The sequence below is a fragment of the Phalacrocorax aristotelis genome, chromosome 3 (genome assembly GCF_949628215.1).
Source record: "Phalacrocorax aristotelis chromosome 3, bGulAri2.1, whole genome shotgun sequence".
NCBI classification, from domain to species: Eukaryota; Metazoa; Chordata; class Aves; order Suliformes; family Phalacrocoracidae; genus Phalacrocorax; species Phalacrocorax aristotelis.
This window is the reverse complement of record NC_134278.1, coordinates 38,231,930-38,376,108: the sequence shown is the minus strand read 5'-3', so window position 1 is coordinate 38,376,108 and position 144,179 is coordinate 38,231,930. Positions and strand designations below refer to the sequence as shown.

At 40.5% G+C, this 144,179-nt stretch overlaps 2 protein-coding genes across 7 annotated transcripts; one reads left to right on the top strand and one right to left on the bottom strand.

Moving 5' to 3' along the window:
* Positions 1–3,310: 3,310 nt before the first annotated feature.
* TPBG (trophoblast glycoprotein) lies at positions 3,311–6,321 on the bottom strand. 2 transcript variants are annotated; one of them, XM_075087162.1, is made up of 2 exons: positions 6,218–6,321; positions 3,311–5,331 (listed from the first exon to the last, which is right to left on the bottom strand). In XM_075087162.1, the coding sequence occupies exon 2, from the start codon at positions 5,145–5,147 to the stop codon at positions 4,020–4,022; it is 1,128 nt and encodes a 375-aa protein (XP_074943263.1). In that variant the 5' UTR covers positions 5,148–5,331; positions 6,218–6,321; the 3' UTR covers positions 3,311–4,019. The 2 variants fall into 2 exon arrangements, with proteins under 2 accessions (XP_074943263.1, XP_074943262.1); XM_075087161.1 differs by lacking the exon at positions 6,218–6,321 and adding an exon at positions 5,707–5,822.
* Positions 6,322–33,748: 27,427 nt separating this feature from the next.
* IBTK (inhibitor of Bruton tyrosine kinase) lies at positions 33,749–95,038 on the top strand. Of its 5 annotated transcripts, none has more exons than XM_075087160.1 (28): positions 33,749–33,923; positions 42,048–42,710; positions 46,057–46,153; positions 47,955–48,079; positions 49,038–49,148; positions 50,386–50,556; positions 51,716–51,833; positions 53,625–53,805; positions 55,018–55,141; positions 57,395–57,572; positions 59,138–59,312; positions 60,132–60,728; positions 62,009–62,095; positions 63,058–63,140; positions 63,243–63,280; positions 65,053–65,149; positions 65,533–65,634; positions 66,613–66,730; positions 68,456–68,516; positions 69,245–69,372; positions 71,138–71,250; positions 71,898–72,046; positions 72,796–72,953; positions 74,764–74,856; positions 75,535–75,690; positions 82,402–82,554; positions 91,145–91,277; positions 93,319–95,038. In XM_075087160.1, exons 2-28 carry the CDS (start codon positions 42,387–42,389, stop codon positions 93,442–93,444), a joined length of 3,996 nt encoding a protein of 1,331 aa, XP_074943261.1. In that variant the 5' UTR covers positions 33,749–33,923; positions 42,048–42,386; the 3' UTR covers positions 93,445–95,038. The 5 variants fall into 5 exon arrangements, 4 of the variants coding, with proteins under 4 accessions (XP_074943261.1, XP_074943259.1, XP_074943260.1 ...); XM_075087158.1 differs by having other exon boundaries at positions 75,532–75,690; XM_075087159.1 differs by having other exon boundaries at positions 59,135–59,312.
* The last annotated feature ends 49,141 nt before the right edge of the window (positions 95,039–144,179 follow it).

Genomic DNA, 144,179 nt, shown 5'->3' with positions numbered 1-144,179 from the left:
TTACAAGCTTCTCCCTTCAGCCTTCTCTCATAGAATATAAATGTTATTTGGAAGCTTGAAACTGAAATGTTTTTCTTACCAAATGCTATTTTCCTTCACCATATGCTGAGAATGAATGGTTCTTCTTGAACATTCAGCTGCTGAAGAGAAAGAAAAAGTGCATATCAAATTTTCATTCTCTCTACTTTGACAAAGGCTCTTTTTCAAGGTAAGGCTTAAAGGGAAATGAAGACTCTCAACCTCAAAATACAGGTGCAGTCAGACTGATCCCTCTACCTGTGCAGATTCACGATACTCCTTTTAATGGATTTCTTAAGAAAATGAGGCGAAGAAGAGATTATGCAGATGCACGAAGAGTAGAGTATACCGCAGGGAAAACGCTGGTAGAATAATGAGAGTTGGGATCCTAGCACAATCATATTTTGAATATTTTGCCATACCTGTCTTCAGTGACATCTCAGTCAACAACTGAATACAGGTCTGAACGGACCACTTCACTAGCTGGCATGTCACCGGCGATTGTCACCAGTGCTTAAAAGGTAAATTACCCTGAATGAAGAGATTTACAGCAGTTGTGCAAAACTTCAAATCCCTTTTTGGATATCAAAATTACTGGTAATGTTATGGCTTGCTGAGAATTAAAAAAAAAAAAAGATGATCTAACATAAAGCTAGCTTGGATAAAGAAAGATTTAGGAAATTTTCTGGTTTTTACCTGGCAACAGGGTTTATCCAAAGTAGTTCAGGAAAACATATTAAAACGATGTAAATTCCTTCTACTAGTCTTCTAAGAAAATTTTAAGCCTATTACAACTAAAACTAGTTTTAAGAAAGCAGTTGAACCTTGGACAAACCATCCTTTCTGCTTCTTAGCTGTGCAGCCTTCCTTGAAGATTTGCCCACTACTTTAGTCTGGATATTTTCTGTGAAATACCTGTGACAATCGTGTCATGCAGAACCTTGGGGGTTTATGTATACAAGACACATTTTAGAGGCATTTAGTACTGCATGTGTTTTATTGACAAGTGAATGAATAAAATAGCCTTGCTAATTAAGCTGCTCTGGAAATGGTAATCAATTGGAATTTCAGGTGTCAAAGTGGAACAAGATTATAAAATGGGCTTCAGAAGAACCCTTAAGCTAATGTTATTTTAAAAGTATACTTTTTAACCAAGTTCTGAAGCACTTCAGGAGCTACTTTTTAAATGTCTTCTGAGTACCACTGTTAACAATTTTGTAAAAGGAAAGGAAAACAAATTTCAAGCACTGTTTATGGAAGGGGATTTAAGATCAGATAATGCAGCGTACAAAATACCAAAGCATTCACTGTTGGTCAGACACTGTAGGAGAATGTTACCAGCACAATAAGGACACATGCTAACTGTTACATCCTAATAAATACACACGTAAGTAAATGGCAAAAAATATTTTAAAGTAGCCGTCACCAGGTCTCTCATAAAATTCTATTACAATGACTTTCTATAATACAAAAATAATAATAATCTTTAGAGTAATAGGTGTAAATACAACAGTTACACTTGCTCACTATACAAATCCTCACTCCATTGGTGAGAGACTGCAATTAAAGTTGTTGCCTATCCTTACACAGCTCTATAAATGCGTGGCAGTTACATTAACACATCATGGATAATTGCTTTTACTGTAGTTACTTTAAAGTATCTGTTAACAAAAACCAAGAAATTGCCCAAGAAAGGGCTAGGTTTGTACATATTTTGTCTATTATATTACAGGAGCATCTTAAGCGAGGCTGACGCTCTATTCCTCTTGGCACTGTACAAAGAAGTGTAAGTGGATGATCTCCGAAAGGACCAGTACAACACAGCACACTGCACAGCTATCGTAAATTCTAGCTTCTTACATAAACTATCTTATGTATATCAAGTATGAACGGTTTGCATAGTTGCACAGTAACAGTTATTCACACTGGGGTTTTTACACTATTCTTAAAATATGGGTAGCTAACATTCAGGTCAGCAGTCTGCTTTTTAAGAATCCACAAACTTAAAATCGTATGTTGTTAACTAGATATTGCTCATACGTTTAAATCACAGCAGGAGAAATAGGCTATCACTTAACTTACATTAATTGTAAAATACACTGATTTATCAAAACATTAATTGTATTTAATTCTTTTTTTACTTTTGAGGGCAAATGTACAAAACTACATTAAAAACAAATCACTGCTATTAAACAAAGCCAAGTTAAAGCAACAGAAAATTAGTCTGAACCCACTCGGGTTACTTGCCTTGTCTGAAGTTGCAAGGAAAAAAAATGCATTTTAATAATACTGATGCCCAAAATAGATATTTCTTCTGATACTTTAAGGATTATTTTTGAAAGCGGAGAAAATTAGCCAGTAATTCATAAAATTCTAGAGATGCTCAAGAGCTTCAAGTAACAGTGACCATGGAAAAAGCTCCACAGATATACGGAGAGATACCAATTCACATCACACTTTTACAGTTGGTGTATTTTTTTCATTAAGAATCTATAAATGGATTAGAAAAAGTGCATTAATTATTGGTGGTCCCTGGAAGGTTCTTGCTAACCTTTTCGTATCTCATTAGAGTTGCATACTAAATGATGCATTTTTTGAAGTTTTTCTTTGCATGCTTTATCTATTTACAAGAAAATACATTCCCAAGCAAGTAATAAGCATGAGTAACACACAATATTGAAACGCACCTGTTATAAGCTTTAAGGTAAATGTAAAGTTCTATCAAGTTACCCGATATAGATCGCTACAGAACTTCACGAGTACAGAGCTTAAAACAAAATAGTAAGCACTTAATAAGTGCTGCATAGGTTTACAAGCCTGAAGCTCGCCGACTATACAACTGAACTGCATTTAATTTAGTTCAGGACATGAAATTATGGTTTTTTTGTAATGAAATTCCACTCAGGTAAAATCTTCTTTAGCCTACAAACTCCGCAACTTAATTTGAATAATTTCTTTTTGTTAATTTGGTAGAGAAGACCTTATGTAAATTCTATCAGCTTGTACCTTCCCAGCAAGGTGGACCCTAGCATCTGTCTCGATGTTTTGCAGTTGTTCTGAGAGAGCAGACTGGGGGTTTTGTGCCGAGGGAAAATGCTCTCATCGTTGATCGGTGTAATTCTCTTAGCTTATTTCACAAAAATTGTCAAACATTTATGTCTCTAAGCTACACATTTGTATAACATTTCATTCAGGTTAGTCCTGCAGGGCTATTACTTCAGAGACTACAAAGCTATCCATATTCTTAGATGCCCATACATTTCTCACTGAACAGCAAACTTCAACACAGCAGTTCTTGTAAGACTGTTTATTGAATTTAACAGTTCAGATGGAGTTTAGATGCAGTTGGTATAAAAAAACCCCTCTCTTTTCAGGTAAACTGCAATCAAAAATAACTTTACAAAATAGTAAGAGACTTACTGAGATTGTAAGTTTTCTAACATGTAAAACTAAAGTATTTGTGCATGCTCACTATTCGACTTCCTTCTTTGTCACAGAGGAGTTGTTAAAAGGAGTTTGTTTTTTTTTAAATCTCAAGGCAGTCTATGAAATGGAATCGTTGTCCTTATGATTTGGATATACAAGATCAAAACTGGCACAGAGGAACATAACTTTTTTTTTTTTTTTCCCAAAAGGTTGAGGCAGCTTTTGTTGAATGGTGTCTGCATCGGTAAATTTTTTTACAAACTCTGGTGGCTTTGGAGCAGCAGAGAGAATCCTTTTTTTCTTTTCAGATCTTGAAAAAAGATTTCCCACAAGTACAGACAGGTAAGGAAGAAAAGAAGTAGCAGCTTGTTTCCTACATATAGCCCAACGCCATGCACAGCTGCCCAGCCTCTCAAAACAAAACTGAACTTGACGTCACAGGGAGGTATATCCCCCTCATTTTACAAGTACATCTGAGATTTCTCCGGAAAGAGGGAAGCAAGCACGAGGGTAAAGCATTAAGTCTACTTTTCATGCATAGCTACTGTGCGCTGCCCTGTGTCCGCGGCACTTCGTCAGACATCCGAGTTGGAGCTGAGGTTTGTTAACCTGGGGTCTGCATTGATCTCGTATCTGTAGTGGTAGCCCTCCATGTGATCCCTACAGGCATCTCTGATGTTGTGCATCCACTTTTTGATTCCTTTTCGGTTCAAGTACAAAACCAGGAGGAAAATGGCCCCAATGAGGGCCAAGACTATCCCTAGGAAGACGTATGAAGTCTGTAGCTGGGAAGGCAGGTCTACAGGCACGGAGCAGTTGAGGTCCGAGCCGTTGATCTTCAGCAGGGCTTTACCCAGCATCTTGTCAGGGTAGGCACAGGTCAGGGCTTCTTTGCCCTCCACCTGGTCGCTCTCCTTGAGCCAGGCCACCAGGTCCTCGATGGCACAGTCACAGACCCAGCTGTTGCGGCCAAGGCCAATGCGCCGGAGGGCAGGCAGGCCACGGAACTGGGCCAGCGTGCTGTTCCTCAGCACACTCAGGGAGTTGTCGCTGAGGTTGAGGCTCTGCAGCTGGCCCAGCCCCTGGAAGGAGACGTTTCGCAGGCCCACCAGGGAGTTGTTGCTGAGGTCCAGCTGCCGCAGGGCAGGCAGGGCAGTGAACATGCCGGCGGGCAGCAGCAGCAGCCCGTTGTCGGCCAGCTCCAGGCGGCTGAGGTTGCGCAGGGCCCCGGACTGCAGCATGGCGGCCAGGCTGAGGAGGACGCTGTGGTTGCGCAGGGCGCCGCGGAGGGCCAGCTCCTCCAGCGGGCTGCCGCCCGCCCCGAAGGCCTGCGGGCTGAGGGAGGCCAGAGGGTTGCCGCTGAGGTCCAGCTGCCGCAGGGCGGGCAGGGCGGCCAGGGCGCCGGCCTCCACGTTCCGCAGGTGGTTGCCGCTGAGGTTGAGGGCGCTGAGGTCGGGCAGGCGCTGGGCGGGGAAGGCGCCGGCCGGCAGGCGGGCCAGCTGGTTGCCGGTGATGAAGAGGTTGCGCACGTAGGGCGGCAGGTCGGGGGGCACCGCCGTCAGGTTCCTGTTCACACACTTCACCGTCTTGGCCGCCTCGGAGCACTCGCAGGGGGCCGGGCAGCTGCCGGGCTGCAGCGCCGAGCCGCAGCCCAGCAGGAGGTACAGCAGCAGCCCCAGGCAGAGCGCGCCGCGCCCCGGCATCGCGCCCGGCCCGGCCCCGCACACAACTTTCCCCCTCCGGGCGCTTTTGGCTGTGGGCGGCGCGGCGAGCCAAGGCGGGGAGCGGCGGCTCCTGCCGGGGCGCTGCTCGCTCCGGGCAGCCCCTTCTCCTGGGGCAGACGCTTCCCCTCCGGGGCTGACTCCGCTCCGCTTCCCGCAGCGAGACCTGCGGCAGGGGAGGAAAGGGAGAGGGCAGCGGCGGAGTGGCGCGGCGTGGCACGGCTCCGCTCGCCCGCGCCCACTCGCCTGCCCCCGGCCCCGCGGCTCCCCCCCCCCCCACGACACGTGGCTCGCCCGGGCGGCCCCGGCCCCGCGGGGGAACCCGCCGAGGAACAAGTTTTCCCCCGCTTCCAGCTCACGACGCCGCCGCTTCCTCCTCCGCGCCCGGCCAGCGGCTCCGCTGGGAGAGGAGGAAGGGTCGAACCCGGCGCCCCCCACCGCGTCCCGGGGCTCTCCCCTCCGCTCCGCGCCACGGCCGGTGCGAACTCTCACCCGCAAAACCCGGCGTGGCGCGGAGTCGCTCCCAGTCCCCGTCCCTCACCTCCCGCCCCGCGTCCGGAGCAAACTCCGCCGGCGCAAGCAGCCACCGCCGACTGCCCCCAGCCCCACCGTCAACTCCGCGCCCACCCTCGCCGCGCTAGCCCTGCCTCCGCTGACAGGAGAAACCAACCGCCGCCCCGGCCGGGGGGAGCCGCCGCCCGCGCCTGCCCCGAGGGGCGGCCCCGTCGCCGCCGCCCCCGCCCCCGCCCGCGCCCCACCCGCCTCCCGCCCGCAGACCCTGCTGCTCCGCCGCAGCTGGGCGGCCGCGCTCTGGAGACCCGCTGAGAGGCTCCCCTCAGCTCCCCTCGTCCCCCGGCCCAGGTGGTGCTGCCGGAGGCTCACCTTGCCGCCGAGCCGAGCCGCTCCATGTGGAGCTCCCCTCACGGCGGTGGAGGGTGCGGATGGCTCGGCTCGGCTCGGCTCGGCGGGGAGCGCACCCCGGCCGCCCCGGGAGGGGAGCGGCGGCGGCGAGGGCTGCCAGAGCCCCGCTCCCCGCCTCGGCAGCGCCCTACCTGCGCCTCGCCCCGACGCGGCGTCCGGAGCCTGGCTGCCGGGTGCCGTTCCCTGCGGTTTCCCCGACCGGCGGGCTCGGGCCGGCGGGGTTGGGAATCCCGGAGGGCGGTCCCGGCTGCTGGCGCCCCCCCCCCCCCCCCCCGAGGGCCGCCCTGGGCCCGGGTGCGGGGAGGAGGCGAGGGGGGTCCGCGGGCCGCGGCGGGGCTTGGCGTGGAGGCGGCGGCGAGGCCGGCCGCGGCCCCGATCCCTCTGTCCGGGGAAAGCCTTTCGGGGAAGGGGGAGCGACACCGGAGACAAAATACACCCAACGAGCTCCGAAACTAAAACAAAAAAATCCAAACCCGCCGGGATCTTTAGGGGTCCTAAAATAATGATAATTGTTAAAAAAAAAAAAAAAAGAGCCACAAATAGCTTAAGTCTGAGATGTAAACTTTGGTATGGTGAGGAAAAAGCCTAAATATGTAAAATATTTACCATTTTCAGTCACTATGGCTGTCCCGGACCCACCCGGGCACAGCTGAACAATCCGGGTGGTAGAAAAAGCTGTTCCGTAGATGAGTGACTGGCTTGGGTTGCTCCCCAGAGTGGGTATTTGAGGAAGAGGTGAATGGCAGGAGCCATCGTGGGGGCTCTGTTGGGCCACTGGTCCCTATGAAGTGACTGAGGTAGTTAAATAGCATCTAATTAATGCAGAAGACATACCAGTGTATTCAAATAACCAGTTTCAGCAACGTGAATCTGAGCACTTGGGGTCTGTGACTCCTTTGGGCTTTCCTCAGCTTTCTGATGACTGCTTACACAGGATTTCATCCTCCCCCTATGTTAATATTCCTTCTGCTTTCCTAATCAACTAGGTTCCTTTTTTTTTGTAAAGTCAGCAGAAATCTTACAGTTACCAGAAGCCATAGGGGAAATGAACAGATGAATCCAGGATGAAGTCTTGAGAAAAACAGCCCCAGGATCTGGGGAATAATGAGCTAAAACACTGATTTCTGTAGGATCATTCTCCCCTCTCTGGCCTGACAGTGGTATTAGGCTGCAGAAAAGTCTGGGGCTGGGGTGGCAGGTTGGGGCTGCCCCGCTGATAGAACAGCATGCTCTTTACGTGAAGATTATGGGGAAAAGGAAATACAGAGTAGCTAAAGTAATAGTGATACAAGTGAGATCTTGGACTCAGCAGTTCCAGAAGTTTGGGAAGTTATTGCTTTGATGTTGAGTTAGTAAAAGAGTGACACTGCACTGCAGGAGTTAATTTAGTTTGTTAAAAGGTAGTTGTGTTCCAGATCCATGTGGCTTTCTTAATATAATGCTTGGAAAAGTAGATAGGTAAAGATAGCCCACATTTTGTAAGAGCAAGGTGTGTTCTCTTAATCTGTTAAAATTCTTTGAAAAGGCCAATGAAAACACCGCCCTCCCCCCAAATTGGCCTACTAGACAACGGTGAAATTCAGTGACCAGTAAGAAGTAGTTCCCAAAAGGAGCCAGCTTTTAGAACAGGTAATTGATAATAACAAAGAATCTGAGATAAACCATAGAAAAAATACTTATTGAGCATAACCAAACCTGTTTTTTATAAAATGTTTAGATACAATGTCATTTTTAATGGAATAATACAATTAACAGTAGTTACGCTGCTCTGCTCATCGTGCTAACCAAAGCTGTCCTCGTAGCTCCTGGCTCTCCGTGACTGTCTAGGTGGGTCTGTGCCTCTTGCCCTGCACAGCAGGGTAACTCTTTGGGCAGGGAACCTGGTTTTGTTCCATGTTTGTGCTCCCCAACAGGTGCTTGCATGTGCTGCAGTAATGCAAATGATAAATAACAAATATTTTCCTATTGCTTCTTATTATACCAGTACTAAATTGCACCTGCTAACCTGCTTAAGCTTGCAAGAGGAAGCAAAACACATGTTAATCTGCTCTCTTCTTGTTTAAATAAAACAACTTTTCTCAGAGGCATACATCAAAAAGGAAATAGTACTTTCTGGTGAATACACTTATACTGAGTGGATTTCCTGGATGTGCTTGTAATCTGTACTATGAAAATGAAGGAAAAAAAAACCTGATGTATTTTCAGGTCAGTTTTGGCCATTACGATTGACTGATTTGTGAATTTGCACAGGCCATAGAATCTCCTCTCATAGTTTTTTGCATAAAGTTTATGCAAAACTTCTGAGTTAAAATATAGTATTTGAAAATATATCATCTTGGCTAAAGGACTCAAACTGGAAGAGAATTTACCACAAGGAAACTGTTCCTGTGGCTGATATTCCTATGGGTTGACTGAGAAGCTCACGTTAAGGTGGGGGCTGAGGCAATGCTTCAGTCTCTCGGTGGTTCTGCTGCTCCAGGCTGAGGCTGGTCATCTGGAATCATGAAGGGAACTTCTGACCGTCCTCCTCCAGAAGATTAAAGCTTGCTTCATGTGACAGTGATGAGAACTGCTTGCTTTTGAAAATCCATACCCAAGTATTTCAGCTTCCCCAAAGTGAAAATGTGACACCTACCTGAAGAGACGCAGAGAGTCCTAGGGACGACCTGTGATAACTATACTGCTTGACATTTCTGGAGTTGTTATACCCCTTTTAAGGCTCTCACCTTAGCAAGGAATGAAGTGGCATTTGTAGGGCTCATGTCACTCCGCTGTCCTTAGGAAAACCTGGAAGATTATTTTGGACACTGAAATTTAAGGCTATTAATGAAGTCAATTGAGATGAATCCCAAAGCCCCTTGGGCAGATACTAAAAAATGCTGGATGCCTTTTATGAGATTCTGAGTCTCCAGCTGATGTCCGAGGAGTTAGAATAGTGCAGAGTAGGACTCCATGCAATAGCTATTATCTTTTTTAGACTTTTTTTTCTTTTGCTGACAGGGAAATGAATGTTTCTTCTCTGAAATGTTTCTACGTTGTCTCAATATTGCATGAAGATCCTCAGCACTTCACAGGAAGTGGCCTTGGAAGGGTATTTATGATGTGTTAGAGATTACACACTAAGTGAGCAGTAGCACAGAGACCAGAATTCTCCTCTTTTACCAAAAATATCTCCCCACAAAAGTGGAAGAACAAGCTGTAAGTTCCATCTGCTTCCTCACATGGAGAGATCCAACAGGTCCTCCAAAGGACACCTTCTGTTTCTCTTGGGACTCGGCTTCATTTGAAGAAACACAATCAGAATTCTTAAAATGGTGTCATAAAAATACTTAGTCAACCAAATGCTGCCTTGAATTCTTGTCTGAATGTTTTATTCAGCGTTCACATGCTTATACCCATAAACATTCATGTCCCTGTCTTCTTTTCAGGTGTACTTAAACTTATGTATATAGTTATTAATTTTTATATAAATGGAAACAATACAGAAGACAATCTTCAAGTAATTTTGGTGGTTTTTTTTTAACTTAACGCTTTGTTCCAGACACCCTGTCCAAATGATCTGCTGGTCTGCTCTTGTTTTCACTGTCTATATGGTGAATGCAGGATAAATCCTGATATTATCTATGCATCTACATGGAAATCATGCAGCCATTATTTGCTATAGAAGATAAGACCATGTTTGCCTTTTCTTATATGCTATCCATTTTTGTATTGAAATATCAAAAGTCAGTCTAATACAAAGAATGATTTTTAATACTGTGGAAATATGTTAAACTTTCCCAGCACTAACAGAAAATTATTTTAGCTAAAAGTAATGCTTTTTCTGTGTCTTTAAAAATATGCTAACTGGGTATGTGTAATAATGCACAGTTGTAAATTCTGGGGATTTCTGCATGCCTTAGGTGGCAATTGAGGGGACAATAGGAGACAAAGTGTCTCCACCTGAATATGAGCAACACTGGAAACCGGTGCAACTCTAAAGACAGACTCTTTGCCTGCTTACCTTGTTTCCAAAAAGTCCACCTCTACACCTGCTAGCAGTTTATTGTTAAAACCTGTTACTCAAATGAGAAGGAAGCAATGGTGACTTCTTCCAGTGAAGCTGGCGACCGGAGTTGGGGACAAGAATAAACTAGAAATAATGACTTGGGAAGAGGACCTGCTGTACTGCCGTTGTGTGCGCATCCCTCTGCCCGTACTCCAGCTCTGCATGCTCTGACATGTAGAGAATCTGCAACAGGAGCCAAGTTGAATAACTGCTTACAAATTCATCAGAATATAACTGAGAATTTGACATGCTTAAACAGGTCAGGCTAAACTTTCTATGCTGTTTTTATTCCTTCCTTGTTCAGGAACGATGCATGTCTTTTACCTCCAAGCTACCTTTGACAGATTGATATATGGATTTTAAAATGGTATTTTTTTTCATTAGTTTAGTTTTAACAATTTAAGGTTTAGTTCTATGACCTAGACTAAGTTCTGTGTAAATTCTGCTTAGAGTAAATCACTACAGCCAGTAAAACTCTTACTTCTGCAAAATAAGCCTTCTGATTTTAGTCCTTTTTGAAAGACTAAAAGGACCCACCCTCTGATTACTCCTTATTCCTCTGATTATCACTGCAGGGCAGCTTATGTGAGCAGGCTTCGGCTGGCATTGTATATTGTTTTGTCCACTTGGGATGTCCTTTCAAGGAGCAGCAATCTAGAAGTCTGATGGCAATGCTAGGAAGTCAGCAGAGCAGCGGATTATCTGTTGGATTAGTGTTGCTCTCTGCCAGAGTAACCTGCCTTGCTGCACACAGTCCCTCTCAGTGGACACTGAACTCAAACATCTGTTTTTTGGGCCAACTTTGCAATTTTGTCTTTGTTATAGTATGTGGGGAAGGCACTTGGTTGGATGAGGTGATGGGTTCCAGCTGACATCTGCTACCGTTATCTAGGGGACTTTTAAAAGGTGGCACAGGTTAGGGCAGTCGCCTTGCTATGGTGGGGGAAAAGAAGGGAGAGCTGAAACACGTCGTTTTTCCTGCTGGCTCCAAAAAGCAGAAACCCAGATCCGCAGGGAATCTGGGCCAATGTGTTCCTCACACTTCAGACGACAGTCCCACTCATTCCTCACTCCGCAGGCTGTGCTGTGCCGAGGTTTCGCAGCCGCTTGTGGTGCCAAGGGTGTTTCCCAGTTTGCCCCGCTTCCCTGGCGGGTAAGAGTGGCAGGCTTCAGCACACAGGGCTGCGGGAGCTCTAACTGCAGAGGACTGCAAGTTGCGAGTATTTCCATGAAAAGCCTTTTTCATGAAAACATGTTCATCTTTTGAAATGGAAAGTCTTTGTAGGGAAGAGTTGAATTTGAAGAATTCCCCATTTAAAAAAAAAAGCTTATAAAAAGCTCAGCAGATTTGAGAACATATGGGGTTTGATTCTCCACTGTCTTACACGTTGTGCTGTTGTTTACGCTCTGGCAAAGCAGATATAAAATGCAACCTCGCTGCCTGGTTAGGATTTGCCTCCACTTAGTTGCAAGTAATTGAATACACAAGATTAAAAAGCCTGGTGAATCAGTTCCCTGCTTCTTTTCCTCCATGATCATTGATCCTTTGACTTTTGACCACCGTGACACATGTAGGCTTATAAAGTCCTCTGCTGAACTCTTCCTCTTTTGCATTGCCTTCCCAGCCTTCTCCTGCTTTATCTCAAGTCTTTGAATCTTTCTGGGTTACCACATCCCAGGTGTTTTGAAAGGAATGTGTATTTCAAAATTGGAAGGGGGTGGGAGGAACAAGGAGGACAGTGATTTTTTTTGGTGGGGTTGCACATTCTGTCAGCAAAGGAAGAAGATAATACTTCCCCTCCCCGTTAGCACCAGTGACTACACCTGAAATACTGCATTCCGTTCTGGCATCCTATAACTAGAAAAAATGACAGGAAAGAAAGAAGAGAGAATGAAAAAAAAAACAGTAAAAGTGATTCAGAGACTAGATATATACTGACTTATACGGAAAGACTAAATTAACTTTAAAAAGGTATGGCTTGCCCAGGCAAAAAGCCACAGAAGATACTGCTGAAAGTCTGAAAGCAGACTGTAAAACTGAGTGAAGAAGGTAGCTGGTTATAGTAATTGAAGGTGAGTAGAAATGATGGGATAAAATTCAGAAGAGTGCATGCTTGGTACAAAAAATAAGCTTGCCTACACCGTAGAACTGTCTCCTTAGTGTACTGTATTATTGGTAGTTTACCATACCTAGTTAAAGAAAGTACTTCAGAATTCATAGTAGGTTCCCTGTGCTGTGATCAGTTGAATAAACTAGTGAACGTGACTCTAATACACACTGATATTTCTGCCATGCTTGAAAAGAGTCTCAAAGACCACAGTGGCAGGTGGGTGTATGTAAATCTGTATGTATGAAAGGCAAATCCTTTACTTTTCCTGACCGCTTCTTGCAGCTTTGGGAATCTCTTTCCCTTAGTTCTTGGTTGTCGACACTTAGGGTTTCCGTACAATTTCTGACTGTTGCTTCAATACAAGAACCTCTCACTCAGGCCCAGTCTTTGTGGCCCTTTGGAAGTCCATTATCTATCTGTAAGTCTGCTATGGTGAGAGATGGAAAAGCAAGGGAGTTAATGGAGTGAATGAGGGTTTTGAAAGGAATGCACGTCCTTAATTCTGCCCTTCTCTGTTGCTGTCATGTTGTGGCCAAGAATCACAAGGTCCTCTGCAAATATATGTAGAAGAGTCTGTTCTGGCACTCTCTTCATATTAAAATTAATGTCAGGATCAAAATACCTCAGCTTTCTCTGTCCAAGTTTGCATGCTTAAAAATATGCTAGTTTTAAGGATGCAATGCAGTAATGGAGCAGGATGTGTGTCATCACCAGCTAGCTGTTGAAAGTTAATGCTACTGGGCTTAGGAACTACTTAACTATCCTTTATTGGTATGTCATGGTTTTAGCTGGGATAGAGTTAATTTTCTTCACTGCAGCTGGCACAGTGCTGGGCTTTGGACTTAGTAAGAAAACAATGTTGATAACACAGCGATGTTTTGGTTGTTGCTGGGTAGTGCTTGTACTAGTCAAGGACTTTTCCAGCTTCCCAAGCTCTGCCAGGTGCACAAGAAGCCGGGAGGGGAGGGGGCACAGCTAAGAGGGCGGATTCAAACTGGCCAAAGGGATATTCCATATCATGTAACATCATGCCCAGTATGTTACCTGGGAGGGGCTGGCCGGGGGAGGGAAGCAGCAATCGTGGCTCGGGGACGGGCAGCGTCGGTCAGCGGGTGGTGAGCGGCTGTATCGTTTGTGTTTCTGGTTTTTTCCCTTTTGCCCTTTTCCTTTTGTTTATATTATCATTATTGTTATTACGATAATAATCATCATTATTATTTTATTTTAATTATTAAACTGTTCTTATCTCAACCCACAAGCTTTTTTTTGCTTTTGCTCTTCTGATTCTCTCCCCCGTCCCACAGGGGTGGGAGCAGTGAGCGAGCGGCTGCGTGGTGTTTAGTTGCTGACTGGGGCTGAACCACAACAGGGTATTACATGCATTTTACATTATGAAGTCTGTTATAATTGCCAGAGGTTTGAGGTTGCCTCATGTTTATTATTCTTGAATATAAACTGGAAGGAGCTTCAGTGCCAGAAAAAGAGCCAGTCTTGTTATGGCATTGGAGCGAAAGTCCGCCTAGTCCAGCATTTTGTCTCTTATGGTGGCCAACAGAGGTTCCTGAAGAAAGACATTCAATTCCACACAAACACAAACATGAAATCCACAATCTTTTTTTCACAACCTCCAGTGATTTGTGGGTGATGGACTTTCCAAGCAGGAGCTAGAAAAACCTCAGTATCATGAACATGAACACTGTTAGCTAAATTTTTTCACTTTAAAGATTTTCCCATCAAAAGATTCTCCCTATGTTGGAATATTCTTCTCTTTTAACCTGAAGTTTTAAAACAAAATCTTGCATCCTTAATATTTTGTTTAAAAACAAAAAAAAGGAAAACAGTTAAAAGTTTACAGCATCTCTTTTAATTTTCTAGCTCTGGAAGATTTCAATCATAAAAGGCCAAAAGAATGGAAAAGATGGAAGTGAAGCAGCAGACCTAATTAAATCAGTTACATGCTGTGGCCAAAGAGAGTAAGAGACATAAGAATGAAGGGGGTGAAATTCTAAAATATTTATATTTGTAATTTCTGAGCATAAGGGAGCAAACAGAAAACATTTGATTTTTTTTTTTAAATCTAGCTTTGATCTATCTTTCCCTACAGTATAACTAACAGGTGACAAGCAAAAGTATTTGAATATTTTTCTGGGAGAAATTTTTTTTTACCAGTTGCAGTTACGAAATTCTCTGGTCATCTGAATATATTTGTTAACAAGTATTTATTAAAAATATTTTTTTATAGGAATTCAGAACTTCCTACTCTTAAAATTCAACAGATGCCCTAATACTGACCACGTTAATTTTAGATTTTGATAAATTTGTAATGCACTTCAAAACCACAGTTTACCCTTGATGTCATTGAATAAACTTAGAAACACACTTGCACAATATAGGTCCTGCGAAGTCTTGCAGATGAAGTTGTCGGCTTGTTTCTTTGTTTTATTAGGGCCTCCTTGTGCCATATTCACAGGGCAAAAATGCCTTGAAGGGGCTAAAGTGGCTTTCTGAAGCTCTTTCCCTTCTCTGGGTGCAGATGACCTCCACGGAAATGCGGTATGGACATGGAGCACATTGAAGGGTTGTACTAGTTTCAGGGTCAACCATGTATACCCACAATTTATTTCATGGGGATTGAGGAGAGCAGAAACTAACTGAGACTGCTCTGACTCACATTTGGGACAGAACAGTCACAGCCTACAGCACAGACTAAGGGTCTCGGTCCCCATGTCCTTCTCCCTACTATTCATACCCCAAAAAGGTAAAAGGAAGGAAAAGGTTGCTGATAACCTCAAGGCAATACAAGCACACAGATATAGGGGTTCCCCTAAGTGGAAGAAATCTGATTCTACAAGTCACACTCTTTTTTGAAAGAGAGAATATTTTTGTTATGCAATGTTGAAGCAAAAAAAAAACCCCACCAAACCCCGGATGCATCACTTGAAACACAGCAGAGTGGGGAATAGGAGGCGGTGTCACAACTGCCAGCCCGACCGAGCCCCCAGAGGAGGTGATGCAAGACAACATAACAAATGTGTTCTTGCTGAGGCTTTCCTGCTTGAAGAGGTGTGTGACATGAAAATAGATCCAGGCTGGCAAAAATCGGTCCTTTTATAACTAGGTTAAAATATTCTGAAGTTCAGGATGCTGATACCAAGTAAATAAGGATGGCATTTTAAAATGAATGTGGTGCCAGCGAAAATGGCCAGAAAACTGTTGTTAAGATGATGAAATCATCGTTAGGTCATACTGGAAGAAAAAAAATCCCACTGAAGTTTTCGGTGCTGGATATGTTTCATTGCTTCTGTTATAAATTCACTGATGATTGTTATTGCTGTAACTGGGAACTGATCACACTGGGTGTGGAGGTCTTGGATGCATTTAAGCTGGACTAAACGATACTAGGCTGTGAGTGCTTTCTTGAATGGAAAACAGTAATCTTCATTTGAAAAAGCCAATTTTTAGTATTTGCAAATATACAGGAGCATGGCTTGTTATGTTTATATATTCCTATTCCAATGAATAGGAACTGCATAATACCTTGGCATTTTTGAGGCTACAAGTAAAATTTTTAAAATTTTACCATTCCACAGTGACAGAAAAGTGGCTTGCTAACATTTTTGCACTTTTCCTTCCAGTCAACTTGTTCTTTATGGCATGCTTAGACAAACTGCAAACTCATGTACTTTTACAGGACTGCTGCAAGCCAGGAAACAGAACCAGATGAGATAGAAGGAAAAAAAAAAGGGCAGGATGCATTCATTTGTTCTTCACTGTGTTTTCAACTGAAACTCAAAAAGTATTACAAAGATAATCATCTATTGCTTTTACATAGAGGTAGCTTTGATGACAGCTGAATCTCCAGACAGCTGGTATTTTGTCCAGCATCTAGTATCAGTGTGAAAAATGCCTTCGCTTTGCCAATCTCACATTGCCAAGTCACAGTTCAGAGTTGCAAGAGAACAAAGGCAAATTCAATAGCTGGAAAAATACAAGAGAATAAAGACTGGCCTTGGGCAAGATTTCATTTAATGCTGCTAGGAGCTCTAGCGCTGGCTAGAACTGTTTCAAAAGCCTGTATTCTTCTGCTTTTCCTTCAGGAAATAATATGTTGGCGTACCTCAAACCCAGTGGAGCCACCCAATGGAAAACTAACTATATAATGCACACACTGCCAGATGCTGTTCTTTGTAGCTGTGGATAGAGCTACAAGTATCTCAGTTAACCTGCTATGTAAGGCTAGGTATCTCTAGCCTTACAGTGAAATCTGCAGTAAAGGTAAAGGCTCTTCTAAGTTTTCTCTTCAGAAGTGACTGATATCAAGAAGCCCAAGTTTCCCAGTTTCTAAGTCTTTTTGATGTTTTGGAAAATTGTACCATTCGAGAAAACTTATCAAAAAGCATGCCTGTTAGCTTGTATGTAATCTGTACAGTGGGTATTGCCGCTTGGGACAATAATGCACACGTTAACATTAATGGACATACTTAGATGCTCTGTCCCCTCTCCCTGCCCCTTACTTTTTGAGGGCAAACATAATTGAAAATTGATGGAGAAAATGGTTTTGGAAAACAAATGAGAGGCTGACTTTTTTTAGCTGATCTTTAAGCATGCATACAAGTTGTATGCTTTGGATTATGATTTTCCCTGAGCACATGCATCACTCCCATGGGACATGTCTTCTCAAAACTCTCCTTCATGCATACTTCTGTATAATTTTGAAGATACTTAGCATAATTCAAAAAATTCCTTTCTCCTATCTAAAGATAATAAAGGGCTTCAGAAGCATCCAGAGAATCAAACTTGGGTCTTCTGGTATCAATGAAGAACTTAAATGCCATGATCACTCATCATCAACAGAGCCAAAAATCTTTCTTCATTACAGCAAAGAGAAAAAATGTTGACCATGTCACTGTGGACCTTTCTGGACAAATCTTGTCTGTTTAGTGAATTTGTGACAGCAATCAAATATAGCTTGCAACCCTTTTTCAGCTGCATTGACTAACTCTGATGTTTCACAGACTGCCTCCTTGGGCAATTTGACAACCATAATGTGCCATCCATCCCATACTTCCCCTGAAAGCTCTGAGTGCCTCTCAGCTTCCCACTGGGATGCTCAACTCTTCTTCTACCCCTTTAGGTACAGAGACCTGCATGGCCATAACTGACTCTTTAGCTTGTGTAAGTGCTGTCTGTCCCATGAACACTTCTCAAATCACAGCTTGACTTGTCTTTTATCCCCATATAGAGGTGCCTTTAATTATTTTTATCTTTCAGGCTGAACGAAGAGTGTGGCATTGTCAAGGATGCTCTTAAAATCACACTCCTTTTCAGTGACAGCATGTTCCTACCTTCCAGGAGCACAGGATGACTGCCAGGACTATTGGCCACAGTTTCATGAGCCAAAGATTTTAGTGACTTGGAAGGCAGTAACAGTTCCCCAAAATCAGATGGATCACTGAAGCTTGTGCTTTGCCTTAACTCTCAACACTTCATTTGGTGTCTCCTAAATCTCTTTGAAAAACCCCAATAAACCCTGGCTGTATGGTGCCTTTGATGGAACATTACTTACTTATATATTTGTCCTGGATGGCGAATTTTTACAAAGTATTGACCAGTGTAGAAAATAAGCCTGTGTAAGCAGAGAAGGAAAACATATGTTGAAAAAGTCTCAAGAAAGGCAAGGACGGGCATTTTAACCAAGATGTGTGTAAGAAAGGCAGTGCTGTAAAGTCGTGAAAGCCACAGGTAATGTGACACACTGCAGATGTTTTTAATGGGAGCAGAAGCTTTGTAGAAATGTTTTAATCTGATTACACAATTACTTATGTTGCAGGCTCAGAACGAAATAGTTTTCCAGTTGAGATAGGATGAAGTAATCCCCAGGTTTTATAGTTGCCGTTTACACTGTAGAGATACAGAACACAAAAACTGGGACAATCATTTTGTTATCTCAAATCTTTTTCAGCTTTCTTAAAAGCATGTTAACTCTTCTCATTATTTCTTCCTCAGTTAAGGCCTTTGTTTCCTTCAGGTTAATTGATAACAGGCTAATGGATAATCCATCAGCATGTGAATTCAGATTCTGATTCTGAGGGAAGATAAATTCCTTAATTCAGAAAAAAACTCCCCACTTCAGGGAATGCTAACCTTGTTGTGGTTCCAGGTGTTTAATTTATTCATTGTAAGTAACTAAATTCTCAATTCAGGGCACTTCTTAGGACTTTTAACTATTTCCTGGTTACAGAGATATTCTCATCCCTAATACTTACAGTCAGTGCCTCCACAAGGTAAGTTTGTACTGTTTGCAGATTCCTGATGAGTAGAATAGCACTACTTAAAAATGAAGGTTCTATGTATAATATCAAAATATTTCCCTTGCGAATAGGGAAAAATGAAATTAGCATTTCTTGTTGTTGCCTAAATCTTATTATTCAGTCTATAAGGCAAAAAAAAAAAAAAAGAAAGAAATTCGGTTACAGTTATTAAATCTCATGTCTTACCTTGCGAAATGTAGTCTTAAAGAAGGTTTATTAATTGTTCAGGCAATGTCTTTACTAGTGAAATATGAATGGGGAGAATGTATCCCATACTTTTTAATGGCAGCTTCATCTTGGAGAAAAAAAAAAGTGCTGTAATTATTTAATCTAAAAATAATTTGTAGAAATCAATACTGAGTGTGTGAAAAGGTCAAACGCTGAGCTTCAGAATAAAAGAGAACTAAATATGTCTAGGCATGTGTTAATTGTGCATAGCAGAGGTCTTCAGTTGGATAGCAAGAGAGCTAGTTTTTCATTCAATTAATTACACCCTCAGCAAGTCTGCTGACAAAACCAAGCTGTGTGGTGAGGTTGACACGCTGGAGGGAAGGGATGCCATCCAGAGGGACCTTGATGGGCTTGAGATGTGGGCTAGTGTGAACCTCATGAAGCTCTGCAAGGCCAAGCACAAAGTCCTGCACATGGGTCAGGCAATCCCAAGCACAAGTATAGGCTGGGCGGAGAATGGATTGAGATCAGCCCTGAGGAGAAGGACTCAGGGGTGTTGGTTAAGAAGCTCAATATGACCAGGCAGTGTGTGCTTGCAGCCCAGAAAGCCAACCATAGTCCTGGGCTGCATCAAAAGAAGTGTGGCCAGCAGGTTGAGGGAGGTGATTCTGCTTCTCTGCTCAGCTCTGGTGAGACCCCACGTGGAGTACTGCATCCAGATCTGGGGCCTCCAACATAAGAAGGACATGGACCTGCTGGAGTGAGTCCAGAGGAGGGCCATGAAGACGATCAGAGGGCTGGAGCTCCTCTCCTACGAAGAAACCCTGGGATTGTTCAGCCTAGAGAAGACAAGGCTGCAGGGAGACCTTGTCGCAGCCTTCCAGTACCTGATGGGGGCCTACAAGAAAGCTGGAGAGGGACTTTTTACAAGGGCATGTGGTAATAGGACACAGGGTGATGGCTTTAAACTGAAAGAGGGTAGATTTAGATTAGATATAATGAAGAAATTCTTCACTCTGAGGGTAGTGAGGCACTGGAACAAGTTGCCCAGAGAAGTTGTGGATGCTCCATCCCTGGAAGTGTTCAGGGCCAGGCTGGATGGGTCTTTGAGCAACCTGGTCTAGTGGAAAGTGTCCCTGACCATGGTGGGTGGTTGGAACTGGATGATCTTTAAGGTCCCTTCCAACCCAAACCATTCTACGATTCTATGACTCTATGTCAAGTGAATTTTGAGAGGAGTACTTTTAGTTTGTTAAGCCTACAATTGACTTTCTGTTTCTCAGTGGTTGGCTTGTTTACCTGCAGTAATAAAACATTTCTGATTTTGGAAAACTAACCTGTCTTATATTTATACAATCAGGCTTGTTTGTATTTCTGGATTAGTACAAAACTACTTTCTCATGGATCTATGCTGCCTCTGCGTAAATGAGCATGGGACCATGCATATACCTCCATCCTTTGTGGAAGAGAGGAGGTCCATAGCAGAAAGCCTTTGCATATGGATATCTTAGGCTGTAACCTCAGTCACTACACACGTTCCTGTGTAGTGACATTTGTCTACCTGAAACTGGTCCTGATGCATGGAAGTGTTGTTTTTTTCCTATCTATCAGTTACATTGGACTGTTCCATGCACTGTCAGATAGCTTTGGCAATCAATTAGGTGACCAGACTGTAGGTTTTAAGTCAGCCAGAACTTTTCATTTTATTCAAAATTAATCACTTATATTGGCTTCTTTTGTTTCCTATCTGTTTGTTCCTTATCAACCTACTGTAGCTGTTTTCATTTCTTTTGCATACCAGATTGCTTTGACTGCATTAATATGCTGAGACCAACCATTTTTATTGGAATGGAGTGAAATTTTTTCCTGTTTGCTATAAGCATGTCATATAAAATACCTGGCAGCTTGAGAATCCCAGAGATGGATTATGTGGAGCAGAAGTAAAAAAACTGCTTTTATTGCAGTGGATGGGAATTATTTCAGGTGGAATGTTAGATGCAAATTCTAGAATATATTATTTTGTTTACAAGATGGTCCTTGTACAAACACAATAATGTGAAAATAAGGAAAAGGATTATTTTGGCAGCTTAAATGACTTGTTTACTGTTTCCTTTCAAAAAGTTAATATCTTTGAACATTTTCCACTTCTGCCGAAGCAGTTTTTATCATATTCTTTTTGCTAAAGTAGCATTTCTCCAACTTCAGATACGGCTCCTATTATAGTTATGATAGACTTAATTATAAGAAGGGAATAACTCTGCTGGGTCAGAACGGATTTAAAATTACAGAAGCTGCTTGACTAAATTTCAATGCTGATTCTACAAAGAGCTCCATATATTACATTTCCATTTCTAGCTGAGTCCTGTGAAGTGAGCTGCACTCCAAATTGGGCACCATCTAAACAGAGACAGAAAGAAGATCAGCCCTCTACTAGCACTTGTATCAACTAAAATATGCCTGCTTGCCTGTTATTCAGTGTAAGAGTAACAGAAATCTAGATCCTTAGGATAATGCAGTGCTTATTTCTCACCCCACAAGAAAATTTTGCTTTGGGAAAACAGGTAATGAATAAGAAAGGACTACAGGTACTGTTTTTTTAAAAATTATCCTGCTTTGTTCCTCTGGAAGGCACTGACTTCCATGAAAGCAGAGTTAGTGCTGACCTCTTTTAACCCATTCATGTCCTTTACTAATTTCTCCCTTCCATTTCTGGACTTTTCTGGGAGACTGATTAAAGCTATTCACCAGATTACATTGCTTAGCACACACCATTTTATTACTGGTGTTGTTCCTCTTTGGTGCTTCGGTATCCTAAGTGTGTCTACAACTGCCATGGCTCTCTAAACTCCCTTTATGGACAAAGTATCTCTTCAGCTATTAAAAAACTTCTGTAATGATCTGTAGAGCATCCTGGAGATGTCTGATGCTTTTCTTCAACTCACCATAAAGAGCAGCCTCTAGACAGTGTAACAGATGCATTAAGTATTAATATTTCACAGTAATCAACAGATTTATGAACCCAGTTGAATCAGTTTTTATTATTATCAGCACTTCTCACAGGATAGCTTCAAAACTTACATTTTGAACAAGCTGACAGTTGTAACCTTGTACATATTTCTTTTTTTCATTTTTATCTAAATCCTTCATAAGGAGTATTGGGATTTATGCATTTATCTTACTTCAGAGAATTAAAATGTTGATATAATTGGGCATGGGGGATAGATCTAATGGGAAGCCAAAAAGTATTCCAAGGTAAAATGGCTTCTGAAGGGGCCATAGCTGTAGTACTTCGAGTCAGCCCCGTTTGCTTAGCTGCACGTAGAAAGTCTGACTAGCATTGGTGGATACGATTATATTATAAGCTGTATATATGTATGTCTGAACTATGCACAAACACTACAAATACCTACTGCTGCATGGTTTTATCACACATATTGGTAAAAAAGACCAATTAGGAACATTACAGAGTCACAGACCTGAACTTTTTCAAGCAGCTGTAGTCTTACGGGGAGGCTGTCATGTCCCCCAGGAGGCAAAGGACAGCAAAGAAACACTTTCTCCTCAGGCGAGTGGCAAGGGCAGCTGTTGATAGCCTGGCTTCCTTATTCAGAAGCATTAATCTTTTCAGCACTCCTCCTGCAGCATGAGAGATGCACTCAAAGTATTCTTTCTTGCATCGAGAGAAGAAATTACCTCTGTACCAGGTTTTCCGGTGCATGAGGCAGATGCCTACTGTTTCAGCTATGTTGTTATAGGCATTGCTGTGCTTGCTGACCATAGGTAAATACTGATAAGTGCCCTGTAAGGGTGCTATAGAATGAATCACGGCTGTTTGTTAGTGACCGAGCACTCTGTTGAAGGTAACGGGATGACATTGGTTCATATGCTTTCAGGAAAAAAAAATCTGAAAACATTTTTATGGACTTTTTTTCATTAAATACCTACATTTGGGGATGTGAGAAAAGCAATTCTAGACGAAGTGTCTGAGTTCACTGCAGATTTTTTTTTCTGCTTCCTTGACTGATGGGAGAATAATAGTTTTGTTTATCTTCTGCTGTCCTCGGCAGCTGGTAATTCCTATTCTCCTTCTCTCCAGATTGTTTTCTCTTTCTGCAGGACAGATTGGACCACAGACCTAATCTTTTCCTACTTTATATCCTATGCAGCCACTTACAGGTGTGTGTATAGTGTCACCTTATCAAAATGGCAACGCTTTACAGAGATATAAATTAGAAGGTACAAGCAGTATAAGCAATATAAGGAGCAAGGTAGGAGGTAATCAAATCCCAGTGAGAGGGGGAAACTATGTTTAAGCCTTACACCATCTGGACACAACTTTTTGTGAGTGCTTATGAGTTTAAAATACCTGTAGGTGCTGAGGTATCTGAAGGTTCAGCAGCATATGCCATTTTTATGCAAGGAGTGACTGAGTCCCAGATCAGAGGGTTACTAGCTGTTAGAGGGAGGTACCCCTCAGGAGACTGGGGCAGACAGATTAAGCTTCTTACTTTTCAGAAGCTGCCTTTATAAAAGAATTTTTCTGTTATTTTCTTCCCCTTCAGCCTCCTTTGCATAAAGCTATGCCAGCTTTGGTGTTTGGCTATGTGTAAGGACAGGGGAAATGTGGTTGTACAAGGATATTTCCTGTACTGGTAGTACAGAGCTTTTTGTTGGAAGGAGTTGAGAAAAAGCTGGCTGTAATCTGTTCAGGCTGAAACAGGCTGAGCACAAAGCTTTAAGTCATATAAAAGCAGGCTGCAGAAAGAAAAGGACCCTGCGGAGGGCTTGTAACAGCAATGTCCTACAGACTAACCAGTGAATCATCACATTGACTACATGGTATCATTAAACCCCATCTATTTGGACCTGTTTGTTACAAAAATTGTGTCTCATCCCTTTCACAGCTGTGCAACACCAGTCACTTGAAAATTTCTTAGTGGGTCTCTAATCTCAGAATGCCACCTCTGAGAATCTTTTGCCCCAGCCTTGTTTTTACATGCTTTGGTGGAAGGACAGCATAAGGCCGCTTAGTATAAAATGTGCCTGCACTGGTAAGAACTTAATAAAGGTTTTGTTGTGCTACTGTATAGCTGAGCCAAGACAGAAGACAATGCTGAGGTGAGGCATTGCTGCAAACTCTTTAAAAGGGAACTAAAAGGTAGACAAAAATAATTTCTCACAGGTCAGCTCATTAAGGATGCTACTGAAGTACAGGTAAAAACAGGCTCCTGAGTTACTTTTTTCCTTTCCTTTTCTCTTTTTTGGGAGCTGAACCAAATTTGCTTAATGAGCTTTGGCATGAAAAATGATCTTTCTTGCTTTCTTCCTACTATTTTCTATAAAAATAGAGCTGAGGGAGCAAGGAAGAATACCTGGCAAACAAATGGGTATGTTCAGAGAGAAACCACCATTAGTGGGGAACAAAAAGTGGCAAAATAGCTCTTCCTACTCTCTGCAACCCCCTCCTTGAGATAAAGCAGATGTCAGGGCACAGTACGGCTGGGGGCTGGAGTGGCAGTGGCTCCCCTGGGGTGGGCAGGGTCTCGCAGCCAGGGATCCCACCACCCCAGCCAGCAAGCAGGGCAAGCCCCAGGGGTTTTCTCAATCATGTCATTGTGAACTGACACCCAGCACTTAAAAACCATTTTCATCTATGAGTTTTTCTTACCTAATCTTTTTCTGTACTATTTTGCAGGACTAGGAGCCTGTACTCTTGGTAGTCCCTATTACATTTACACTGTCATTATGTGAAGCAGCTGAAATAGAACTGGTACGGTGAGTCGACCTGGAGCTTCCTGGCTGTCATAGTGATTTTGAAGTATTTTACCACTTATCTGGAAAATGTTACATACCTCTGCTAAAATACCCATTTGTGGTCTGGGCAGTTTTATGCTAGTATTCTAGAGTTACTGCTGACACAGAAGGTGTCAGAAGGGTGCTGCGAGCTGTGTAACAGACTATGGCGTAGCCCGCAATGTTTTCTTTGTTGGCAAAGCTGGCCCACGAAACTCCTGCCTCTCCATCCTGTCCTCTGCCCCAGACATTCATTTCTATGGCCATGCTGCAGTTCGGTCAGCTGTAATCAAGCAGGTTTGTGAGGCTCAGCTGAAAACAAGATCTGGTCTGATTTGTGTTTAAAAGAGGAGTATTTTTGAAATCCATATCACTTCAGGATATAGTGTAGATCTAGTGATGTGTGTCTACAATATCTTCAGTGACCTGAGCAAATACTTACCAGCTTGGTAAAAACTTAATCCAATCCTTTATGTAATGTTGCCCTCAGAGGTTTATTCTGTTTAAAAAAAGATTTAAAAAAAAGACCGAGCTGATAAGACTGTTTTCCAAGAAGTAGCAGCCACATGTTCTAGAAGCAATTTACTGCTGACCAAACTCTCAAGCACCAACAGCTATGGAAGATGTATGCATGGTAAAAAAAGAATTTTAAAAACGAAGGATGAATGAATGTCTCTGCATTTTTAACATCTTTTTGAATTTCAAATACTCAGGTTTTATTTCATTTTTCAAAGTACTGAACATTCACTGAATTGCCACTTACAGATTCTGAGCACAAGTCCTTTTATTTCCCTTCCAAATGATGCCAAATTAAAACAGTCTCATGTTTGCTCAAAATGCCATCGGAATTACAGCAGAGTGTCACTGTCTCTCAGTTGGTGCTTCAGGTCAGTGTCCCTGTTCTGCTAGCCTGCCTGAGCCTGGAAACAGTCCCGCTGCCTGCAGATACCTTGGCAGGAGCTGAGCAATATTTAGCACAAGGGTAGCTGTTCAGAAAACCACCAGACCAAACAAATGCAGGAGCATGTGGACGCATTCTGTGTCTGAAGGAGGACTACACATGACTAAGGAATGATTTCAGTTTTCAAGGTCTAGAAAGAGGATTGCAAATTTGCTCTAGTCCCAATCAAATAGCTGGATGGAGCCCTCCTACTCCACACAACACCTTCAGGGCAATGGGAGACTTCTTATTTTCTTCCCTATTGGGCAAAGAAGGGCTAAGAATGGCCCAGTTTATGGGTTGCTTTCTTTTTCTCCTGGCTGTTGGTTATTAGCCGTCTTTCATGTGAGAAGGAATAGAGGTTTCTCAGCTGAGCAAGGAAAGCATATATTCCCAGACAAGAGGACTTTGGCAAAACTGGGGAAGGACAAATATTTTTTCCTGTCCAAATTAAATAGAAATCTCACACTCTGCCTTCTCTCCCTAATTTTGATTCTATAATGTTTGCATAGGGTTGTGATTAGGTGAAAGAAATTCACTCTGTCTCTAAGTGGTACCATAACTATCTAAAACAGCTGAATACAAAGTGAACTCGTTTACTTGAAATAGTCTGAAAAGATTTTTCCCTGGTTCTACTTCAGGAAGCTATACCACATTTGCTAGAAATTTTAGCTTCTTCAATTGTATTTTCCCCTCATGTTTTAAGAATAAGGCTTTCCAAAATGCTACTAACAAATATATCTTGCAATTTTATTTTTTTTAAATTTGGTTTTCCTGAACACCTTTGGAGAAGCAGGATGAACGAACAAATGTGTCTCGACAGTGTCATCTAGTGGCAAAATGCATACGAGGCCTCTGAGAGCGCGGCAGCAACTGAGCTGAACTTGACAGCTAGCCAGCACCTTCTTTTTACACACTGATTAATGACTGATCCACAGATTCGCACTTTTTTGGGAGGCCTCCCTGCAGGCAACTTGCAGACTTTTTCCATCCAGAACAGATGAGAGAGTACTTCTAGCATTTTGCACAGGAGATGATGAGGCCATCTGTGTTGCTCTGGGGGAAAAGGTCCATGCTTTTAGTTCAGTTGCTAAGAAAGATTTCCCCTTTGCACATCTGAAAATATTGCCTGTGTAGTGAAACCATAAAGGGAGATTGGTGTCTTCCAAGAAAGAAGCGTTCTTTAAGCTATGCTGACGCAGAAAGTCAAACTACATAAGTACTATGAATTTGTGCTTTGTGGGGACCTCGTAGAGTGAGTGGAGAAGAATGTTGTCTTGGTTGGCAGAGCTAATAGGAACTATTCAACCTCCAGGATATTTTTAAAAAGATGGGGGGTGGAGGGGGAGAATTCACTTTTGTTTTTAATTTTTCTGTTTTCCAAATAGCGTCCCTTTGCTTATGTTTGTGCTACTGTGCTCTGATGTGTTCACTACATTGCAAAAATCCCACCTACCAGTCATGAAGATGTGGATCCTCGTCTTGATTCATTATCTGGCAGTGTGAGATGTACCCTCTCAGTCAAAAGAGGAGAGAGAGGCATACCTATAGATAGCATACATGGTTGCCCAGCAGCACTGAAACGTTTAGAATGAATGAAAGTATAGGAGCTGGCTTGATTCTTGAGGGCAAGCTTTTATGAAAATGAGATACAACTATGAGTGCAGTGAGATATGCCACAATTGTATTCCTTGGGCTCCCTTTTTTGGAGGTCTCAGTCTCAGGCCCCAGAACCAGGTCATAAAATTTACTGTCCATTTGGGAAAGAAAGCAGAAGAGAGCTGAGTGTACTACTGTACATGCTGTCTCACAGGCATTTATCATCCTTTGGCCTACAGTTCTGTTAAAACACACCTTTGTACCTGCAGTCTGATATTGGGTGGTCACACTGCAGCAACCAGTGCTGGTAGAGAAGACAGAAGGCCATGTCAGTCTTCATACCTGGAAGTAAAAAAAGACATATTCAGAAACAATTACATCAGTCTTGGGATTACTTTATCAAAACTTAAAAATCAGCAGAGTGTATCAAATCCATCAAATACTGTGCATCCTTGTGAAACCAGAGCAAATCATACAACTGCTCATTTCCATCATGACTGCTAATCAACCACTACACCTAATTTTATTCTCAATAAACTTCAAAAAGCATATGAAGATGTAATTTTTTATAATGGAAAAATGCTCATAAATCTTCAGTACCTTTAAAGGCTATGACTACAGTTCTATGGTGATAGGTCATAGAAAAATAGCATTTACGCCCATTAGAATGGCAGTTCATAGACATGCTGCTGCTTGGCTTTTGTTATTAGAAGCCTTAGCAGAAACTGAGACAGATATATCAAAGTTGCTAGAAATAACATTGAAAACTATTAATCAACAATCCCTAAAGCTTTTCTTTTTAAAAAAATATTCTATACGGTTCCTGATACATTCTGTCTGGAACAGTGGACATATGCATGATCTTTTCACAGCGGGCCTAAATGATAGCTGGGTAGGTTGGAGTTACTTGAGAGAAAAAAATTAACCTTTTTCATTTTTAAGGGTTCCCCCCTCCATAATTCGGCATATTTTTGTTTTAAAAATTGTAGAAAAAGAGGCTTTCCTCGTGCCTTTTATAGTTTCACTTGCATCTTCATTTGTAATTTCATCATACACTAAACCAAAACCAAATCTCTATTTTTAGGTACTGAAATATTTACCGTTTCTTACACAGCCCTTCATTCATAGGTTTCAACACACTTTAGATAGCCCTAGTCCCCTCTATTTTGCAGGAGAGTCAGTGGTCAGAAACAGCTTCATTCAAGGGACAATTTAAAGCAGGTAAGTTCCTGTTTTCAGCAGTCATAGTAGGGGAGCTTATTCTGATGCTGCATGGGGACAGACCATGCTGGGAGTGAGGAAGGATGAAAATTCTCTCCATTGCCTGACGCAATATTCACCAAGCCACTGGTGCAGCTGCGACTTGGTCAAGAGAACTGCCTTGAGTCCTGAGTCTGCACTTGACAAGCTCTGCCTGGGAAAAAAACTGCGGTGCCATATTTTTTGTTGCAGCACTGCCCTGCTAAGCCTGCGAGCTGCTGACCACACAAGAAAAAACTGTCATCTGTGTTTTGACTGTAGGTGGCACTGCAAGGTAAGTGCAAAGGTGTGTCTACTAGCTGTGGCGATTTTATTCTCCTGAGATTTTTTTATCTCCCAAACATTCTGAAATTTTTATCTCCCAAATACTCTGAAATCACTCTTTGGAAGATTAAAAAAAAACCCTCAGAGTGGTTTTTAAGACGCAGAGGAGACCTAGAAGGTAGTAAGGTAAGGCCAGAGGAGACCTGTCTGGAGGTGATGTAAAGGGAATGCCATGCTGTCTTTGCCAACTTACCATTTAACGCAGGGCTAGCCCATTTTGGAAACCGACACCTCCCACAATAGTGGTGTGTCACTGCAGTGAGGGACAGGTGTGGTGGCTCCAGCTGCTCCTGGCATCCCTGGGTCACACAGCTGGAGCAAAACAACCCGGGTCCCCAGGCGCCACTTCAGCTGGGCCAGGAGCTCCAGCAGAGAGCACACTGGTAACCCCTGGAGACAGGCTGCATCCCACTGTACCCAGTGCTGTGAAGTGCATCCTGGCCCATGGCACTTTGCATGGCAGGTGGCAGTAGGTGGGCACCCTCTGCCACCCAGACTGAGTGCAGCTGGACCTGACTGGCAGCAGCCTTGGGGATGCTGCTGCCACTACATCTGGCTCTCAGAGCGCCAGACGAGCGTGTCTGATGCCTTGGTCAGGTATAGCACCAACATAGCCCAAATCTGAGCATGCAATGGTCAGAAAAAAATCAGCTGTACTGTAAACTGGATGTTTACCTACTCTTTACAAAAAGTTTTAAAAAATAACTACCTCTTTGTTCATCAGAACAAGGCAAGAAAGGCAGTTCCTCTCTCTTCCCATAAATTTAGAAGCTATAAACAGTTCCTCTGTGCCTCCTAAGCACCATGATCTTGCCTCTCCCCTATCTGTGAGACGGCCACAAGACCACCAGTGTTATTTACAATGGTTGTGGAGTCCGAGATGTGTACTGGGAAGGCCTTAGGAAGCCCAAGAGAACATCCTTGATTCTCATGTCTTTCCACCCATCCTTCCCCCTCCAGAAGAGGCTGATGTTCTAGGTAGCCTGCACCCTTGTGCCTTCTATTCAGGAAGATCAGGGTGGAAGATATGGAGGAAAGACAGACTACAAATTGAATTATCTTGCTGCGCTTATACATTCAACTTCCCACAGGATAAGAAAAGCTTTGTTTAAAATTACTTTTCTGCAAAATATTTAACATCAGAACAGATAACATCCACTCCACATGTACTGTAGTTTCTGATTGTATTGAAGATTATACTCCAGTCACTGCAAGTAGCCATCCCTTGAACAGTTCCCACAAACAACTGTCTTTTACTACCATTTCGTTTTATGTACGTTGTGCCCCTTTCCACAAGTTGATGCAAAACTTTTTTTTAAAAAAAATCGCAATTCTGTATAGATGTGGGACAATGTTTTCTCCTTGCACACACCTCATATCACTGGTGACAAACTATGCTTTTGGGTATCTGGACTACTATAATAGAAAATATACTTGGACATCAGAAATGCTCCCAAGGTATAATTAGACAAGTTGGAAATCTTATGGGTTAAAGAAGAGACGTCGGAGTATCTGACATGACACGGCTATGTGGAAGTGTTCCCAATTTTGTGAAGCTGCTTTGCTGAAGCCATGGTTTGTGGAGTGAAAGCTCCTGGGTGTTCACCACATCTCCATTTCCTACTTTACCTTCACAGGGGAACTCTCAGGCAGACTGAGCAGACTGCAGGGCGTCCCCAGACTTCGCCATCCCCCTTTCAATGCTGTTTGATCCTCAGAATTCTCCACATTTTTCTCAGACGGTACTGGTATATGGAATTGCATAACCTCGTCGCTTTCAGTAAGAGGATAGACTTTCTTAAAGCAAGATGCACATATTTTTAATAACTTTGGAGATACTTTGCTGGTATAAAAATGCTTCTTTTGAGTGTGTGGCTATCTGACAAATAAATAGTAGTCTGGGTTTTTTTTGCAAGCCTTCCCTGCTAAGAAGTGTTGCACTCAATCTTCCTCTATTAGTTCTGTAATACCAAAGTCCCAGGAGTTTATAATCTCTTTTTCAAATTCCTGAAAGATCATGAAGAACATATTCAGTATCAGCAGAAGGTAAGCCTGGAGTAGATTAATTTTTTTCTTCAGCAGAGAGTACAACTGCTCCCAATAAGAATTATCACTCGAGTCTCCAGAGGACACTGGTAATAATTAGGCCAGCTAAGGCACATAAATAGAGATGTGAAGGGGGAAATCTGCTATTGAACGCTTACTATGGCTGCAAAGGAAAATATTAATTATTTCAATTTCTTATATATAGACAGAACTTTTTGTTACTGGCTCATAAAAGTAATTACTTTTTTCAATGTTCAGAATCAATTTTAGAAATCTCTTTGAGATTGTTACAGTGATAGCATAAAATGCAGAGTACATTTTTTCCTTACTGTTGCTTACATCTTCTCCTCTAATTCCTCCATTAGCCTAAGCCTGGTGCAGCAGACAAGGCATGCAATTTTACCTCAATATTTCTGTAGACTACTCTGGATGGATGGATAGTATCCATAGGTTGCCAGAGAGCTGCCTAATGGGGCAGTGTCTTTCCTATAGCCTAGCTTCTTCTTCCCTAACCCTAAATGAGTATACATATATATATTTGGAGCACATTCAATCTATAACCCTTCAGCAGTCACTGTACTGAGATGCATACGAGGACAAGAAATACACTCTGAAGGTTAATTGAGCCTCTCAAAATTGATGTTCCTCCTCAAATTCTGAAGATGGGTAAGTATACTAGTTTTCCTTTTTAAGTGCTGCTTTTTCAATTTTTTGAGGGGTTTTTGACTTAAAGTCTAGAGCTGCTATAAAAAGTAACAATGGTGGTCAGAGACACATTTTTTTCCTGTAAGATAATTGCATGTTTATTTGCGATAATTCAGAGCTTTTCACCACAGACTGAAAAAAAAAAGATTAACAGCTCCTAACTGTCAGGCACGTACCACATGCTTCAGGAACTCACAAGTCTGGCTGCTGGACTACCCAATTAAAGACCCTTCAGTGACTCATTACTGACTTTTCATCTCCATTGCTTATAATTTCTTCTGAAAGGCTTAAAATAGTATATTTTTCTGCAATGATGTTGTCATTTTCCACTGGCAAAAACATAACAAAACAAAACCAGTAATTTAAACAGAGGTTCAAGTGAACCTGTTTGAGCTGTTTTTTGTTTTACAATGTTATATTATTACCTCAACCTACCTCTGGAAATCAAACTATATCATCCTGATTCTGTGAATGGTATTCATTTGCTGCTTTTCCAGAGGCAGCACCAGATAGCAGGAATTTCTAATATGGACCTATGAGCTGGGGACAATTATAAAAGCCTGAACTATAAACAACAGGTAAAGAGTTAATATAATATTTTTCCATGAAAATATTAAAATTTCTGCAAAGGAGATCAAACTCATGCTAAACGACTTTGGTTATTCTGTCAAGGTTTTGGCTGACTCGGACTCCATCAGGTCCTCTTCATGTCTCAGTATTATCTTCCAACTTTTCCATGTCCTTTGCTGTAGTTTTCTATTCTTTACAGTAGTATTTTGTATGAAAGACCTGAGGGGCAGTCCAGCTTCTCAGAAATTATTTTCCTCATACAGAATTTATTATTGTTGTCTTTGGCCTTGTTCTACTTTAAGCCTCTTGATCTTTCCACTGTGCTGTTTACCCCTCCAAAGGATGCTTGTCCCAGCTATTCACTTGAATTCATTATTGTACAACAAAGCATTGTTTATGACTGATTTCAGCTGTATTTGGAACTCCTTATCTCCCCAGATGGTCATTACTGCTCTTAGGCCAGCTGGCAGTCTCCTTAGAGCAAGGCAACCTCTGAGGTATGCTTATGGCTGAAGCAGAAAGAAGCTATCACTAGGAAAAGAATACATAAATGAGTTTCACATAGCATGCAGGGTTAGTTAAAATGGCGAATGACTGCTGGCAAACCACTTATACAGTGAAATACAGAAAGCTGACTGCACAATTTACATTAACTGAGTCAGATGGCATGGGTAAAAATGCTTGAGATTCACCTACATAGTACTTCTACTCAGTATTGCCCAAATTGAACTGCTGCTGAAGAATATGCTTAACTTTTTCAAATGTTTTGTGGTTTAAAAAACAGTGAGATTGTTTTAAAGTCGCTTAATGCTTGCACCGCACAGGATAAAACTGTGGCTTTAAAGAAACACACAGAATCTCTGGCCATTGGCATTAATATCAATACATCATTAATGTATTTCCACATTGGAAAAAGTGATCCGTGATTTTTTTTTTACTCTGTATTTTACATTAGGTACTGCTTGTCTTGGTTCCTAGCTTCCCACCCTAAAATGCTACATAGACCATTATCCTGTTCCAGATTAATCTGTACCACCTATTATGTCATCCAAGACATTAATTAAAAAGTAGAGTTTAATAATTTAATTCAGCCCTCGTGGAGTTTACCTAAAACACACATTAAGTGAACCATAGGTAATTACTGTACACGAGCAGTTTTTCAAATCCCTGCATGCATACCAAGTTTGCTTATGAGGCTGCCTCAAGTTGGTGTCAAAAGCCTCACAAAAATCAAGCTGTATCCTATAAATCAGGCCACGTTCTCTGTCAGAGAGAGAAGTCACATTGGTTTAAGACAATCTGCCTCGACGCAGCCCTCTCAGTCCTTTTCTCACGCCACTATTTGCTAGAGAGCTGCAGGCTAATTACTGAACTATTTGCTTCTAAGTCCTCCCGGGGAGGTGTTGCCATGCCAGAAACCCATCCTTCTTCTCCACAGCCGGCCACGCTGCTTCTGTTGTGAAGACTCACATAAAAAGCCGCTGGAACACCTCAGCTTTCTCCCCCTCACCTGCTCTCTCCCCGTTACTCCCGGACCCTTTCCTCGCTCAGGACGCAACGTGCACCCCCAAACCGCCTCACCTACTGCGGCCATTTTGATTTAACCCTTGACAGCCCGCCAAGGCAGGCCCCGCCCCCTCTTACCCCTTCCGCCACCAGACCTTGCCTGCCAGTCAATCCGGGCTCCGACGTGGTGGGGGCGGAGCCGAGGCGGCAGTCGCAGCCAATCGGCGTGCGAGGTGCGGCGGCCCCGCGGCCAATCGGTTGCTTGCTTCTTCGGGGGTGCGGCGGCCGCTGTCTGTGCGCCCCGGTGTGAGCTGCTAGCACTGGCTGTCTCCGCCTGAGGTGTCGCGGTAGCCGCAGCAGCCTGGCCTTGCCCCTGTATCACTAAGGATGAGCCCCCGCGCTGCCCAGCGCGCGTCCCTCCCTGCCCGCTCGAGTCCATTCATCTAGCGACTGGTGAGGGGCGGGCCGCGACCTGCTGATGTGTGCGGGGGTAGCCGGGCCTGGGGGGCGGTGTCACGGCTGGCCCTGCCGGAGGGGACGGGGGGGCGGCGGTGGCGGCGGGGAGCTGTAGGAATGGGGACGGCACGAGCCACGGAGGGTCAAGGGCAGCCGGCCACGTAGGATGGGAGGGGACCGGCTTCGAGGCGGAAGAAAAGTGTCTTTTGTCGCTTGTCGCTTCCCGACTACATGGACTTGGTGTAGTGAGGAGCAAAACGGCCACCTTCCCCCCCTGCCTGCCCTGGCCGGTGGCTGGCTCTTTGAAACACTTCAGACCCTCCCCGCCTCGACACTGGCAGCAGCCTCTGCCAGGGCTCCTTAGCTGGAGATTCCCGGGAAGCCTGTCGTGTTTCAGGCCTTCTTGGTGAGAGTTCTCTGTCACTTTTGGTAGCAGCTCGCAGCGTTGCTGGCTTTGAGCAGCAGCGGAAGCACCAGAGAGCTGAAATCTCGTAGTTAGCTTAAAAGGATATTCCCGTGCAGTGTTCTTAGGGGCCAACCACCTGATCTCTGAAATCCGGCCCTTTTTTTTGCTGACGTGGTCAGCGTGGTTGTCTCTGTTCAGGGAAACTGACCGCAATTTGTGGTTTACAAAAAAAATAATACCTAACAACATCTGATGTGGTTACTCTTTATTAATACTCCACCAAAAGTTCAGAGTTCATTCAGGAAAGTCAGCTTTTCCTAAGACTTGATGTATTTATCTGATATAGTTTTAAGTGTGGTGAAGTTCTAGAACATGTTTGTACTTTTATTGCTCTTAACTTATCTTCAGGTTACCTGTTTCAATAAAAAAACTAGAGCAAGGGCCCTGTGTATTGTGGAAATGCCGATAACTGGACTCATCGTACTTGCTATACCACTTCCTGGGTGTTTTGATTTTTTGGATATTGTTACTAAATATAAGTAGTTTAGACTATTTCTGGATAAGCCAAGCACAGTATTTCACGGTTTACTGTTTATGTACTATGGTTCCTGTCTAATAGTTCAGCTCTGATGCATTGTAGGTGAATTTAGCTATGAATGGTACTTTGGTGGTTTTTTGACAGATGTCTGCCTTTAATTGGTAGTGCTTTTTAGCGCTGTTAGGAGCAAATAGATTAGAGTTGCTGTATCACTGAATGTCTCATCCTGATAAAGATTTTGCTGTTGTGCTGTGAAGGCAGAAGTTGCAGAAAGTCTGGAGAGATCCTCTAAAGGTCACCTGTGCTAGGGGTGTACCTGTGCCAAGTGGTGGCACAGAGGCCCTGGCCTGGTAAATGAAGCATCTTGGATCTGCCATGGCCCAGGGGACGTAGTGGGCATGGTGGGATGTGGTGTTTTTTGAAGCAAGTTGGTTTTTCTCCATAGCTTTGCTTCTAGGCAGGTCACATTTATTTAAAACTGGAACAGGTTGCTGTTGTCTAGCGCATTCTGAGAGCCTCACTAGCATTCAGTTTATCATTTGAAGGTGCTACCTGACATATAATCTTAATCTCTTACATAATTTGAACAGATGACTAGTTATCCCACTGTCAGGTATAAAATGGACTAGAGTTTTGATTTTTCTTCTTTATGTTATGGCTGCCTTATTCAAAGGTTCTGGGTGGCCTGTAGAAAACACCACTGAAGGAGAAAATAGATCCAGTTTGCTCAGCCTGTACTCATGGGTCTGAACCCTAGTTGCTCTTTCTAAACTTTCCTTCTACTTACCTACTTCTCTTAAAACTTGGTATCTGAACTAGAGGCAGCGCTTTACCTGATGTTTTGTGTGTTGAGAAGAGCAGAACCCTTGCTTTCTGTGCCTTGTATTGCAATGCTCCTGTAATATAGTCAAGGAGAAACTACTTTTTCTAAGACTCCACATGGGAATTCTTGACTGCCAAACCACTCTAAGGTTCTGCATAGCTCAGGTTTATCATTTTTCCCTTATATATTCAATCACTTCTCCCCCCATAGAATACATTATGGAGTCAAATAATATTGTTCAAGGGTTGAAAAGCCTAGATTTATGCCCAGACTTCAACAGATGTGCAGGGAGTTTCTAAAGAGTTTTTAACTGTTTCTAAACAGTTTTTAAAATACCTGTGGATATGTAATCTTCTCAGTAGAAATTAGTAGTCCAGCTGTTCTTTAAAGCCTTGGATAATGTGCTGCTTACAGCTGAAGGGTGTGTTTGCTATTATTTAGCTATGAATTCATCTGTGTTTCCTTGAGGATATGTTGCTTAATGCCTGTGCTACATTTATTATATTACTACCCAGCTTCAATTTGCTAGTCACTTTTGTCAGATTCTAATCTACTACTCTAATATGTATTAGTGAAAGTTGCCTTTAGGTAAGACTACAGTCAACAAAAAATCCTGGAAAATCAGTAATGTTATAGCAAATTCCTATAAAATTTTAGTTCTCTAAGCTTTAGGTTTGTTTTTTTTTTTTTTTTTTTTTTTTATTAGCTTACTAATAAAGTAGGCTGCATGGTGAAGATTGTTTTGGGTACAAATATTTTCAGGATTTCCATGCTGTTATGGTTACAGGTCTTTTGTGGTGTTACGAAACAAGTGTGAATGGACCAACTTGGAGAATATTATTAAATGTCAGCATGCTCGTTTGAAAAACACCCCCCCGAAGCTCCCCTTCCACTCCACCCTGGAAATTTTAAGAACTTTCAATACCCTTATAAGGATGGACTTAACTTTCCTGAAGTGTATGATATTGCCAGTCATACCTCTTTTCATTTAGAATTAACTATCAAAACGAAGAGCAAATTAATTTTGCACCTTCTGAAAAGCTACGTTATTTACACTATTTTTCTTAAAGGAGGGGTATTAGGATTGACAAGGGAAAATCTAGGCTTCTTTTATGCGGAAAATAGAAACCATTATTTAGTTCAGTTTTTAGGAGAGCTAAATAGTAGGTAGTTTTTCACCAAGTCTGTCCTAGGTGCAAACAGTATTTAGAAAAAAATATCAGTACCAGTTTTAAGAAAAAAATACACAGAAAACCCCACAGCAGAATAACAGTGAATAGAATGAGGTTATGCCAATTTAAAGATCAAATAAGGTCTTGAGAATTATGTTCTTAGTAAAGCAGCCTAAAGCTGGGTTTCAAGGCCATGTCACTAATTTGACAATTGACTTACGTTAATGCAGTACACATGGAAGATGCAAAACTAGCTATCTGCTGTCGAGTAGCACTGAATTCTAACTACCTGAATCTCTTCTGTTTTCTCTTTCACCTCCACGTGAGACCATTCTCTCTATTAAGATGAAAAAAACCCCACAACAGCAGCTACTAGCCTCTGCCTTGGTACTAGTACCCACATCCATGTTAACCAGATTTTGCTAGATCTAATACGGAGTATAGGCTTTTATCAGGAAGAATCTGAAAGGCTACAGATGTGAACTCCACTATCAAATGTGTGCCTCCCAGATTGGCAGTTTCAATATATGTTTCTGGCATCCAGCCATGGGTTGGTTGCTGTTTCTCTTCTGATAGCACCCTTGTACCTTTGAGCCAAAAGCACACCACCTCTGTGGAAGTACTTCCTAGAAAAAAGGAAAATTGGGAATGTGTTGATGGAGAACATAATCCTACAGATGTGGAAACGAGCAGTCTGGTATTTTCCTTCATCCAGTAGCTTGTGATGCCTCTGTGCTAAATGTCGGTGTTCTAGGCATCACAAAAATTTGTGCAGAATATGCTCTGCCTTCACTAGGTTTATCTTCTGAAAGGTAGTGACTAAGAAACAGATAAGTAGTAGGCGGTCCTAAAGCTGCTGTGGTATTGTCATCTCTTTCTTCTGGCTTAATTTTTCTGAGATTTCATATTACCAGAATTGATTATATATTTTTTATCTATTCTGGGAAGCATCTTGGATAATAAAAACAGGTAAACAGAACCCTTGGAATTGAAGGTCGCTAACCGACCAGAAGTCCCTTGTAAGCAGCTTTGAAATGCAGACTGATTTCTGGAACTCCACAGTGGGAAGCTTCTGCCAACTCTGTTTATTTTCCCAGTAATTGAATAGAATCTCAGGATTTCACATCTGCCCTCTCCTGTTTGTAGGAAAGGAAATCTACCATCATCATCTGTAGTCATTGAGGTATTTGTTAGCTTAGTCTTACCGATGTGTAGAATAGTAGTTAATTTCATACTCAAGAGGTGTGACAGCTTTGATTTTAGACTTTTTAGCAAAAATGTGCGAACACTTTGCCTCTTCTTAGTGACTTCTTGAAAGAAACATACTTTTGACACAACCACAGTAGGTAGAGAGCTGCTTTTTCAGCTGTAGGTCTGACTCCATAAGGTCAGGTGGCACATCTGACACACTCCTCCTTGGAGAGTGTCTGATGGCTGTTGTGCAGTGGTGTTTTGCCCTCTTGGAGGGGAAGAGCTCAGTGAGAGGGCTCTACCTACTGAATTCCAGGAGGCAAGATACCAGAAACACACTCTTGCCTCTTAGGAATGGCTTCCAAGTTGGTTGTGATCTTTTACATTTTCCTGGGCTGTGAACATGTATAATAAGTAGTTCATGTCTCTAAGGGAAAATTTAGAAACCCACTTGCTACTGAAATAAAATGTCTCTGGGATACTCTGAATACTGCTCCAATTCCTCCATTTTTTGGTGACGTTTTTCCGTCATGAAGATGTTAATTAGGAATCAGTTTTTAAAAAGAATTTGAATCTCAAATGATACCTGTTGTGTCCTAAAATGTTTAAAAGATGATAATCTTATTCGCTATTTATGTTTTTCAAGAATTGCAGCATTAGGAAGATACTGGTATTATAACATGAATATGATTAGTGCTGAGAAGCCTACAGAAGACCTGCAAATAAAAGCAGAGACATTTAAATTCAAAGTTTAAAAAATGCTGGTGCTGTTCCTATTTTGTGCGTGTATTAGATGCTAATTGTTCAGCTGGGACTCCATATACTAGAAGTAAAAGCATTTGGACGGCAATCACAAGGTTTTCACACAGATGTGAGCATCAATTCACAATTTTAAAGTTCTAAGGTTCTGTATAAGGACCTACTTTGTACTTAAAAATAGTCAGGTCTGATTATTAACCGTTTTCAGATGTAATAACATGATAGCGTGTGTTATTGGTGTGCCAGTCTTTACTGTGGAGGGGTGAAAACCTGATCTACGCCTGCTGTCTTGAAACTCAAGGTGTACGTATCAATGTACTAATACGGTATCTAGTGTTGTAATGTTTATAGTAAAGGAGGGCTGGGTTAGAATGACTATAAAGAAAATAATTCAGCAGAGTCACATTTCACATAGCTGCAGTAAATGTCACTGCAATGAAGGTAGTGTGAGGTAGGCAGGATTGTATTTCTGTCTAACAGCAGACTTTTTGTTCTTTTAATGTGTGGTTTGTTGTCCACAGTATTTTGGTGTTTGGTGAGGCTAGAGCTTAGGTGCTTAAAAAAAGTTTTTCTCTGGCCTCTCTCTTCCTTTCTTGTGATGGCACAAGTTCCTTTGGAACCTGAGTTTACTTCTGAATCATTTTCTCATGCAAGTCAGTGTCATAAATAGGTGTGTACTGCACAAGCAGAGGTATGGCATGGGGCACAGCAGGACTGCTTGCTTGGGTGGTGTTGTTGTTTCGTACCGGTTTACCTAACAGATTAGTCAATTTTGTTTTATGACCCCTGAGCAATTTTTCTTTGTTCTTTTTATTTTTACTTGTCTTTGTTTGTAGCACTAATAGCAACGTTTTAACAGTGAATTATATTTAAGATGTGCTTTACAAGACATATGTAAAGTTCATACTTCTTCCACAGCATAATCCTATTGCCTAGTGGCAAATTGATGAAATGTGACAAATTGGTTTGAGGATAATAGCACTTCTGACGTTTTTCCTATAGATCTAAAAATATTTTTTTCTTTTTAAAATTATTACTGTTTAGAAGAGTGTTTGATGTACAGGCAATCTGAGTTTGCTGATAGCAGTTACCTGTCACGCATTGATTCCTTGCAGCAGCAAGTCAGGCTGTGCTTTTGAAACTACAGGGTTTTTTTTCCAAGCTTTCAACAGTGGCTCACTTTTCTTTAGAGTCTGAGGCTTTACAGAAGGTGAAATTAAAAGAATCCACACACGTATATGTTAAACTTCTTGTGTTACTGCATGAGTTTGTATGTTGGTTGTAAAATGCCCTGTAGAGTGAATACAAGCTCGCTGTGACAAATGTAAGCTAAAGAGTTGTGGTCAATTTTGTCTCTGAAATATTTCTGAATGTTACTCCTGGACAGGGATGAGGGACTAAATTTTAATCAATAAAAACTTTTTTGTTTTTCATGTGCCTGCTGTTTGAAACTGTTTTGAAGGTACATACTGAACATCTTTGATCTGTAGATTTCCATTCCAAGTATTTAATTCCTTCTGAATGAGGTGGAAGAATAATTGTTGAAGGTTTTGTCATGAGGTGTTGAAATGAATACTCTTGGATTAGAATTTTATTTTTTTCTTGAAAGTTTAGATTCTGTTACTAGTGTTTGCTCTAAACTGCTTCCACCTTGGTTGGCAATCTTAATGATAATTCTTGAAATAGGAGGAGGACTGGGATTCCTGTTTTCTCTTCCAAACAAAGTAATCTTCCCCTGACATGTCTTTGCAGGTAGACATTAACAAAATATGGTTATGTATTCAGTGCCTGAAAAGCAGTGGAAGCTAAGGTCAAGGAGTGGGGTGTGCCCATGGTTATATGTATGATGACTGCTGAGCTGGAAAAAGGTTTTGTTTGTTTTTCCTGAGGATTTGCTGATGTATTTAGTTTCATTTATTCATCTTTCCTGGTAGCGTTGTCCAGCTTGTTCTGAAATATTTTACTCATTGGTAGAAAAATTTTAAACTACAGTTTGCATAGCAAGCAAAAACTTCAAGGAGTTTAACATGTGATTGAATACTACTTCACTCAGTTTGCAACTTATGCTTGAAAAGATGGAAGTGTGGAGTTCCTTGGGACTGAAAAGCAGTTCACCTCAAATTATGCAGTGTATCAGTGATGTGTATAGTTCACTTTTTCTGTTTTAGATGGGTTTATGTGTGATTTTTATACTGTTTTCTGCATTTCTTGTACAGTAACCCTTTTCAATATAACTGCATGCATTTAATAGGCTAGCCTGAGTGCTTCTGCCAGGCCTCCTTTATTTTTGAGAAAGTGGATGCTAGAGAAAGATGGATATGCTAAAGATAAGTATGCACAGATAAGCAGAAATGCCATATGCACCAGACTCTGAATATATTTTCATGAACAAGAATTTATATCTTTGCATCCTTTTCCTCCTTCTTCCTCCCTTACCCCATCCAGCCTAGACCTTCATTTCTTTCTGCCTATTTCAGGAGCTTTAGGCCTTTGCCCTGCATGAGTGCTAACAGTCTGAATTCACAGCTCTTGTACAAGTTTTTTTTTTTCTTCACTCTGTTGCCATCCTTCCTCTCGCATTAGTTAGCAGCTCTATGAGTGGTGGAGAGGAGCCTTCCTGCTGATTCTGCACAGAGACTTAGCAGGGAGATGGGTAGGCTTTTAGGCCAGGGTAAGGGAAAGTAAAAAAAGAAAAAAAAAAAAAAAATCCTTTTTTGCAGTGGCTAAGGGGAACTGTGGTGGTCCCTCCCACCCTTCTGGTTGTGACTGACAAAGCTTCTGTTAGCCAAGATCTACTCAACAGCTGTGGGGATTTTTTCGGTGGGTGGGTATTTTTTGGTTTTGGTTCCCCCCCCAGCAGTCTTTTAGTTCAGTCCTTGCTTTCTGATCACACAGTAATGATATAATTAGACAGTGAAGTATGAGGGTCCTAAGGCTGGGAAAGCGAACTTTTTTTTTTTTCTTCTGATGACTTTTTTGGATCCAGTTCACTGTGTAGCCTCAAAGATTAATGTCAAAGAAAGGGAGGAGGTGCCTTTGGAGGCTGGGGTGGGGAATGGAGTCATGGCTGAATGCCTGAGTATAAGATCAGGTGCCATGGGGCAGGTCACTTAACCCTTGCCACATTCCTCCTGTACTTGCAAGTGCTACTTTGATATGCATTTGAATTGGTATGGTTGCGGGGGGAAAAGAATTGTTATTGACTAATCTGTTTTGGTTTGTTCTTTTTCAGGTCTCCCTCGCAATTATGGAGTTTTAGAAGAATAAGGTAGTGTGGAGGGGGAATCCCCCTCTCCACACTTGAGGTAGTTCACTTTTGGAATTTTGTATGGACAAGAATATTTGTTATATAAGATGGTGAAATAAGACTTCTAAAAATATATATTTATAAATATTTATTTGGATCAAGTGCCAAACATAGCAGTATAAAGATTTCTAATGGCAGCTCAATAAAACTGGATTTACATCCTTGGAATTACAAGTTTTTTAAGGCACTGTGGTGTGTACTGGAGTGCCTTGATACACTTAAGGGTTGTTCCCCTTAAGGAGAGGAGCAGCTTCAGAAGTGAAGATGAGTTCTCTTGTACCAGACTGCACTTCAAAATGTCGATCTCTACAGCATGCTTTGGATGTTATTTCTGTGGTAACCAGAGGAAGTGAAGGCCAGATCAAGGCCTTTCTTTCTTCTTACTGCTACAATGCTGCAACTATAAAGGATGCCTTTGGAAGAAATGTTTTACATCTTGCTTCATCTTGTGGCAAAAAAGGTGTGCTAGACTGGTTGGCTGAGACCAAAGGAGTAGATCTCTTGGCGAAAGACAAAGAGTCTGGATGGACAGCTTTGCACAGAAGTATATTTTATGGATACATTGATTGTGTTTTGTCATTACTGAAGGTGAGTAATTTGCAACTGTAGTTTTCCTTGGTATCTACAATTTTTAGAGTTGTATTCATTATATAAAAGTAGATTTTTAAACTTGCCTGAAAGCCTCTTGAGGTTGTCTTAATATTGAGTTTAGATCCCAGTGCATTGATTTACTTGAAAATTATCTCTGTGTTCCTAAAAGATGTCTACCTTTGCCCATGCAGAAATCCGCACTGAGTAAGGATCCCTGATTAACTGTGGACTTCCCTGAAGACTGATTTGTGTGGATGATATCAGGGTCAGAATCTTAAAAGTGGAGAGTGATCAGGCTAAAGATACTCTAAAAATAGATCCCTCAGTACTTACACCAATTAGTGTTTTTAGAGAACATAATAATAGCTTAAATGGAGTTATAATTAGAAATTAATACTTGAGAGATAAGCACTTCAAGATGTGGAGCATTTTATTAAGTGAATCCCCATTTAATTAATATTTTAACCAGGGCTTTTGCTCAGCCCCCTCATTCCTTTCTTGCAATTGCTGTTTCTTCCTTACCACTTAGAAAGTTATATATATTTTCTGATTTCTTCCCTTCGCTGTACTTGAGAGAAGAAAAGCAGAAAAGAACTATGTATGGCTGAGATGTTCACGGTCCCTTTAACGATGCAATAAAATGAAATACTTGTGGTTCAGGGTTACTTAAAAGCAAACCTTTTAAGGCAGAGAATTTTCCATTTAGAGGTCAGCCTTTTTAAATTGCAGTGACTACCCATTTTTAAGCATTAAACTCAGCTTTCAACAAGCAGTTGTGTGGATCTAGTAGTTTTTAATTCTTGACAATGTGGTAACTGTTACATATGTATTTCATGTGCTGTACCCTTACATAGCAAGGAGGTTTTCATTAAACTTCACAGAAGTAGGGGTTTGTATGAGAATTGTGCATGATTCTGTTCTCTAGAAAACTGGAAACTGTATGTGACGTATGAAAAAGTATTCAGTCCTCTACTTTGTGTGTTTACCTTTGATATTTGCTTAGAGGAGGCCTATACAGGTTTCCCCACACGTATTTTACTTTTCTATCTGTTGCATAAATGAGTGAGGTCTTTCTGATAGCTAGCTCTGCTGATACTCCTGTAAGAAGCAGAACGAAACAGCTCATAGAGAGTCCTCGGCCTCCCAGTTCCTTAATTGAAGGCTTTCTGCTGTACTGCATCATAGAAAGGTATTATAGCAACAAGAGGAAGGGCTTATAGAATAGAACTATGAAATAGCCGAGCTAGAAAGATATCTCTAAAGATTGTCTAGTCCAGCCCCCATGCTCAAGCAAGGTTAGCTAGAGCAGGTTGCCCAGGACTGTGTCCAGTTAGATTTTGAATGTTTCCAGGAACAGAGACTCAAACATCTGTTCCAGTGTTTTAATACTAGTTCAGTAAAAATGTTTTTTTTAGGTTTAAACATAATTTCTTATATTTCAATTTGTGCCCATTACCACTTGTCCTGCCACTGGGTATCAGCGGGATCCCCACCCCCTGCCTCCAATCAGGTATTGATTATACAAGTTGGTAAGACGTGTTCCCCCCTCCCCCCACCCCTCCCCTGAACCTTTTCTAGTCTAAGCGTCCCAGCTTTCTCAGCCTCTCCTTGTATGTCAGATGCCTCAGTCATTATTTTCGTGGTCTTTTGTGGGACTTGCTCTTGCATGTCCATGTCTGTCTTGTACTGGGGAGTCCAGACCTGAACCCAGCACTCCAACTGTGGCCTGCCAGTGCTGAGTAATGCCTTCTGGCAGCACTCCTTCATGCAACCTTGGATCTTTCACCATTCCTAGCTGCGAAGACACATTGCTGGCTTGTGGCCAACTGGTTGTCCACCAGTCCCAGGTCCTTTTCTGCCAAGCTGCTTTCCAGTCAGTCAGCCTCTAGCTGTTTTGGTACACTGGGCTGTTCCTCCCCAGGACCAGGATTTGCATTTCCCTTTGTTGAACTTCATGCTGTTCCCCTCAGCCCGTTGCTCCAGCCTGTCAAGGTCTCTCTGAATGGCAGCACAACCCTCTGGCTTATCAGCCACTCCTCCTGGTCTTGTATCATCATCAGCCTTGCTGAGGGTGCACCCTGTCCTGTCATTAGTGAAGATGTTAAACGGTATCAGCCCCAGGGTTACTCCAGCTAGTGTGGGTGACAGAGTGCTGTTGGTGGGCTGGAGGCAGTCGTGGCTTATTCTCAGGCAGTATCTAACTACAAGTTTTGCCACTCAGCAATTGAATTTTACAAATTCAGGCCACATGAATATCACTGTAGCCTCTGTTGTGCTTGTAAATGACCTGTGCAGCTGCCAAAGAGGAGAATATCCAGCTGCATGTTAAATCATAAAAATAGGTTGGTCTTTCTGTCATACAGTGAATTAATACTAGCGCTGTTGCTAGTAGGGTTGCCTTTATAATTCAGAGAGTGTATGCTGCTGTTCTGACTAGCATTCTTCCAAATGAAGTTACAAGTTAAAACTCCTACTGCAGATGTAGCTAGCTGTCCTGTCATGCTTGGGTGGATTGCGCTCCCTCAATTTTTGTATTTCGTGTGTTACATCTTCAGTGTGAAATTCTGTAAGGTTGTTCTTTATATTAACGATAAGCTGGGGTACATGGGTACAGCTGTCTTATCCATTAGGTCCTGCTTGGGGAAATCTGCAGTTCTTCCCTTTAGTTATCTGATGGATGACACTTGGCTTCCTTAAAATCAGTGCTGGTATAGCAGCACTTTTTTGTATTGAGAAAATGGTATTTACAGAGAATATCTACCTCTCTCAAAGTTCTAAAGCAATGACCTGTTCATACTTTGTGCTTCTGAAGCTTCCTTGCTGCTGTCTCTCCTGGATGTTCATGTCCTCTTGCCATTTCTCAGCAACAGTGAACCACCGTTCCCTGCTTGTTTTCAAAGCTATAGTAGGTTTTTTTTTGTTCTTCTCACTTCTTCAGCTTGTCAAAATGGATTCTGTAAACATGCCAATAGATGAAAATGTATTCTTCAAAGCTGGTAAATGCATTTTTGGTAAATACTTGCCCTTCCTAGATGGCAGCGCTGTACCTTCAAGTGTGTTTCCTTTGTGTTTCCCTGAGTACATCTTATTGCTCAATCAGTATTCATAAAATAAAATCCCAGTTAATAGATCAACATGGTGTATATATAGTTGAACAGAACTGCACTGTTTTTTTCAGATCCGCTTACAATTTACTTGAAAGAATTTGAAGATTTTATCTTTTCATTATTAAACTCCAATTAAACATTAGTTTAGCTTCTTAAATGTTTACCTGGCATGCTTAAAGCTGTGAAGTTTAATTTTAACTTTGTTTCTCTTTACCCCTCCTCTCCTTCTTTTTCAGCATGGTGTTAGTCTATACGTTCAGGATAAAGAAGGCTTATCAGCACTGGATCTGGTGATGAAAGATAGGCCAATCCATGTGGTCTTCAAGAAAACCGGTAGGAAATCAAGTAGTTTAAACTGTGTTTTACAAGGAGATATGTTTCAACAACATATGTACCAGTGCAGACAATATTTTCTGTTTCTAATTAGGGCTGTATAAGTTAGAAGATATCTGAAGATGTGGAGTCACTAATGTAAGACAGCAGGTGCAGAATCTTGGCAGTAGGCAGAGGATGCATGTGTGTAGCAAAATTGAAAAAATAATGAGTGACTTCAAAGCTAAAAAAGAGGGGAGAGGGTGGTGGGAAAAGGAAAGTGATCCAATGGGTAACCCAAAGAAGTTGTGGAGACTCCAGCCTTGGAGATATTCAAAACCTGAGAACATGGTCCTGGGCACCTTGCTCTAGCTGACCCTGCTTGAGCAGAGGTGTTGAATGGATGATCTCCAGAGGTACCTTTCAACCTCAACTGTTCTGTGATTTTTTTTTTTCTCTTTTATCTCAGTTCAATTTATCAGAGAGACTTCAGTGTCTTTGAATTTGATAGAGTAGTTTCCTCACTTCTGGTCTTTTGTGAAAAGAGGCAGAATATGTTCTTGAATCTTCAAAGTATTTTTAGGCAAGTAGCTTGGTATGAGCTAGTTACAGCCACTCTAAAAACAATTTATCCAACTAGGAAATGAGTATGTAAGAATAACTCTGATCACACAAGTTTTTCTTTGGCAAGGGATTAGTTTTTCTGGTGGCTTTTTTTTTTTATGCTGTTTTATACTTTTTCTAGCCACCTTCTTTCCCCTTTTCTCCATGTCCCCAAGTTCAGTCTTGTTGCACAGTAAAATTTGTTCTTTTCAGCTTGTTTCCAGTCAATTTAAGCATTTTTGGTTACACAGATCCTGAGTTTTGGGTGTTTTCAATTTTACCTTGTAAAATATGTTAAAATTATTTTCTCTTTAGTATTAGCTCAGCATGATCAAATATACATTGATTTCAGTTTCCTGCTCATCAGAAAATGGTGTTCAGATATCATTGTAACTGAGAAGTTATTTAAAAAATATAAAACATTAGGTTTTGGCCAGACCTCTTGAAAGTGTTTATTGTTTTCATACATGACAGCATAAAATTTTTTTTGGGAAAGCCTTTTTACTAAATTGAAACAAAGCGTGTATAATCTAAGGTAGTAGTAACTGTCTTCTCTTCTCAGCCTGGAGAAGAGAAGGCTGTGGAGACCTTATTGCAGCCTTCCAGTACATAAAGGGGGACATTAGGAAAGATGGGGGCAACCTCTTTAGCAAGGCCTGTTGTGACAGGACAAATGGTAATGCTTTTAAAATAAAGGAGGGTAGATTTAGACTAGATATATGGAAGAAATTTTTTTACTATGAGGGTGGTGAAACACTGGCACGGGTTGCCCAGAGAGGTGGTAGATGCCCATCCCTGGAAACATTCAAGGTCAGGTTGGACGGGGCTCTGAGCAACCTGATCTAGTTGAAGATGTCCCTGCTCACTGCAGGGGGGTTGGACTAGATGACCTATAAAATTCCCTTCCAATCCAAATCATGCTATGATCTTATGATTCTGAAAACATAGCAAGTAGATTTGCTGCTGAGGAATGCTTGCATATTCTGCAACTGGGAAATATATATAGGTAATGTTGATTATCTTTTGGACATTGATGTTAAAATATTTTGTTGTAGCTCCTTCCTTCTCTTAAGAATAAAACTTTTAAAAGTTCAATTTTAGGTAAAAAACAGCTTTCCTCTCCAAATTTTAAATAGAAACAGCAGGAGTTGATTTTCAAAGTCATTATGTACAAGACTGGTAAATTTACAAGCTGCAGAGAAAATTTTTTTCATTGCAGATCCTACAGAAGTCTACACCTGGGGGAACAATATAAATTTTACTTTAGGTCATGGTGGTCAACAGGGTAAACATCATCCTGAATTGGTGGACCTTTTTCCTCGAAATGGAGTGTATATCAAACAGGTATTCTGAAAGTGTTACACAGGCATGTTTCTCAAGGAACTTGCAGAGGGGTGTGTGTGTGGAACAACTATGGAAGATGTTACCAAGTTTTGAAAGTTCACTTAAAAAAAAAAGAGTTGGGTTTGTGGGTTTTTTGTTGTGTTTGTTTTCTGCTGTGTTTCCTCTCTCTCTCTTCTTAGTTATTTCTCAGCCAGCAGTTTCCATTGATCTGGCAAGCAGCTTAGAGCAGCTAAGGAATACTAGAGTAGGCCTGCTGTATTATATTCTTGCTGCTTCTCCCCAACATGATCACCCACAGTTAAATCATGGTGGGAATATATGGCTTGTGTATCATTAAATAAATTCAGAAGCTCACTACTTGCGTAGCTGGTTTGAGTTCCCGACGTCTTGTGCAACTCCCATAGTGAACTGAAGTGGGACAATGAAACTGATACTTGTTGAATTAAAATTCTTCTTGTGTTGAAAGCAGCATGTGCTGTTAAGCGCTCTTCCTCTAACAGTAGTTTTGTTCCTAGTAACTTCTTGGGAATTCAGTTTAAGACTGTTTGAAAGTTTAAAATACAACCTGAACAAGCATTCAGGGCAGATCTGTGCTGCAGTCTTAACATGTTTCCTTCAGCCTTTCTGAGGCAGTATTGTTGCCCTTAAAACTCAGTCTTTGGAGCTTCTGTTAGTCTGTAGGGCCATGCTTGAACTTATTTTAATAAATACAAACTGTAGGTCTCTTCAAGTATGTTAAGGCCGTACATAATAAATTTAAAGCAAATATTTTGTTCCTTGTGGCTTTTTTTGGCAGTTCTGTGCTTTAATACTAGTATCTTACTCATTGTCACACATAGATCTTTATTAAAGCTGAACTTTTTCACAAAGTAGTTTTGGCAGGTGTTCTCAGATTATCCAAGAGAATTAATTTATCCTGTACTGTCTCCTCCCCACCCCCTTTTTGCCCTCCTTTCAGGTGGTGCTCTGCAAATTCCATTCTGTGTTCCTTTCGCACAAAGGTCAAGTTTATACATGTGGACATGGACAAGGAGGACGCTTGGGTCATGGTGATGAACAAACGTGCCTGGTATACTATCTTATGCTATCTCGTGTAGTTTAGCATGATATTTCTTTTATTTCAAATAGCAAGTCTAAAAAGTGAATTAGAGTTTCTGTGAGTGTACTTTCAAAACCAGTTTGCTGTTGATTTCAAACAAACCCCCTTGCTCCCCTCTAAATAACAGAAAAAAAATACTCTCCAGTACTACTAGTGAGGTGGCAGAGTGTGGAAGAATACGCATTTAAATGTATTTTAATTTAAGATAGCTAGGTACTGTGGTCAAACTTCTGCGTTGTGGCTGAGTTGTTTTGAAGGCTAGCTGATGCCAGATAAGTGGAAGCAACTGGTTTTTGGCCGAGCTGACTTCTTAAATAGGTTTGTGATGCTGTCCGATAAGTTTCAAGGCTGTCACAAAGGAAACAGCAGTACTGTGGAGCTGTAGTGGCATGAGAAGTGATGGTAGGGTTGCTTTTTACTAGACTTGCACAGCTATTAAGTGAAAATGCACCTATTGGTTTCATTTGAATGATACTTTGTTGCAATATGCAAAAGCAAAATTTGAGAAGACTGAGATATGATGACACTACAATTCTTGGACTTCAGTATCTTATCCTGTGCGCACTACCTGGTAGTGCGCATTTAGTTTGCAGGACAATAATTTTTAAAATTTTCTAATATCAAGTATCTGGTGCAGAACTTGATATTATGTTGCTGGATGATACAGTGAAGGCTGGAGCTCAATTTTTAACTTCTTTTTTTTTTAAAAAAAGGCAGTTCTGTGAAATTAGAATTTTTTGCAAATTGCTGTTTTGAAATTTTAATGTTACCCAATTGAATAAAGGAGAACTCACTTTAGAATGCATGAAGAGTCAAAGACACGGAACTGCTTCCTTATTCTGTGGAATTTTCTTAGGATTATCCTGTGTTTTGGAGGAAGGGAGAAATCTGTTGATCATGGTAGCTTAGAAAGAAAAACAAAAGAGTTAATAGTTAATATTTGTCCAGCTGTCCTGAAGATATAGTTTCCAACCTAATTTTGGAGCAAGTAGTTTAAAAATAATCTCCCCTGATAGCAGAGGATGCATTTCAAATGAAAGTAGTTTGTCTTATTGCATTGGATGTGGCAATTCTGTTAATGAATGTATTGTATGTTTGAATTAATTTTCATCTGTAATTCAATATTTAGCCGTGACTTTCTGTTGGTGTAACTTTAGCTTCATAGATGGTCACTGGTTAATATCAAACTTTTTTTTTTCTTGTTCAGGTTCCAAGACTTGTGGAAGGCTTAGCTGGCCATCAGTGCTCTCAGATAGCCGCAGCTAAGGATCACACTGTTGTTTTAACAGAAGATGGATATGTTTACACGTTTGGTTTAAATACTTTCCATCAATTGGGTATTCTTCCTCCTCCTACTAATTGCAGTGTTCCTAGACAGGTAAAAATAACATCAGCCAAAGCTTATTTGTTGGTTTGGCTTTTTTATTTAACAGAAAATAAAATATGAAGATTGTGAAAATAACTCAAATTTTTTCAGGACAATAAAGTCGAATGTGAGTTCAGATAAAATCTTGATTTTTATTGATGTGTTATCATACATTTCAGTCTTAAATACTTATCCATGTTTTGATAAATGTTTCAGTTTGTAATCTGAACTCTACCAAGGTTTACAGTACTAAGTATGATACTAGGTGCAATTGCCAAAACCCTTTTCTTCCCCAAATTGTTCTGTAGCTGAGGTGATGTAAAAGTAATAGGTATGTACTACTTGAGATTCATACTCTTTACCCCTTTTGAATCACTGGATGGTGGATGTCAGGGTTTGATGGGTGTGTCCTTTGCTGGATGCACGGTTGATTCTGGAGTTGTAATGCTTTGGGAAGAACAGTGACAGCGAAGAGAGGGTGTGGGCATCAGCAACTTGGCTATATTTCTGTGCTTAATCTGTAATTTTTTCTAAATTCTTTTTTTTTCTTTTTTTTTTTTTAAAGTAAATAAGAGTATTGATAGGAAGCTTCATCCGGAGTAGAACAACATTGCATTACCAGTGTTATAAAAGTAGGAAAGAATATTGGCCGAAGTGCAACATCATAGTGTTTTGTGGTACAATGCAATGCTCTTCAATAATGTAATGATAGCTGTGTATCCACAGTATTTGCTTTGATCTTGATCATCTTGATCTGGAAAATCAAGTTAAATTTGAAGTGTGGAATTAGTAGTATAGTGTTCTGCAGTGTCTTTAGGGTGTTAGGACTTAGAGGCTGACACTTTTGCAGCACTTGAGTCTTCTTTTGCTGTCTTATGCATGTCCTGTGCAATCTTGTTTAACATCTTACATATGCACACAGCCTAAGGAGATTTGATTCTGATTAGATAATTATTAGGTAAAAGAAGTTTAGTTCTTTTTTTTGTCAGTAGTGCAATAGTGCCCCACTTGACAAACTTCTGAAATAATCCTGACTTATTAGACTGTCTGTGGACTGATACCAGTGCTTCATTCTTAATGACTTTAGGACTTAAATGTCGCCAGAAGTTTGTACATGTGAAATTCACCTGTTGCTGCTTAATATTAATATGTACTTCGGATTTGTGCTTAGGTTCAGGCAAAAAACCTGAAAGGGAGAACGGTGATTGGAGTGGCTGCAGGCAGGTTCCATACAGTGCTATGGACTAAGGAAGCAGTGTATACCATGGGGCTGAATGGCGGCCAACTAGGTAAGGCAGAAGCGTTCTGAAAGTAAAACCCAGCCATTAAAACATGTTATGTGTACTAAAGCTGTCATCTGCTTCTTACAACAGAAGCCTGATTAAAGCTTTCTCTCTTCTCCCTCTTTTTTTTTTTTTAAACCAGTCTGATGACATCATCATTTTACAGTTCTTTTGGACAATATATTTCATTACTGCCAGTCACTATCACATTTTGAGATAGTGGGAGCTAGTCAGAGTTAGCTCGGTTATTTGAACTCTTTGGAATTCTTTTGCCCTCCATGTATCTTGTGCGGTCCTGCTACTGAAGACTTTCAGGAAACAGAATGTTGCTGTTTGTGTTGCAAATTACCCCAAGGCATGCTTGTCTCTTCCTAGGAGTCTGGCTGGTAGTGCCCGTAATAAATGATAATCTAGCATTCAGTGCTCCTGCCTATGTCCTTCTTTCACCACACACTGTAAACATGCTACTGATAACTTTTTCCATACTAACTTTTTAAACTGAAATGCTTGCCCATACCTAAACTTTTTTCAACAATGCCATTACCAGAATCTTCACTTAATTCAGTATTATTCTGAAGTCGAGAAAGCAGCTAATAAAAAAATGTATTACCAACTACTGAACTTCTTGATTTGGTGTGAGAAGGATATTTTAATTGCTTTTGTCTTTTTCAGTAAACAGGTGTTGCAGTATTGGTTTGGATTTGCATTTCTGCAGTTCTGTATCTGTGTGCAAACAAAACTGTTCGCTAGCTCTGGTACTTAGAGTTAATCTGCATCAGTTCTGGGATCAGCTTCAGATGCTTTTTTGTGTTCCTATTAAAGATTGCAAAAGTATGGAAAACCTTGTCTTTGTCTTACTAATTAATATTTTTTTCTTTGTGGTTTTTTTTTTTTTTGTTTTTTATATCCACCCATCATATAAGTTTTTTTGTGATTGCTTGTGTTGTTGAGAATATTCTGGTGTGTGCGTGGCCCAGTGCTGTACCATATGGAGTCAGTAATTGGATCATAAGTGGTACAGTTATGTCAGCTGGGCACTATGATAGACGGGTGGTAATAAACCTTGCCTTTTTAAGGTCTTTGGGCGGAGCACTACACTCTCATATGACGGTTGCTTCCAGCTGTAGAGGTACCTCTGCTGCTTGTTCCTGGGTATTAGTACTCTGATCCACTCTGTGGTGCAGATGTAAGTGCACACAGAGCAGGTTTATGGTATGTATGAGATTTTTTGTGTTATGTTTCTTGATGCAGCAGAGCAGCAATGGCCTGATTTTTTTTTTTTTTAAAATATATTTTCAGAGACAAGAGACCTTACATTACAGCTCCAACCTGTCTATTGTTTCATGTAACTACTTGCCTTCATGCTTTCCTGCACTTACAGTAACTTTTATGACAAGCTTGTATCTTCCAATGGCTGGAATAATCCATAGTTTATGCCAATGTCATAGTATTTCTAGTGTATTGAACTGTAATATAATCAAATAAATATTTTTTTTCTTTGAATCAAAGGCAGTACTACTGCAGAGTCAAACCACATTAAATAGCTTTCCCTGTAGAATAAGCCTTACTTCCGTTTTTTTGTGTATCAAATCTCAAATGTTTTCTGGTCTTTGTGGTGAACTAACAAGTATGTGTGGTGGGTCTCTTCTGTCTAATTATTTTGAAGATGAATTACCTAGCTACCTAAATAATCTTTTAAAATTTAAAGGTTCTTCAAAGTAGTGTTACAAAGTATTCTTTAAATGCACGGTATGTGGAATGGCAAATAATGTTTTTGGGGTGTGTTGTATTTTCTAGGTTATCTGCTGGATCCTAATGGAGAAAAATGTGTAACTGCACCTCGCCAAGTTTCTGCTTTACACCATAAAGATGTCTCTGTGTCCTTGGTCTCTGCAAGCGATGGTGCCACAGTATGCGTTACTGAAAGAGGAGATATTTATTTACTTGCAGACTATCAGTGCAAAAAGATGGCTTCAAAGTATGTGTTAGTTTTCTAATTTGTCATAGGTGAATAGGTGAAGGTTTCACTGTAGTCTTACACTTGCAAGCTATTTCAAAGATTTTTGTGTATAAAGCAGATGTAATACAGCGCTCCCTGGAGTTCTCTTAATTTGCAGTTCTTTCATATGAACTGTGGCCGTCTTTTTTGTTTGTTTGTTTTTGTTACTAGATGAGGCTGAGGTGCCACTTGATGTTTAGCAGAGATATTAAAAAAAATTAGTAAGAGGAAATATTTTGTGCTATAGGTTTAAAAATACTGAAGCTGGTATTTTTTGCTCATCTGTTAGCCTGAATTTGTTTAAATGCATCTTGGTAGAGGCATTAAAGATCTGCTATTCTATTTAGTTAGGTTGTTATGATTTTGAATCAGCAATTTGGGGTCTGAATTTCATAATTAATGTGGATATAGTATGTTATAAAGCGTAATTTATTTTGCAAGGGGAACTTTGTGATATTATCTGGTTCATATGCTAAAACCTGTTGTACAAACAGGGCCCGTGACTCATAAACTTAGGACATTATTTGATCCCATTCTCTCTTACTTAGTTTGCAGTAACAGATTAGAAGGAGTAATTAGCATTTTTTTCCCAGCTAACTCCCAGTTAGCTTTTCAGCTTCACTTCAATTCTAGCCATGTTTATTGACACGTTATAGCTTAATGATTATTTCACACTTCATTTCCTACATGGTTGTAAGTGAAGGTGCTGGCACTTGGAGAAACTTAATACCATGTATTGTGGTTTTGTACTAAGAAACTGAAAAGCGATAACTTCAATGGTTTTGATCAGGTAAAAACAAAACCCACCAAAAACTTGAGAAACAGCCTGGGTTAGGATAAGTCTTTTGATACAAACAGCTAAATGAAATTTATACAACTATAATTTTTATAATGCTGAAGATCAAAGCTAAATCACATACTGGTTTTCACTTACAGAATTTTGTGAAGAACCTGTGGATATGATGTGACTTCCTTAAAAGCAAAGCAAAAATTACAATCTCCTCGTAGTATTTTATTAGCAGTTATGTTAGTAATGCCAGAGAGGAGAAACTAAAGTGATTTGTTTTCAGTGTCACTACCTCAACTATATATTTTTTTTTATTTTTTTCATTTAGAGAACAAGTAACTGTCATAGAAGCAACATCAATACACAATGAAGAAATACTAATTTAACCTTTTGTTTTCTTTCAGACAGCTGAACCTTAAAAAAGTTCTTGTTAATGGGGGATATTTGGAATATAAGGTAGATACCCAGCATCTTAAAGAAAATGGGGGTCAGAAGATTTGCATTCTAGTGCTGGATGAAGCTGGTAGAGTAAGTTGTGCACCTAGAAATCATAATTACATAGAAAACTGCATGCTGATTAATCAAACTTTAAACATAAGAAGTTGACAGGTCAAAATCATGCATAGAAAATACACAGTTTATTTGTGTAGAGTTGCTAATGGTTTGGTTTGGGTTTTTTTTTTTCTTTTTTTTTTAAGGACTATGGGAAGACTACCAAAGTAATGTTAGTAGTTTATTTTTAAACCTGTAAACTTCTAATGGCGTTTCAGTGAAGGTGTATACACCCTTACTTTTTACAAACATATGTAGTGTACACAGTCTGGGGCTTTTTTCCCCTGCTTCTCCTCTCACCCCATCTACCCAGTCACCTTTACGCCCTCCAGAAATAGTCTCAGAAGTAGTTTCTCGACTTCAAGTTTTAGAGCCTTTGCTGAAAAGCAGGTCGTCTGTAGATGAGATGTCCTTTTTGTTGTTGAAAAGTTGCAGCTAAACCTGGTGACTGGCTTAGTATTTATAGTTAAGTGTAGACACTACGTTGTCTTATAACGGGAATACTGTGGTGTATTTGTTTTCTTCCCTCGTTCTTCCACAGAGTAACAGTTTATAGGACCATTCAAAACTCCAGCCTTTTCTAGATCTGCTCACTGGGAGATCTAGACCTTCAGTGCCATCTAGTGGTGTTTACAAAAACGTTTTGTTACTGAAATGCTGCCTTCTTAAAGAATGTTAAGAACTGAGCTTGTGTATCAAAGTAGGGAGCAGTGTGGGTATTTCCTTTTCTTTCCTTGCATTTGACTGAATTACATTTGGGGATGATCTTACCTGTTTATTAGGTCATTAGTTGTCTTGAAGATTATAAACATCCAGTTCAGTATTTGTTCATGTGAGGTTTAGCCTCTAGCATCTGTAGTATTGGTAGTGCCCTCTCAGCATCTTTAGTAATGCTGCTCTAGTAGTAAGAAACTACATTGTCTTCCTGCATCAGTGGAACTATGTCAACCTCCATTTCGTATCTTCCCATGCTGAATACTGGCAAATGCTGGGTTCTTTAATGCTTATAGGCATTATAAATTGGGTAAGGAGAGGGATGGAATTTTAATACTTATGTTTCCTGAATCAGTGCTTAGAGAGTACTGTTTAGCATAGCAAAGAGAAGGCTCAAGAGTGATCTTATCAATGTATGTACATACTTGAAGGGAAGATGCAAAGAAGATGGAACCAGGCTCCTTTCAGTATTTCCCAGTGACAGGACCAATGGCACATTGGGCAATGGGCACAAAGTGAAACAAAGGATGCTCTGTGTGAATATCGGGAAGCGCTTCTTTACTGTGATGGTGGTCAAGCACTGGCACAGGTTGCCCATGGAGATTGTGGAGCCTCCATCCTTGGAGGTATTCAAAAGCTGTCTGGACATGGTCCTGGGAAGCTGGCTCTGGGTGGCCCTGCTTGAGCAGGGGGGTTGGAGTAGATAACCTCCAGAGGTCCCTTCCAACCTCAGCTGAACTGTGATTCTATAGGACTTCAGAAGGGAAAGGAAATAGGTTACTCAGATTCTTTTGTCCCCCCCTTAAGTAGGTGTTAACAGACCTGTGCAAGTCCTTCAGTGGGAGAAAATGAAAGCCCAACTTTAGCATCACTAATGCCACATCTGGGCTTTACCTTGTATTGGATTGTTGCTTCCTGCTCGCTTCTTTGACATCTACAGTATACCTTGTTTGGGTCCTGCTGTGCATGCAGTTCTTAACGTTTCTGTTGAATGTTCTGATATTTGTGTTAGGTCATGATCTCTGTTCCGAAACCTTGGCTGATACAGGAAAACTTGAGATTTTTGTCAAACGATTAGCAGGAAATGGTTTAAATTTTTGGTGTGCTAGCTTTAAATTTTATCTGATTTATAAGCAAACCAGTTGGACAAATATGTAAATTAAGGACTAGATTACACTTGTTTCTTGACACCTTTTGCTGTCCTTGTTGGGATATCAGTAAAGGCTGTCGTACAGATGACTGCTGTGAAGAGGTTTGAATATTCAGAGAAGCTTTTCAAATGCCTTTCATGGGCAAATGGATCTTGATATCATAATAGATCTTCCCTGTTTTACTTGTGGGTTTTTGGTAATAGATGCTCATAATGCTTTAGGATATAATTTTGAAGAATGTCTTTCTCCTTTCATATGCAACTTTGAGATGACATGTTCTTGTGTTTAAAAAAGTAGTGTGTAATGTGTAACTGCTTTTATATGATATGAGGATTTCCCCTTTCTCTGAAAAAAATGGTTATAGGTGTTCTGCTGGAAGTCATCTAACAACTCCATGAAGCAGTGTCGTTGGGTGTATGGCCGGCAAGTCTTCATGTCCGACGTTGCTTTAAATAGGAATGAAATAATGTTTGTCACACAAGATGGTGAAGCCTTTACAGGGAAATGGCTGGAAGAAGGGAAAAAAATCTCAGAAAAGAAAGGTTAGCTGTGATTTCTTAATTGTTTTTAACTACTTCAAATCAGTATAAAAGTTGAATTGAATCTATATAGTCCCTAACGCTATAATGTGCTGAGCTTGTTCTTTCCTCCGTGTCTGACAGTTGGTAGGATTGACCAGTACTGTTCTCTTTCCTCAATAATGTCAAGATTTACTTACTTTGCAGCCTTCAGTTAACCTTCAGGTGGAGATTTCCAGGAGGAAGAGTACTTTTGCCAAGAAAGGTTGTACTGGATGATCCTTGAGGTCCCTTCCAACCTGGGATTCTATGATTCTGAAGAGTAATAGTAACACAAGGGTCCAGTGTCATGATCTTGTCACATATTAGCTGACCAGTCCTAAGAGACTGGCATTGAGCAAAAGGAGGAGCATGTACTTGCCTGTACTGCTAAATCTGTGAAACCGTATCATGTTTCCCAGACCCTTATCTGGGCATGATACAGGGTCCAGAGAAATTCCCACCTTATTAACTTGGTTCGTATTGCTTAGAGTAGGTCCTGATGGATTGTTCTTCTGGAAGGAAGATACCTGTCTACTACAGGACAAGATTTTAATTGAAACTGTCAGCTCTGTTCATGTAGGGGTCTTAAAACTCTATGGATAGAAATGGATTTACTTCCAACCTGGGATGCATTTGAACTTTATAGCTTTACGTTGCAGTTCTACTTCCTTTAATACTGAGATTCCATCTTTAATTTTATCAGTCCATTTTTGTGTTCTTTCACAGCAAAAATCTTTCCTCTGTTGTTCAGTGCAGAGTTGCGTATTAGTTTTACTGTGTTACTACTTTTATTCTACACATCACATAGTAGTTCCCTCATTACAGAGGCACCAAACGCATCTCCATTTTGCTCTGTTTGTCCTGGTGCTGGTATGTGTTTGTAGGTACTCCGTTCTTTCTGCTTATTGCTGTTCTTTTTGTAGTTCTAGCAACTGTAGTTTCAAGGAAACATCAGGCCTGTTGAGTAGTTGAATGTCTTGTTGATGTTTATCATTGTTTTTTGAGAGGTTTTAATGAATGTGGCAAATGGTGTGCACGTATTTGATTATCCAGTTCTTGAAAAATAATCCAGTATTCAGAGAATACTGAATTCAGAGAATTTTTTCAATAGTATTTTGTTAGTTTGGGTATAATTTAAACAGATACAAGATGAAGTCTGAAGGCAATTGTATTATATCTGATGTAATTGATATGACAGAAAAAGAGAACAGTGTTGCACTGCTGTACACTGATGCACAGCTTGTTTCATTCCACAAGAGGCTGCACTGAATGTTAGATGGAGTGTTTTCCCTTATATAAAGTGGCAAAACATTACCCCAAGATGTTCTGGATAAAAATTCTCCTATATGTAATGTAAAGTCTTACCCTTAAAACATCTTCCTGCATTTCAGTTAAGTGAGCTGAAATCGTCAGTATAATTTAGCCTTATTCAATGACTCTATCAATAGACAAAGAAGTTATAAATCTTGTCTTTTTGTTATATCAGTTGCATTTTAATTAGCTGGACCTTGCTGTGTGTTTTTTTAATTATTTTTTTTTTTTAGCAGAACTTGTATCGAGCCTTCAGAATTCTTCATGTGATATATCTTGTGAACATGATACAAACAGTGTGTATGAAAGAATTCGACTTCAGAAGCTTACTTTTGTCCACCGAGCTGTTAGTATTGCCACTGATCCTAATGGTTGCAATTTTGCTGTTTTACAGTCAGATCCTAAAACAAGGTACATTTAAAATAACAACTGTAATTTTTCTCTTTTTTGTGTGTGATTGCAATTAAATCATTCTGCTTTTCAAGACCATCTTTTGGCTCACACAGAAGTCATAGTAAATGTGGTGATCCATACTGCTAGAGAACAGCACTTGTTAGTAAACAACTGTGTTGAAGTTACCCGAAGATCTCAGCTTACATATTTGCATAATTAGTATAGATAGTGTTGATGTTTTATTAAAAGTGTTTAAGGCAAGCATCTGCGCTGTATTTCTTAACACACTCTGAGCTTTAAATAGTGTAGAAATTCACCACTTCAGTAATCACCAGTAACAGGTTATAAATAAAATTGAAAAGTGGATCTTTATTTGTTTGGAAAAAATGTTTAAAGTAAAATGAGAAAGTAGAATACTGAACCATGTTCCTTGCACTTTCGTAATAGTTTCCAATATATCTGATAAAAAGTAAATATTACTTTTTTTTCTTATTGCTTTGGATTGTAATACAAAATACAGCAAACATTTCTGTGTTTTCTTGTTGGAAAAATGAGATAGTTCTGATAATACATATTTACTGACTACATTCTAAAACAAAATACTATACTTGATATTCTGAAGCTAGGCAGATCTTTCATATGTGGTTTAATTGCTTAAATACCATATTATTCTTTTTGTAAAGAATAGGACATGAAATGTTGAGTAGTCCAGCAATGTAAGAAAAAACCCAAATGAACCAAATAGAAACACCTCACCCTCTTCATTAAACATACTATGTAAAATTTTATGGAGCTTGTAAATATTGGGTTTTTTTGATGGATTTAATTTTATTCTAGTCTCTATGAAATTCCAAGTGTGTCATTATCAAGTTTTGGAGAGGATTTTGGCAAACTGTTAGAGGAAACGGATGAAATGGACAGCATCCATGATGTGACTTTTCAGATTGGCACAAGAACATACCCCGTGCACAAATACATCTTGGCTGTACGCTCTGACTTCTTCAGGAAGCTCTTTGTTTCCAGTGACAACCAGCTAGACACTCCAGACGTCTACCGTAAAGATGAAGATGCTGTTGGATGTGATCTTTATGTAATAGAGAAAGTTCATCCAGATCTGTTTGCATACCTTCTGCAGTTCATATACACTGATACTTGTGATCTTTTGACTCATGGTTATAAACCAAAAATTGTGCATAAAGGAAAATCAGAAGAATATCAAGATACTTTAATTTCTAACCTGAGCAAAATGAGTTTTGATGAAAATGTTAATGGGAAGTCTGCATTTGACATTTATAGAAATAATCAGGTGCAAGTTATAAATGAAAAACAGAAGAGCAAATCTAAAAAAGGCAAAGTTGTTGGTGAAGAAGCTAACCTCGTAAAAATGCTGCAAAGTGCTGCAAAGAAGTTTGGACTCAGCAATTTAAGTGGAAGGTAGGTGAAAGGAAATGCATTTATAATCTGGCAAGCTCTTCACAGAGTGCTTTTTGTGTAAGCTGATCTACTTTTAGTTGTCACTGAAGTAGAAGGCTAGTTGGGGTTGATGTGTTTGCCTTTTTTCATTTGTTTTATTAAGTATAAAAGTTTATAGCACACACTGTGCTATCTCTTTACAGCAATGTGTTTGCTCTTTGCTAAGAGAAAGCATGTATGACCTCTTTGAATAATGTCAGAAGCAGACTTTCATAGCATGGTTATGTACTTAAGGCATAATTTTTCAGTAGTCTTCTATAAGCTGGAAATGGGCTGTTGGCCCTTATTGAGTCCTAGAACTTCTTGGGCATTTTTATTTAAAGCATATGTCCTGTGCATATTTTAGGGCATGAGCTCTCTGAGACTCGACGTCTGATGCAAATCATCTGACTTTCCAGAATGACTGTCATAAAACATCAATACTTGTTTTGTTAGAAAAAGTTGACCTAACTGAGTTTTGGCTTGATGAAATTCAATGATGTGTTCCATAGGCTACCATTTTTTCCCTAGTCAGTGAACACTTTTAACATAAAACAACACAAAGCAAGTTAAAATCTTGTTTAATGGTGAAACAAATGGAATTGAGACCAAATGTCTTTGTAGAACTGTGTTACTCATTGTTTGGTCTTTTCCTTTCAAAGGCGGGAATGAGCTTTTTCAGTTTCCTTCACTGTATTTTTCACAAACACTGAAGTTGATCAGCAAAGATGTGAACCTGCTGCTAAAACTGAGTTCCTAAATGAAATTTCCTTGTTAAAGCACTTTCTCTTTGAACGTGTATTGCTTTGTGATCCACCAGCAGCACTCCTGTGTCTTTACCGTCCCATTCACAAAGCCTCCTTGATGAATTAGGGTGCTAAAGAAGCCTGTGCTGAAACATGCATCTTTTCCAAACCACTGTCTTCGCTCAGATAACTGACTGGTAGCAGTATGTATAACTCCTAGATTTTTGACCCTGTGGTGTTGGGCTTTGACTGTAACTATAGGGGTATAGCTTTCATCTAAGATAATAAATAAGACAGCTAAGATGTGGAAAGAATGTCAGTTACATTTTACATCTGCAGTGAAGACTTTCAAGTAACAACTGGCCCTTTCTAATTTTCTGTGATGAATTATTTTGATCCTTTTCATATTCACAATATGAGCCCACTGAGGTGTTGTTACCTTGTGAAACTATTCTTCTTAGTGGTTTGAATTGTATAATTATTGTATTACTTATTACTAATGTTACTTATTTGCAGGTTGGATGGAATCAGGTTGGAAAATGGAAAAATTAATGTTGTCAACAAGAAGAATGGGAACAAACCAAAGTTAAATCAGAAGAAATGGTAAACTTTTTAAATCAAGCTTCCCCTACCCCCACCATCTTCCTCTTATGTGATCTTTTTATTGGTTAAGTGTAAGCTAAGGTTGATCAGTTGTATTTTAACTTCTAGTCTACACTTGTCTCTTTCATAGTAACTCATGTTTGGAAGCTCTCTGTAGAGGCTTATAGACTGACCTATGAATTAGTAATCTGGGATAATTATGTATGGTATATTTTTGCTTTTTTTTTCCTCTGTACATTAATGTGTTCTGTGGATTAACTGTGTCATGGAATACTAATGCCAGGAGAAATGTTGTGGGTAATCCAGTGAAAAGCAGTTTGACTTTTGCAGATATGCTTGTGGTGACAATAAGACCGCATGGATTGGAAATAAGCAAATGTATAATATTTTTTCTAATTAAGAAAATCTCTGGAATATCTTTCAATAGAAAAATTCCTTACACTTTGATAAAAGTGGTGTTTGGTTTTTAATTCCATGGGTGTGATTGGGTTATCTATATCCAAAGGCGTGAATAGTCTACTTACCTTTACTGTGTAAGTAAGCTACATTGTGTAACATTAGCTTTTTCACAGAATTTGGATTACTTCACTCTTAAAAGATATTGTTAAAACTTATAGTAGCTATTAATGTAAGAGAACAACTAACAACATAGAACATTTAAAATTGACTAAAATTAGCCATAAATAATTTATTTGGTCATAGCAGTTTTGAAACAGTGACTGTGTTGTGAAGGAAATCATTCAGATGGAATTTTGAGAGTTCAACTTCGGATAAAAAAATTTCTCTCTTGAAACTATCATGCCTGTACCTTAGGTTCATTTTATATGATGTTATTAAAGTTCAGGTGTGTTTTAATGTTTAGGATAAATCCTAAATTGCTGATGTAAGCATTTATATGTAGAGTTTACAACTTGTAGCCCTTCTGAATAGTCACAGTTCTGATCCTATTACATATCTTCTAGTTCATACCTCTGCGATGTGACCCTGAAATCTTTAGATGGAAAGGAATTCCCGTGTCATAAGTGTGTACTTTGTGCAAGACTTGGTATGTGTGTGTATTTTTTTATATATATAAAAAATATAAGTCATATTGTCTTTTTTAACTGAAATTTTATTGCATCTTGAACTGAAATGCCTTTCTTTACAGATTATTTTCACAGCATGTTAAGCAGCTCATGGATTGAGGTAAGCTTGCCAATAAACATGTGTGGTGGTATATTTTGTTGCATCAAATAAATGACAGCTTTTCAGTTTTTCATAGAATAACATATCCTAAATACCGGGGAAAAGGAAAAGCTGGATCCTTTGATCCTGTTTGCAAGAAAAAAAAAAAAAACCCAACACGTTTTTGGTTACTCTGTATTTGTGCTGTTGAGATTGTGTATTAAATGAGAGTAATAAATGTATTAATGTATATCAAAGGCAATTAAAGTATTGCTTTTGTTTTAGAAGTTTATTTTGGGCTAGGTCATGGATTTATAGAAGCTGCTGGACTCTTCTCATGGGATACTGCTTGGGATGAATTTTCATTTTCTTTCTGTAAAAGATCTTACAATTTAAATAGTATGCAGTATGGAGTAGCTTTTCCTGTGTACTGAGTGAAAGATACAGCAAAATTGAAAGTCAATGTGTAGAATCTCTGGTTGACTTCTACTGTTAATGAAAGAGGATATCAGGCACTATTCCACTTAGTCACCAGCTGCTGCTTCAAAAGGTGTAGATCTTTTTTTTGTCTTAGTTCCTATTTACTAGCTGCGTGTCAATGCCCTGGTTGTTCCTGGACATTATAATTTGCCAAATTGCCTCTGTTTAAGTACCTGAATATGACTGATAATGCTTGTTGAAAGAGAGGAAAGGTGTAAATGGAGAAGCGTTTTTCAGAGACTGAAAGCTGAAGCAGTGTGCAGGAGTGTTCTCAACTTCCAAAGCTTTTGGCAATATGTAAATCTAAGAACCTGGCAAAGTACTGAAATTTCTCTTTGGCTCTGTAACAGAACTTCACCTGTCCTCTTGGTTACTGTGCTGACTTTTCCTCAGTCGTTCCTCAGGAAACATATCCAAAACACTGTCAGACAAGTGATTGGTTTGCTATTTTTTTTTTCAGTGTTGAATGTCCATTTGTATAGTTGATTTCTGTATCGGTTGTATGTAGTTTGTAAGTTTTCTATGATTTTGTAAGTAAATCTAAATCATACTAAATTCATAGGTCAATATTTTGTGAAACAAGTGCTCTAGATAGTCTATAAAAACCTTAATGTCTGTAAGAGATTTTAAACTTCAGATGGGAGATATGTCAGTACCAGTAGCGTGTTCTAAAGCAAGAGAAATCTTTTGGTATAAAGCTTTGCTTCAGAACCACCTAAAATAAACCGAAGTTGTTAAACAGTGATGTTGCATAAACTTGAATGATGACAGTTATGTGGTTTAATGGCTAATGTTTGCTCATACAAAAGCTTTGCCTTAGTGGTTAAGATGGTTCTTCAAATGGAGGGTTTGCTGAGAACCTTGTTTTCTGAGGGATTAACAATAAAGTCTACTTTAATTTTATTCTGGCATGGGAGCTTGTGATTTCACTAGATCTTTTACTTTGAAAGAAAAGCAGTTCAGTACTTGCATAGGGGATTCCTGTAGTTTTACTTCTAGACAACTGTGGGTAAAGTGATATAATCAAGGAGGATTATTAGAGAAGATGCTTGAACTGATGAAACATTGAACTGTTTAATGGGTATTTACTGAGAAGTTTGGGCAGATTTTAATTGCTCTGCTACAATCAATTCTTAATTGAAGAACTTGATCAGGTTTTGAGCAACTATTTAAGTAATTGTATAACTTTGAAAATATGACCTTCAGTCTGAACAATTTCTAAATATAATTGCTGTCTTAATTTTGTATTTTATTCCAAGTAGTCAGCTTCTTTAACTCTTCTTTTTTTTTTTTTTTTTCTTTTTGCCTTTTAGGCTTCCTGTTGTTCAGCTCTGGAAATGCCAATCCATTCTGACATACTACAGATAATTGTAGATTACCTGTATACAGATGAAGCTCTTGCGATAAAAGGTGCCATTTATATATTTTCAAATCAACTGTAGCTCCTGCAATTTTTATATTTTTAAAATATATATTCAATACTTAATATGCTTGCGTTGAAATTTTATGTGGGAAATGAAAATTTTTGTGGCTCTTGCTTTAGATTTTGAGGTGATCACTGTACCCCAGGCTCTTCTGTACCTTCTCTTTAGTTTGTTAAACTACAGTTTTCTTTCTCATTTTCTTGCTTCAGAAGATGACTGTGTTTGCTCTTCTAAGCTATTGTGCTGTGAAAATCCCATCAAAATTTCCAAAGCCATTACATTTGTCCTTTGGAAAAATTTAATTTAAGCTGTATGTGTTATGTTGCTTTTGACTTGCCCACAGTGTTTACGTGATGCTTTGTTTTCCAGATTCTCAAAATGTGGAATTCATATGTAATGTTCTTGTGGTAGCAGACCAACTTCTTATATCCAGACTCAAAGAAATCTGTGAAGTAGCTATTGCAGAAAAACGTGAGTTCTTCCACTTGTATTGTAAAGGGTTAGACAATAAAAATGCTTTTTTTTAGATGTTAATGTTCTTGCCTGTTTCAGCACAGAATTATTTCCTTATATTACTTTGCTGTGATTACCTTTTGCTGTTCATTGCATAGCTGTCAACAGTTGTTTCTTTAATCTGGGTGATGTACTAGGTTAGCATAATCTTCCATTCCTTATGCATTGTTGTCTTCATCTCATGCTCTTTAATAAAAGAAAAAAAGAAAGAATCAAACAAAAGCTGAACAAAACAAAACACCAAAACCACTACAACAAATGAACCAAACTTTTATAAAACCTCTATTTCATTGGTTTCAAAACCCTTGTCTTTCAAACATGATAAAATGAATTCTACATTTCTATTTCTGTCCTTGTATTTAATTCTACTAGTTCTTATGTACGTTTGTTTGACAGTGCTGTCTCTGTATGGCTATGAAGATCTGCCTCTTCTAGAAAACACTGAGTGTTGTTGTTTAGCTTCATACAAGAAGTCAGCATACAATTTTTGCTTGGCACTTCTTAGTGACTTCCATTTTTCTATTTCTCTCTCCCCTGCCCCCTACCCCTTCATCCCCTCTTTTTTTTTTTTCCTTTCTCTCTGCTAAAGGAACATTTTGAGCTTTAAGAACTGTTTATGCTGTAGATGAAAATTGCTATTTTTAACTTTCTTCTTCCCTTTGTTTTTGACTGATGAGTTTCAATATATTGAAACTGATATGTTTGTACATAGGGCCTTTCTATTTCTGTGAAGCAGCCATTGCATTCAAGCTGCTACAGAGTTATGTTGAGCTTGCTGTAGTTTATGCTCATTTGAGCATTGCCATATTTCCTAGGAATGGCGAAGTATATGATATGTTTCAATAACTAGACCACGCTGTGCAATATGTCTTCAAAACTGCTGCATGGTATTGTAGCGTGTTATCCAATTTAGTCTGTTGTGTTTCTTTTTTGCAGTTACTTTAAAGAATGCTGCCGAGCTGTTGGAGTTCTCAGCAATGTATAATGCTGAACAGTTAAAACTGTCCTGCTTGCAGTTCATAGGACTCAATATGGCAGCTTTGCTTGAAGCAAGGTGAGGAGGAATGCAAACATGTTCATGTACTAGCTGTTAAATTCAAATATCCCAAGTCAGCAAAAGGGTTGGAAGATCTAATAGGAGCAGTTAGATGTTAAAATGCAACTGAATGCTTCTGGTTTAAAGGGAGTCTCATTTTTGAGAAACAGGGAAGCTAGTTAAATATCTGTACATACTGTACCAGTTCTATAATACAAAACCCTTTGTTACATCTGGCATGAAGAGCCTAAATTAAGTGGACAAAACTCTCTTGAAGTCAGAGTAGGCTTTGACATTAGGCTTAATCTGGTTTGGGTTTTTTAAATTGTTTTTGAAGATGCATAAAACTGCAGTGGTTTTTTTATGGTTTGTTTTTCTTTCTTTTTTATTTTTTTTTAACATTATAGTTACTATGCAAATTGAATTTATTTTAAGTAGGATTATTATAGCTGGCGCATTTTCCAAAGAGGATGGGCCTGCCTTCTGGTAGTCACTTTGCTTTAACTCCCTGCAGTGAGGGCTGAACAAATTCATTAATTATCCTTGCTTTCCACAGTGATTCAGCTAGGGTTCTAAGAAGTTGAAGGTGTGCTTTGGCATTCCTTCTCTCAGTGCTTTTGGATAGGGCTTCAAGTTCCTTCCAGAGTACATATCATCTTAGAGCAAGCCTTATCAGCACTGGTTGACCTTCTTTTCTAGCAAAGACTTAAACCTCAAAAACCCCCAACTGACCAAAAACCCCCATCTCTATTATTGGTCCACTCTGTCCATTCCTAGCCTTTTTGTCATGCTTCCTTTTATCTATAGAAGTTCTTAGAGATCTGAGCCAGTTCAGAATGCCAGGAGTTCATTGCTATGTCACACAACTGCTTTGCTTGTATCACAGATGCAGGAACTAATTCATATTAGCAATTTTCCTCTTCACATCTTTATAAACATTTTAACCTTTGATTTTAGAAAGGAGTAAAAATGTAATAACATTGTCTTGAGTCTGAGCAACCTGATCTAGTTGAAGATGTCCTTGCTCACTGCAAGGGGGTTTGGACTAGATGACCTTTAAAGGACCCTTCCAACCCAAACTATTCTATGATTGTAAGTGTTATTCTGAATCCAGATTTGTTTCACCTTCCTGGAAAGGACATGCAACGCTCTTACTACAGTTAAGACTGTATCTGCATTTCAGTGAAAACCTGAAAATGTCATTACTGGTTAGCAAGACTTTTAATCTGAGACACCTGAGACAGACAGAACTTAGTTGTGACGGCTTTGTGCAAGGATAGCTGCTCACATGGGCAAGAGCGTTCTGTTGACTAGTTTGTTGCTGTAGTATTGTTTTTTTGGCATGAATGTCAAGGGATGTTGTGGCTGAGTTTAACAGAAAAATTTTCATAGGCTTGGAGTATTGGATACATGTCAGAAAGACTTGAAAGTATGCAGAAATATGTAAAGTAATGACCAGTTCACAGTAACTTAATTATATAGGTCTATGTTGGCTGGGGCTGTAATAAAGGTAGGCTGTCTGGAAAGGTTGTAGGTTTAATCCTGTCTTCCAACAGGAGTATTGACTAATTTATATTTTGTGTTAATTTTCTTCCTTCTAACTCTGTGACCACCATGAATAGGTAATAACGCCTGTAGGTGTTATTTTAGACTTATCTAAAATGTTCATTTGAATTTTTCATTAATGTGATTATTTTTTTTAAGCTGGTAAGATAAACTTGTTGATTTTTTTTTTTTTTTCAGGACTCTGGATGTCTTAAGTGATGAAGTTGTGAAGGAACTTTCTGTTTATTACAGGAAAATGGTAAGTTTTACAATGTGAGTGTAACCTGGTTAGGTTCCAAATGAGAACGGATGTGTAATAAATATATACCTGCAGGGTCTGTAGATGACAGACTGAATGTGGAACATCTGACACAAAAGCTAAGGTTAGCTGCTGCTATTATCACTCTCATGGAGCTCATATTTCATTATTCACTAGCCACTGCTGCAACAGTATTGTGTCCTTTAAGTTAAGTAATTAAGCATATTGATGTTCTGTAATTAACAATTGTTGTGAGAAAAAACATAAGCAAAACCTATGGAGGAGAGCATCTGTTACTTAGAAGAAAGGAGAAGAAAGCAAATTAGTCTTCTCCATTGTAAAGTTCAGGGTGATCATATAGATCCTAAAGCAGTAAGAAAAATAATGTGAAATTTGAACTTTAATGCAAAGGGGAAACCCAAGGCACATTATAATCCAGTATTTTTTAACTGTACTGTAGTAAAAGATGAATGTTTGCAAAACCTTGAAGCATTTTGCTTGTCAGGAGTTATAGGCAGCTGAAACATGCGTTCTGAGTCTGTCACTTAAAATAATTCTCCCTCTGTTTTGCTTAAAGATGTAACTTAAGTTTATAAGCTGGTTAAACAATTACTTGATCTGTAGAAGTGTTTTAAATGACAGTCAGTTCTGGTCCTTTTACAAGAGGTCATATGTTTGTTAGCATACAACCTAAGAGAAATTTAGTGTAATGGCTTTTACAACTACAGATTCCGGCCATGGTCAGGAGAGTAATTACTCCATACCCAGATGGACCTGACATAAGTTCTTTTGAGCCTGAAGATGGAGAGAACTTTGTCTTTTTAAGGGAAGAAATGAATGCAGAACAAAATTCTCAGTAAGTATCTATTTTTCATCGACATTTTAACTAAGTGAGCTGTATATGGTGTTTATCCCCCTTTGGATGGTGCCTAACTCCCTTTGGGTTCAAACTTGAAATATTAAGAAATAGGAGAAATGGAGATTTCAAAGACTGTTCTCAGTTTCCTTAAGTATTGTAAAATGTTACAGGACTGCAGTGGAACACTTTTTTTCAATTTATAAGTAGCATGTGAGTAAAGGTGGCAAAGCAAACATTCACAGTAATGTTTGGGAGTTGCGCATGTGATGAGAGTATGTGCGTATGTATGAGAACAACTGTGGAGTTCACTGAACACTGAATTAGGAGAAATCAAGAGAGAATAAAACAGACTTTAATGTACTATAGATCTGTCTGGAAAATTGTGATAATCTACATTTCTAAATCTTAATAGAATTGTTGTACAGAATAGGAAGTTTTTAGCATTATTTTTTTAATCTGTCAGTTTAAAGTGGCTTCTGTCTGGCTGTAGAATAACAAAACAAGCGACCTGTGTTTAAGAGGTGTTAGAAAATGTGATCCAAGCAGCTGTAGATCAGGTAGTTTGGCCTTTGGTGGTTTTGTAGAATTCTGGTATTCTGTCTTTGAATATTTGTTCTGAAAACAGAGGTGAGAGCAATAGAATCTGTAAGGTCTTGTCAGACTAACTTAATGTGCTGCTTTTCTCTGACAAGCGCATAATAAAATTACAACTGCTTTTTTTGGTACAGTTCTTAAACTGGAGAAATTAACTGTGACATCACAACTATGAGAAGTTTATTTGATAGGATGACTTGGTAACATGCTTCCAAATAGTGAAATATGAAGTCAATGTGCAGATGAGACCTCACCTGCAGTATTGTTACTGTTCTGACCACTTGTGTCAAGGTACTCTAAATGAACTAGTACAGATAAGGACTAGCAGATCAAGGGAACTGAGAGGCTATTAGACCTCAAGCCTTAGGGGTAGGGCAGTTAAAGGATAAAACAAAACAAAACCCAAGAATTGTGAGGCTACGGTATTGATTCAGGAATGAACAAGTGTGTGAATAAGTATGTGTATACTTACTCCACTTCTCAAAGAAGCTTTTTAAAATAGGGTTCCTGTAGCTGCGATTCATACAATTCTGAATTTCTAGTAGTTTTGTTAAAATGAAAGATACCTTTTATTCGATTCCGTTCTTCCTAATAAAATATATAGGAACACAGGACATTTTGGTAACATGACCATATACCTGCTTTATTGTAGAAGTTTTACTATCTTGGTGGCAATATTTGTGTTGGGTTAAAAATGAGACCAGCTGTGGAGTTTGAACTTCACTAATTTAGGAGAAATCAAGAGGGGGAAAAAAGTGGAGAGACTGATATAGTTTGCTTTATGTCAGTTCCTGTGATGTGTAGCAGGTTTAGTCTGACCTAGGTGGCAGTGCCAGCCCGTGCAGCTGCTCTGTCTTCCACTGTCCCAGCAGAAGTCTTTGTGCAGTGTACTAGACCGGAGACTAGATCTAGATTGGAAAAAATTTTTTCTCTTTCTCCTGGATCCCCCCCCCCCCCCCCCCCCCCCCCCAATAATTTACTAAATAGTTGTGCCAGTGCATAATCAGAGCAGGGACAGGCAGCTAGTGACAGCTGGTGGGAGTGGGACCAGGTATTAATGTTTGAAGTGTAACCGCTGCTGCTGACTGAAAAACTTGACATTGACACTGGCAGTTCTGAGGCTCAATTTCTTTGGCTTTGATCCATCTTGGTTTTTTTTTTTCAATAGGGAAGCCCTTTTCAAAAGAGCAAAATCTAAGGCAAAAAAGAAGCCACGAAAACGGTCTGACAGCTCTGGAGGATATAATCTATCAGATATTATTCAGAGTCCAGCCTCTACAGGTCAGTGGGAAAGAGGTTCCTTTCAGGTGTAAAAACAGAACACAAAGCTTAATACACAGTGCAATGCAATTTATCTACTTCAGTAAGGAAATCTTGCAAAGATTATTTCTTTTCTAGTGAACACACCATAGTTGAATTTAAATAGTGAATTCTTAAGTTTTGTTTGAAAGTATGTTTGTCATACTTTTATACTTGGGCACGTATAAGTTTGTGCCCAAAGCTCAGATTCTGTAAAAGCATGTGTTTTACCAAATAAAGTTAATGGACACTTTCCCATGTGGCTTTAGTAACTGGAACATTTCTGCTAATGTGGGATTTATTTTTTTTTTTCTGGAATATAAAAAGTAAATTAGTCACTGTTTATTGAAAAGATGGTAGAAGCCTTCATTTTCAACAGAAAGCTCAGCATTGCTTTCTAAAACTGTGTGTTGTGAGACAGAGAAAGAAAACTGGGAGTAATCTTGTTCTGAAAAGAATATTTTAGGTAGTTTAAATTTGCTTATGCTTATTAAGTCTGGTATACTGGACTAGGTAAACTTCTGGTTATTTTGTATTGATTATATGGAGTGAATAACTTTCGGGTTTTTTTACACATTGTTTATCCCAGCTCTTATGATTTAATAGTTCTGTCTTTTCTTATTTCTTAGGCTCAATAAAACTGGATAAAACTAACTCTGTAGAATCACTTCCAGAACTCTTAACATCTGACTCTGAAGGTAGTTACGCAGGAGTGGGTAGCCCCAGAGACTTGCAGTCCCCTGACTTCACAAAAGGATCTCATCCAGAGAGGACTGAGGTTGGATTTCTTTGTTGCTTAGCAATTTATTTATTTGTGTTTATTTAGTCCATCAAAAGCAGAGTTTGTATTTTGGAGTGCTTCTGAGAAGCTGTGGTCCGTAAAGTGGAGTAGACAACTTCTAAGTAGTTATTCTTTGCCTAATAAAGCAAATAAAAATGGGTATTCCTTATTAAACCTTCTAACGGTAATGTATTCACGTGCTACTGCAATAAGGATTTGTATATGCTGCAGTGTTCAGAAAATTTCAAACCGAAAGAGCAGTTATGTAAAGTCTTCATATACTTCTTTTAAAATGCAAAGCATATCTGAAGTTCAGAAGCCAAAAAACTCCAGGAAAAACCTGCTGTTCTTTGACTACTGTAGCTGGACAGAAGCATGGTCCAGGACAACTGAGGCATAACGGGCAAAGAGAAATAATTGTGAGAGAATTGTGCATATGTTAAGTGTTAAAGCTTTACAAGTGACCATATCTGAATTTTCCACTGTCAAGATACATATTTGGACTTAAAAGATTCAAGGTGAAGTGCAAAGCAGGGGGGAGGAAAAAAGGTACAAATAGCAGACCGATTGGAGATGTCACTGTTATTGCTATTTTTGAGGTATCCTTTAAAATCTTTTCACTTACACATGTCGTTCAGGTTGTTTGTAGCATCACTGGGTTTTTTTTTTTTCCTGAATGAACAAATGTGAGAATGTTCACCATTTTTCTGTCCCTTTGTTGTTGTTGTTTTTTTTTTTTTCTTCAGATGAAGGACAAAGCATGCAGTCAGGGTATGAAACCCTCTCAACCTAACAAGGAGATGAAGTTATACAAGGGATCATCAGCATTGACACAGTCTGTTCCACAGTCCATTCCCAAAAACAACTCTGCAAGCTCTCCCAATTGGGTAGCAACCAGTTTCAGGTGGAGTAATAGTTCTGGTGTCTACCTAACTTACAAACTCACTGTTCCACACTTGGTAGTGAATGCTAATATTCTGTTCAGACTGAACAGCTATCTGCTTTACAAAAAGATCATACATTATTTGACACATGAATTAAAGATTTTGGTAGTTTAATAAAACTTGTCCATTTTTTAATATTCTCTGAGAACAGCAATTGCTAGATACTTTTTTTAAAGTGCTGCCAGTCTGGACTTCTCGTATCCTTTTTTAGAAGGCCTGCTTGGTTAACACTTTGTAAAACACTTGGCAGTTTTTTGTAGAATCGGACCACGCTTGAAGCCATTAGCAGCACCATTGTACTTTGAAATTTTTAAGGCATGCCTTCAGACTTAAATGGTCTGTGAAAATCAACACCACAGGTTTAACTGAACAGTAATAAGAAACTGATTATTAATTTTTATCTGTAGCAGTATCTGTGTATGAAAAAGGAGCAGTACTGTCATAGACAAAAGCTCCATCTTTCCTGGTGTCTTGCGTCTGACAGTGGTCAAGAAAGGTTGACTAGAGAAGAGTTTAAGGATTTAGGGAATCATATAGCGATAATTTCCCACAGTTTTCCCAGGCTCTGTTGGTTTGTGGCTGATGGGCTTTGTTAGTACAGGCAATACAGCTGTAGAAATTAAAAATCACAGCTCTGAAGTATGTTGTTTGGTGAGCAGGGTCCATTAGGAATCTGTCTTGCTATGTATTTGTGTTAGCCTAGTCTCTGCAGAGAGGGTAACACATCCCACAACTAACTCTTTGGTCTTTAGCCTCTTTGGAAGAAGCTTCACCTTCATCTGCTATCTTAAAGTTCTTTTCAAATGTTTTTTAGAGGATTGCAGGAAAGGCAAGCAAATAAAACCATAGGACTTTGTTGTAGTGTCACTCTGCCTTTATGGGTTTCCCTTGTACTCTTTCTTCACTTTTTCTAGTATTGCTGGTATGTTGTCAAGAAAAAGCAGGCAGTGCTGTTATGCAGAATGTTTAAAGGATTAATACTGTAGTGTATTTGGTTAAACTACTGTGAAGGAGCAGTGATGACAGGGCTTGGTGTGACCTCCCAGCAGTTAATTCTCTAGTTACTCTATGGCAGTTGAGTTCATGTAGGGAGAGGCTGAGAGAGTGCTGGTTATATTTTATATCAAAGCCTGTCCTTGCATGTAGTTTTAACACACCTTAGATTACAAATGCCTTTAAGTACACAGGTTTTAATTTATAGTTTTATGTAAAGCTTGGAAGTGTCTGGATTTAATTCATGTTCATTTATGTGGAAGTTTAAAGTTAGGTCATTTATGAAAAAGAAACTGATTTCTAAAGTTTGAGAATGTTACTAGTGTTTATACAGAGTTCTAACTTTGCAGAGAGTGTTCTGTTTGCCCTGTGAAATAATTTTAATCCTGTTCTTCAAAGAAAGATCTAATTGAGCCTTCATGAAAGAGCTCTAAGCAATGCCTGTCTAATACTTAGCATGAGCAGTTGACTACTAAATAAGTATCCTGGATTTAGGTATCTAATTTTTTTGAAGTAATCATAGTTCACATCTTTTTGTTTCATAGCAAAATGAGTCTTGAAAGTATTTTTATAGTGTGCTTTTAAATATGTATATATTTATAAAAGTTTTGTCAGAAACATTCTATTTGAGGTTTGCCATAATTGAGGAAACACACATAAATTATACATCCGGTTACCAACCTTATGTATGATTTAGAGGATTTCAGTGAAGGCTGGAACTATGGAATGTAAGTAAAAATGAGTGCCTTGTAAGGTAACTTTTTATTTTTCATTTAGCCCTGCCAGCCCTCCTGCTATGGATCTAAGAACCATCATGGAAATTGAAGAAAGTATGCAGAAATGTGGAACCATGCCAAAGGCAAATTCAGGGTTGGTAAAAAACCAAAATCTATAAAAGAAAAGTGTGATAGACCAGGCTATTATGAATTTACTTAGTGGTTCAGGCAGTTCAGAGTTCAAAAAAAGCAGGAGAAAAGTTGTCCTATTTGTTTTTGAATGGCTTTGTTTACTTCAGTTCATTATGTTTGTTTTCCGTAAGCATACAAAATTTATCCCTTTATTTTACTGTAGTCTCGTTTGGTCAACTGCTGCAGAAGCATGTCTTAGCTGTTGAAATGTGAAAGAAAGAGCTGGTAAACTAGTATCTTAAATTAGTGGCCTGCTCTTCTGAGCTTTCATATTTCCAGCTGAAAGTTAAGCTTCTGACAGTCTCTAAAGAGTTACAAAACTAGAAAATAGAAAATAGTCTTCATCTGGTGGTAGTCTATCTTTTTTGGAAACTTGATTCCTATTCTGCATGTTTTCATTTGTAGACACCTGTGTGAAGAATAGTTTTATGATGCTTTTCTTTCTGCCACTCTTGATATTCATTGATCCTCCTTTTGCTCCCCAGCCATCCCAACCCCTGCCCCCCTTTTGGCACTCTAGACAAAGTATTTTGGTCTAGGAAATAAGTATTTCTCAGTTTAATTTGCAAGATTAAAGGTGAGTCATCACAAAGGACACTGATCTTACATCTTCTCTCTTTGCAATATCAATTCACAGCAGAATGGCATCTCATGGAATCAAACTTTCTCAGAAGCAAAGGAAAATGATTGCCCTGGCAGCAAAAGATAATGGATCAGTAACTAGCAGCATGGAGCCTACTACACTAATAACCGCACCACCCCCACCTATGAAAGTTGCAAAACTAGGGAATGCATGGTATGTTATGAATCAAATATCACTTCTTTCTCTTTGGAGGGCTTTTACAGTCCCTTAGAAGCAGTTTCTTAAATAAAAATGTCCTAGGTTCTGGTCATCAAAAAGAATATCACTGAACTATTTGTATCTATATTTAGTAGTAATCTAGAAATTCAGAGGGGGCAGTGAAATGCAGTGGTTGCAGTTTAACAGTTCTTTGAAATTTTGCTATAATGAGTCAGAAGACTGCATCCCATCTGGTTCTTGCCTGTGTGTGATGTGGTATTTACAGATGGTATCAAAGTGAAGTGTAGAAAAAGAAGGCTGAGCCCAAGCTCTGAAACTTAGTCAGGAAGAGGTAATTGAACACCATTCTGAATGCTGTTTTTTCTCTGTCAAAAACATGAAGAAAAATCTTAGCCCTTCCTGGGGGAAGGGGCTAGAATGACTTTGGACTAAAGCAAAAATAGACCGAAATTAGAGATAACTAAGTTATCTAGGTGTCTAGAAGCTGGAGGGAGTGACAGATCCTGTTAAGAATTCTTATGGTAGAAGGATGCATAATGGGTTTAAAATGACATTTAATGTTGATTACACACAAATGTCTATTCAGTACAGTAATATTAACTTAAATGGTTTATCATCTGTCCGAGGAACTAGGTTTACAACAATGAATGTAATGAGGTGCTGGCCTGGTTCATGCTTGCTTTGTCACATTTACTGTGGTATTGGGTGAAAGCATAAAGACATGACTTTGTTATGCCTTATAAAAGTTGCAAGCTATGTAAATTTAATGTGTTTAATTACTACAGAATAAACACCTATGTGCATGCTCTTAACTTGAGGTGAATGTTGGGCAGTTCTTCCCCTTTTCGTGTTCAAGAAGGTCTAGACTTTTATTGCAGCTTACTTCTGTACTGGTACCCTAGAAGAATTGTGAGTCAGTCTGCTCTCTAGGGGAGAGTTGGTCTCCTCTCTCTAGAGTTTACCTGCTTGTGCCTCAGTGGGAACAAAGCTTGCTGCATATCCACCTCAGTCACTCCAAATGAAGTCTTTTTTAGACCATTTAGCTGTTTAAAATGCTTTCCCTTTGTATTGGATAGATTTCAAAGTAAAATAGGAGTCTGTCTTTCAAAGGATAGGTTTATTTTCTACAACGAGAGCCATCTCCTTCTTGTGTCTTTTTGCTCTCTTTCCTTTGATCCTTTGTATGAACTGGTTGTTCCTTTCAGAAATAAGAGTAGTAAGCTTTTGCTGGAATCTTTGCCTTTCGGCTATGCTTCTGTAAGCTCAAAACAGACATGTAGCCTGTTAGCTATTTAATGAGTGTAGGGAGAGAAAAAAAAAATCATATCACTAGGTGGCTGAGGAAAAGGTAGGCTGCTTCCTGGCAGTAGTTCCTTTGTAAGAGGCGTTCTGGGTCAAAAGGTTTAGGGTAATAGCTAGAACTGTTTGCTTCTCTGCTCCATTTCATGTATCTGTTACCTCATATTTCTTTTTTAGACAGATGCTGTTACAGTCAGTATCTTCAGTTTGAAGTGCCTTTAGATTTATTTGACATTCCACACAGGTCTGTTGGTATGCTATTCTCTTAGTTTAAGACCATAGTAATAATGGTAATATCCCAGAACACAACAATGGTAAAATAGAGCTGGTGTTCAAAATATTTATCAGTTACGTCATAAAAACTGATGAGTGAATGTCGTAATCATCCCAAAATCATGCAGTATAAATCAGATAATAATTTATTCTAAAATGATAATCTACTTCCAGTTATGACACCAGAACAAGCTTTGCTTCTCTAGTGGACACCATTCAGTCAATTCAGCCTTATGGTTAAAAGGCTTTAGTATCTTACAGGGCCTGTCAAGGACCATGTCAGTCTGATCTGAAACAGGCAGTTGTTTGGTGAATTCAAGGTAGTGTGACATGACATGTCCTTCAAGTAGAGATTCTGACAGTGATGTCCCTACTTTGGAAGAATCCCGGCCAAGAAATCTTCTCTGTAGACATCCGTATATCATGGGTTGATAATAACTAAAAATACTGGTTTATGCCACGTATTTCTAGTGTCCAGCTTACAAGCTATAGAAGCGTGTTACTACAGTAGTTATTTACAAAAAGGAACTGCCTGACATGACCTAGTTTTAAAAATGTCCGGCACACAATATTTCACGTGAATCCTAGAAAAGGTTGAACTCTTTTGTTTTTATTTATATGAGCAGGACTTAAAATCTGTCTTCTCAATTTGTTTTCAACCATGTACACCTAATACCAAAATTCAGGGTCTCATTTACTTCCTCAGCCCCCAGAAGTTAGTCTGATACAACATTGGGCAAAGCCCACAATTTTGTCTTAAAGAAGAAATAGAATGAGTTGCTTTGCACCTAAGGATTCAGACTCTACCTGCCCTCTGAACTGTAGTTGGGACTTTCACAATAGGAGAAACAAGGTTTGCAAGATTTGTCTTCTGAATTCTGATGAGTGGATGAATTTCAGAATACTTAACACTGATCCTCTCCAATGCTCCAAAGAATACACTACCTGCTTTATACAGCTGATACTGCAGGTCAAACAGCAAGTTAGTTATTTGGTGTAGCGAACAGTGGTGTTACAGGGCAGTTACAGCTCTGAGGCTTAAAATTTGCTGGGAGAGACTGATGGTTGAATCAGATGGTGACCAACACAGGAAATACTGAGTTGTGCTATACTTTATTACATTAAAAGAAATATTCCATCTACTATATTTAATCTTACTACTGATGTTATAGTTATACATAAAAAATATGTAACCTAACATACACCATGATGATGTACACAAATCACATGGCTCATTCACACACTAATTCTCATGTTGTTACAAAACCCACCACCTTTCTACCGGTCAGTGCAGCACCAGGGAAGCCACGCTCCTGTGCACTACCCGAGGGGTTACTCACAGGGGTGTCCATGCTGGCGTGGGAGGACAGCAGCTGGCCAGGGGTGCTGCTAATGATGTGGACCAGGGCCTGCATGAATCAGTCCTTTTCCTCAGGCACCCAACGAAGTCAGGGGCCTTTCTGTGATCAGTGGTCACAAGTGGGTCTTCTCTGGAGCCTTCAGAGGAACTTCCACATACCCGCCGTACCATGGCTTGGGCTGATGTCAATGACGACTGGTGTAGGCATTTCATGGGTATTTTCAACCAGTCATCTTAAATATCATCAGTTAATTTCCTTTTTTATTTTACTAGCCATTTTCAAGCTGCAGTTTTATATACTTGTCTCTGAAAGACTTTGGGTATCAAGGGAAAGGGCTATGAGAACTCTTCCACAGGAGGATGTTTGTATAGGACGCCTATCTTTTTCCAGCCTGGTCTTTCCCTTCTCCCTTTCATATGCAACTTTTAGATACAACAAAGCCTGAAGTAGGTTTTGTAGGACAACGCGTAGCGCTTGTCGAGTTATCTGGGCTTCTTCTGAAGGGTTCTGGGGTTTGTTGGTTTTTTTTTTTTTTTTTTTGTTCCTGGATTTCTATTTTTCAGTGTAAGATAAATGACTCTCTTATTATTATCAGTATTTGCATTGATATGACTTAAGTGCATGACCTAGATGCCTCTAGTTAAATGGTTTACTTCTTTATACAAGAAATAAGATCCTGAGAGAAGCTCTGATAAAAGGCATATAAAAATATAGGGCATAAAGTCCCTGATCTGACATCTGAATAGTTTGAGTAGGCATGCTATTCGTCTGCTCTCTGATAGATAACACTTGTTGGGTGTTATTTAATTTTAAACTATGAACTGCCTGTGAACTGTTCCTTGCATTTAAAAAGCAAGATTGGAGTGACTTTTTAAATATGCTTAGATAACTGTCTCTAGAAAGTATATTGTGCTCTTAAGGTTCTGATTAAGCAGTTTTGAAAGTAGATGGGCTCTACTGTATTACACAAACCATCTTAAGTGGAAAGGCCAGGGTATACTTCAGGAGGATGGAATCCATTCTAACGCTCATGTGGTCACCACGCGTGATTCTGTACGTTCCTCTGCAGCGTTCCTCTGGCTGCTGATCTGGAAAATGCGGGTAGCTCAGGAGTTCAAGCAAAGAACCAGTGGGAGGTATATGAATATTTAAAATTATGCCTAGCTGCTGGAAGAGAGCATTTGTTGAATAAACTTTTAAGTTGCTTTAGGCAAGCCATCAATTATTTCATTGTCACTGCTAGTTGGTCAAAGTATTTTTGTATGTAAAGTAGAATGGTGTTACTCATCTGCTCTAATATTATATTTGCAAAGTTATATTCTGTAAATTCACAGTGGACTATTAGAGTGCATTTGGCAATAGATTGAGCTTTCCATGCATGCAATGTAGTCAAACCCATAGAACTCATGTTCCAAAGAAAAAAGATATTCATCTTGGATGTGCAGTGAGCACACTTGCCAGAAGGGTGTGGGACCTTCCGGCTCTTTTTTTAGTTGTCTAAAAGGCAGAGTCTATCACACACAATGTCCTACCTTTTCCACCAAAAGAAACCTCCAGTTTCATAGTTTTTGAGGGACTGAATCTATGTTTCCTCCTTTGAAGAGAAGTGGAAATTAGAAGGGATGGGGGGAAAAAAAAATCACACTAGTAATACTTCGCGCGTACTAATGCAAGAAGCTAGGTGTTAACTTTATTAGTTCTGCAAACCTGCTTTGATCAAGGGAGAGGGTTTTGTTGTATGGTTGAGTTTGGGGGTTTTGGTTGTTTGTGGTTTTCTTGGTGGGTTTTTTTTTTGTTTTTGTTTGTTTGGTTTTTGTTTTTAAGCTCAGGAGAGCCCATGGCTCTTCAAGAGTGGAGGCATAAAGAAATTTGAAGCCGCTCTTGAAAATTAACAAGTGTGTATTTTAATGTCTAGATTGTCAGTTTGTCAGTATTCCAGCTAATACTGAAACATCAGCAGCTGTTTTGGAACTTCATGCTTTGATGTTTTGCAGTTACAGCTTAGAGCAACTTAGTAATATTCCACTTTTTTGAAAAAAAGTATAAATTTGTGTTTCTAAGGCTACGAATTAGATAAAAATGACAATGTATCAGGCAGAACAAGCTGAAATGTAGAGTTGTTACTGTTGGGAAAATGTTTACCAGTTCAAGCTGAACCATTTTAAGCCACTGGTAATTGTTCTGGATATGTTCACAAGCTGAGAAAGACGCAGAGTTGAAGGTGGTTTTTTTTGTTGTTTGGGTTTGTTGTGGGGGTGGTGGTGGGGTGGTGGTGTGTGCTTTGGGGTGGGTGGTTTTTTTTTGGTGCTGTGTTGCAGGGTAGGTGATTTAAATTGTTAGCAGCAGCAGAAGTTTCTGTGACAGCAGATCCAAAGGGAAGCATTTGCCTACTCAGTATACTAAGTTTGGGGAAGTTCTGGTCAAACACTTGCATGGACTGTTGTGTGCCAGCTGGTGGTAGGAATAGAGGATGTGCAGAATGACTTTGAGCCCCTGCATCTGGAGGTTCCCATTCTGCTTTCTATGCCTTCTGTGCTGCTTATACAATAATAAAAACAAAATAAAAAAACACGCACACAAAAAAAAACCCGACCACATAAACCAAAATAACCACAAACAAACACCAAACCTCCGCAAACTTAAGCCTGGGTGGTCTAGCATGGGGTTCAGACACGATATAAAACTTTCAAATGTTTTTTTTGTGAGATTTCAGATAACAAGGTTGCAATGTTTTAATTCCCTCATGTTTGTTGTCTTAAATTGTATATCACATAGATGTAGTTTGAAAGTCTTTGGCTTCAGATGCTTCCCTTCTCTTGGTAGCTGCACATTTTATACAATTAACATTGTATAGAAAGCTTGTTTTACTTGAGTAGTGCTTATAATTGACCTCTTATTTCTTTGAGTAGATAATGAGCAAAGCTATTCTTCCAGCACGTATTTTGTATATCTGACAGTGAGTGGGACTGCTATGCTGAGTAAAGTTAAATGTAAACAAATACATGAAGAATTAATTCCAAAGCCTTGATGGGTAAAGGAAAGATTAATGGTAACTGCCTTGAATTCCAGAATAGCTATAATGCTAAATTGTTATATTTTCATACTGGCTGATTTTTGAAAGATAATATGCAGGCTCTAGTTCATTATACTTAAGTAAAACAAAACGAAGGATATCAGTTTTATGAATTTCACTGTGGATTAAGTGATTTGTAGATCCTTCAGCAGGTATGAGTACCTCATGCAGTATCTTGGGGAAAGAAGATTATCTATACTTGACTTTCATGGTGGTAAACTAACAGTATTAGAACAAAGGTAGTAGAGCATTGTGTGATCTATGAGGATACTTTTCAAGGAATAATACTGTTAGAAAAGGTACAGCTTGTCTAAGACAGGTGTCTATGAAAGTAAGATTGCTTTTTAAGAGGGTGGGTTAGGGGGGAGTACATGGAGGGGTTTGGCATTTTGGGTTTGGGATTTTTTTGTGGTGTGGGTTTTTTTTCTTTTTTTTTTATTCTAATGAAATTTCTGTACTACTGGCTTGTTCTGGTCTCATAGGTATTTATTTTCTGATATTTACCTATTTGACCCAAAGTCACTTACTTGAGCAAATGGGGTCTAGCAGGCATAATGGTGAGATACAAAAGCTAAGTAATATTGTGTTTTTATTTTCAGTAACTGAAAAGGCCCTCTTTGCTGTCTGAATTGTGGAACAATATGGAGTCTTGGAAAGTGCAAGTATAAAATTAGGTTGGTTTTTTTTTTTTTTTTAAAGGTCATCTTCATTACATTCTACTTTGCCAAAGTCATTCCGTGATCTTGTAATGGAAGAAGAAAAATGTATGAGTGCGAATAATTCACCTGGTACTGCTATTAAAAGAGCTGGATATAAAGGAATCGAGGATTCATTAGTCCAAAACACCACAAGGTAAGAGAGCAGTCTTTTCCTAATTGATCAACCATTATACAAGAACTACAATAACCTGTTTAAATTCTGGTGAAATAAGAAAGGATAAAATTGTAATTAAAAAAAAAATTCCGTGAGCATTGTTTTAATGATTCTGATAATAAGATTTTATGAATGGAATACTTTTATGAATAGGAAGCTTGAAGTCTAAAGCAATTTAATACCACTGCTCATATTTTCTTTGAGGTTCAAAGTGCTTGTGTCCATATATACGGACACATGTACGTGTGTATATAGGGACACAAACAGTTCGGGCTCCAAAGAAAATACGTGTGTATGTGTACACATTTGTATAAATATGTATAAAAATTATAAATCTGTATTTTCTAACTTCTGTAGAAATTAGATATTCTTTAGCATTCAGATATGGCATGCATGAAACAGAGTTTGCTTAGGACTATTTCTGTGTAACCACTGAGTGGATGAAATCAATTTATTCAAACACAGTTCTGGCATGTCCTGTTCTGAGTTTCCTTATAAGCTGACTTAATTGTTTAGGTGCAATTTTTCATGGATTAAGAGGGCTTACTGAAATATTGATGCGTTGGTTACATCCATGTATTATAATTACTGGGAGACTACAGTGCTAAGGACAAAAATAACTTGTTCTGAGGTGCATGTGGATGATATGTCTAGTTGTTAGACAATATTGCTCTTTGGTCAAATTGTTTTATCTACGCATCTTCCTGCTACCTCCAATAAAACCTCCTCTGTTTTGGGTCAAAATAATGGTATAAGCTGAGGAAAGAAATCACAGCCTTATTCCTGAAGGTCTGTATGACTGAGTTGACCACCCCCCTGCACTTCTTCCCCCCGTCATCAGAGTAACTTCAAATGCTGTGCATTTCTAATACATTTATTAGACAGGGAGCCTGAAAATCATAGAGACTTTCCCACCCGCCGTCTGGAAGCAGCAGAGGCCAGCCGCCCCACAGTGGTGGGCGAGCCAAGGGTGACAGCAGGACCAGCTGGGCGGTGGCCTCCCTGGCAAGGGCACAGGCTCACTGTGCCAGAGTGAGTGGAGCAGGGCAGGCTCTGTAATGGAAACCAGGGCGAGCCATGGTCAGTGAGCATAGACAGGTCTGTTGGAATGAGGCAGGGTTGAGGTCGAACCTGCAAGTCAAATCAGGGTCAGGATCAGCAAGGCTGGGCTTGGGCATAGCTGCAGAGTAGCTCAAGAAAGGCCTAAGACTGAGGGACTGAGCTTAAATGCAGCTCCTGAGTAAAGAGGGGGAGCCCCCATGAGCCTTTGCACAGCTCTTCCTTACAACTCAACCCTGTTCATAGCAGCCTGACTCAAGTTTACACAGGTGTGCTGAGGGAGAAGAGTTGCAGAGCCTGCTGGTGCGCAGGGAGCCCTGACACCCATTACCTCCCAGTTTTTCTTAGGAATTCCTGTTCCATCACCCTCTAAAAATTGTCCCCTCTGAGGAAAAGAAAGTTCTACTGGGCCTCCCTCTTGGTTGCTCAGCTAGTATAGAAGCTGGTGTTTCCCTAGGACAGAAGAAGAACGTGTGTAAAGAACAAAATGACAGTAGAAAAATGGTTACATTGTGTGTGGGATGGTGTTAGAGGAGAGAGGAGGGATTAGGAGAGTGTGTGTGTGACTGGTGGGCATTCTTCAGGGTCAGAGGGATAAAGCTGAAGTTATTGTGGTGGGTGGAGATACAGGGACACGAAACAAATCTGCAGAAAAACAGGTATCATTTTGTTGTGAGCAAAATAATAAAGCTTTTCATCTATGGGAGATGGCAAGAGCTGGTGCTAAGGGAATTTGCACTGGATGGCATTATTAGCTTTGTCACACCTGCTCAGTGATCTTCATAAAGTAATTTCTTTTCCTTTTGCATTGCTCTGTCTAGTCTATGCAGTCTGCACGCTCTTAAAGTGGATTATTTGAGCTGAATCCAGGCCTAATATGTTAGCTGTCTGAAAATGATACATTAAGCTACTGGGAGCCTAGATTGGCTATAATCAGTTGGAAAAGATGGCACTTCCAGAGCTATTTCAGGTTGTTTTGAATTGTGTCTGAAGATGCTTACTTCTCTCTATTAGGTATAAAGAGCCTAGGTGACTAGTTCATCCATCTGAAAGTTAGGAGTTGAGTTTCTAGTTTGAGGTAATTTTATTCCTTGGCTGTACAGTTCCTGTCACAGTAGGCTTTGATTTTTACCTGTGGCATTCAAGGGCTATTTCTGTGAAGATTAATTATCCACACCCTTACCCCTTCCTTTTTAAGAAAAGGAAATTGCATGTGTGTAGAGCATAAGTAATCCTTGTGTGTTGATGTCGGACTCCCCAGTGAGACACTGAAGATACTTACATGGCTACTGTTCCTGCTTTGTCTTTTTTCTTTGGATAAACTGTACAGTAATTAAACTGACAATTTGCTTAAGGCTCTGGGTGAGGGGTTTTTGGTGGTTGCATAAACAATCTTCCATATGCTGTCACCTTCCAATTTATGCAACTCTGAAATTTTCTGTAGATGAACCATGTCATGAATGTGGAGATGCAAACTGTCTTCAGTCCAGAAGCAGATCAGCCCAAAAGCTGGGCTGTGTGGATGTGGCTGCATTGTTTCCAGGGTCAGCTCAGCCTTGGGAGTTATGCTGTGCAGCTGTGCATGTGTAGCTCATAGTCCAAGCTAAAAACATAGGCCTGACATGACTTAACTTTGTGGCAGCCTGGGTTGTCTTCGCCGCGTTACTCCAGGGAGCAGTGAAGAGTCTTAGTGGAAACAAGTCTCTGTGGCTTCGCGTGGGAATGGCCTAGTTCTGGCATGGCTAATAATGAGCTAATAAGTAGTACATGACTCAAATGGTACAGCGAAACCCAAGAGGTTCTGCAGGAGACCAGGCTCTGTGTTCCTTTTCTGAGAGCAGTCATTAGATCAGGGAGGCACTGGACCTGAACTGGCTTCAAATGAACAGGAAACACTGGGGAGCTGAGTGCTGGGACATCTTGGTGGCTGTGCAGGAGTCATGGCAAGTTCAGCCAACTGAGTGAGTCGCGTTGGTTCAGTACTGATGATACTTGGCTGGTTTGCTTCCATGCAGAACCACTTATGTCTGTGCATCAGTCTTTAATTTTCAAGACTTCCAGGTTTCCAAGTTCTATATTTTTGAGGCTTTTTTTCCATTTTTCTGTATATGCTAGCTTCCTGTTTCCCGTCTGTTCCATTTCTCCTAGTTATTTTGATGCCAGCTGAGGAATTAATCTAGCATGTTGAAATATCTGCAGTTGATTTAATATCTGGACTGAGCGCCTTGCTAGCAAGAAACACAGATGTACGTATGTACAAACAGCTTCAAAATAACTGTTTCTTACACTTTAAAGCCACATTTAAATTGAGGGAAGTGACACAGGCATTTAAACTTACCTTTGAATTGATCACTAGGGTGTGCGGTGACCCTGGAACTACGAATTCCAGTTTTTGGAAACTTCTGTTGTGGTGGTTCTTTTGGTGATTGTTTGGGGTTTTTGGTTCATTTGTTTGTTTCTTTCCAGAGTGAGACTTCTAAAGAACTTCTTGTCTATACTGAAACGGGGTTGTTAAGTATAACAGTCTATTTGGATTAAATTATAGTAGCGCTGTGAGTTCTTTGGATTGTGAGTGGGAAGAACAGCATAGCTGTCAAATGGGCTGGATAGGTGTCGATTGCTCTCAATTGTGCAGGAAAGTGAACATTATTAAAGCAGGTGGAAGAAGAGATAAAAGTTGAGAGATGACACCAGAATAAAGGCATTTAGTAAGTTGTACAAACATGCTCTTAATTAAAAAAAACAGCAAGCAAAAAACTACCTTCATCTCCTCCTTCCTTCCTTCTCTCTGGTTCTTTCCTGCTTTTTATTATGTCATTATCTTAAGCGCAGTAAAAGCTGGAAGTTGGTTTATCTACACTTCAGCTAAAAAGCCGCCTGCTGTTGAAATCATAGAATATTTCAGATTCTCTTGTTCAGCCTCATGCTCAAAATAAGTCAAACTAGATCATGTTGCTGGGGGCCTGGTCCAGTTGACTTGTGACTGCTTGCAAGTATGAAGATTACCCAGCCTGTCTGAGCAACATGTTGCAGGGTATGATCATTGCCACAGTGAGGTTTGTTTTTTTTTTTTTCCTTACATATAACTGGGATTTTCTATTTTGTACCTTGTGTATTTAGCCTCTTATTCTATCAATGTGCACCTCTAAGAAGATTCGTGCTGAATCTTTTTTTCTGCTCCCAGTTAGATAGTTGAAGACAGCATATCTTCAACAGAGATGTCCCCTTTGCTGCCTCCTTTTATGATTAACAAAACACAGTTCTTCCTGTCCTGTACTTCAGCCCCTAATCTTGGTGGCCCTCTATTGGACTTGCTCCAGCCTGACAGCATCCTTCTTGTACTGAGGAGCCCAAAACTGGGTATAATACTCTGTATGTAGACTAACAAATATAGCAGAGAGGAAGAATCACTTCCTTTGCCTGGCTATGTTCTTGCTAGTTCAGCCCAGTATGGAGTTGGCCACCTTTGCTGCAAGGGCACTTGCGGATTCATCTTTGACTTGCTGCCAGGCAGGACTCTGCAGGTCCTTCTCTGCAGAGCTGCTTTCTAGCCAGTCAGCCCCTGGCCTGTACTGCTGTGTGGGGCTATTCGCTTCCAAATACAGGACTTGGCACTTGCCTTTGAAATTCATGAGTTCTCAGTTGCCCATTTCTCCAGCCTCTTGAGGGCTTTCTGAATGGCGACCTGGCACCTGCATGGTGGACTGCTGCACCCTCCCCACCTGCTCCCCATCCATCTGTAGCCTTGTTGAGAGTGCAATCCATTCTACCAAAGATGCTAAACAGGATTAGTCCCAGTATCAGTCCCTGAGGACCACCACTCGTACTTGGTTTCCAGTTGGACTTTGTACAGATGATCCACAACCCCTGAAGCCCTTCAATCCAGCCCATTTTCCACCTATCTTGTAGTCTATTTACTCAGTCCATATTATTCAGGCTGAGCATAAGGATATGATAACAGAACATGTCAAAGGCCTTGCTGAAGCCAAAGGACATGACACTCACTGGTCTCTGGTTGTCTGCAGAGTCTGTCATCCTATCACAGAAGGCAATCAGGTTGGTCAGACACAATTTGCCTTGTGTCATAAATCCATGCTGGCTGTTCCCAGTCATCTGCTTGTCCCACATGTGCTCAGAAATTACTTCTAGAAGGATTTGCTCCACAACCTTCCCCAGGGTTGCGGTGAGACTGATTAGTCTGTAGTTCCCCATATCCTCCTTCTTGAAAATGGGTATAACATGTAGCATTATCTAGTTATAAGGAGACCTCTGTGGTTGATTGGTTTGTTTTTCTTCTTGCTGATACAGAAGCCCTTCCTTTTGTCCTGCACATCCCTCAGTTATTTTGGCTCCAGCTGAGCTCTTACAACATTGAAAGTAATATTTCTATTTTCCTCTGGTGTAGACTGTTCCTGCTTCCACTGTTTATATGTGTCCATTTTGACTTTGAAGTTCATGTGGAGTTGCCTGTCCTTTTGTGCCAACCTTCTGCCATGCTTGCTTGACTTAAGGCACATTGAAATGATCTGGTTTTGTGTTTGGAGGAGGTTGTCCTTGTATATTAGAAATCAGTCCAGATACTGTCTATATGAAGTTCAGTCATTCTCTGTCGTTCTTTCCTTTGCAAGGTTAGAGATAATTTTTAGTCTTCTCTCAGAATATCTTCAGCAGAAGACTCAGTATCAATTATTCTTCTCTGCATCTATGACAGATTAGATTATTCTTTCTTGAACCTAAGAGACCAGAACTGAAAGCTTGTCCAAATAAGCTTTGTCCATTGTGGTATACGTTGTCAAAGGTATTAGTTTCAAATAGAAACAACTTTTGGTTTTTTCCCAGCCACATGCTTAATTATCATGATTGGTACACCCTGCATTCTCCTTTTTCTCTTCAAGCTGAAAAAATCCCAGCTTATAGCTACTACAGCCTTTACTTCACACAATCTTTTGTTTTATGCTTCTTATAGAATTCCTATATTTGTTTATCACACTTACTGCCATGACCTGATAGCTTTCTTAAATGAAACAGGATTCTCTAACCTGCCATTAGTTTTCTTTTACCAAAGATAAAACAGCAAAAAAGTTTACAAGATACTGATTTTTCTACATATTTTCCCATTTTTAACTATTCTTCAACACTTATGGGAAAAGCATTGCATATTAATGAGGCCAAAATAAAGGAACTGCAGCTATATAGATACTCAGTCTGGAGAACGGTACTGCAGATTTGACCACTCTTGCCATGGAGCTGATGTTTCTTGTGTCAGTTCTTTAAAAGCTCCGGAATAGTGGTTATCCAGAAATGTCCAGTTCGGAGCGTACCACACCTTTTTGGTTTCCTCTCTGTACAGTGTACCACTGCCTGTCCTGTCAGTGTCTGATAGGATCATCATTATTGAAAACGGAGGGTAAGGATCATCTTGACTAACATGAATTCTGCTTTTCCACTGGAAAAACACAGAAGCAATATGACCTGGCAGAAGGTGTAGCTGCTGGGTTTGATTCAAGGGAGTGACACTGCAGAAAGTCTCTTTTTGAAGTCCTGGCAGCTGTTGCTGCAGATATATACATATATTTTTCCCTCAGCAGTTAAATTTGTGTTTGTTCCGTTCTTTGAGTAGTTGGCTGTTCGGAGGGCAGAATTATGTTTTGTGACAAAAAGCTGGGCATGGTCCATTTAAATGCCATTTCTGATGATGGATGTTGCATTTCAGATTTTTCGAGATCTTGCCCTTATTGCTTAGCGGGTAGGAATCATGGTTCTTGTTGTCCTTGGAAATGTGTTCTGGGGAAAATATTCCAGGCAGAGAACTTAACAGTTACTGGAATTCTCTTAGCTTTCTATAGTTTTTCCTTCTTTTCCAAGAGTTTGTGGCCACTTACAGAGGATTACCGAAGCCTTAAAGAAAATTGAGACTGATTTATTGAAATACCAACAACCTTGAGAGGTTTTTACAATGCCATAGAATAATTCAAAAAAGGCTGCCAGCATTTCATAGTATCCTGTAACACTTCTTTAGCATTCTGTGAACCGCAAAAGTTCCCAAAGATGGGTATTAAATGATAATAGGTCCCTCTCTTCCTACTTATGTAGGATTTTTCTGACAAATATACTTGTCTCTTAAGGCATACATTATACCAAATGTGACTTCTTTTTGTTGAGAGGTTAACATTTTGCAACTAAATAAAATATCTTCCTGTTGGGAACTCTACTGATATTTCAGGATTTTTTTTTCAATTCTGTTAATTCTAGTTTTATGCTATTCTTATGAATGTGGGAGGTGGTTGCAGGATATGTCCTCAAAGTCCATAATTTCTGGGCTTACACTTGAGGAAATAATTTACTAGTGCTATTGTAGCACTGGCTCTTTTACATGAAATGCTTAATTTGAATAAAGGACAGTTGTTTGGGTTTTTTTACCTTGAAGCCATAGTCTTTTCCTATTAACTGCAAACATTTCTAGTCGATGCTGTTAGTGCATAACTCCGTTGGCTATTCTACATGTAAAAAGACTCTTTTTCAAACAAGCAAAAAAAGTGCCTTTGTTCAAATGCTCAAATGTTAGGAAATGCCAGAACTACTGTCCAAGCTGAAAATCCATTAAGTTCTCATAGTCAGAAATGAGCATCAGTGTTTCCTCTAGTCATGGTGTTATGGTTTAATCCCAGACAGCAGGTAAGCATCACACAGCCACTCGCCCACTCCCCTCCCCAGTCAGATGGGGAGAGAATCAAAAGAGTAAAAGTGGAAAAAATATCCTCCCAAACTTGTGGGTTGAGATAAAGACAGTTTAACAGGTAAAGCAAAAGCCATGCACACAAGCAAAGCAAAACAAGGAATTCATTCACTGCTTCCCATGGGCAGGCAGGGGTTCAGCCATCCCCAGGAAAGCAGGGCTCCGTCCAATGCAACGGTTACTTGGGAAGACAAACGCCATCACTCCAAAGGTCTCCCTCTTCCTTCTTCTTCCCCCAGCTTTCTATGCTCAGCATGACACCATATGGTGTGGAATATCCCTTTGCTCAGTTGGGGTCAGCTGTCCTGGCTGTGTCCCCTCCCAACTCCTTGTGCACCCCCAGACCCCTCGCTGTTCAAGCGGGGTGAGAGGCAGAAAAGGCCTTGAGTCTGTGTAAGCGCTGCTCAGCAATAACAAAAACATCCCTGTGTTATCAACACTGTTTCCAGCATGAATCCAAAACACAGCCCCATCCTAGCTACTGTGAAGAAAAGTAACTCTATCCCAACCAAAACCAGCACACACAGTATCACACTTAAAGACAAATTCAGCATTACATCCTAGTGCCTTTCTTCTGGAAAAACCCTACTCATTTGTAATTGCCTGCTGCCACTAGGAGTAGCCCAGGTCTGGAAGACCATATTCTGGATTCTCCACAGATGGAGAGTTGTAAGTAAGTATGACAGTGGCTTAGACTCTGGACCTTGTTTTCTGTGTGTTGTGATGACCTTGTTCTTGATGTTGCCTCATAATGTCATTTGGGTTTTTTTGCAGTCCTTGGTTAGCAGCATCACCAGCTAGCTCTCCTGTGACAGCACCTGTCATGTTTTCAGCTATTGTTGAGGAAGAGCTCCAGCAGGAAGCTGCTCTTATTAGGAGCAGAGAAAAACCTTTGGCTTTGATCCAGGTAAACTGCTAAGTTGCTGCAGCTGTTAAGTAACACAAGGAGTTTCGAATGGCTATTTCAGAGATTAGTTTTTAGGACTAATTATGTATTTGTACACTTATTATCATTTCCATAATGATATTAAATATAATTTAATAATAACTTCACATTGCTCTTTGATATGGTAGGCCTATATTAAAATAAAATTGACTCCTGAGTCCATGATTAATACACTCACAGCATCAGAGAATGGTTAAGGTTGGAAGGAACCTCTGGAAATTGTCTAATCCAAACACCTGCTCAGAGCAGGGTCTGTTAGAGCAGGTTGTTCAAAGCCATATCCAGGCAGCTTTTGAATGTCTTCAAGGATGAAGACTCCATGGTCTCTCTGGGAAGCCTGTTCCAGTGTATAACCACTCTCACAGTAAAAAAGATTTTTATATTTAAATGCTATTTTCTGTATTTCAGTCTGTGCCCATTGCCTCGTCTCCTGTCACTGGGCACCACTGAGAAGAGCATGGCTCAGTTGTCTTCATTGCTTCCCATGAGATATTTTTACACTTTGAGAAGATCTCCCCAAGTCTTCTCTTCTCCACGCTAAACTGCAGCATGCTCAGCATCTCCTCATATGTCAGATGCTCCAAGCTCTTAATCATTTTTTTGTCCCTTCACTGGACTCTCTCCAGTATGTCCATGTCTCTTTTGTACTGGGGAGTCCAGAAGTGGACCCAGCACTCCAAATGTGTCTCACCAGTGCTGAGTAGAGGGGAAGGGTCACCTATCTCAATCTGCTGGCAATGCTGTCCCTCATAGATCACAGGAGGCCATCACCCTTTGCCACATGAGCACATTGCTGCCTAATAGTCAACTTGTCCACCAGGATCCCAGATCCTTTTATGCTAAGCTGTTTTCCAGCCTGCTGGCCTCCAGTGTGTATTGGTGCTTGGGTGTATTCTTCCCAGGAGCTGGACTTCACATTTCCCTTTGTTGAATTTCATGAGGTTCTTCTTAGTCCATTTCTCCAGTGTGTTTGGGTTGGGTCCCTCTGAGTGGTAGTGCAACCATCTGGTGTATCAGTCACTCCTTCCAATTTTGTATTGTCTGCAACCTTGCTGAGGGTGCACTCTGTCCCATCATGCAGGTAATTAATGAAGATGTTGAACAGTCCTGGCCCTAGTCTCAGTCTCAGTATTGGTGCTAGTGACTGGCCTCTAGCTGGACTTTGTGCCACTGATCACAAGCCTTTGAGAACACCAATTCAGCCAGTTTTCAGTCCGTTTCACTGTCCATTTATGTCATACATACTCAAGCTTGTCCACTTAAGCTCTTAGTCCATACTTCAGCTCTACCACTTTCCTAGGGATCAAGATGAGGATGTCTGTTAGGTAGTGACCCAGATCCTCCTTGCCCTTCTTGAAGGCAGAAATGACATTTTCTTCCTTCCAGTCCTCAGGAACCAATCCTTGTTGCAACAACTCCTCAAAGACTTTTTTTGAGAGTGGGCTTGTAGGCATATTGGCCAACTCTGATCTCAGGGGCCTAGGATTGTGGAAGGCTGATATTACTTCTAAAGACCAAGATGAAGGCGGCTGTTAGTTACCCAGCCTTTTCCATGTCTTTTGTTGTTAAACAGTGGGCCCATATAATCTTTTTGCTGCTGTAGAAGCCTTCCTTCTTGCCCTTCATATGCCTTGTCAGATGCAGCTCCAGATGGGCTTTGACTTTCCTAATTCTGTTCCTGTGTGCTCAAACAGTGACTGTTTTCCTTCTGGGTCACCTTTCTCTGCTTCCACCTCTTGTATGCTTTCTTTTTGTTTGAGTTTTGTCAGCTCTTTTTTGTCCATGCAGGCCTCCTGCCACTCTTGCTTGGCTTCCTGTTTGTTGGCATGGACTATTCTTGAGCATGGGGGAGGAGATCCTTAAAATTAACCAGCTGTCCTGGACTCCTCTACTTTCCAGATATTGGGGTGACTCAAGTTTTCTATGAGGAGCAGGGCCTGCAAACATGAGGTTTCTTCAAGTTGTCTTGACACTGACAAACATGTTCTTTTTTTCCTTCCAGATTGAGGAGTGTGCTATTCAAGATTTATTAATCCACTATGAAGCTTTTGACAACCCTGATGAATTTGTGACTGTTGAAAGGGCTCCGCAGGGACCTATAGCAGCACCTATGTGGAACAAGCACTAATTCATACCCTTCACAGCCCATGTTGTATGTGCACTTCTGAGGTTCTCATTCTTGCTACAAGTAAAACAGGACTGGAAGAACAGGATTTATGTAATTTTTAACATCAGCATTAAAATTCTGCACATAATCACTAGATATTTGTTAGAGAGAATGGAAATAATGTGTTCACTGTGTCCTTTACCCACAGTATATATTGTATGTATGTTTTGAGAGAATTTCTTTAACAAGACGTAATATTAATGTTACATGAAGCTGTAGATTGGAAATGCGTTTACTAATCTTAAATTGCGAGGGATTTTTGTTAAATTCACAGGTGGCTGAAAAGCAAGTGCTTATTTTGTGATTTAATGTGGAATTGAATGTGCAGAATTATACATCTTTAAAGTTGGGGGGGTATCTTCTTCAGAGCTTGCTGGCAAATTGGGAATATTGGAAAAAGTTTGTGCTTAAACTTCATGTAAAAATACAGTTTGATAATGCAGTTTTCCTTAAGTTATGTGTTTAAGTACTGGTTCTCTGATTGCTGCAGCCAGTACTTTTTACTGTCATGCTACACGATGAACTTCTATGCTGTACCTAAGTGCCCTGCCATTGCCTGCTCTCAGTTCAGTTGTGCACGTATTTTTTCACTGTTGTGAGACTGGCCTTTGAGCGGTCAGCTCTGTTGTGAAGTAAAGCACACAGTTGAATAGAACGTGGTGGCACTTAATTAGCTCGTCTGTAGTCTTATTCTGGTAAACATGGTACAGTTTTAGAACCACTGTGTTTAAGGTACAACTCACTTGAAGTGCAGAGGAAATAAAAGATCTGTGTATTCACTGTTAAAGCTATAGGGATGAATGCTTGACTGTGGAATTTGCAAACACCTTCAAAGATTATCATAGGTGGCTTTCAGTATTGTGTGTTCCAAAGTTCTCTGTGCCTGGTTTAAACAAATTTATATATGTATAAAAAAAAAAAGGAAAAAAAATTAGCCTTATCTGCAATATTCTGTCTAGTTTGTTTGTTTGTGTAGGTGTGTTTTGAACTTGTGCTTTTTCAGTAGTGTCAGTACTAATGAACTCTGGAAAACTGGAATTGAGAGAGCTACGGGAAATGAATGTAGAGAATTGATCACTGTGTGGTAGAAGAATCTTGAAAATACCTATGTAGATATGTCTAATAGTTTCAGGTCAAGCTACACCAAAAACTCCCCCACAAAAATTGTAAACAAATGCAATAAACCATAAAATCTTGATTTACACAAAGTTAGTATACTTTTATGTGCTGTCTATATATAACCAATGCTTTAGGTAACTATAGAGTAATCTAAAATATTTCTTTTGTGTGTGAAACAAGAACTGTAGGTATCTTGAAGTGATGCAGGCAAAGGAAGATGTAGCTTTTAACTCTATATTAAATTCTACTGGTGATTCATTCACTGTACTTGCATTAAGTGCTTTACTTGTTGCACTGCGGGGCCTTAGGGCCTGCTGAAACTATCCTTCTAATTAAAAGAAAGCTTAGGTACTGTGAGAAATAGCTATAAAAGCTAAAAGTGGGCCTTTCCAGGTGTGAACCCAATTTGTTATCAAATATAAAATATTGTAAAGTTGCTAATCTGCATTTTAATTCCCCCCCCCCAATTGATTAGAATATGCTGTTCAAAATGTAATATTCCTGTCATTATAAGAGGATGCATGCTTCCACAGTGCCGAGGAGCTTGATGACTTTTAAGTTCATGGTTTATTGCTGCAGTGTGCTTACGGTTTGTCCCTGGTTATACTTAATGTTCACAAAACAAAGTGAAGAATGATCAGTGTACAGCCTTTCTGAAGTTGAGAACAGTTTTTAAACTGTTAAAACAGCTTAAGGCTAAAATAGTGTCACAGACAGCTGTGTAAACTTACAGATTCCCTTTTTCTTTAACTTCCTTAAAACTTGGAAATTAACAGAGTTTAAAAATGTCTGAAGTATACTTAAAATTCAAATCATAGTGGAAACAAAAACAAGTTTCTAAATCCCTGGATGTATTCTGGGGATAACTTATGGAACACATAAAAACTCAGACAAAACCCCAAACAAGGCAGTTGCATTAACAGATGTAAATGTCTTTCTGTGGAAGAGGTAGAATTTAAATTTTTTGCAGTATCATAGAATCATAGAATGCCCTGAGCTGGAAGGGACTCACAAGGATCATCAAGTCTAACTCCTGTCCCTGGACAGGATGGCCGCAAAATTCACACCACGTCTCTGAGGGCCTTGTCCAAGTGCTTCTTGAATATTGTCAGGCTCGGTGCCGTCACTGCCTCCCTGGGGAGCCTGTTCCAGTGCTCCAGCACCCGCTGGGTGAAGAACCTTCTACTATCCAACCTAAACGTCCCCTGGCACATCTTCCTGCTATTCCCTTGGGTCCTGTCATTGGTCACCAGAGAGAAGAGGTCAGTGCCTGCCCCTCCTCTTCCCCTTGTGAGGAAGCTGCAGACTGTGATGTGGTCTCCCTTCAGTCTCCTCTTTTCTAGGCTGAACAAACCAAGTGACTTTAGCTGCTCCTCATATGGCTTCCCCTCTAAACCCTTCACCAACTTTGTGGCCCTCTTCTGGATACTCTCTAGCAGCTTTATATCCTCAATATACTGTGGCGCCCAAAACTGCTCACAGTGCTCCTGGTGAGGTCGCACCAGCGCAGAGCAGAGCGGGACAATCACCTCCCTTGACCAGCTGCAATGCAGGGCTTGGTGCACCCCAGGACATGGTTGGCCCTCGTGGCTGCCAGAGCACGCTGTCGGCTCAGTTTCAACTTGCCATTGACGGGAACCCTCAGGTCTCTCTCTGCGGAGCTGCTCTCCAGCCTCTCATTCCCCAGTTTGTATGGACATCCAGGGTCGCTGTGCCCCAGGTGTAAAATCCGGCACTTGCCCTTGTTAAACTTCATGCAGTTGGTGACTGCCCAGCTCTCCATCTGTCCAGACATCTCTCGAGGGCCTCTCTGCCCTCGAGAGTGTCAGCAGCTCCTCCCAGTTCAATTGGTATTCTTTCAAGTCCTGCATCCAAGTCCTTAACAAAGAGATTAAAGACTACCCGCCTCATACTTTGCTTTGATCAAAACCTATCATTTTCCAGTATTAATGTGAGGTCAATATATATTTTCTTTTATATAGACTTCATGATTGCGTTATCATCAAGATTGAAAGCAACCCCTGGAGACTGCCCAGTCTACCCTCACCCCGCTCAAGCAGGCTCAGCCAGAGCAGGTTTCCTAGGCCCTGTCGAATCAGGTTTTGAGTATCCCCAAGGACAGAGATTCTGAAAGCTGGGCAACCTGTTCAAGTGTTTTACCATGAGGATGGACAAAGGGCATTTTTACACTTAAATAGAATTTCCTGTATTTCAGTTTATGCCCTTCCTTGATTCTTGTCCTGTCATTGGGCACCACTGAGAAGAGCCTCTCCCTGTCTTCTTCCCTGCCGCTCCATCAGGTACTTATGCACGGTGTAAGATCCCCCTGAGCCATCTCCTCCAGGCTGAACAGTCCCACCTCTCAGCCTGTCCTCATATGTCAATGCTCCAGTTATCTTTGTCATTCTTTGCTGGGCTCTCCAGTATGTCCACATTCACCATGAGTGTTATTTTACCAGATACCTTCTGGAAAAATATTTAGGTTTATTTTAGGAGTTTTAAAACCTAAACAATTCTGTTTATCTCTGTTTACTATATAGTAGTAAATCACTATTCATTTAGTGAAACAAGTTGAGACTTGCAACTCACCTCATTCAGTGGTAAGTGGGTGCCCACTGGTTTTAATGATCTTTGGGAATGTGCCTGTGGACATTACACTGGGATTTTCTCTTAAGGGATTTTCATATAACCTCCTTCAAAAAGATGTCACTTCTTTTTTTTTACAATCCTATTTTTTTGGTTTAGTCTGTCAGAATTCCTAAGGCCAAAGAAATAAGTATATCTATTAATAGCTGTATAGGAAGATAAAAATATTACCATTAATGTGGCTAGAGATCTTATATATGTCAGCTGAGAGAATATTCATAGTCTGATTTTTTCTGGTTATTTTTCCTAGAAAAACAAAAATCCCACAAGGAGGTTTTTCTAGGTATCGAAACTTGCTGAAATTGTTTTTACGTGAAGTAGCAACATGCTGAAATTATAGTTTAAGTTGTTATCATTAGGTACCCATACCCAAACTTTGCATATAAAGTGACATCACCTTTTAGTTGTGCGACTCCTCTTTTGCATCCAGTCTGCGTGAGGAAAATATTCAGGGTTTAGGCAACAGCATCCAGAAATTCAACCACCTAGTGCATATGTTAACTTTGCATTAACATGAAAAATCTGGCATTTTGTAGCTCAGATGCCCGAGTTTGTGGCCTTTCGTGTAACGCTAAATGTTAATTCCATCTTCCCTCAATTAGCTGAAAGAATGTCTTGTCGTTTCTGGGCTTGTGAGCTCCTTTAACTTGCACCAAAACAGTGTCTCTAACAAAACTTGTTCTAAAGTCAAGGGTGGAATTCCCGGGTCCTAAAAAACATAAAGCAACACCTCAGAGTTTGCACTGAAAACAATGTTTAGCATATTGGTATGTAATTTCAAGGAGATGTAGGTATTATAGCTAGCTGGCTTAAGAAATACAAAGCTAACAAAAGTCTTCTAGTGGAACATTTGTTACATATCAAAGACAAACCAACTGACATCCAAAGCACGTTTCTTGAACAACAGTAAGCATTTTGTCTTTTTTCCTTCGTCATTCGTTATCTCAAAATTCACTCACTTTTCAAAAACTGGGGAGATAAGTAGAACTTGAAAATATTTTCACATTAAAATGGAGACAAAACTACATCTAATATTTTGATATCACTGCAGTGTCTTTGGCACTTGCTATTATAGGCACTGTGTCAAGGCATTTGAAGACTATATAACTTTTGTGCGTTGTGTATTGAAATGTAAATGCAGGAAAAGTAGGTGACTTCAGTCAATTAGAGAGAACCCATAACTGCCTTTGTTCCCTAAGAAGGGAAGCTGGGTTTAGTGAATAAATTGACTGTAGAGTATCATTGAACGGAATCTCTGTATAAGCACTGATCTTGCAACTTTTCATGGCAAAGCATCGACAAAAAATTACTGAATTGCTAATTTAACCTGTGGTTGATGATACCTTCCTACCATATGCATTTTAACTGAATCCCCCTGCCCTCGATCAGTAAGTCATTTACAGGTGGCAACTGGAAATTTCTGTTAGAGACTTTAAAATGAATGTATTTACAAAGGCTCTACTGTAGTTTTCTGCTATGGTGAAATTATGGAACCGAATGTCTTTAAATGTTTTTGCACTTTAAATGATTTTATGTTCCCCCTCTCCCCTCACTTTTTACTTTTAATGCTTACAGTGAGGAGTTGATATTATAGAAGGTGACTCCTTGAGCTCTCTCAACAGTAGTCAACTTGAAATGTTCATTGATTGTTCTATTATTGGAATGATGTTCTGCAGCCCCTTGGCAATATGAACTCTCCCTTGCCTGAGGAATTGCTTGCTCTAATGTGATGACAACTTAAGTCAGAAGAGAACACTGAATTATTAGATTTTTTTCTAAATATAAAGGTAAAAGTTTTATATTGGAATAAAGTAAGCTTAACCCTTAACCCATGACTTGCATGATGCCATCAGAGAATGGCAAGGTCTTTTAGATCTTTGCAGTACCAGGAAACTGGTTAATGAAGGTATCAAATGATCTCGGAATGGATTCCAGCCATTGCACTCCAAGAAAAATCTGTAAAACTACACAAAAGAGCCTGTTAGTTAAACTGAAGGGAAAATTCTTCCTTCTGTAACATCTGATGTGCTTGACCCTGGTCAAGTGAGATGTTGATGAGGTATCCAAAAGGTGAGTCCCTCCAGTCATGGTTCTAGCTGTGGCAGACCTCAGAAATGCTGAGAGGGAAAGGACTGGTTTTGTAGTGTTGTTTTAGGTATCTAACCTTGAGAAAGGGCTTATTAGTTGTGGAAGGCCAACAAATTCACACGCAAAAATGAAAAGGTTTTTAGTATGGTGCAGCAAAGGAATTCTGTGATTTCAGGGAGTCCCTCTAATGACTTTTATGAGATTTGTCTTGGATGGGAGAGTGGTGACTGGCACAAACTTCATCTAGAAAGTTTTTGCTTTTTAAGCAAATATTTCCTGCACTATGGTGTATATCACGGCAAGAAAAAAATACCATATTTGTAGCTGCTTTTCAGATACCAGCATGGAGTCATGTTGCACTAGCGCTGCAGCACTAGGAGCCTTGAAGGCTTTGCCTGAAGGAAGAGAGTTGGGTGTGAAGAAACAAGAACCTCCTGGAGATGAAGCTGCTCCTCAGGTGAGCTATCTTCCTTCTTCCAACAAAGATTCTGGCACATACAGAAGCATGGATAGAATGCTATTTCTTTAGCGTGGCCTGTCTTTTTTCCTCTTTTTTTCTCTGTCATCACCTTAATAAAATGAGAAAATACCTTCAGGCTTCAGGTAAGGATTAGCAGTAACATAAATGCTAATACAAGTTGAAACTCTGCTCTGTAGGTTGGCCTTGAAGAATTTACCCAAGTTTCTCAAGGTGTTCCTTAAAACACATTTTATTTCCTGTAATTCTTGTGACTGACATGCTAACAGTTTTCTGTTTTGATGCAATGCGTATAGATTTCAGCTAGAGCCTGAAACCTGAAATTGGGCCTTGGAGCAGGTGCTGTGTGAGTAAGCTGCTGTTATAGGCAGTAAAGAGTTAAGCAATCGAGTCAAGGGAGAGTGAAGATCCTGTAGTGGGGTCCTGAGGACTGGTCGGTGGAGTTCTCTCCAGGCTCTGGTGCCTGCTTTGGCTGGGTCTTCTCCAGCTCTGTTCAGAGCACATGAAGGTGCCTGAATTTGCACGTTGCAACCTTGACAAAGAGGGAGAAGAACTTCTTGGCTCGTGTTTTCATAGGAACACCATGAGTTTGTGAAAAGCATAAGTTTTGTGCGAGTGCATTGTCTTTGGGTGACTCTTCTTTTAGGATGCTTTTCACTGGTAAAATCTAATAAAAATCAAGCCCCTCTATAGGATCAGTAATCTCACAGAGTGGGAGAACAGTGTTCTCGTTCAACCGCAGCTAAAGGTTTTGAGGGGAAATATGATCCAGGAAGATCATGTGGTCTCAGTCAAGTGACAGTTCAGAACAGATAACCACACTCTCCCCCTTGATCTCATTTTAAATGAGTTGTTTAACTGTTCTATAGAATTGCTTTAAAATACATGGTTTTAATATTAGGGGTCAATTCTTTCAAATGTTGCATAAGCTTTTCAGGTAACGAAAGGAATGAACCTGTTAAAAGCCTGGGTATGGTTTGGATTTTTTTTTTTTTTTTTTTTTTTTTTATTTTATTTGCATGGAGGATATCGCACACATGAAAAACAGAGAAGCAAACAAACAAATAAACAAATGGATGAAAAGCAAGTTTATATAAGAGCACACTTAAACAGGCCCACTGCGTTTGTTCTGAAGTAATAATGTACCACTGGGGGAAAGCTGAAAGTCAGCTCTCTCTCCTCTCCTAATAAAAAAATAATAATTTTAATGAAATACTCTCAAAGAAGAAAGTAAGCAGGGAAAATTGACCCAAAAGCTTATTTTATGGTTCTCAATACTTTCAGATTTCTTGCCTTTTTTTTTTTCCTCCCTATCCCTTAAAAGTTTATTCCAGGAAGATACAGAGAATGCAACACCTGAGACTGGATTCTCAACTAATTTCTCACAGTGGTAAACCATTTATAATATCTGTCTCCTCAGACTGAGGTGCCATTAAAGTAAAAGATGAATCTTTCTTCATCATCTAGTCATTTTACCATCCTGTAATTCTGCAGGAATATGTCACGTACATTTGTCAGCCAGCGAACCCTGACTACAAAGAAATAGCTGTCTGTCTCATAGGTTATGCAGTTTGAGGTGGGAGGATGCAGGGTGCCTTTGCTTTAAGCACAGCAGCTGTGTCTGTGTCATGGTTTTGGCTGGGGTAGAATTAATTCTCTTCACTGTAGCTGGTATAGTGCTGTGCTTTGGATTTAGTATGAGAATAATGTTGATAACACACTGATGTTTTAGTTGTTGCTGAACAGTGCTTACAGAGAGTCAAGGACTTTTCCAGCTTCCCATGCTCTGCTGGGTGCACAAGAAGCCAGGAGGGGAGGGGGCACAGCCAAGACAGTCGACCCAAACTGGCCAAAGGGATATTCCATATCGTATGACGTCATGCCCAGCATATTAACTGGGGGGAGTTGGCGGGGGGAAGCAGCGATCGTGGCTCAGGGACCGGCAGCATCAGTTGGTGGGTGGTGAGTGGTTGCATCACCTGCTGTCCCCCACCCATTTTTTATTATTACTATTATTATATTCTAATTATTAAACTGTTTTTATGTCAACCCATGAGTTTTCTTACTTTTGCTCTTCCGATTTGCTCCTCCATCCCACTGGGGTGGGGGGAGTGAGCGAGCGGCTGCATGGTGCTTAGTTGCTGGCTGGGGCTAAACCACGACAATCTGCTATATGAGCCTGGCTATAATCCCTGTACGGTAGGTGAAGAGGTGGTGAGAACTGCACGGGGAATACAAGCTACCTGCTCCTGCTCAGCTCTCTTTAGTCATGGTGATTCATAAGATGTGACTGCCTTGCAGTGTGCCTGAGCCTCTAGGGCTGTTTTTTTGCCTGATGTCATAGGTTTGTTCTGTAGGGGACCCTACCACTGCTGCTAAATGTCACTGATGGCAGCACAGCACTTCATTGTGAGAACTGTGCTCGTGCCATCAGGAGATGCAACATCTGGAACAACAACTGATACATTAGCAAAGAGAAAAATATATTAACGTATTAAGCATAAAGTTGTCTTGTAAGGTCCTTATGCACACATCCAGATATTTTTGTTTATCCTGCTTTCTATATGCTGCCTTTATTCCAATAGAAGGGAAAAATATGCAGAATCTTAGTCCTTTTCCTACTGTGTGTGTTTTAAGATGTTTACAAGACACACTCCTCGTGTTCGTGCATACTGCAAAGATGGAATTGAGCTGTAAGGCTATGAACGCAGCGGGGATTTCAGGATCACATCTACACAAACAGCTGATAGCATCAGGGCTGAAGAATTCGTGTGCTTGCACGTGTGCGTAGCTGTGACTCTTCATTTGATTTGTTTGTGGTTGTACAATTGAATTATATTGCACCGCTTCAGCAAATAGAGTTAACGTGTTATCTCTTCTCTCCATCTGTATGTACTGAGTGGTAGTGAGCTTTTTAATCTGAACTTTACGTCTGTGCTTAGCAATGTTAACAATTAAGCCTCGCTATATTTGTGAAGTACAATAACTGTGAACTGTTATCTAACTTCCAGGTGGTGGCTGTCAACACACAGATAATAAGTTGGTTAGTCTACAGCTATGCAGTAAATTTATGGTCATGTCCTGAAGGAGAATCTGGAAGTCTCTTCTTCCAGTTGCCTGTTCCAGCCTGTAGCTTTTCTGGGATCAGCTATATATAAATTCCTTTCAGCTAGGACTTGTTCCTCTCTTTCTCTGACCCTCTTTCTGAAGCAAGTAGCTCTGCTGCCAGAACACACTCCTCCAGGCTGCCAGTTGTTTGGTAATATCTGTTTGTTCCTGTTCTGAAGGCGCTGCAAGCCCTTCACGAGCTGGTCAGGTCATGTTTCTTTATTTGTTTTGTTTCCATGTACATGAGCAAATGCTGTTCTTGTAAACTAACATTCTTGTAAAAATCGCTTGACCTGCTATTGGCAAGTCTATGATGATTGCTACCCACGAGTGTTAGTGTGATGATTTAACTCTAAATAGGGAAGGATAACCAGTTGAACTGGTGGTGATGAATTCCTTGGGGGAAGGCATGCTAATGTTAGGCAGGAGCTGCACCAAGTAGCTTGTGCTACCTGCTTGGAGAAGTGATGGGCTGACTGTGAGGTGTCTAAAGGTGAGCTGCAAAGAGGTAATTGAGGTAAATTGAGTTTATATCCTCTGCAGTTTCTTGTGGATGGCATAGAGGTAGTTTCTAGCACCTCTTTTATATATTTCTATGCATATTTATTTTGCATTACAAGTTCAGTCCATCTCTATGTTAAATATATTTTATTATCCTAGTACTATCAAGACAAGAAAAAAGCAAAGAGAAGGTGAAGATTTTAATCACAGCTTGTATTAACCTCAACAAGGGTATTTCCTTCCAGGTGTTTAACAGGCAACATCTTTCAGCTAACCTGTAAGAACAGGCAGTAAGTATTTTTTGAGTCTCTAAAGTGTCCTCTAGTAAATCTAGGAAAGTTCTGACCTGAAATTCCTGTTACTTGAAGGAATAAAATCAAAATCCCAGTAGTTAAGCGGGGGGGGGGTGGGGGGGGGGTGGGGAGGTGGGGGGGAAGGGTAGCAGCAGACAGACAGGGAAATGGGAAAACAGTACAACAAAAATAAAAAAGCATGATCCTAACTTGATTGCCTGGGGGGAAAAAGAGGTATATGGTTACTTTTCAAAGCACGTGATATTATTTGATGTGTGTGAGCTTTCAGAACATCCCATCAGCGGCAGCGGCGCAAGCAGAGGTGGAGATTGCACTCCCAGGGCGCTCTCTCTTCTGGCTGATGGCGACAAAAAGAAAGTTTTGGCTGGAATTCTGAAAACTCATTATGAGTTGCAAGCTGCAATTGTTTATGCTGCCCTATATTCATTCTCATCTTACAACTTCCAACCTCTTCTTTCCTAGAAAAAATAAACCCAGATTTTACTCAGTCCTTTCCTCGCTGCTCCTTTGCGCCTTCAGAAGGAGCAGCAACGACTGAAGGCGTAGTATTGATAAAGCTTTGGTGGACAAGATGTGAAGATTTATATAAGACAGTGCAGTACAAACTTACTCTGTGAAGTGCTGTTGGCTATGTTAGAAACGCACCAGTTGCTGCAGAAATTGTAGGGCTTTCACTGTAAGTGGCAATGACAAAATGTGTGTGCGATGTTTTGGTTTTTTTTTAAGAGTGGATTTGGTCTAAACAGCACCCAAAGATTCTAATGTTCCCATATAAAAATCTTCCCTGTACAGCAGTCAGTAAGCTGTGGATTTTTTATCATTGTTCAAAGCCTGAAACTACCACCTTAATTTCATTAACATCCAAGTTCGCGTAGTTCTGAAGCTGCATTTAATTTCTCCTGGCTTGGGTTTTTATACCTCATGTAACTTAGAGTATGAGCAAGTCTCCTGCTTTGATGATAAAAATTTAGCTCATTAAGGGGATGAGATTTTAAAAAATCCCCCCAAAAGGAGCTATATGAAGTAAGATTTACACTAAGTACTGAAAAGGCTTTACGAAAACACAGTGGCAAAAAACCAGTCGGATCAGAGGCATCATAACTATGTACTGGCTCTCAGATATGCCTTTCTCCTTGTGCCTCTAGTGCTGACAGCCTTGGCACAACGGCTGCAGTGTCTGGTGCTTCAAATTGGCTCTGTCAATTTGTGAATATTTTAGTAGTTTTCTTCTGAAAGCTATGATGCTTTCAATCTTAAATACAGGAGGTGCTTGCTGATTCTCACGGGACTGAGGCAAAGGGATCAACCAAGAAGCCTACTGGTGTACCGAGGGGCAGCTCCTACCTTGGGTATAGTGGAATCCATCCCCACCACAGCTTTATAAAGCTAATATTTTTTTCTGTTTTCTTCTGTCTCAGGTGATAACGCAGTAGTGGTGGCATACTGCAACAAAGGTTTTAAGTCCATTGTAAAATAAAAGTAACCACTGACCTGGTGCAAACTTTTTTTTACAACAGGAAGTCACTTTTTACGATGTGTTATCCCATAGATACATCTTTACTAACACTTTAACACCTTGCAGAATGCTTGGGTATTTATGTGCCTGCGCAGTAGCCCTCAGTGCAGATTTCATTATCTACCCCCAGTCGTGCTCAGATGCGCCTGTGGCAAATTGGGCTGAGCACAAAAGAGGGTTAGAAGTGCAAGTTGCAAGGACTTTTTTCTGATTTTGAACATATAACAGCCAATATTTTCCTCTTGTCGGTCTTATCTTGATAAAGAATATTTTTTTGGTCTTGTTTGTGTAGTACTGTGTTCCTATATCTCAGTTGCATTGCTTTCATGCGTAAGCATGCGCATGCATGCACGCATGCACGAACACATATGTGCAGACACAGAAACCTACCATGAAACCTCTAGTTGGGCTCTCCACCTGCTGTAAGCTGAGCTGTAATTAGAAATGCCATTGGAGGGTATGGGCAGGCTTAGAGCCGCCACAGGTGGTATCAAAATGCTATTGTTATTTGTGATATACTGATAGCTGCTACTCATCCTGCTATTGAGTAAAATTAAAGAATCACAGAGTGGTTGAGGTTGGAAGGCCCTTGGCTGGACTATCTCCAGTATGCTCATGTCTCTCTTGCAGTGAGGAGCCCAGAACTGGACACAGCACTCCACGTGTGGCCTAACCAGTGCTGAGTAAAGGGGAAGGACCGCCTCCCTCAGCCTCACAGCAATGCACCTCCTCATACAGCCCAAAGGGCTGTTAGGCTTCGTTGCCACAAGAGCATGTTCCTTGCTCATGTTCAACCTGAAGTCCCCCAGGTCCCCCAGGTCCTTTTCTGCCAAGCTGCTTTTTGGTCTGTCAGCCCCGAGCCTGTCCTGATGCATGGGGTTGTCCCTTCCCAGGGGCAGGACTTCAGGACTTTGCGCTTCCTTGTGTTGAACTTCGTGAAGTCCCTCTCAGCCCATTTCTCCAGCCTGTTGAGGTCCTTCTGGATGGCAGCACAACCCTGTGGTGTGTCAGCCACTCCTCCCAGTTTTGTGATCTCTGCAGCCTTGGTGGGGGTGCACTCTGCCCCATCATCTGGGAACCTCAGGGTGAACCTCTTATTTGTCTTCTGTTTCCAGGTGTGTTGAATATTTGTGACCTTTGTGGAGATTGATTCTATGATTTTTTTTTAATTGTAAGCTGAGTAATAAAAATACTGTTGCTTGCATCTAAGCAAGAACTGAGGCCTCCAGCCTCTATGTCTTATATTGTTTTGCCAGTGGTCAGCATAGGGCTGTCTTCTCTTATTACCTTTCTGTCACATGGTGCTGGCAGCCACACCAGCCACATCTGTAGTATAGGGATCCCTCTTGGCAAACCAGTTATCTCACTAAAGGAAAATTACATGTCCATACCTTTGGACTGTCTAGGAACCCTTACGGGGCAAGCTTTCCAGTTTGAGTGCTCAGAGGCTGCATTCAGTGGGATCTTTGAAGGGGAATGGTCCTAAATCTGGGGAAATACACCAGTAGAACAGGTAAGTAGGATATAACTAATACCATTAGTCATAGTATATCTCACTCCATTTGCTGAGGAGAGCGTTCTCTTTTCTCTCCATTTAGGGGATGTACCATCTTGCCTCTTCCTTCCCTACAGTTTGGATGGGACACTCCTGGTGGATCAAATGGGTCTTCTCTGGCTGTATTCACCTGAGGCCTCAGGACGTACTTGCCTCCGTGTTTCTATGTGAGTGAGACGTTAGGGGGAAAGCTGTTGGAGTTCACTTACTGCTGGTGGCTTTGCTTGCTTGTTGCAGCTGTTTCATGACTGGGAAAGGAGCTTTCTCTGTTCACCACCTCCCCCCATATCTGCTTTTATATGTCCTTGGCAGCTTTGCTTAATGGAGTTGTGGCTAGGGAATGTTGACACTGTCAGAATTATCCTTAAACAATAGTTTAAAGCAGATTACCATATGTCATTAACTGCATAACCTTATAAAATATGTATTGCTATTACTGTGTTTGCAGTGAGGTCTTGACCAGATTCTCAGAAGTCTTTACTACAGAGACAGAAATACAAAAGTCCAGCAAGCTCTTAAATCTTTGTTAGTACAAAATGTGTTGAATGTTAAATAGGAAAGGAAATTAATTTATGAGCTGTTGAAGGCAATCTACTTCAGGAAGGACTTATCAGTAAGATGGGTATACTGGAGATAAGGAGCTCTGAAAAGAGCATTTCTGCACAGAAACTTAATGTCCCTGTGTAGCCAGTGTAAGGAGGCAGATGCCTTTGAAAGGAGCAATTTCATGGACTGGAAATCAATGCTTTGCTTTATCACATTTATACTTATCGCTGCTTCTTTGTAGAGTTTTTGGCTTTGTGTGACTGGGTTCTCCCGAAGGATTGTAAGGCTGTTTGCTTTAGTAGCCTCTGGCTACAAAGTAGAGGAATATTTTGAAAAATAATATTTTTTTGTAAAATAGTTTTCTGTAAAACCTAGCTCTTTTAGACTACTGCTTCACAAGGTTTTTGCATGGAAGAATCATGATCAGCCCAATCTATGTGGTAGTCGTGTGGCTATGTGGAAATAACAAACTAATAAATCTGCTGTGTAACGTGAACCTGTAAACTGTGGATTGCTTATCATGGCCAGAGAGAACACTGACATCCACTAAACTACGATGTATGGATCATGACTTGGTTTTTTGGGTTCTTGATCTGTTTTGTTTTGCTTTGGTTTGTTCCCTCCCTGGACCCCTGCGCCCCCTGCACCCCCTTTCCCCCCTCTCCCCCCCTCCCCCCAAATGAAGTTACAGGTGAGAAATGAGAGGTATAGAGATATCTGCTCTGGTTAGGGTTGTGTATCAGCATGTGAAGAGCCTTCTCACTTCAGTCAAAGGAAAAATTTCATTAAGTAGGGGTAGGATTGAGTTATGCCTTGCATTATTTTTATTTGTACACTGCTTTTCAGCAAGGATGAACAGGATCAGGTAAAAACTGTCGGCAATGTCTCTTTGTTTCATTTTTGTTAGTTCTGGCATTTAGGAAGAGACAGGAACAGTTCCACGTTTTCATTCTGGAAACATTACTAACAGCTCATAGCATGGGTAGCCAACGCATTGCAGCTGAAAGATTTATCATGGAATAAAAGCTGATGATCTTTTATTTATTGAGAACTAATTAATAAATGTCCATTCTGGAAGACGGAAGGTTTTATGAATAGGTATTTAACATTTCTTTAATTAACTCATTAAAAGTGGCACCACTATGCTCAGGGCTGGATGTTTGTAATGCTACTTTGGGGTCTGGAGCAATATGCTGACATCTAACAGACTCAAGAATTGGCTTTTTGACTTTTATCCTTGTCTAAGTATTTCTAACATTTTTAATAACATCCTTGATAGCATCTTTTTTGGATTCTACTGCTGCCAGTGTAATGATGATTAATTTTAGTTACTGTATGTTAAATTCATTTTAGCCTTATTGAGCAGTTCATGGGGAGAGAAGCTAAAGCTTAATTTTTTTGAAGTTTAAGTGTGAAGCAGGGGTGGAAAATGAGTCCACAGAGTCTGACGTCCTCTTGAGCTATGCACACAGAGTATTTGTCTCGCAGCTTCCTAGATTCAAATCTGATTCCAGCTTGCCAGCCCTATTTTCCTAAAAGTGTCCATGCCTTGAAAATCTCCAGAAAGAATGGCTGCTTCTTCATGTACTCCTCTGTGGTGATGCAGCTGTGATACAGTTCAGCTGTGCTGTGGTTGTAGGTGCAGGATCTCAGGTTTGAGCCTCTGCAGCATTCCTGGCATGATTCTGTCAGTTTAACACATTTTGGATCAGGCTGAGAGGGAGGAAAAAAAATCAAATTGCATGTATTTTAATGCATTATGCAAGGCTGACTGAAATGCTGCCTTGCAGTAATAACAATACGAAGGACTGTGTTAAGTTTGCCTGATGATATTTTGATAGTAAGTGTAAATTATACAGTACCAGAAAGGTTGCTCGAATAGAAAAGAAAAAAATATCAGACTTATTTTCTCATTAAACAATTTCATGTTAACTTAAGCTCTGTAAGTTCATCTACTTTACAAAAGGCAAAGGAATATTTAACTAGAATAGGCTAAAAGCAAAGAAATGGAAAGAGGAAAGTCATATTCCAGTTTGTTATTTATACCAGCTCCTGGTCACTTGACATGGAGGTTACAGTAACTGCTAGATAATGGTATTGAGGTACAGGCAGCTAAACATCAAAGAGCAGGATGGAGAGCAAACTGAAATCAGGAACAGATTCCCTCCTCCTCTACCTTCACACACTCACATCCATGATAGAAAATGCTTCTAAGTGACTATGGTAATTTCCAGGCAAAACTGACTCGATCTGCTGTGGCTAAAAGCATTTCAAACAGGTAAGTTATCCCATAGACTCATTCAGTTCCCTCTTGTTCTGTGTGAGGCAAGAATGAGACACAGGAGTGCAGTGTCCTAGTCCTGTTTCTTCTTGTACATGCGCTGTCCTCACCAAGTAAAAAGTCCTGGAAGTTGCTGCCAGTTCCTTTATGTAAGATTATAACACCCTGTACGCTGCATAACTTGTCCCCCTCTCCTATCTGTTATATAATAATCTTTAACCTGAAAGAAACCCAGCGCTCCGCTTTCCAAACTAATGGTATTTCGCTGAAGTGTTCAGCCCTTCTACACTAAAAGAAAATTAGAGAGAAGCTTTCCGCATATGTAGCAGTTTGTTCCAGTGAGAAAGATTGGTGCTGACAAAGTGTTGTTTGTACTTTTAGCAGGCGTGGACTTCTTGGGCACTGTAGATCATGACCTTTGCAATCATCTCTCTTCTGAATGATCAGTCCTACTGTTGTTTCTGTCTGTAGACATGCTGGAGCCAGTGAGCTCCATGGATAATACACATTTGTCTTGATATCACGTGTTGGAATAGTTTGGCATAAATGTTATTGAGGGAGAGTTTCCCAACCCAAAAGTGCACTTTGTTTTTCTTTCAATTTTTTTTTTAAAAAAGTATTATTTGGATTTTAATAGCAGATCTGCTTTTCCTCCTTACATGATGTTGATATGGTGGTAATGTGATATGCACATATTTCTACAAACTCACTGCAAGACAACAACCGTATTGTGATACTGTTCCACAAAAATGCTGTTGTTGTTTTTTTTTTGTTTTGTTTTGTTTTTTTATGCAAAGTTTTCTCTGGGGCCAGCAATACTCTAAATTCTCAATTTTGAGTATTGTTTCATATTATAGAGAGGTAGATCCCTGTAATTTTACAGCAAAATCCCATTTCAGCTTTGTTCAATGACCTGCTGCTAGTGCTATGATCTGTCATTATCTCTTTGCCACCTAGCCTGACTTCTGCAAGTATCATGACCACTTACCCCAGTGTCCTTGGCTGAATTTGGCAATTCTGGCTTTTCAGAAATAGCCTTCTCTCTGACTGTGGCTCCGACTTTTGACAACATTTTTGTTCTCGGTGATCCACTCTGCCTTTTAATTAACACTTTCAGGCTGGCTCAGCCTGTCTCTGTGGTTCTTGTCTTTATGAGCACAGAGAAGAATCCTTCCCCACACGGGGTCAGCCTGAGAGAATAACAAATATGAGAGCTTGGATACCTCTGCTTTATTTTCCTGTTTCCTTTTCATGCCTGCCTTAAAATTCTCTATTAAGTGGGACAGCTGATGCTTTCCATTTGATTGTGAGTTCAGTGTTCTTGTTCAGTTGATGTGTTTTCATATAGCAAGGCCACTCTGCCTCAGCAGTTAGCTAGCTACCTCTAGGTACCTACTACCTACTAGGTAGCTAGCTACCTCTCAGTCACTTTGATGACATACCTGTTTTGATTGTGATGTTTTTTGTTAAAACCAAACCAAACCACAACAGTATACCCCAAAACTCCCACAACCCACTAGTCAGCTAAGTCAGGTGGGAAGCCTCTCCTCACAGGCTGTTATCCTTTGCTACTAATTTTTACCTACTCTTACAAATCCTGGCTAGACTTTTGTCAAGCAGACTTTTGTTTTAGGATGTTCTTTCCAAGTATTTCTTGAACATCTGTTGATAATGGAGCTGATGTGCAATCCAGCAGCTCACTCCCTTTTGCTGGAGTGGTACTTCTGCTCTGCCTGGCTGATCTCAGCTGTATGCTGATTGCCTTTTCATTCACCACTTTATTTGTCAGGATATAGTAGCTGGCTTCCAGCTCCTAACGACATTCAAGTTACAGTGTGCTGAGGCAGTATCCTGTAGAGGCTTACTCCATTTGTTGTCTCAGGTGGTGAACGTACTTGGAGGTCTTTGAGAAAATATCAGATAGTTTACAATCCTAATGATTATTGCACTGATAATGCTAAGGATGAGTATCTGCAGTAGCATTTTTACTTCTTCAAGGTCAGTGATTAACAAATGTTGCACTTCTGAACTTGTGACTGACTCATAACCACCTTTTTTCTATTATTCTGTTCAATTTTACGTTTTCTTGTTGTATGTTTAAGACATACAACAAGTTTAGTGCAAGTAAGTTAATATATGCACTTTCTTTTAGTTGGAAGCTGTGACTTTTCCACCCTCTGTGACATTTCAATCATTTTTTACCTTTCCATGTGTCTTACTGTTGTTTATAATAAAGATCCCAGTCTCATCCTATTGTACAGTTTTAATTTGCACTATTTAGTACTTTAACACGGGAAAACAAGCGTTGATTTTCTCTCTTTGGCTTCTGATTTCCTGTTCATTTATTGCTGTCTTGTTTTACTCGGGGCTGTCACACCTTTAATTTTTACTTTTGCATTTTATTGATGTCTTATGTGAGAAACCGTGCAGTCTCTGACAGGTGAATTTGTTTCTGAAACCCTTGACATAATGTGTAACATTTTTCCATTAAGCTTTCTACACAACATCACTGGTTTTCTTCTTGTATTCTCTTTGCATCTTGTACATTTGCTTTTGGCTGAGTGCAGGTTTATTTTCCATGTCACTTGTTTACTCCTTTCTCCTCAGTGGTTTGTCTCTGCCCCTGTTTAATTTGTGACTTGTGTTTGCGTATGAACTTGTTTATCAGCTTTGTGCGAGTCTCTACTGTTTGGTGGAGTTTGCGTCAACTTTCTGTGCTATCATTTCAGCTATTGCCTTTTTCATTTCTGTTACTAGTGCCATCTGTTCAACTCTGGAAACTCGGTAATTACACGAGTCTGTTGGTTTTTGTAGCTTGGCGAAATATTATTGTGCGGTTCCTTCAACTTCTTGATTACACTTTTCAAAAATGTCTTTCATACATGTCATTTTTTGTGGATTTAAACTGCTTTTGGAGAATTCCCAGGATTTCGCTCCTTCACCCCCTGCAATCTTCTGTTTTATTTAAATGCTCTGGCATCATGTAGCAGCATTTTTTAATTGCTGCTCCTTGTTCCACTGCACTTGGCTTCTCCCACCTATTCTCTGTACTTTCTGCAATTTCATAGTGTCTCTCATTATCTAGGGAAACCTTACTTATTAAACATCTTCCCTTTAAAGCTCATCTGCTTGGAAACAAGAATCTGATCTACTAACAGATTCTCATTGGTTATATTTTATTTATATATTCCTTTGCAATATTCATATTGTCTGATTTCATGCCTGTTTCTGGGACTTCCACAAAGCTAGACATATTTCTACCTTTGCTTCATCATGAAGCCAAAATCACCCTCCAGTGTTTTTCTAGCCATTTTATTAGATCAGGATGCAAACAGTTGTCTTTATTTTTTTTAGCCTGTATTAATTTTTTTTTAATACAATTTAGAAACTGGATTAAAGTTTACTATCCTGTTTCTGCAGAGGTCTGCAAAACTGCAGTCAGACACATCTCTGGAAACAGTTTTTCTGTTCCCTCAGTCTTTTGCTAATCCATTAGCCAGTGCATGGGACAGTCAAAGTTGTTTCATACCCACCTGGGATCCCCCTTATCTGATACACTTTAATGTACTATCTCATACATAAGTTTTCAGCAGTTAGTGCTTGTGGTTTAAGATGCTTAATTAAAAATCTGAAGTCAATGAGAGTTGAGTAAGATAAGGTAAGACAAGAGAGGAACTCTGCCAGTCCAGGGAAATATAATAATCTTTCAGCTACTTCTAACAGCAGATGGCCAGTACCAAGCCTGATTCCCGCATCCTGACTCTTGTAGAAACTGACGTAATTTTGGAGAAAGGGATGCAGGTTTTTGTGAGCAGATGCTGGAGGAGCATGTGCAGAGCTTGCTGTGGGAAGCGCAGCAGTACATTTCTGTCTCAGAAATGGTGTCTGGCCATGCCACGTGCAGGAACGGGCAGTTTAGGGGAAGGTGTCTGCTGAGTTGTCTGTTCTTGTGGGCCTGACTGCAAGACTGTGGTATCAGAAGAGACTTTCTCACATGCTATGTGATGCTTTAGAAGAGATCAGAAATGCTGATTTCAGTGGTGTGTCAGCATGTTATTCCAGTCAGAGAAGAAATAGAGAAGCACAGAAGACTGCAACAGGTGAATGAAAGGGAGCACTAATGAAGCTTTATTGGTTGTCAGCAAGGCTCATGTTTGAGTTTTGTTTATGCTGTAGATGGAGGTTGGAGTCAAATCCTATAATGCTTTTGTTTCATCTTATCCCTGTTTTTTAAACTGTTGTCTACCTATTCCGTATTTTTGCCTATGAAAAAAACCCTACATTTCTTGTGATGAAAAAGACTGGAATTGAGCTTCTCAACTTGAAAATGTCAGTGGCTCTTCCAATATAAAACTTCATGTTCTTACCTTTCTCTGTTGCTGTCAACAAAGGAAAATGCCATATATTAAAATTATAGACTGAAAACAACCCAGTGAATTAAGGATTTCAAAACTCAGCAAGTTTGGAAATTGCTACATTAACCTAATCAAGTCTTGAAATAAGTGTAGCTCCTTGACATTTAATGCACATGGTCTACCACCCAGAAGTCAACTGACAGACCTATAGCTCCAGTGAAATACTCTGAGCAGTCTTGTCTCCTGCTCTAGTGGGTTGAATTGACTTTGAATCTTGCTTCCTTAGCTTCAGCTTCCAATCATTTGTCTTGGTACTGCTTTGTCTGCAGGACCCCAATGTATTTATAATCCCAGAGGATGTAACTAAGTAACTTTCTGAACTAAATGTGCTGGATTCCTTTGATACTTCTCATCTTGTACTTATTTTAGCAGCTCTTGTTTGAAACTGCCCAGAATTTTTTTTGTTCATCTTAAAGTCCTCTTTGAAGTGTGAATATTTGGGTGCCATGATCTGATACAGCATTCCACTGGAGTCACAGTAGAACCAAATGCTGAGATATATAAAGTTTCCTCGCTTTTCTTATCTGACTTGATGTGCACAAAAATCACAGTAACCCTTCAACCTCATTGTATGGGAGTGCTTATGTTCATCTCATTATCCCTACTTTTTTCCATTGTCACTGTTTTCTTAGGTGATCACTTATAATGACATGTGGCTTTCATTTTTAGCTCTATATGTATGATTTTACATAAATGTATGGAGGCATGTATTAGGAGCTTACACACACAGGCTGCCTTTGTATTCAGAGGTCACAGTGGGCTTTTGGAGTACCTCCTGCTATGTCTCTGCAGTAAAATGATACTTATGAAAGTTGGCTGGGCTTGCTTTCCTGTGCACGTTTCTGGCTGAAATGGACATGTTTCCCACCAAGAGTCATTTCAGGTGTAGAAAATTTCAGTACTGAGGAAGGGCTGGAAATACTAAAGTTGTTTAGCCTCAAGAAAAGAATAGTAATGGATCTTCCAAAGCAATAAGAATATACTGCACAGGGGAAAAAGTATCACCGCTTGTTGATGTCTATGGTGAATAAGAAAGAAATAAGCTGGACCATGAAGGACTCAGCTTAAACACTCAAAAAATTATAATAGCAGGTGTGGTGAAGCCTCACCATGACTCCCCTGAGCAGTCTTAATCACTGAAGTCTTTAAGAATAGACTGGATGAAGGCAGGTGTAACTAATCCCAGCTCAGGATAAGGTGAACCAATCCAAGCCATTTCTTCCTTTGCTCATGCAGATACCCTCCTGCTTAGCAGTTTGACTGAAATCATGACCAGCATCCTTCTAAAAAGCAAGCTCTGCCACTGCTGACATCTGTATGAAACGGAGACCTTTGTATAAAGACAGTTATTATGAGAAAAGGTTCTGCATTAAAGGCTGTTATTACCTCAATGAACTTCTAGTATTTTTAGTGAGGAGTTCTTATTAACAATTGATATTCATGAATCATGCAGCTAAGCGCTCAGACTTGCTACTTATTAAGCGCACTGACAATTTTTTCGTGACAAATTATTTTAGAGTAATTGATAACAACCCCAGAGAGCTATCAAATCTCAACAAATCAATGCTTGAAGGGAAACAATTAAAGAACTAATAGACTTCAAAACATAAATCTCATGTGCCATGGCTGAATAACTAGATTTGACTGGCTATCAGTTTTTACTGCTCCTAAATGACTTTCTTTAAGTGTAATCAGAATTTGATTATTTCAGTTTATTTCAGCAAGTGGCTTTTAATACGCATCTGTGTACCTGAAGTGCCATTCCAAGAAGCTAGAGCTTGGTGTCGTCTCAATGAAAATAGTACTAACGCTACTAAGCCTGTGTGAATTTATGTAAAACATCCATTTTTAAAACCCATTATGTTCTTAAAAAAGGATGATTGTGATTTGGAAATTCTGGTAACTGAAGAGAGAACCAGGTGCTTTTATCTTGGCAATCAGGATGAGTATAGCACATAAGTGCCTGGCTTTTAGTGGAGATGTACAACAGCAGTATGAATGTGCAAGTGTGTATGAAAAAGTAAAGTAGGTTGACGCAAATACCTGATTGCATCAGCTGTATTTTACATAGTTTATAGTAACTGCATGATCTCTTTAGCTCTGATCTTCTTCATATGCCGTCCCTAATGCCCTCAGTTACTGAACATTAATTCTTGGAGACCTTCTTAGCACCTTCTTTTGCGTCAAATCATCTACAGAGGCACATATTAAGCCATTCTATGGAAAGTGCTCTGAAGTGCCAAACCCCTTAATTAGGGTTAGTAACTATGGGTTTCCTGTTAAATTAATCTCCCCCAAGTAAAACAGAGAATATAAGAATGTTTTGGTAAGAAGTTGCAAGATCTTTCAGAGTTTAGACTTACAAAACATAATAGTTGACATTCTAGTGACCTTCGCATGAAAACAAACAATAAAAGAAAAACCTTTGTTTAAAACACAGTGATTGAGTCCCAATCAAACTGTATTGCGATATTTTTAGTTTAACTACATTTCTTGTGGTGATGGTTTCCCAAAGCTTTTTGTACTCGTTAGCAGTTATGGTTAGCTCAGTCAAAGTAACTGTAGCATGCCTGATTTTTTTTTTTTTTTCCGCTTTTGGATGTCATCAAGGAGGTGCAAATATGAAATCTGAGTGAAGGAAATAGACTGACACTTCTTAAGAAAAGCAAGAGCAAAGCTGAGCAGGCACTGAAGAAATGCATTGTTTCAATATGAGGTTGCTTGGGCTAGACACCATTGAAGAGGGAGACAGTACACCACATCTGAATTTAGTGCCATAGGGTCAGCTTTTACAATATGTACAACTAGTATTAGCCCAGCACTACGTGATTAACTTGTGCTTGATCTCAAAGTGGACCGGGCGATACTCATGTTGTAGTAAAAAGAGGCTGCTTAGACCTCTTACAGTACAATGGAACATTGTGTGGGTCTATGGAAAAGGCAAGTTTTGCAAAACAGGAGTAGCTAAATGACATGCACAAAACCCACAGTTCTGAATAAAAAGCAAAAGCTACTGTAAAAGCATCCTCTCTACCTTGAGGGAAACTCTTTTTCTGCCTTCAGACTTCCTGCCCTTTTAGCCCATTTACCTCCAGTACATTTGAACTTGCATCTTCCCACTAAGAGCATTGCCCGTGTCTGCGCTTTGTAGACCTGGGGTTGTTTTCCTTTATTGTGAGAGTTGGGTATTGCCAACTCTTGAAAGATGTATTTATTTCCTGGTTTATCTGACGAAGATATTTGTGAAGAGCGGTTACAAAATGTGGTTTTCTGTGGTGCTAAATCATATCTTTTTTTGCCTCTTGTTCTTGTAAGCAGATTTAGCAGACCTCTCAATCAGGGGCTTCTACCAATGAGTTATAGCTGTGAATTTGGAGGTAAACTACCATATAAGATGAAGAAGAATCTTGGGCAGGGGCCAGAGCATGGATCCTGTGAAGGATCTGAGTCTCTCTGAGCCAGCACCATTGACACACACTAGTAGGACTGAGGAATCAGAATTTTCTTTTAAGGGGCCCCTTTCTGTTAAGCAAGGTTGTCTTGAGAGCATAATGATTAAGCAGGGACTTGTTCAAACCAGAAAGTGAATCACACTTGCTCCTTGGCCTTCCAGTTCACAGTGCCATAGGACTTTTTCTCTGCTAATCATGACTCCACAGCATGTTTCTTGAAGCTACATCACTTGCTGACAGGGAAGTAATACAAAAACAAAGAAGGCTTAAGGCTAGACGTTTCAGAAATGCAAAAGGTGAAAATCCCTGCCATAACATAACTGCTTTCTATGGCAATTTAGCAAGTGGAGGAAATGAGGAGGACAGCCAAGAAGCCTTTAACAAGTTAGGTCTCCACAGAGCATGAAGAAGCAGTGTGTTCTTGGTCTGGAAACTGGAATAGAAATGGGGTCAGCCAAGCCAGCCCAGAACAAAAGCTTGTTGCTATGCTTTCCCTCATTATTCCTCCCCACCACACACACACTCACATGTATGCACCTCAGAAGTCACCACTGTAGTTAACAGCTGACCAGTGGTAAAAGGTGCAGGCTTAATTCATAACCATACCCTCTAAGTCAGGAAAGAAAAGATCCCAGACAGTTTAGTAGTTAAGATGTGGGTAGCTGTATAAGCCTTGTAAGACTCTGTATACTGGTATTAGAAAGTGTTGGAAAGAAAGCTAGCATAGTTTTGATCATTGTGACTGAACAGGGTCTGAATATATTTTGCATCTATTTCTCTTCTAGCCTGACTATGAACATTACCCCTGGAACTTAAACCTCTCACAGTTGCTTGCCATCTGAGTTATAGCCGCGTTCCTTCCTTTATCTTCCTGCAATACTATTTCCTGTCTCCTTCCTACGTGATGCCTTTTCTCTTACAATTTCTTGTCATCGCATCATTGCATGAAATGCTTTTGTTTTGATTTCAGAAATGTGTTTTAGAGACAAAATATCCTGTAATTTTCAAAGGTCCCTCCTTGCTTCCTCCTTGCTGCTTTTCTGCTTGCTGTATTTCACATCTCGCATTTCCAGTCTCTCGGCAGGCATGTTTAAGATCTTCATGTTTATTTGATACAACCAAAGTGTTTTTACTAAGTCTGAGGCAGTCATTTAGAACAATGAGGATTACAGCAATTTCATGGTGTGTACAGAGACTGATGGTAGTTGCTCTGGAAAACAACCTTATTCTCTGCTGAGTGCCTAAGGGTATTATTTCACAAAACGTACACCTACTCCAGAAATGTCAGGGCATGGGGTAGCAGCTGGAAGCCGTAGCACGTTATGACTCTTTCCCTGCTCAGCCACTCTCTGACTGGCGTATAGGTGGGAGTTTGCAGCCACTTAGCTTACCGTGAAGAGTATATGGAGCTGTTTGAATATCTGGGGGAGGAATGTTCCTTCCTAGCTTATATTGTCAATTGGAGTGACATCATGTTCTGATTATGGTTATGCTGATTTGTCCCTAGCTGTGAACTCAAGGTGAGCAGCAGCCTCTCTGCATCTGCTGGTAACTGCATTTCTCAAAAGCATGGAGTGGGCAGGGAAGGTCCCAGGAAAGGATGGAGTTGTCTTTGGTACATCACTGGCACGAGGTGCCTAGCTCCCTCATCGCTAGCTCTGGGCAGGAGTGGCCAGCTTTGGGTCTGAAGCCAAAGCCACATTTCTGGAATGTTGCGTGCCACGTGTTGACTTAAACCAAACCAAACTGTGAAGCTGAAAAGTACAGAATGAAAAAATATTCCACAGGTAAGGGCCAGGTCTGAAGTTCTGGCTGGTTCCCCTGGGCTGCTGGGATGAGATGTGCAGCTTGGAGTTTCTCTGTTACCTCTACCACGTAAGGGCCTGTTAGCTGGTTCCAGTCCAGCTATCCTATCTACATCAAGAAGGTAATATCCTGTCGGTCACCTGTGTGGGCTTTTATTAAAATGTGCATTTCTGAAAAAACAAAAATACTGAGTCATAGCCACCTACGGAGGTTGTGTTCATAAACGGCATTTTTTTTATTTCTTAACCAAAGTTTATTTTCAGTGCCTTATCAATTGATTGATGAAAGACTAATGTTCAAGTAAGCTATAGAGCATAACTTTCTTTCCTCACTACAATATTCCATGCAAATGAGTACTGAAACAGCATTGCCTGCTTTGGAGTAAGATTCATCTTGCTGAAGCTCATACAGTAGCAAGCCATCAAGCTCTCTACATGAAATCACTTTAGGATTTCTACTGCTTGAAGAGAAAAGCCAGAAGAAGGGCTTCACAGTTTATGGGAGAGAATTTGTCCTCCCACATGGAAAGACTTGATTAATGAGGTAAGTATGCTTTGAGAGCATTTCTTCCTTATGGATATTAGCCTTACTTTAACCTGAAAGGTAAGAAAACTTCAGGCCATGTATTTGCAACCATTATCTCAGTTAATTACCCATCCAAATGGAAACATTCAAAGATCATCCCCATTTTGTAATTAGAGATATTAATCTCTTGTTCTGCTTTTCCTGCACAACGCACAGCTCCTAGATTACTTTGAACTTTCTACACAGGTCTGTGACACACAATTTAAGAATCTCTTTTATTTCCATATCAGATTTGGTACAGTGTGGGGAAGTGTCTCTGTGTACATGGAGCAGGTGCTTTGCAGTCGGGTGAAAGCATGCTATGATAAATTACAGATCAATAATACTGTCAGTACTGCTAGTGGAAAGAGTACTGAAGGAAACAATAATCTTTCCGTATTAAAAAAAAAACACTTAGTAAAGCTTAGGGATACATGTGCAATTGGCAGACGTGTAGATAACATCTGCTAATCTCCTTTCCAGGACTTTCAACACTTGGTAGTGTCACATGGAACTGGAGGTATCTTTACATTCTTCTTCCCCCATCAAAGATGTCTTAAGCTTGGTTGTTTGACTTCTTTTTGATAAAGCTAGATTTGTCTAGTGCCTCATATTCAGATGCCACCAAATAGCAGTTATTTTTACTGCATTTAAAAGGCCCTATTCACTGTTGGTGTTATTAAAACACACTGTGAAATGAGTATCATGCTTTACGCTCAGTGATGACCTTACTGTTGATTTGATGTTTTGCCATTATCTGCCGAAGTGTTCACTTTATGCTACGTTATTCAGTAGCTCATATCAGCGGTGACTGATTCAACATGATGAGATAGCAGTCAATGCTTTGCTCTCTACCAGCCAGCTCTACCACTCATGAATGCTAATAACAGCACTGTGAAGTGACTTGTGGGAGAGGGGTTTGTGTACAGCCTGCACTGCTGCAGGCATCTCTAAAGTTATCATTTTTATGAGGATGCTTAGGAATTGATGAATTTCAGATGCAAAGGATATTTGACAGGGCATTGCTACTTCAGTGTGCTATCAGATATTTGTGACTTTTGATTGCTTTAGGGCTATATCTGGTATTGTGCATCACTAACCTGAGTGTAGAATGTTCTAATGGCATATGAACATTAATGAAAAAATACTGGGAGATCTGAAGACAGCCTGAGCACACTAGTAATTCTTGTACTTGTAATTTTGATGAAGTAATGGCTAACCAGGCATTGAAAGAGTTAGTGCTGATGAGACAGTAAAATTCTCTTTCGAGGAGTAAATGGTTTGATTTATTGGACTCTTTCTGTAATTTGGATTTTTTTTAAATAAGTATATCCTATTTTTTTCACTCATTATTTTAAATTTGTTCTCATTTTGATCTGAATACCTCTGTATTCTTCTAACATGTTTAGTAAGTCTGCAGCAAAATAGAGAACACTTATAAAAACCTATCTTATTATTAGAACATTATTTAAACACAGTTACTGGAGATGTTACAAGGTATTTGTCATAGAAGATATTCAGCCTCTCACCTGAGACCTCAAACCTGGAAGACCGCCCCTCTATTTATTCTTAAATTAGATCATGCTGCCATTAAATGCAACCGTGGTATGCAGGCTCTCATAGAGTTTACAGCTCAGTTGTGTTAGCTAATTAGTACACTCCTTCTTATTTACATGAACTGTCTTCTGATCGTGATGTTTTCAGGGTGATTTCTCATTTTCAAGCTGGTCAAGAGGGCTTTAAACTGAAGTTGCTGGGGGAGGGGAACTCAATCCATCCCACTCCTACCAGTTTGTTGCAGTGCCAGCAATAGACGCCTAGAGAAGGGTCACAGGTCAGCAGGAGAGTACCTGAAGAGCAGCGCAAAGGAATTACAACCACTCCAGCCAGTAGGTCAACTTCATCGGGGGCCCAAGTCAAATGCCTCTATGAAAATGCACGTAGCAGGGGAAATAAAAAAGAGGAGTTAGAGGCATGCACATGCCTGTAGGGCTATGATCTTATTGGCATAATGGAGACGTGGTGGGATGGCTCCTATGACTGGAATGTTGGAATGGAAGGATGCAGGCTCTTAGGAAGGACAGGCGGGGAGATGAGGAGGGGGTGTTGCCCTCTATGTCAGTGACCAGCTGGAGTGCACGGAGCTGCACCTGGGCATGGATGAGCAGCTGACTAAGACCTTATGGGTCAGGATTAAAGGGAAGACAGGGACAAATGACTTTATAGTGGGGATCTGCTACAGGCAACTCGACCAGGAAGACCAAGCAGATGAGTCCCTCTGTAGACAGATAGGAGCAGCCTCACATTCACAAGCCTGGTCTTCATGGGGGAGTTCAGCCATCCCAATATCTCTTTGGAGGGACAACACAGCAAGGCATAAACAATCTGGAAGCTTCCTGGAATGCATTGATGGTAACTTCCTTCTCCAAGTAACAGAGGATCCAACAAGGAGAGGTGCTGTGCTCGATCCTGTTCTCACCAACAAGGAAGGGCTGGTGGGGAATGTGAAGCTCAAGGGCAGCCTTGGCTGCAGTGACCATGAAATGGTGGAGTTTAAGATCCTTAGGGCAGCGAGGAGGGTGCACAGCAAGCTCGCTACCCTGGGCTTCAGGAGAGCAGACTTTGGCCTCTTCAGGAATCTGCTTGGTAGAGTACCATGGGAAAAAGCCCTGGAGGGAAGGGGGGGCCCAAGAAGGCTGGTTAATAATCAAGGATCCCCTCCTCCAAGCTCAGCAGCAATGCACGCCAACAAAGAGGAAATCAGGCAAAAAATACCAGGAGGCCTGCATGGATGAATAAGGAGCTCCTTGACAAACTCACACACAAAAAGGAAGCCTACAGAGGGTGGAAGCAAGGTCAGGTAGCCTGGGAGGAATACGGAGAAATTGTCCAAGCAGCCAGGGATCAGGTTAGGAAAGCTAAAGCCCTGACAGAATTAAATCTGGCCAGGGACATCAAGGGCAACAAGAAAAGCTTCTGTAGGTGCGTTGGTGATTAAAGGAAGACTAGGAAAAATGTGGGCCCTCTCTGGAAGGAAACAGGAGACATTGTTACCTGGGATATAGAGAAGGCTGAGGTACTCAGTGACTTCTTTGCCTCAGTCTTTACGGACAAGTGCTCAAGTCACACTGCCCAAGTCACAGAAAGCAAAGGCAGGGACTGGGAGAATGAAGAACCACCCACTGCAGAAGATAAGGTTCAAGACCACCTAAGGTACCTGAATGTGCACAAGTCCATACAACCCGATGAGATACATCTGCGGGTCCTGAGGGAACTGGCAGATGAAGTTGCTAAGCCACTATCCATTGTATTTGAGAAGATGTGGCAGTCCAGTCAAGTTCCCACTGACTGGAAAAGGGGAAACGTAACACCTATTTTTAAAAAGGGAAAAAAGGAAGGCCTGGGGAACTACAGGCCGTTCAGTCTCACCTCTGTGTCCAGCAAGATCATGGAGCAGATCCTTGTGGAAACAATGTTAAGGCATGTGGAAAATAAGGAGATAACAGCCAACTAAGGGCAAATCATGCCTGACAAATTTGATGGCCTTCTATGGTAGGATTACATCATTGCTGGATAAGGGAAGAGCAACCGATGTCATCTACCTGCACTTGTGCAAAGCAACTGACACTGCCCCATGCAACGTCCTTGTCTCTAAACTGGAGAGACATGGATTTGATGGATGGACCACTTGGTGGTTAAGGAATTGGCTGGATGGCTGCACTCAAAGAGTTGCAGTCAACGTCTCAATGTCCAAGTGCAGACCAGTAATGAGTGGCGTTCCTCAGGGGTCAGTATGGGGACTGGCACTGTTTAACATCTTCGTTGGTGACATGGACAGTGAGACTGAGTGCACCCTCAGCAAGTCTGCTGACAACACCAAGCTGTATGGTGAGATCAACACACTGGAGGGACGGGATGCCATCCAGAGAGACCTAGACAAGCTGGAGAGGTAGGCCTGTGAGAACCTCATGAGGTTCAACAAGGCCAAGTGCAAGGTCCTGCACATGGGTCGAGGCAACCCCTGGTATCAATACAGGCTGGGGGATGAAGGGATTGAGAGCAGCCCTGCTGAGGAGGATTTGGGGGTACTGGTGGATGAAAAGCTGAACATGAACCAACAGTGTGCACTCACAGCTCAGAAGGCCAACCGTATCCTGAGTTGCGTCAAAAGAAGCATGGCCAGCAGGACAAGGGAGGTGATTCTGCCCCTCTACTCTGCTCTGGTGAGACCCCATGTGGAGTCCTGTGTCCAGCTCTGGAGCCCTCAGCACAGAAAGGACATGGACCTGTTGGAGCAGGTCTGGAGAAGGGCTGCAAAAATGACCCAAGGGGTGGGGCACCTCTCCTATGAGGACAGGCTGAGAGAGTTGGAACTAGGTGATCTTTAAGGTCCCTTCCAACCCAAACCATTGTATGATTTCAATATTCTATACATCATATATTTTAAAACTTTTACCTCCATCTATCTCTATTTAAAAAAAAGTCACTGTAATAAATGGGAGGTTGTTTAAAATGTTTTTCAAATAAGGGGATAGACTTTCTTCAACCACCTAGTCTTTCTGTCAGCATCCAAGACCTAAAATGTATCTGCCTAATAAGTGAACGTCCCTGTCTATCTGAAGGTATACCAGTACTAAGAGGCAACGGCACAAAAAGACATTGTATCACAGATGATGAGGAGATCCATTTTGGAGGCTGGATGGCTCTGAAACTGGTGTTTTCTTGGTCTTCGGAACATCTTGGCAAATCATACTTGTCAGGCAGGCCAAACATATTAAAAAATTGAGGTATCCTTTGTAGACTATCAGTTGCCTGTTTTGAAAAACAACTAGGTTTCTGAAATTTCCAAATCACCTGTGTGTGTCTTGGCCCATATTCTGAATGTTCCACGTGTGGCCTAGTCTTCTAGATTGGGTGCCTATTTCAGAAGATCATGTTTAAGGAAACCTTTATGCACTTGGAGTTATGCGTTACAATAACTGGTAGGTGGGATCCATGTGGGTAACTGCTGAAAGAATACAGAAGGGCTACTTAACCTACAACAAGCAGGCTTTTTGAGAACCTTTGTTTGCATGGATTAGTAACTCTTTTCCCTGTGTTAAATCCCTATGCTTCTGGGCTCCTTGAGTCCTGAACGAATAGGGGTGGAGAAGGTACTCATATGGGGCAGGACACTCCTTTGGGCAATGCAAAAGGAGCCCAATCTTACTTACCTGAGCTGAGTAAGTCCCAAAGTGTAGAATCCAAGTTAATAATTCACTTAAAGTGACAGACTTACTATAAGGTAAAACAATTATTCTTTTTCTTTTTTTTAAAAAATATTTTATTTTAATTTCTAAACTCCAAATGGTTCCGTGGCAAACAAGGAGCACCCTGACTGCTTATGAAAGCAGTCAGGGCTGTGTTAGGCTTTGAGCCTGTGAAGTGTGGCTGGGATTCTGTCAGGGCCATGGTGGTACCGTACAGCATCTGTGCCTGGCTAGAGGACTCTACATTGCAAACAGTGTGGTTCCCCATCTCGGTCCACGTTCAGCACAAAATCCGCTGAGAACTTGCACACACAGCACCCAGGACCTTCTCGTTGCTGCTTGGAGAACTTTACCCATTATGTCAAAAACACCTGGTGGTAACAAAAACACCCATCAGGAGTCACTGCAAGTGCCTGTGAAGAACAAGACTTGTGTTGTCACCACGATTGCTGGCTGAATAGACTTAGTGGCATTGTGAGCCTCGTAGATAACATAACTTTTGGAGAATTAGATTTTCTCTGGAGTGTTCAAAAGTTTATGATATCAGAAATGCTTGTGGGTATTTATTTAGGTAGAATCACCGGTCCCTGCTGTTGCATCCATCTATATCTAGGTGCATATTTTTAAAACACAGGTCAAACAATTCAGAGCCTAGAAATCCAGGTCAGAGTTGACTGTATAAAAGACTTCATTTGGCCTGTGAAAGATCACACACCATTTTGGTTTACTCATCATTTTTTATTGCGGTGGAAAGCCCTGTTTGTTCTGCCTTCCCCAGTTCCGCTGGTAGCAGTGGTCTTTGGTGCCTGTGAGTCTGGGACATCAGGCAGTTACGTTAATATGACACACTTCCTATTGAGATGTATTTGTTCATTATGGTTTCTTTTTATATTTTTTTTTTCTAAGAACTGTAATAACTGTCTTTTAAATAGCCAGGAATCATCTGGCTAATATTCTTTGACTTTTAATCACAAAAGGTAATATTCATGCAGGGGGAAAAAAGTCATCCCTGCGTTGGTCCTCACTGCTGCTAGAGATTGCCTATAATTTTGTTTGTTTTGTAGGATTTTGACCTTTAAAAAATGAGTAACATAAAACTTTGTGTCTTTCTTTGTGAAGATGCATGAGAAGAACTAAATATACTCGGTATTTTATTGCTTATTGGGATCAAATATCTAAGACTGTAATATGCAAAATGCTGTATGAAGAGCCCATTTGAACAGAACTAAATTTCTGTTTAAAAATAATGTGGCCATTCATTCATAAGAAAAGTTTTAATGGCCTCATAGTCTCATTAGAAAAGCTTTGTCTCTAACCAGAATACCGAGCTCATCTAATGTAAACAGTTTATGATGATGAACAATTTTGCTAGCATAAATTCATGGCATTGCAAGTATACACTAAGCAATGCATAACTGAAGTACTTTCCTCCTCATGATATAACCGAAAGCCATTATGGTTTTGTCACTTAAAAAAGAAATAGATCATTCCACCCACACCCTGCAGTACAAAGCTGATAAATATTTCTAGTGCAGACCTGGGATCATACAGTTAAAGGAAAACAGCTCCACAGTACAGAGGCAGATATACTAGTAATAAAAATACTCTTTTGCCTGTATGAGCCATGAAAAAACTCTTTATACAACTTTAAAAACATACAAGCAAGAAAAAAGTCTTCTTAATTTTCTTTTTTTTTTTTAAGCTATATCTAAACTAATTTGATCTATAGCTAATTCTTTGAAAGCATTGGCAAAGATGTGAGTGTTTTTGTTGACACATATCTGGGACAGTCATTATTTGATTGGGATTAGTGGACCAGAGAAAGCTTTTCAGGATGTACGAGGCAGGAATCTTTGTGTTACTTATAAACCAAAGAATAATGAGGTGAAATGTGTGTGTGTTTATATTTATTTAGCACTGTTGTATGCTTCAAAGAAAGGCCCAAATGTTTTCCCTGGTCTAAGAGGTAGCTTTATTGTCCTCCATTGGAAAGTTCATGTTGGGCCAGGAAGCAGGATTTGGGCTTAGTTCTGTTATAAAAACATGTTTTATTGCATTCTGAGTAATTTCCGTTGGTGAAAATCATGCTTTTGAAAAAAGGGTAAATAATGCTTTCTGGAGCTTCAGCACCTCTCAGGGGAAACGTATCTCTCTTCGTTAACTTATGAAAATATAAAACTAGGAAATGTGGCTGTTGTTTGTGTGGATTGTTGAATTATTGTGAGTACAGATGCCGGCTGTAGCTCTTAACAACTATCAGCTTGTCTTTGTTGATTTCTGTTGATATAGTACCACGCTTTGGCAAGTGAAGCACTGAGATGGGGTTTGAAGTGAACTACTACTCTGTGTCAGAACAGCAATCAGCAGATTAAAGAGGGATTAAATCCAGAGAGGAGAAATGGGACAGACAATACGGTTGCCACTTGTGTCTATGAGAGGCTCTGTTTTATGCTCCCTGAGATCCCCGGCTCCCACTGGGAAGAAATGGAAGCGGGGGGACAACTCAGTTTACAGTGAGATAACATTTTCACATGAGTTATAGATGTGTTGCTTCAATACATTAGGCACTGGTATCACTGTTTGTACTAACTCATCTCGTATTTACTACTGCATACATCTTACAGTGCTATGCAAGTGTGAGGTGGTTTGTGTTGCTCTGAAGATCCCCGTTTCCCTATGGAAAGAAACAAATTAGGGATGCAATGATTGTTGAAATGTTTAACAAAGTCATGTGGCAGGAATAAGTGTGAGATGTATGTATCCGGGCCTTGACACTGTACATGCCCTGCACACCATGGAAAATATTTTTTCTATTAAAAAGTGGGAATTAGCAGAAAGTTACAAGCACACAAAAGCAGTGGTTTAGATTTTAGGTAGGTTAGCTACTGTGAAGCATTAATTGCTGATGACAATTACTATTTTCTTTTAAAGTCAATGAGTGAGTCCGACAATGGAATAGTTTCTTCCTTATTAGAAAATGTGTAACTTTAGGAGATTATTATTTATGCAGTGTTGGACTCGCTGGAAAGTTGCATCTGTTTGATACTTTTGGCACTATTATTTTGAGTAGATTTGTTGGTCGTGGGGAATGATGATGGCTGCTCCAGTGGATGAATTTAAGTCTGTGCCTTCTGCACAGCAAGGATCTTGTCTTTTTTTTTTTTTTGCTTGACCGCAGATGAACAGACATACGGTTTGAGCAATCTGTTGAGTTTTGTATGCGTGTATACATGTTCTAAAATAAATCAAGTGAACAAGGAACATCAGCTGTGTGAAGCTGTGTTTTCCTTGGCTACTCAACCAGTATCTGGAATGCAGTTTAAGCCAAATATCTGTAGGGATGTCCTTGAATGCAAAACAGGGGCTACCAGGAAATGGGCCCTTGTTGTTGTGTCTGTTCATAAGGCTGCAGGCAAGCCAGCTGCATGCTTTTTGCACACTCATGGCTAGTTGGCTTGGAGAATTGTGGTTAATTAGCAAGCACTTCATTACTTGGTTTTTGTTGACTGTTGAGATGCAAGAGTGCCTTGCCCAGCAGACAGAAATGTTGGAGCTCACAGGATGCTGAAAGTAGATTTGTGACACTAACAGATCACTACACAGGGAATAAATAAGAAAAGAACAACAAAAATGGTCACTAAGAAGTCACATGCTGAAGGGTCTCTATTGGACTTGATGGACCTGGAGTGTTCCCTGGCTGTTCCTGTTATGCTGTGTGATGCTTTTTAGAAAAGTCCTGTGTTCCCTACCTCTTAAGATTGTTGTAGCTTCTAAGCTGTTTGTCAGGTATCAAGAGGTGTGTGATGGGCAGGGAGATGGATCGGACCATCGTGTGTATTCTGGGAGATCTACCCTTTGCCAGCACACTGGCGTAACAAATTAGCAGTGAGCATCTGAGTCGCTGTAACTACTCATGTGTGAAATGTAAGCCCACGACGAACATAAGGTAATAGAGTCTACCTAATGGAAGAGTTTTTTTTTTTAATATAACTTGCACAACTTTCTGCAAGAGTCCAGAAAATCCCTGGGCATGGAATAACCTGAAGTGTGTGGCTCAGCTGCATCTTTTCACTGGGGGTGTGTGTGTGGGAGTGGGGGTGGTGGAAAGGAGGTAAGTAATGAAACAAAAGTGAAAAGTGTGTTCTCAGTATTGCTGGCACAGAGTGGAAGAGCAGCGCAAAGGGCAGCATCCCAAATCTGAAGGCATTGCCAGGTATAACTCTTGCTGACACAGGTGGCATCCATACAGCATTGACTTCAGTGGGACCTCTGGGGAGTGTAACACATCAAAACCTGTTCTTGCTCTGGCCCACACCCACTGGAAAGTTAAACAGATAAATACTCGAATGCACCCATTAAGTTCAACAGCTCTATCCACGTGTGTAACCCTAGGTGTGTGCTGAGCTGGGATTGCCTCTCCTGAGTGTTCCCGCAGCACCCACTGTGCAGCACTGTTTCCCACCAAACTGCATAGAGCCTCCTTGTTCGCAGGCTCCTGAATTTCAGTACAGATGTTCAAATGACTATTTACACACAATAAGTTCATCTGTAGCCAAAATGAGCTATTACTGCCAATAGTATGAATGATCCTGCAATCCACTTGTTCTGAGGCAGAATTTATTGGGATGGACTGTGAAGACAGTCTTATCTTCATGAACAAGTTGTCCTTGTTTAAATCAGTTGAGAAAGTTTGTTTAGTCATATGTGTTCCATCCTCTGAGTGGATACTGCATGTCACATGAAGGGCTTTCATGGTGGATTTTGCAGTATAATCAAACCAGTTTTTAAACTGAAGGAAACAAGACAGGGTCGGGGAACTACTCTGAGACCTAACAGCATTGAATTTAATTCCCTGCTCTGCTCTCAGGCTTCCTATAGGAATTTGAAGTATGCTTCAAACCTGACCATTTAATTTTTGCCCAAGCTGAGGACTGCAATGCTGTGGCTACTCTGGAACAAGGAGCAAGCTCCATTTGCCCTCAGCATTGTTGGTGCTTAGACCTGTATTTCCAGAATATGGATAACAGCACTTCCTAGCTCACAGGGGTCTTGCTAGGAGGCCATTACCAGTAGCAAGTAGCCCAGATATTGCTAAAGGAATCACCATATGAGTGTTGAAGACAGTTAAATTTCTGCATTTAGTTCAGATGGACCAAACCACTGCATGACAATAAGATCTCAGTTAACGAGAAGGCCTGATGGACTGTGTTTAGCATTGCCCTTTCTTTCCAGCTATCTCTTTGAGGGGCAAAACTGCCTAGTTTGTCAGCAGTTTTGTCTTTCACCTCTTGCTCTTGTGAGCTCTTGCAGTCCTAGTCATCTATCCATGCGCAAGTCAGGCCATGATGGATGAATTGCTCAAGCATGATCGTGGGCTTATGGAAAATTCAAGACTCAGACCAAAGTTCAAGGAAGTTTTGTTTGTAAAATTATTGGGCATCTTTCTGTAAGAAAGAGCAGAATCTCTGCCAGCCCTTTGTTGCTAATGGTCTACATAAAATCTAAACTACACTAGGAAAGTTGAAGAAGAAATGAGGGAGGAAATGATTAAGTGTGGACAAATTAAATAAGGCAGGATGTTGATCACCTTCATAAAAGGAAAATTTGATTTTGTTTCCAGATCACTTAGAAGTAAAAAGTAAAGGGGCTGGGGGTTCAACAGGGTTCCACCATGGTCATTGCCACTACTTCTAATTTGTGGCAAATTTGTGGCTCCAGAAAAGGAGGCGTGTCAAGTGTTGTTTAGTCTAAGACACACACACACACACAAAAGCTTATCTGTGATACTTCATATTGTCTCACTCTCTGTACATACTGCCAATAGGAAAGGAGGCTGTGTTAGCTACAGAATAAAGAGATGTATGTGTTGGCAAAGGAAATTCCTAATTATCCTCTCAGATTTCTTGGAACTTTATGGGCTTTTGGACTGGAGAAAACTGATGGCTGGAGATTTCCAGCCCACCACTTGGATGAGAACATGTAGGTCTGCATGTCAAGCAAAAGACCTGCCTCTTATCTGTTATGCTGGACAGGATTTATTGCCCTGGAGAAATGAGTTGCTCTCTGTCCAATTCTCTTGAAATAGCAGCATTACTAAGCTTGCCTGTTGGTACCAGCCACGTGAATGCCAGAAAATTCATAATGTTCTTAGAGGTACAAGGCTTTTGCTTTGGATTTCCTGTAGAACCTCTTTAAATTCTTTAAAAAAACCCTCCCTGTAATTTACTGGTCTGAAAATATAACTTTGTGTAGCAGGTTGGATATCTTCAAATAGCTGGGGTGTTGGTTGACAGCCAGCTGAACATGAGCCAGCAGTGTGCCCAGGTGGCCAAGGCGGCCAACAGCATCCTGGCTTGTATCAGGAATAGTGTGGCCAGCAGGAGCAGGGAGGTGATCGTGCCCCTGTACTCGGCACTGGTGAGGCTGCAGCTGTAATCCTGTGTTCAGTTTTGGGCCCCTCAGTATAAGAAGGACATCGAGTTGCTGGAGCGTGTCCAGAGAAGGGCAACGAAGCTGGGGAAGGGTCTGGAGAGCAGGTCTTATGAGGAGAGATTGAGGGAAGTGGGGTTGCTTAGTCTGGAGAAGAGGAAGCTGAGGGGAGACCTTATCGCTCTCTACAGCTACGTGAAAGGAGCTTGTAGTGAGGTGGGTGTTGGTCTCTTCTCCCAAGTTAGTAGCAATGGAACAAAGGGAACAGCTTCAAGTTGTGTCAGGGGAGGTTTAGATTGGATATTAGGAAAAATTTCTTTACTGAAAGAGTGGTCAGGCATTGGAACAGGCTGCCCAGAGAGGTGGTGGAGTCACCATCCCTGGAGGTATTGAAAAGACATGTAGACGTGGCACTTCAGGCCATGGTTTAGGAGACATGGTAGTGTTGGGTTGATGGTTGGACTTGATGATCCTAGAGGTCTTTTCCAACCTTAATGATTCTATGATTCTAAATAGGTAACTAAAGAAAAAGCTTTTGCTGTTTCTAAGGTGGAGTTATTTGTTAGTAGTCATATTAAACTAGGGCCCATGTATAACTACAAATAATACAAAAAAGTGTAATTTAAGAACAGCATCTTTCCAGCTGTTTTCTTTACTCTGAAATATGGTTCTCCTACATCTTGAAGGCCTGTGTCCAGCTTGTGACAGCATATGGATTTTGATAAACCATATATGCCATTGTTCCATGCACTGTACTTTCATTAATCAGTAAGAGAACTTAAAAAGCTTGGGATGGGATATTGCCAAGGATGTGGTCCCAAGATATATAATAAACTGTAAATTTTTTGTATGACCATATAAATGCCTTTTCCTTCCAGTCTCCCAGTCACCTGAACCTTTGTGCTTTTCAGATCATTACATTTAACGTAAAGGATCAAGAAATGTCTACTGTGAAATGTTGGAGTGATGGAGATTTTTTTTAAAGAGGTTTTTTTTTTGTAAGGACAAAACGCCCTTTCTAAAGAGGCTTTTAGCACTTCATTTTTCCCATGCTCTTTGTTCTTTCCTTTTGCTTCTGGGATGTTGACAGAAAAATAATGAACTATAAAACGCATTTGCCCTTCCTGCATTTCATTGTTTAGTGGAGTTATAGTACTACGTGCTCCAGTTTTGCAAGCTCTTTAAGGCTGCATCTAATTCTAAGCATATATGTGACCTCGTTGCTGTGTTGCAATGCGCTTATCTGTCTTGCTGAATTACAGTCAGAATGCTCAGAAATAAACCCTTGAATATATGTAACCCAACCCTACACCTTCTTCCCCCCAAAACGTGGCCCACTTCTCTGTGTATATTTTGAGTAATCTTGAACAAATTGTGGAAACTATATGAGAAATGCAAAATGACAGCAAATTCCAGACTCCCAGCCATCAATGTTTTGAGGTCACCAAAGAGGCTTAAGTTCATTAGCCACCTAATACTTCGAGGAATGCTTAAACAGCAAGAACAGGATACTGATGATTGGGTCAATTGACGTGAAATATATGTAGGTTGCTGCCTGGGTTCACTGGCCACTTGCTCCTCTGCAATCCATAAAATTTTTATAAAACGAAGCAATTTGCTTCGTGTGGTAGCTGGCTATGCTTGGAAAAGTAGAGTCAAGAAAAAGTACAAACTGTGATGCTTGCATTTCAGTTTTCTGCAGAAGCATCTCATGAATGTGTATATGACAGCATCTGTCTCCTCAGCTATGAGTTGAAACAAAGGGTTGTACCACTGCTTGTGAGTTCAAAGCTGAGCATCCTCTATTCTTGCTGCCTGGTGACCTGAGTTAGACGGTGTGCTAGTTTTTCAAAACATGGAGTACATCTAGCATGTAAAATGGTTAAAAATGCAGCTAAACAGAGAACATTCAGAACTGTTCCCCAAAAGCTGTGAAGGCCTTGTGTGGGCACCATTAAAGAGCTGGGGGTTGATGAGAGCTGAAGATGCCTCAGAAGCTCTCCCTCCTTCCTCAGAGAGACGCCTTTCTGCCAGGACTATCAGCCTCATCCTTGCCCAATCTGCCCTACAGGTACATTCATGTTCCCCAGGTCCCTGGCTGACCCTGACCTGCTAATGGGATTCCTGGCCCCATGGTTATGGGTTGGCCTGGTGGCAGTGGGGTCCAGGCTGAGCCCATTACAGCCCCATCCTGGCCCATGGGTGCATAGTGGGTCTGCTCTTGGACTTCCTGATGGGGATGTGACTGGGATCTACAGCTTGTTCCTCGAGTGAGCAGTCTTGTGCCATCTGGATAAGTTAACAGGAGCTCTTCAACACATGGTTATTCTGGTAGAAGAGGTTGCCACTAGTCATAGCAATTTCTGCTTTAGAAATTGAGGGGTTGTTTAACATTTAACATTTGTTCACTGACTAACAGACTCTGTTACAAAATACAGATGTGTGCATGCGAGTGTGTCCTCTGGTGCTCATGCCAAAATCTTTGGTGTGGTCTACAAGTTACCGACTTGTGGCTAGACCAGCCACTGAGTCACCTTAGGAGCCTTCCAAACCAAGGATCCCAGGAACTGACAGGGCTGTACGGATTTGCTTTAATTGCCATTTTGTCCTCCATGGGGGAAATATTACAGCACCCTCGGCAGACCGGCTTGATTTTTGGCTGTAGTTATTGGTAAGGCTCAGATGAGTGACTGTGCTGTGTTTTCTGAGTAATCTGCTGAGCAGATTACTACTCCCCCTCCCCAAGAGAGAAATCACAATGTTTACTTTGGTTGTACTGTGTCATTGAGGGGGATTCCAGGTATAATGAAAAGAGCAGAGATGATCTGAACTTCATGAGTAAAAAAAACACATTTCCAAAGGCATCAGCTGTGAGCTGCCCTTCAGGCACCAGGGAGAGAAGAGCCTTCTTGGCAGGCAGAAAGGGAAGAGACAGCAAGCAAGAGGCGAAGGAAAAGAGGGAGACCTTCCCAGTAGTATTGCAGTCCAAACTCCTCACCCTTCTATCCTACCAGGCTGTTTTTAATTAATCATCTGTTGGGAAATATTGCATTCCCATAAGCCCTGTGTCAGTGTCATCCTTATCCCTTGTTTTCTAGTAGCTACTTTCTGGATTTCTCCAGGCAGTTGTTGCTTGCCTCTCAATTTTATAGGTGAGAAAGCTGCAGCCTGAACAACTGATTTGTGAGACATTAAGTCACACCCAGAGGAAGCTGAAGGACCTGGTGAAGCACAGGCTTTGGGAAGCTTGGCAGAGGTCAGTGCCACCAGTGCCTGCATCCCTGCAGCTGGGCAGGGAAGTCATTACACACAGGGGCTGCTCAGATGGGCGCAAGGGGTGAGATGTGCCACAGAGGAAGTACAGGGCCTTCCCAGTGTGCCTCTGGAGAAAATTCTTCTTCAACACCAAGTACAGCTGTGGGAAAAGTCCTGAATGTGGAAGCCAGGTCTATTAGCTGAATACATAACTTGACTGTTCCATTGACTGTAGGTAAGTTTATTATAAGATATCTTGATAGCTGTGCTTCTCCTCTTCCACACTATAGACTTAAATATAGTTCTAATAGAGGCATGTATTTAAAAATATGAATGTATACATATTTAGTCAAATATAATTCCTCGGTTACACCAGTTTGCTGTAAAAAATGGTAAACTGTAATAAACAGTAGATATTTCCTCTTTTCCTCTGCACCCTTGTTGCTCTGCTGTACGTAACTGTGTTCCTCCTAATGTACATTGCATTAGGAATGAGCCTCCCTGCAAGTGTTGAAGGCCTTGCCAATGTCATTTGTTGTCCCCAAGGAAGTGCAGCCCAACCCTGTGTATCCTAGCAGGCTTTGGGAAGAAAACAGACTTCAAGTGAAAGGCCAGGAAGGACCAGCTGCAGTAGGCTGATAGCCAACTGTGATAAGAGATCAAACACAGCTGAACAAATGTGAACATTCAGCGTGGAAGCAGCAGGTCATGGTAAATCACATACAGTAGCAGAGACTCCTTCTGTCCTGAAAATTTACTTGATCTTGACACTAGTCTTTAATCCTTTTCCCAAAATTGTCAAGTTTACAGTCTGTCATTTTCTATAACAATCATATGCTTTTCAGAGCTGTTTCCAAAAGAATAGAAAGGTAAAATTACTGTGTCAGGAGGGAGCTCTAGAATCACATGAAGGAAAAATCAGACCAACAACCAAAGAATGTCCAGACTGATCTTTCCATTAAAAAAGCAGCTATGAGTTATGCCAAAGTTTAGTGTAGACCTGTAAATCTTAAATATACCTTGAAAACTCCTTGCTTCCTCTGCTTGGAACACGGCCACTACATTTGCTTTGAAAGCTTTCCTTTCCTTTCAGAGCAATTCACAGAAAGTCACCATATGGAATGGCAGCATTTATAAAGTGCCATGGAAATGGAAACTCCAGTGCTGTTTTGTCTTCACAACACTTGTCTTTCCTTTTTATTCCCACAGAAATACTAAAAGCTTAAAATTCAAAACAGAACTTATGTGTTGTAAGATAATGTATATAATTTCTAGAAGTATGCTTTCTGTGTTTTTCCTCAAATATCTCAAACAGCTGGTTAAAGATGCTGGCCAGCAAGCTTCGACTTGTAGATGTAACCGCACTGTTCCTGGCTACACGGTTTCTTAGAAGTGGGAGCCCAAGCTTAATCTACGTTCCCAAAGGGTCTTTTGGCCAAGTGCACTTTTTTGACATGTTTTTTATTTATGGGGTATGTGCTGAGTAGTATTTTATTTATTACTGACATTTTTAAGGCGTGAACACTCCATTTTGTTTTAATAATTTTATTCCACATTAACACAGCTTCTGAATGAATGAACTGGAGCCTCAAGCCAAAGCTGAGATGAAACCTGGAGCCTCCTGAAAAGCAGTCAGCAGTACACTTTGACACGTAATGATTGGAAGTGAGGAGTACTATACCTGGTCTTCATGAGGCTTTTGTCCCATTTTTTCTGCTTATGCCTATGTGAGCAGGTGAGGGGAGGGCTGGGCACAGCTTAGAGCACTGTCCTTTGATCATTTAATCACTAGAATCCTCCCAGGCATGGTTTTCGTCAATGGCAACTAGCTTGTGTCTGGGTAGTGCTTTGATATGGCTCAGGCACAGCCCAGCCCAGGATTATTCCCAATAAGCAGTTTGGACAGGCATATTCTTTTATGGGAGAAAAGAGAGGCAGATGGGATGTGGGAAAGGGATGCAAATCATGGTATAAAATCTGAGCCAGAAAAGGAAGTGCTTCTCTAATTGCTTGTGTAGTTGTAGCCTTTGGTCATGAGGTTTATGTGAAAGCATCTTGTTGGCTTTAGTGAGGGACAGGTCAGACTCTTAGGTGCATCATTGCTCAAAGAGGCTTCATCAAGCAACTCTATTATCTACAACCATTTCCCTTTACTTTCTTCTAATTATTTTTTCTAGAGCTGTAGTTTCTTTCCATGACTTCCTTTCCTTGAATTACTGTGCAGCATTTACCTTCTAGTCCTTGACTGTAACTAACCGCATCACTAAACGTCAATAAACTGGTTTACAAAATTTGCAAGGACCTTCAAAGATACATTGGACCTGCAGCATGGGCCAGTCCCCTTCTCAGGAGCCATGGCAAACTGTTAACACCAGTGACAGTGCATTGGCCTAAAGTTACCAACACAGGAACTGGGCTTTTTCCTAAAACAAATATAGCCACAGAAACCAAGAAGTTTCGCCATCTCTGCCTTAGGGCGTGATGGTCAACCTCTGTTGACATCAGTGGAAAGATTCTTCTTTTTGAAAGAACCACTGAATCGGACCATTACTCAGAAGGAAAAGTCATACTTATTAAGTCACCCACACCTCTTCTTATGTTTTCCTTGGAGATCTGATCTATCAGATCTTCTGAGAGCAGATCATGTCTTGAGATGATGGAAGAAGACAGTGTAACCCGGTGACTGGCTGTTTGGTATACCCGTCATCTGCTGCTGGTGTTGCTTAATTCTAGACTGTAGTGGTGCGTTCATGACAGAGTGCTAGCAATGCAATTGCACGTTTTTTTATATGGCAGGTTCAGTATGCAGTACTGTTTACACTTGGGGCACTATGCAGATGTAATTTGGGAGAATTATAAAATTACAAATCCTTTTCCAAAGATGACGTTTCTTCTGAGGTGGCAGCTGTAATCTGCTGCCTACCTACATCTCTAGCAACTAGTTTTCAAGTGCTAATCTGTTTTGCTGGATCCCATCTAAGCATGACAGTTGTGGTGAGAACTGAGTCAGTTTCTCTGGTGGCCCTGAAATTTGTCATCAGATGTGTCAGAGCTCTACCACAATATTCCCTCACTTCTCAGAACAGGCTTCTGATGGTCTCTCTCAGGGTCATGTTCCTGTTTGAATCCCAGCAGTTGGGCCTCCACACCACATTTCTGTAACTTTAGATCTCATGATAGATTTGCATTATTTTCCCACAAATATAGCAGGAGGAAGGATTGAGATGCTAAGCACTATGTTGTTGAAATGTTTTCTTTTGTAGCTGTGTGAACTTCCATCAGCTCTACTGAGAGATGTAGCAGAGGCAATTGGTGAAAACTGTTAAAATGCAAAGACAAGCTGTAACTATCCCAAGCACTGGGCAGCAGGGTCAGGAGCAGAGCTCTGCTTTTCCATCCAGTTTAATTAAAAAACATAAACTACCATGGCTTACTCACTTCATCTCAAAGCCTTTGCTATAAAATCAGACAGCTTAGGCTTCCCAGGAGCAGCATTTTCCCCTTTTCCAGCACTATTAAATAAAAGACTGTAACAGAACAGATTTTTACTGAAGGAGGAAGAAAGCAAGATAGCTACAGTGCAATTTGGAAAACCTCAATAACCTGTGTGCTATCCCTTTCCTCTTAACTAGAGTGTGCTGGCCTCCTTTAAGGGCTGTGGGGCCCTGTGGAATAGTTGGTTGTTACTCTGCCTACCCAAATGAGCCTCCCTTGGAGTCTGTTGGCTGCCTCAGAGGATTTTGATAGGTAAGAAGGTATGAGGCTTTCTGGAGCCTCTACAGCTCCCTCTGGACAGAAGGAGTCATTGTTCTCCACTGGGGACAAACGCCATTATAGCTAGCTGGGGCTGCTACTGGGCTGTATTGGCCCTCAGCTTGCAGTAGTCTTTAGTGGGTTTCAGCTCCTTTGGATGAGGTGGAATAACGAATGGGATCTGCAGAGTCTGCAGAAAGTTTCTTTTTCACAACATGGATCAAGTTGGCAAATACCCTTTGGATGTTCGGTGTGTTTGGGTTTCCAGTAGTTGTCTTTATATTTTTATTAACTCTCTCGTTGGTAAAGTGTAGCTGATTTTAACAGAAAAAGTCATCAGTCTTTGCCAAGCATAGATATAAAGCAAGCACATTTAGTTTGGCCTTTGTGAGTCCACTTTTCTTGTTTTCAATGGTGCTTTTTCCTGCTGGGATACTGTCTTTCTGAAGTTCTATGGAGGACTTAATCCTTTCCTTCAAGCTTTAAGCATCCATGCTCATTTCCTAAGGCAGTGACTGCAGTGGTTTTCAAACTTAAAAGGGCAAAAACTGTAGGTCAAATATCCATGATGAATCACTGCAGTCTTTAGAAAATGAGACATCAGTGGGAGCTTTTGATTTTGGCAGGTTTGTAAAATAAGGCATTTTTTTCATCAGTAACCCAGCTGTTACCTTTAATCTAACTGCTCTGGGATGTTCTGTGCAGCGGTCCCTGCTATCTGAGAACCTGGACTGAGTTTTTTACAGCAAAACCTCTTCCAAGGGCCTATGTCATGAGACAGTTTTGCAATTGAAATTGAAAGTAGTGTAACGGCAGAATTTCTACTGAGCATGCTTTTACATTGGGTCTGGGGTATCTTCACTGTATTGCTTTAATTCAGTTTCCCAGTGACAATCAAAGTTAGGCAGGTTTCTTTGTTTTAGAATACATATCTAAATTTGTTTAGGGAGTGTTCAGCTACTTTGACAGCAGCTTTTAAAACTAGATAAACATTTCTTTACAACAAAAATTTATAGCAATATAATAACCATTTAAGAACCTACAACTCCCACCCCTACAACAGGCAGCCAGTAGGAAGAAGACGGTGACATCCTATGGAGGTTGTTACTGGCATGTATTTGTAATCAGGTGGAATCCATTTTATTGCCAGACCTATGTTTATCAGTAGCAGGTAAAATCAAAAGAATACAGATGTGGCTTTCGAAGGTGTCCCAGTGGCAGGTGAGTGGTGGGATGAGTGCTTGATGCAATAGACGTGGGACAATCCACAACACCTAATTAGAACTAGATCTGAGTATCTTTTTTCCCCACACTGTGGCAGGATTAATGACAATGGCAATAAGCCAAACAGTTTCATGCTCTTTTTATTATTAGTGGTAATAATAATAATAAATAATTATATTTGGGGCACATATGGACTAGGGAATATGTGTGTATACACAAAGATATACACAGGTTGAGGTGACAGATTACTTAGCGAAACTATGGCAAACATAGGCCAGTGTCCAGAAGCCTTGGCCTGTAAGTCCTCCTGAGGGAATATTCTGTTCTGAATCATTAGCAAGGCCTTTTGTTTCAGCATGGTTTGTCAGCTCTCTCAGCTGATACTCCATGTCAGGTCTTGATCATCTGTTTGTGATAACGGGCGGAAACGCCAGAAGGAACAGATGAACTCCTCAGAAGGAAGCTTTCTATTTCTGTATAAATATCCTTTGCAATAAAGTGAAAGGAAGAGAAAATGCAGCAAATCTGTTATACAGTATCAGCAAAACTGTTGCTAAACAGAATGTTTTCTGAGCAGTCAGCAGACTGCTGAGGCTCAGATATTAGCCTAGTGACCGTATAACAAATTGCAGTCATAATCATAGAATCATAGCATGGTTTAGGTTGGAAGTGACCTTTAGAGGTCATCTAATCCAATCCCCCTGCAGCGAGCAGGGACATCTTCAACTAGATAATGTTGCTTGGAGCCCCGTCCAACCTGACCTTGAATGTTTCCAGGGATGGGGCATCTACCACCTCTCAGGGCAACCTGTGCCAGCTCTTCACCACACTCACTGTAAAAAATTTCTTCCTTATATCCAGTCTAAATCTACTTCCTTTGGTTTAAAACCATTACCCCTTGTTCTGTCACAACAGGCCTTGCTAAAGAGGTTGTCCCCATCTTTACTACAGTCCCCCTCTAAGTACTGAAAGGCTGCAGTAAGGTCTCCCCACAGCCTTCTCTTCCCCAAGCTGAACAAACCCAACTCTCTCAGCCTGTCCTCATAGGAGAGGTGCTCTACCCCGTGGGTCGTTTTTGCAGCCCTTCTCCAGACCTGCTCCAACAGCAACAGATCCATGTCCGTTCTGTGCTGAGGGCTCCAGAGCTAGACACAGGACTCCACATGGGGTCTCACCAGAGCAGAGTAGAGGGGCAGAATCACCTCCCTTGTCCTGCTGGCCATGCTTCTTTTGACGCAACTCAGGATACGGTTGGCCTTCTGAGCTGTGAGTGCACACTGTTGGTTCATGTTCAGCTTTTCATCCACCAGTACCCCCAAATCCTCCTCAGCAGGGCTGCTCTCAATCCCTTCATCCCCCAGCCTGTATTGATACCAGGGGTTGCCTCGACCCATGTGCAGGACCTTGCACTTGGCCTTGTTGAACCTCATGAGGTTCTCACAGGCCCACCTCTCCAGCTTGTCTAGGTCTCTCTGGATGGCATCCAGTACCTCTGGTGTGTCAACTGCACTGTTCAGCTTGGTGTCATCTGCAAACCTGCTGAGGGTGCACTCCATCCCACTGTCTAACAGTAGCAGTCCCAGTACAGACCCTGGAGGGAACCACTCGTCACCGATCTCCATCTGGACATTGAGCCATTTTCCACTACCCTCTGGATGCAACTATCCAGCCAATTCCTTATCTCTACTGAACAGTCTACCCATCAAATCCATATCTCCCCAATTTAGAGAGAAGGAATCTGTGGGGGACAATGTCAAACGCCTTACAGAAGTCCAGATAGATGACATCCATAAATAGTATATAATAATATAAGACTCAGTTCAGTTTCACCATCTTGTGCTTCTTTTAATGGCAAATAAAGACCTTCTGTTTTTCAGGTGGTTTGCTCTTTTTTTTTTTTTTTTTTTTTTCAGGGAAGAATCATACACCCTTTTTCTGGCATTCAACAGTCTGCAATTTAAGTCAAAGACAGAGGACTTCACAAAGACCCCATTATCTTCTTCTGATTTATTAGTGTGATTTTGCCTTCTCTCCATACAGATAAGTCCCTTAAATCTCTTTGCAGGCTTTTGTGTTTAAACTCCTCCAGGGCAACAGCTTAGTGAACATAACAGCTAACCTAAATTTTACAATAAATACCCTTTAAGGATTTATTTCTTTTGTACCCAGTGTAATTTTTGGGCTCTGTGTGTGTGTGTGAGATTAAAAAATTAATTAAAAAAGTGGTAGTTATGCCTGATGTCCAATACATTTTCTACTGTCCAATTTATGTCAAAGCAATTTAGCTGAAAAACTTCCAGGGGGCTCAGCAGAATTGGATCAGGCCCCACACCTTTATTCTCTGCCCTGTAAGACATATGGGTTTTGTTAAAGTTATAGTTTGCATTTGCTTACAAAGCTGGGGGAGGAAAGCATACTCTTGCAGCTACTAAGTGAAGTTTATGCCTGAATTGTTTCTGGTTTGAACTGTCAAGGGAGAGCAGAGCATACTGGCTACATGTGGATCTATTCATTGTCTGCAATAATCAAGATAGAGAGGATTTTACCCTTTCAGACAACTAAGTTCCTCTCCAGACAGCTAAAGGAGATGAAGTAAGATCAGGAAAAGAGACATTTTTCATTATCTTCCCACTACCCTTTATCCTTTGTAGCTCTAACTTTAGGACAGCAGCTCTTTCTTGTGAAGGGTCTATGCACCAGCTCTATCAGCTGAGAGATGCTCATGTTGAGCAGAGCTTTTACTGTACTGTGGCTTATCTTCTATTTTAAAATGCTCCGGACTAATGGCATTTGTGGCAAACTAAAGCAAACTACAGAATGCTGCCTACAATGAGTAAGTACAGGGTGTCTCAGACCTTGGGGGTCTGAGGTGTCTCATATTTATATATACTGCATGCCCTGCCCATGTATATAATTTAATGTTAATAGAAATATTTCTTAGCATGGTAAATATGGGTTGCACTGATTGAGTTTTGGGGTTCAGCTTGCTGTTTTCACTTACAAGACACTCCTAAATGTAAAACATTCAGCTAAGTTTTTCAAGTTCATGGTCTAGAAGTCCAGGAAAAGATGTGCAATAGATGGTTGGGTTTTTTTTGCGATTCCCACACTCTGGTCACACCTCAAAAAACACTGACATTTGAACAGTTGGAGAATATCCATCTTCTCTTGCAAGACTGCATTTCATCTGTAACATCTGGTATAAATAAGTAAATTCCTTTTAGATGCTGAATTCTTGTTCTTTTGAAATACTTTGCAAATTTTCCAAGGTTGAATTTTTTTTCCTTGCTTGTGGCTTATGTTTGACTGCAGTTAAAGAATATTGTGTGTTTGAGATAGAAATGCTCTCCTGGTTTACCTGAATGGAAATTACTCCTATGTGTGTTCCTTTTCAGCATGAGGTAGTTTACAAGCATGCAGTACATTTCCATGAAGCATCCTATTAACACTTTCCTATTTTCCTTTTAATAACAAAACCCTGAAGAACACCTACAAATGTATTTAAATGGCTTTCAGTGTTTAGATGCGTGGAAGAGAGCTGCCAGCAGGATCCTTGCAGCCCAGCTACAATCTCTTGCAGTCATTGCAATGCTGGCAGGCCAAATTTTTTTCAGAAACCAGCTTGGTTACTGCTGAGGCAAGAGTGTGTTTAAACTTATCTTTCAACACAGGTTGGAAAAACCATGGGACCTAGTTGGGTGGCCACCTAACTTGAGAGGTCTACTGAGATTTACAGCTGAGGTGCTTCTCCGTGGGCCATGAGGTCTGAAGAAATTGTACTGTTCACGGGGGCTGTCTGAAAAAGAGCTCTGATCATCTCATCGTCTGCCCTGCTGCCTCCTGAGCCCCAGGTACCAGCCAACCTGCAACCATCTGGGACAGTTCTCTGATTCTGGGCCCTGTTCCTTATGGTTGTATGCTCACAGGCTTTACTGCCTTGTTTTTTCAGTGGAATGGAGAACCCCATGAGACATAAAGAAGTATTTGCACTCTGTTAGCAGTTTGAGACACTAGGAAAATTTAGGGAGAAGGCATTGGGATGCATTCTCAGCAGGTGAAAACTGGCAAGGCTTAGATGAAGGGAAAGGAGCTTGGCTTTGCTGCAGCTGAGTATTTGCTGCTGTATGTCCACTAGGATATTGAACATTAAATAAAATCTCAGAGTAAAAGTGAGGGCAAGTTTTTAGGGAGAGCTATCATCTTACCTCTCTCCGTTACTAGTGTTAGATGTGGGGAAAAAGGATGATCTTTTAGGGCACATTCAGAGAAGTGTTTTTGTGCTTGAAAACTTACCTATTGTTCAGTTGCTACAGTGAGTCTATTAAAAGACATTACTTCTCCTTTAGAGAATTCACTTTCTTTTTGTATGCTAAAGCAAGTAAAGCAGTGTTTGCTTT

What these genes read in the sequence shown, in the direction of transcription:
- IBTK (XM_075087157.1), top strand. Translation starts at nt 42,387, where the DNA reads ATGAGTTCTCTTGTACCAGACTGCACTTCAAAATGTCGATCTCTACAG. An exon ending in CAGTCAGATCCTAAAACAAG is followed by an intron (nt 59,313 to 60,131) that starts GTACATTTAAAA and finishes ATTTTATTCTAG; the next exon opens with TCTCTATGAAATTCCAAGTG. An exon ending in ATGCCAAAGGCAAATTCAGG is followed by an intron (nt 74,857 to 75,531) that starts GTTGGTAAAAAA and finishes ATCAATTCACAG; the next exon opens with CAGAATGGCATCTCATGGAA.
- TPBG (XM_075087162.1), bottom strand. Translation starts at nt 5,147, where the DNA reads ATGCCGGGGCGCGGCGCGCTCTGCCTGGGGCTGCTGCTGTACCTCCTG.